Below are 116,696 nucleotides of genomic sequence, written 5' to 3' on the forward strand. Positions count from 1 at the left end.
GGTCCCAAAGGGAACAGATGTGTGCTGCATCTCCTCCAGGAAATTCACCACGCCCCCTGCAACTCAGCCAATGAGAAATCATCGTCACCCTGAACTCTAGCTCTTCTCCAATGGTCTTTCATTCAAAATAATCCCTCCTAATTTTCTCCCTCTTCATAAAATAACATTCCTCTCCTTTGTTTATTGGACTTGCCAATGGCTTTGCCATAGCTTGCATGTCCCAAATTATAATTCTCTGTTATTCCTAAACAAACCCTTTTTTACCGGTAAAATAATTATGTTTCATTGTTAACATTATGGTTATAATCATTTTTCAAAGGAACATAAACAGTTAGGATGTAGAAAAATCGGAACCCTTGTATAGAGCTGGTGGGAATGTGAAATGGTATAGTCACTACAGAAAACGGTTGGCCAGCTCTTTAAAAAGCCACACAGAATTACCCTGAGACCCAACAATTTTACTCCTAGGTATATATGCAGAGGAATTGAAAACAGCGGTTCAGACACTTGTACAGCAATATTTTCAGCAGGATGCTTCACAAGCCAGGCGACCCAAGTATCGAACAGACGAATGGATAAACAGAATGTGTTCTGTATGGGTCATGACATATGATTCAGCCATAAAATGTAATGAAGTTCTGGCTGGAGCTGAGACCTTGCAGACAGAGGGTCAGGAGCCCACACCTGTCATGCCTGTTTGGCCTCAGCTGGTTTCTTGCTCGGGAACTCATCCTGAGACTCATTTCTGCCCCAAGGACTGCCTTAGTGCCTGCTGGCCTCCAGGAATCCCAGTTCAGCAAGCTCCACACACTTTCCAAGCAAGCAGCATCCTCTGAATGCCACTTCTTACCACAGCAGTGAGGGGCAGGCATCTCTTTAAAAAAAGAAATAATACAGTTCTGGTATGTGCTATGATATGGATGAACCTTGAAGATGAGATAGGGAAGCTGAGGGAACTCTGTTTTTAGAAAGTCTCTATCTCTGCTGTTTTTCTGTTGGGCCCCATTTCCTCATGTTCTGTATTTTGCATCTGCGTAACCCAAAGGAGTTATGTTCCCACTCCAGGGGGGAAGCACATCAGTTAGTCATTCTCTGAGTTTTTCCCAGGTCCCCAAACACCTGATAATATCTAAGAAGAACCGGGACCCAAACATGTACCAGGACATTAGATTCGAACAAATCTCAGCCAACGCTAGCATCGATACCCTCTATCATTGATGATTTATGAACTAAGACCTCTGGTTCACCTGTCACTTGCCTTTGATCAGACCCTACCCTGGATTCCTGAAGGAACATGTACTCTGGACCCCTCTCCCCTAACTCCAAGCAACAACGAGAATTGTTCTCTTTTCCTTCCCTAGGCAACTGGACATTCTGTCTCCCATAATTGATCACTATTCAGTAACCTCTGCTTCTACTTTCTCCAGCTCAAGTTTGATTTTTATCCTATGCAAAGCCAAGGACCCTCTTGGAGGGACCTGTGGGGACTTCCCTCTAGGTCCTCGGACCCAACTTTCTTGCATCAAAAACATTATGCTAAGTGAAAGTAAGCCAGACACAAAGGGCCAGATACTATATGACTCCACTTGCACAAAATATGTAGAATAGGCAAATTGATAGAGGTGGAAAGTAAATAGGTTACCAGGACTTTTGGGGGCGGGGGTAGGGAGTGATTGCTTAATGCTTACTGAGTTACTCTTTAGGAAAATTAAAAATTTGGCGATATATATAATGGTTTTGTTTGCACAACACTGTGAATATAATTAACACCACTGAACTGTGTGCTTACAATGCTTAAATGGCAAATCTTATACACAGTTTACTATAAAAAAATACGTTATTAGGAAGAATTTGTTTCTCAAAGGAAGGGGATGCTGTTAGCAGAGTAAAAGTCATTAAATAAAACCCAAACTATCTCCTCTAGGAGATAGTTTAAACTGCTTATATTAGCTTTAATGTAGCCCTCGCTATTCATTTTCATCGGAAACAAGTATAGGGAGTTGGGGAGAAGAGGAAGCATATAACTAGCTTAACTGCCTCTTTGCCTAGAAGGCTTAATTCAGTTCTTGCATTTCTTCATAGCAAGGGGGGGAAATGAAAATGGAAATCTCAGAACCCCCTGCAAGCGATGTGCACTGTTGCTGTCAATTGTACTTATTGGGATTTAAAAGCGCCGCCTTCTTATGAAACTCAGATTACAGGGGCTCCTGGGTGGCTCAGTGGGTTAAAGCCTCTGCCTTCGGCTCAGGTTATGATCCCAGCATCCTGCGATCGAGTCCCGCATCGGGCTCTCTGCTCAGCAGGGAGCCTGCTTCCTCCTCTCTCTTCCTGCCTCTCTGCCTACTTGTAATCTCTGTCAAATAAATAAATTTAAAAAATGAAATAAAATAAACTCAGATTACAAACATGGTCATATCTTATTTGTTTGCGGTAAATACTCAGCTTTCAAAACCAGATTAGCAGGAGATTCTGTTATTTTCTCTTGGCAGATGGGCTCCTGCTGAACTGTCCTAGAAGCAACCATGGGGGTCCACAGGGCTCACAAAGCCAAGGGAAGGCCAGCTTCCATTCTCAAGAGAGGAACTAGCTTAGTCCACATGTGTGATTGCTCCTCACTACCACAAGATGGCGCTGTCAGACCACACAGAAGCATAATAAACGCGCCGTTCCAATTTTCCCTCTACTTCTTGTTTTTCAGAGAGTGAGCCTTGGTTTCTCTTACTCCCCGGTTCTTTCAGTTCTCATACCAAGACTAAGATGCCCCCAAGACTGGTTCTGGCATTTGCTATTCCACAGTTACCTGGTCTTCCCACGGCACCCACATCACCCAGAGGTCTTAGAAGTCCACACAATACAAGAGACCTGGCAATAGGGTTACTTGCCCTCCTCCTAAGGAAGCTTCCCTTCAGTTATGCCAGAGGGCCGCACCTTCCTTTTAGGATGAATCGTTTCCTTCCGTGACACAGAGATGATGTGAGGACATCCCCTCAGTGAGTCAACAGAAAGGGGGATAAGACAAAGCAAACGTCACCTTTGGGGACATTCTAGTCCATCAGAAAGTGCCTCAAGCACTTTTTCCTCTGACAAAGGTCATTCTAAAATGAAAGCTGCCTCCGGGATCTCCTGGGCTCACAAGAGGAGGCGGCCCTGTTCCCTGTTCCCTGCCTGCATGAGGGCATCTCAGAGAGGCCATATTCTCACTGCTGAATCCATCTGAGGACACCAGAAATCAAAGCATAGAGTTTGGGGAGGGTCCTTGAGAAAGTCACAAAGGAAGGCGGGCTATCAAATGAGGTAGCATAAACTAGAAAGAGCTGGGGAAAAAAGGAAAAGATAATTAGCCCAAACTGCTCACCAGCACCTTTCTCTCTCACACATGCACACACACACCAGGCTCTGGTTCATGTACCTCTCTGCCTTCTAGGGGATATCCTTGGCCTTGAACATTCCTCTTCTTTGATTAAGCTTTTTCTTTTCAGAAAATTGTAGACTCCCGTGTCATTTAAGAAACAACCCAGAGGGGCATGTGGGGCATGTGGGTGGCCAGCTGGTTGAGCTGGTTAAGTCACACCCTTGATCTCAGCTCTGGGCTTGATCTCAGGGTCCTGGAGCCTACGAAAGAGAAAGAAACAAAATGAAACAAAAAGAAAATAGAAGAGGAGAGGAGAAAAGAGAAGAGAAGAGAAGGAGAGGAGAGGAAAGGAAAGAAAAAGAGGGAGGGAAAGAAGGGAGGGAGGGAGGGGGAGAGAGAGAGAAAGAAAGAAAGTACAGAGACAGCCCCTCTGCCCTTTATTCAGAATCCTGCACCGGGAACATTCTGCCAAACTACAGTGCAGTATCGCAGCCAGGATACTGACATTGACACGGTCCCATACAGAATATTTCCATCACCACAAGGGTCCCTGTTGTTCCCAGTTACCCTCTTCCTAAACCCTGGCAACCACTAACCTGTGCTCCATTTCTGTAATTTGTCATTTCAAGAATGTCACATAAAGTAAGTCCTACAGCGTGGAACCTCTTGAGACTGGCTCTTTTCACTCAGCATAATTTTCTGGAGAGTCTCACAGGCTGTTGGGTGTTCGTTGCTTTTCATTGCTAAGTACTACGCCGTGGACCCGCCTTTTTTAACCTGGACACCTAACCAGGGATGGAGAAGGGAAGACGCTCACGGAAGGAGGGCTTCCCCTCCCCAGCCCGGGTCCAGAGCCACTGCTACAGGTGTGGGGCGGGGCACAGGTCAGGACCGCCCAGGCGGGGGGAGGTGCTGGGACAAGGGAGTGCCGGGGCTCTGAGGACCCGCGGGGCAGCGCCAGTGCACGCGGCCTGGCAGCGCGGAGCGCAGCCGCAGTTGGGCGCCCAGCGGACGTCTTAGAGTGCGGGGCCTCGGGGGCTGGAAGCTAGCTCGGACGCCGGGGGCTTTCCTCCTGAAGGCGGAGGTCTGAGACCTGCAGCTGCTTCTCCGGGTCCTGCGCTGCCCTCAAGGTGAGGGCCTTCCCTCGCCAGGGTGCGGGGCGTTGGCGCGGGATGAGGGTTGGGGGGCACTTTCCGGGACGCTGCGGTCCGCGCCGCGGGCCATTCACCCTTGGACCCTGGCACTGTACTTACCTCTTACCGTGTGCTCGGTCCGGTTGTGAGTGTTTAGCCGAATCGTCTCCTCTAACGGGCCCTCTGCCCTAGGAGGTACGTGGTATGATTACCCTCGTGTTAAAAATGAAACAGGCCGCCCAGGGTCGGTGTGGACAGGACGTGCCATCATTTAGGCCCGCGGAGCACCGGCCAGGGCTACGCTGGCCGCAGGGAGCCGCCTCTGTTTTGGCTCCTGGCTGTCTGTAGCAGATCCTAGAAAAATAGTCTTCAGCCTTTTGTCTTCCTGAGAATATTAGCTAAAGGAATGAAAAGGAATATGTATTAAAGGAGACATCGGCTAGCAGTGCTGTTTATAGTTGGGAGGGGAAACAAATAACTTGGGTGCCCAGTAAGAGAAATGCGCACATTTGGGCATGCATACATGTTTTTAAAAACTCTTAACCTTAAAAATAAAAGTGACAGTTATTTTACCAGCCAAAAAAAAAAAAAAAAAAAAAGGTTTATTTGGGAACTGCGGAGATTTGCCGTCTGGAACAAGCAAGCTCAGGTAAAGCCACAGGCAATTGCCCAGAAGGAACAGGAGCAATGCTGGGAGAGGGGAGTTGGGAAGGCTGTTAGAACCAGAAAGTCCGCTGGAGCAACGCCAGAGTTCCAAGTATACTGGCTTCTCATTGGCTGAGTACGACAGCTTCCCCTTAGCTGGACTGTTGCTCGTCCAAGAGGAAACCTTTCTACTTCCTGCTGGGACACTTAGGTAGTATCTCTCTGCAAAGTGCATCTGTCTCTTTGGCTTGGATCTGCGGCTGACCAAGCGGTAACGTGCAAGGGCTGCTCCTGCTGGCCCCCGACTCCACTCTAAATGATCCTTCCTTTTATTAATTTTCACAGAAATCAAATGAAAATATTATAAATAGTTTCTGGGTACTCTGCGAATTAAGATGAAATAATATGCATGAAAATATCAGAGCCCATTTGGTATGGTATATATAGTTTAATAACCTGGTGACCAAACAAAAACAGTTATTTTACTAGCAAAATGAGTGTATTCAGGAATTGCAGAGGAATTCCAATGTGGGACCTGCAGGCTATGGCAAACCATAGGTCAGTCTGGAGAACAAAGGAGAGGAACAGAGGAACATTATAGAGAAAAAGGAGGCATTTGGGAAGAACTGCTTTAAACAAAGGTCTGTTGAGCCTCTTGGAGGAAGGAAAGAGTTCAGGGTGGTGATCCTTTCTGGTGGGCTGAGTTGTGGCAGTTTCTTACTAACTGGACTGTTGCTGGGCAAGGAGAAAAAAAAATCTTTCTTCCTCCCGCTGGGGCTATAAAATGAACGTCTTCCTGTTCAGGAATGTAAGGTTTGCTGTGAGGGGAAGTATATGGGTGAGAGGTCCCCCTATGGGGTGTCCTGACTCCACTTCAAATGATATTTCCCTTTATTAACTTTCACACACCGCATGGTTCCTTTTTCTTTTTGAGCTGGGTAAGTGCCTTCTTCCTAACAAAGGAAACTGCCTCTGTGCAGGAGGGTGTTAAGCAAGGTGAGTGGGGAGAGCGTTGAAGAGCACTGGACAGCTACTAAGGATCCTGGCTTGGAGTCTCTTCTCTGATTTTGGACAAGTCGTTCACTTCCTGGGTCTGTGTCTTACCCTCTACAAATAGAAGAATGGACGAGATGGGGAGTCATGAACTCAAATGCCTCTGGCGGCCAGGCAATATGGATGTAAATATGGAAACTGGGTCAAGCAAAACAGCAGTGAATGGTGAGGCCTGGGGATACAAAAGAATGCATGCATTGTCATGGACATTAAAATTAAAGCGTTTTATCCAAACCCAAATAGAATCTCAGGATAAGGTGTTCCCAAAGCCGGCTGTGACACTGATAACCTTTTCAAAAGTAATCAGATCCTGGCGCCTGGGTGGCTCAGTGGGTTGAGCCTCTGCCTTCGGCTCAGGTCATGATCTCAGGATCCTGGGATCTAGCCCTGCATCGGGCTCTCTGCTCAGCGGGGAGCCTGCTTCCCTGTCTGTCTCTGCCTGCCTCTCTGCCTACTTGTGATCTCTCTGTCTCTATCAAATAAATAAAATCTTAAAAAAAAAAAAAAGTAATCAGATCCTGCCATTCTCCTGCTTAAGATGCTGCAGTGGCTCTCCGTTAGTCTGAGTAAGATCCTTTCCCCAGCCTACAGACCCCACCTCACCTCTCTGACCACATCTCCCACCATCCAACTTTTTTTTTTTTTTTTTAAAGGCGAAGGCTAGTCAGACAGGCTTTCTTGAACACTCCAGGCCAGTTCTTACCTCAGGCCTCTTTCTTGCCATTCCCTCTGCCTAAACCTCTGATATTTGCATGACTGGGTCCCTAACATCATTCACATCCTTATTCCCAGAGATACTTTCCTGGAGCTCCTATCTAAAATAGCAAATGTATCCCATGCCATTTTAGTCACAAAAAGACTTTGTTTTCTTATCACTATCTCTGTTACTTAGCATTATTATTAGTACTTACCACTATCTTGAATATTATGGTTGCCTTCTTTGCCTGCTGGTTTTGTCTGCCCAGCTTCCCCCTCCTCCAGCTGAGAGTATAAAGTTCCATTCTTGCCTGTCTTGTTCACTGCTGTAGCCTCCCCAACCAGGCGCAGTACTTGGCCAGAGTCCTCCTATCAGTCGGTGACCCAGCTGAACGAATGCATAGATTGGAATTGTGTTCCATTCACTGCTCTTGATGGACAGTCAACTCCAGGCAGCTTAACCACGATTCCACGTTTGCTCTCCCGTATGAAGAAGTCTGAAGGTTGCAATTCATAACCGCCTCACAGCCCCAAGGAAGCATCAGGAATCCAGGTTCCTTTCATATCTCTGCGCTGCCGTCCTTAGTCCAGAGCGTCTACCCCCATGACAACAAATTAATGACAGAGCCCTAGCTGTCATTCCACAGTGCGGCTCAGAGGAAGGCCAGTGGCCGGGGCTGAAATGGTGCCCTCACCCTCCTCGCCCCTCCCGGGTCAGCCCTTTTAAGGATATGTCCTTGGAGCCACATGTAATGGCTTCTCCCTCACTTCTTTGGCCACCCCTGAGTGGAAGACTGGGAAATGGAGGGACTAGCTGGACACACTGACACCTGAGTAAATTCAAGCACTGTTGGTGAAAAACAGGAGGGGATGTTGGATAGCCAAAGACGCAGATTCCCAACTGTTGAGTCAGTAGTCAACTTGAGCAAATGGGCAGGATTTAAACTCACCTTTGAGGTATGATGGTGTTGGCGTTCCCACCCTCTGTCTGACCAGAGCTCTTTGCCCCAGCTCCAGTTAAGCATCCTGCCTGCCCTTGACTCAGTTCCGGCCACTATTATTTAAATCTCTTTTTCTTTCTGTCCCTGGGACAGCCTACCTGGGCCAGAGCCCATTCCCCTGCAGCCCACCCTCACTTCTTGGCAGCATTCTGCATACCTCAGCCCTTGACCCACAGCTCCCGGACAGCCGGAGGCGTGGAGGGCCCAGGAAGAGGCTAAATGAGGCCCTGCTCCAGATTCCAGTTGTGACCATGGATAAGCCTGTTTTCTGTCTCTCTGTTCTTGTTACCCGATAAAGATGCACTGATATGTTTAAATTGTCATTTGATGGGGCGCCTGGGTGGCTCAGTTGGTCAAGCAGCTGCCTTCGGCTCAGGTCATGATGCCAGGGTTCTGGGATCGAGCCCCACATAGGGCTCCCTGCTCCATGGGGAGTCTGCTTCTCCCTCTCCTCTGCTTGCTGCTCTGCCTGCTTGTATTCTCTCTCTTTGTATCAAATAAATAAAAAAAATCTTAAAAAATTGTCATTTGATACAACATGCATCCCACAGCATCTCCACACTGACCCTGAGCCACAGGCTCTGTGTGGGCTGTTTCTTCTGGCAGAGGGAGCAGGCTTGTTGGAGGGGTCTTGTCTTTCCCAGAATGAAACTGATTATTTGAGAGCTGGCTAGCCTGGAGTAAGGATTCAGGCTTCTCTTGTGCCTTTGAGGCCTTCTCGGGAGAACTAATATTTTTCCAGAGCCTTATTACGTGCAGGCCACCATGTCTTGTCTGTCTTGCTCTTCTCAACCTTGCTGGGACTTTGCAGACCACAGTAGATATGGTAACTGAATTTCTGACCAACACCCCTGACCTTTGTCTGTTCCGCTGTGTTGATTACTGGTGGGTGGGGACATGGAAATGTGGGAGAGGGAGGAAGGACACAGAAACATGTCTCCTGCTTCTTATCATATCTCATTTTCTAGGACCTCTTTGTTTTGACTACCTTCATGGAAGGTTCCGAGTCCTCAAAAAAAAAAAAAAAAAAAAAAAAGTCTTGGTTTTGGCACCCTGCATGATATGTCCTCTGAGGCTGAAATCTTCAAGTGGTTCCTTGCCCCTCTTGAGAAAGCTTTTTTCATACCCATCCACATGTCCTTCCTGAGGCCTGCCGTTGGTAGACTGACCTCACCACATCTGTCCCCTTCCCTCACGTGTTTGTGTTCTCTTCCAGATTGTTGGTGTTGCTGAGCAGAGCCACCGACCACAGCTGAAGGCCTGCAGCTTGCCCTCTGAATCCTTCCGTGCCCAGGATTAACAGCAGACACTCCCTTTGGTAGTAGTCAGAGTGGAAGAATTCATCATCTTAGAACATGGCAGGTGACTGTAACCTATGGGGGAGATAAGCTTTTTAAAAAAAAAAAAAATTTTAATTAGAAATTAAATGTGTTATAAAAACCCAAACAACACTGAAATGTTTTGTTTTTAACATGAATCACTATTTGGAATTATCTTGTTTTGTATTTTCTTGTTCTGTTGTGCATTTCAAACCCCACCAGACTATAAGTTCTTCAAAAATGGCAGCCATACTTATCTTATTTTTGCTCTGCCTCTAGTCTCTGGAATGATACCCAGGCTATGGTAGTGCTCATAAATACTTATACTGAGTGAGTGAACCTCAGAAGTAACCATGGTTTAAAATTCAGCATGACTCAATTTTTATTCTTGTCCCTGCTCACACGCACACATGCACACACACACACACACATACCATTCTGCAGCTTATTGTTCCTCTCAACAATATGGCATAAAAATTCTTAATTTCAAGGGGACACTAGGGTGGCTCAGTCGGTTAAGCATCTGCCTTCGGCTCAGGTCATGATGCCAGGGTCCTGGGATCGAGCCCCATATTGGGCTCCCTGCTCAGCGGAAAGCCTGCTTCTCCCTCTCCCTCTGCCTGCTGCTCCCCCTAATTATGCTTTCTCTTTCTCTGTCAAAAATTCTTCATTTTAGAATGTAAGGACCCACCTTACTTGACACAGTCTGGTGTAGACTCGGGCTTCTGACCCTGAGCACTACTGACATCCTGGGCCAATGACCCTTTGGTATGGTGTGTCCTGTCCATTGTAGGATGTCTAGCAGCTCTCCCGGTATCTATCTACCAGATGCCAGCTGCACTCTCCCTAGCAGTGACAACTCAGAGTGTCTCCAGACATTGTGAGCTGTCCCCCTGGGAGGGGATACCGCCCCCACCTGAGAACCACTGATGTGGATGTTTCATTTGTATCCATTGGTAGAGTTCCTATGTCACCAGTGAGTCTGAGAAGTTAAAATAAAAATGTTAACCATTAACCTAAGCCCTTGAATCCAACCTTTATACCCAGTTGAGTGCCTGAAACTGCTTCAAACTAACATTGGTATTTCCTCCTTAGGGGCCTAAAACGAAAAATTTAAATCAAGAGTTCAAACATTTTAGTCTTTGACATTACCGAGGACAAATTTAAGCAAATGACCAAAGCCGCCTCCCAGAATAAATCAGTACATGACCTCCCAGAATCTTCTGAATGAGGGAGATGTGCTTCAGAGGCTTGGTGTTAATGACACAGGCAGGACTTATAAAGCTGAGACTCTTCATAGAGACTTTACATCAGCCTTGTCACTCAAAGCGGGCTCTGTCTAGACCCTGCCTCCCTCTGGGGTTAGGGGTCTGATTTTCCCTGCCTGGTTTACTCGTCCCATTTCTGTGGGCCTGAAGGAGAAGGAGACAGAGCTGTCCATAGCCGATGCCTGCCAAAGTAGGGTTAGCTGGAGAAATTCGTCATGGTAGCTTTCACTTTTGGTGTTTGTCAACAGGGCGGAAACCTCTGATAGACGATAACTGCTATAGCTCGGGCCTTTCAAGAAATTCATGTGTTATTTTTGAGGAATCCTAATTTGACCCATTTTATATCTGTGCATTAGTAAACTCAGGCAACCACGAGCTATGTTATAACTGGACTCTTAAAACTGTTCATTACGTGAAAACTGTTACCTGTGACAAAGGTTGGTATTTCCTAACTTGAACCTGTGTTCCAACTACGCTGGACCAACACAAAAACTACGTTTTGTTGTTATCTTAGTCTTCTTGGAATTTTGACCAAGAGGAATTGTTCTTCAGGAGAAATCATTTCTTTTCCGATACAGGCAAGAAAGTGCTCATTGTCTATGCCCACCAAGAACCCAAGTCTTTAAATGGGTCCTTGAAGAAAGTGGCAGTAGAGGAACTCAGCAAGCAGGGCTGCACCGTCACCATCTCCGATCTGTACGCCATGGACTTCGAGCCGCGGGCCACCAGGAAGGATGTCATCGGTGAGTCATGGGCTGAATGGTGTTTGTTGTTTGAACTTTGGGGTGAGATTTTATTTATTTATTTATTTATTTATTTATTTGAGAGAGAGACAGAGCACGAGCTGGGTGAAGGGCAGAGAGAAAAGCAGACTCCCTGCTGAGCAGGGAGCCCGATGCGGGGCTCAATCCCAATGACCTGAGCTGAAGGCAGACGCTTAACCGACTGAGCCACCCTGGCACCCCTGTTTCTTTTAACTTTGTTTTTTCTAATTTTTAAATGGAAAAAATGTTTTGACAAAACTAACCACTGCACACGGTACCCAGTTCTCAAGTTGGGAGAGTCTACATGGCAGATCTTTTTCCCATCCCTGTCCCACCAGGGCGTTCACTTGTCTCTGTGTCCCTCCAGAGTTATCTGTGCTATGGAACGCAGTTACAGGGATAGTCTCCATTTTCTCTCCACTTTGTTTCAAAACGGTAGCATATTTTACAGGTGTTGCACATTGCGTGTGTTTTCACTGCCCAGAGTTCACTGTGTGGAGGTGTCATAGTTCAAGTAGCCCCTACTGCCCTGGCATTTCAGATCATTCCTGATCTTTTCCTGTTACACACAGAGCTATAAGGAAGAATCATGGCCATGTGTGTTTTTCTACGTATCCAGGTGTATCTAGAGGTAGAATTGCTGGTCAGAGGGAAGGTGCAGTCTTGATTTTTGTAGATAATATCAGATGGTAAATGGACCAGTTTACAGTCACACCGACATGTTTGCAAATGCTCATTTCCTCTGCATGACCGATTTTGATAAATTCCAGTCTGTCAGGTAAAGAATGGCCTCCCAGTATAGTTCTGATGTGCCTTTCTCTCATTGTAAGTAAGCTTTACTCCCTGTGTTTATGTAAGAAGCATTTTCTCTTTTTCGCAGCTGCATTGAGACATAGTTGACAAAATTTATATATACTTAAGGTATACAGCATGAGGGGTTTTGGGGGGTTTTTTCCTGGTATTTTTAAAATTATTAGTTTCAGAGGTAGCGTTTAGTGATTCATCAGTTGCATCTAACGCCCCGTGCTCATTACACCAAGTGCCCTCCTTCATGCCCATCACCCAGTTACCCCATCCCCCTACCCACCTCCCCTTCAGCAACCCTCAGTTTGTTTCCTGTAGTTGAGAGTCTCTTGTGGTTTGTCTCCCTCTCTATTTTCATCTTACTTAATTTTTCCTTCCCTTCCCCGTGTTTATCTGTTTTGTCTCTTAAATTCCACATATGAGGGAAATCATATGGTATTTGTCTTTTTCTGACTGACTTATTTCCCTTAGCATAATATTCTCTAGTTCCATTCATATGTTGCAAATGGCAAGACTTCTTTTTGATGGCTGAGTGGTATTCCATTGTATATACGGACCCCATCTTCTTTATCCAATCCTCTGTCGATGGACATCTCAGCTCTTCCCATAGTTTGGCTGTAGTGGACATTGCTGCTGTATACACTGGGGTGCAGGTGCCCCTCCAAATCACTGTGTTTGTATCCTCTGGAAAAATATCTAGTAGTGCAGTTGCTGAGCCTTAGGGTAGCTCTATTTTTAACTTTTTGAAAAACCTGTATACTATTTTCCAAAAGTGGCTGCACCAGCTTGCATTCCCATCAACAGTGTAAGAGGGTTCCCTTTCACCACATCCTCTCCAGCACTTGTCATTTGCTGTCTTGTTGATTTTAGCTATTCCGACTGGTACGAAGTGGTCTCTCATCGTGGTTTTGATTTGTATTTCCCTGACGCCGAGGGATGTGGAGCATTTTTTTCATGTGTCTGTTGGCCATTTGTATGTGTTCTGTGGAAGAATGTCTGGTCATGTCTTCTGCCCATTTCTTGACTGGATTTTTTTTTTTTTAACAACATGATGTTTTGCATGCATTTTCTAAAATACTCTTTTTGAAAAGTGAGATACTTTTAGCTTTATATTTAGTATTTTATAATTATAAATGTTTATATTAACAAAATTTAAATATTTTATATTCCTTACTCATTATTCTCCTATGTCTCTTATTGGTTTTAAAGAGCTCTTTATATATTAAAAAATTAGTTTCTTATGTGGGATATGAATTGTAAACAGACAATTTTTACTTAATATGTGTTTTGTTTTGACTTTGCTTATGTTGGTTTTGTTTTTTCCATGTAGGATTTTATTTACCTAGTTAGCTTTTGATCAGTCTTTTTCTTCCATGACTTCTAGATTTTGTGTCACGCTTATATAAATTCTAAGATTTTTTTTTTAATTTTATAGTCTTGTCTAGTGTTTGACACATTTTACTTTAAAAAAATATTTTATCTACTTAAAATTTATTTTGGTATGGGTCCAATATTTTTTCTAAGAACTCACTTGTTGTCTCATAATCATTTATTGCATGATCCAGCCCCTAAATTAAAATGCCACCTTCACTGTGATTTTACTTCTCATGTACCTTTGATTCTGTTCTACACTTTGTATTCTATTGGGTTTTGTTTTTTTTTTCCTGTCTGTTCATGGATTTAGTACAGCATGGCTTTAATTATTTTGGAAAGTGATACAGTATCTGATAGAATTAGGTTGCCATGTTTGCCTTATTTTCTATTTTTCTAGCTAGTTTACTTTACTTTTCTATAAAATCTTTTGAATTAACTTTCCAGATTCAGGAAGTAACCTGATGATATCTTTATTGAGATTCCATTAAACTTACAGATGAACTTCCATTATACTGATCCTACCCAGGAGAAGGTATGACTTTTCATTTGCTCCCGTCTTCCTGAACAACCCTGCAGCTCTTCATACAGATCTTGCATAATACTTGAGTTGGTTTTCGTTTCTCTACGTGAAGAGGGATAATCTCTGTGTGCCTGTTTGTGTGCCTGCGAGTGTGTGTGTACCCAGCCACGACTAATTTTCTTACTGTTTGTAGTAGATTTTTAGCTCATTCTCTGGGGCTTTCTGGATATACCATCAGATCATCTGCAAATAATGATAATTTCACCTCAGCCTTTCCAGTATTCAATACCTTTAATTTCTTTCTGTTTATAATTGTGTTAGTGATAATCCCAAGGTTTAATATTTAATATCGATGGTAATAGCTGACATCCTGTATCTTCTTGTCTTTCTTCCGTTTTAATAAATCAGTCATTCATTTTCACTTAAGGAACAACAGAGCAGGGACTGGGAAAACAGACTCTTTCTTTTTTTTTTTTTAAGACTCTTATGTTTTTAAGTGGATAAAGTAACACAAGCTTATTTTTAAAAATATTTTAAAATATACTGAATAAGATGAACATATAGGGTAAGAAGTGCAGCCCCTTTTCATACATACTCCATAGTCCGACCCTGTCCATGGAGACAAATTAGTTTAACTTTTTGGTGTAGATCATTGTGGATCTTACTTTAAATATCAACAAGGGTACATATCCATGTAAATTATAGTTTCAAAACTCTATGGATACAGATGTAAATGGTGCCACGTCATGGGACTTGCTTTTTATTCACTTAGATCTTGGGAAGTCTTAAGTTTTAAATGATTGCATAGCACTCCATGGGATGTAATATAACTTACTCACCAGTTCCCCTGCTGATTTATATCTATGTTGTTCCCACCTTTTATTTCAAGCTCTGTGCCAGTCTTTGTTTTATGGCTCTGGGTTTTCTGCCTTGCTTAGGAAGGCCTCCCCATACCCACACTTACAAAAGTATTCTTACTTTCCAATGATACTTAGATACCTTTACTTTGATATTTACTTTTGAAATTTACTTGGAATATATTCGGCCTACGTACCTCTTTTCATCTTTGTTCACCATCATCAGAACCACCCCAGGCCTGCTGTAGGTTCCACACATGGTGACTGGCCAAAACCCTACCTAGAACCTGCCTGAGAGAACACGACCTCTTGCCTGTAGCAGTTACCCTCTGGGTTTTCCTGTCAGTACAGAACCTCATACTCAGGAAATACTCAGTAGGTGTTTTTTGGATGAAAATCAAATACATGTAGATTAAAAGAGGAAGCAAGGAACGTTGACCTATTTCTAAAGTATGAGTCTATTTAAAGAGCTTGGATTCAGTCTTCCTTTCAGTTCCTCTCCACATGGCTGGGGGTGTGTCTGCTCCTTTCCAGACCCCATGTGGTGGAGTGATTCACACCTGGCCTGGTCGTCCCACCTCTGCTGCCACCAAAACCTCTGTGGTATGGAACTAGTCACTGAGCCTCTCTAAAGTCTCAGTTTCCTCTTTGGTAGACTGGGACTTACACTTCCCAGTTGTTATAAAGACGGAAAGGGCAATGTGTGTGGAGCACAGCACCTGATAGGTAGAGGGTCCTCAGTGAATGGTAAGCTGGGATTGATGAATCCTTTTTGTTGACAAGTTCCCAGTTAAAAACATAGATCAAAATAACTTATCATTTTGGTTGCCGTGGGCAGTGCTGTAAGTTCTACCGTAGCCCCCTCCTCCCACCCCCCACTGCTGCTGCCTAACTGTGCCTCCCCCACCTGGCTCGCTCTTGCATCCCTGCAGCTACACTGAGCTCGTGCACACCCACAGAGCATTCATGTATTTCCTGCCTACGCCACAGGGCTCCCCACAGGCAGGAGAAGTTCAAGCTCCACGAGAAGGCTCACAAGACATGGCCCATCTCTCTGCTCACATCATCTGCAGCCCCCCTGGCCTTTCACCCATTGCTTTGGAGGTTGCCTCATGGTGGCCCTTTCCTGGACAGGCCCGGTTGCTGGACACCCTGCCTTCTCTGTGTCTTATGCCCAGACTGTCCTGTCTCTTCCCTCCAGGGCACCTGGTGAACTCCCGCCCATCTTCAAAGCCTGGTTTACAAAGCTCATCACTAGCCCAAGCAAGCAGAGCCAGCCACTGCTGTACTGGGTTAGACCATATGCATCTTTATTATAAGATGGGAGGCTTCTCTGGAAGTAACATTAGATGGAGCTAGCTTGACTGTTGTCTTGTATATTCATCATGTGGTTATTATCTACTCTTACTGGACTTTGAGTCCCAGATGAGAACAGTAGCTTCTTCTCTTTTTATTTCCGTAGCCTGACCCCCAGGGCCCAGCACCTGGTGGGGTCTCAGTGAATGTCCGGCCACTTGCTTTAGGGAGTCCAGGTAATGGGGATGCCAGTGGGATTGGCCAGGACGGGCTGTGGGTGCGCATATGAGAGTGAGAACATTTGGCCTTTTCTTCTCCAGGTGCCCTCTCTAATCCTGAGTTTTTCAACTATGGGGTGGAAGCATATGAAGCCTTTAAGAGGAGGTGTCTGGCCAGTGACATAACTGACGAACAGAAAAAGGTTCAGGAAGCTGATCTAGTGATATTTCAGGTTTGTTTTGTCTCCAATTATTATAACAAATTAGATTCATTCCATATACAAGCTCTTTCCAAATATTGAGTCGCACACTTCTAAGAAATGGTATTAATGTTGTTAGCACATTTGCACACTTACTTATGTCTAATTAAGTAAGGAGATCCGTGTAGCCAATATTCATTCAAGATCCTGACTCCCAAGTAAGTAGTAAGGAATTCCCCTGTAGCCCAGCGCTCTGAGAAGCATCTGCATCGTGTAGGGGGACTTGCCTTCATTCCCTTCTGCTCCCCACCCCACATAGGCAGAGGCTGCGTGAAAACCAGATTTGTTGACGCAAGGTAATTTGGTCTAAATGCAACTCCTGCCCTAAATATCTCAATTATTAAGAGGAAAGTCATCTTTTGTTTTCTTCCTGTCACTGGTTTCCTCACCAACCCACCTGTGCACTCATTAACAAATTGCCCCAGCTTAGGACTCCCTGCAGAGAGAACTGGGCCGGGATCCTGCTTCTGTGGTTTCTAACTCATCCCGACCACACACCCCCCCCCCTTCCCCAGCTAGACAGGCATGTGTACCCACAGGGGGAATGGTGAGCCTGGCAGCAAAGTAAGCGTGCTTTGGGGGAGCTGTTGGGTTGACAGAAATCCAAGTCAACTAAAAAAAAGAAATTTATTTTCAGGGCCCTGATCCCTTGGGTCTCGTGGAAGCCAAGGACAGGCTAGCTGGGCTTCAGGGACCTTTCTGCCCTCTCACTCTGATTCTCCTCTGCTGCTCCCCACATGCAGGCTCTGTCCTCTTGCTGCACACCACGGACTGGGGGCTCTAGGTCCGGAATCTCCAAGATGGATCTGATGGGTCCCAGTTGTCTCTGTTACCAACACAGAGGAAAGGCGGGGAGTGGGTGAGAGAACAAGACCCCCACGTGCCGGGGAGGGGTGAGGCTGCGACCAGTTTCCAGGTGAAACAACATGTCCAGAAGGCAAAGTTCACAAACCCTTGGTAAAATAACCCGACCCGCGTGGGAGAAGGGAATGCTTCAGCCCTCCTCTTCTGCCCCACCCAGGCTAGCTACGTCTAGACGCCCACTCCTGGCCCCTTCCCTTTCTTTCCCAGGCAACCTGGAGCGGCTAACCTGATCAGAGTGCGAATTGTGCTTCCATCCCAATTCTGCGTGGCTGGATCACGGTGCCACCGAGCGTGCTTGCCCCATGCTTTGTCATCCACAGGATAGTAGCCACACCTGGACAGTGAAGCTGTATCACAGCTGGCCCAGCAATCTGGGCCCATGGTCCAAGCAGAACCATACTGAGCTCTCTGACTCTTCTTTCCTGTCCCCTGGTTTCAGGCAACGTGGAGCCCGTCTCTCCTTTATCCCCGCTCCTGCACTCCTGGATAGCTAAAGCAAGCCAAGGCCTGTCCTTTCTGTACTCCTCTTTCTTTTTCGCTACTCCATCTCACAGCTCCTTTCCCTCTGCCTTTCCTCTTTTCCTGACGCTTTGCCCAGAGGGCCTGCATTGTAAGTGTACTGTTTTTCATTCAACATTAATAAGAACTTCATTCCTCACTACTACTTAGTAGTGATCACTACTCCCCATCACTCACTGAGCATTTACTCTGTTCTAAGCACTGTTTCGTGTCATGGAATCCTCCCCACGATGCTGTGGCCTAGTAAGATGTACTAGCCTTGTTGCCAGATGAGGAAAAGGAGGCACAGGGAGGCGAAGTAACTTGTCAGCATCACACAGCAGTGGGCCATGGAGTTTAAATTTCAATGCCAAGTACTGTATTAGATTTATAGCAAAAGCACATGAAACACGGGTTTCCCTCTGCCTTTGGTAACAGGTCATTATCTGCTCATCTCCTGTCATTTATGATGATTCTGGATATAGTGTAGGGGTTCTGTGGAGACCAGGATGGACTTCAGGTCGATCTTATTGCTGATGTGTAGAATCTGAGGTTATAAGGCTTTCGTTTGTGTCAAAATCCAGAGCTTCTCAGAACTTAACTCAGTCTGACTTCCAGAGGGCAGCAACTGGAAAGGGCCAGATTCTTTTCCATACCTTTCTCTGGTGCTCCTTGATTAGATCAGTCACAGGGACTGCTGCCACTGAGCTAGCGTCCAGAACTTCCTAGCACCATCTGCTCAAGGACCAGCCGATGGGGCTGTCCTGGTCGGGGGACACAGAGCCACCTGTAACAGCAACCAGGACCATGGTCAGCTCTGCCCCCCTGCCTACCATCACCCTGTCCATGCTGCATGCCCCCAAGCGAAGGGGAAGAAAGTCTCCTGGTCGTGCTGCCCTCTGGTTATACTCGCCTGCCCAGCCCGCTGGGAAGAGGAAGACAGTGGGATTCCTTCCAGATCAGCAAACCTGTCACGTCAGACAGCCTGCAGCATCCATTTTTCCCTGGTGTTGTGTCCACAGTTCCCGCTGTACTGGTTCGGCATGCCGGCTATCCTGAAGGGCTGGATGGACAGGGTCCTATGCCAGGGCTTTGCCTTTGACATCCCAGGATTCTACGACGCCGGTTTTCTCAAGGTACGTGCCCCAGCATACGGATCTCTGCATACTGGTGGGGGGCATCTCCTCAAGTCCTGTTTCTAGTTTGCTTTTTCATCAACAAACACTGATCGAGCACCAGCTGTGTGCAAAGCCCTCTGTGCTGTACTTGGGCAAGGAAAGCGTCATTTCTGAGGTCATGGGGCTTTTGTCTAGTGAGGAATATAGATGCATCTGCTGTGAACTGCACGGCGGGGCCAAGGAAGGCCCAGAGTTGGTGTCACGGGAGGGCTGCAGTGGGCCCCACGGTGTAAGCTCCAGCTCGGGCGAGGGCGTCTGCGCTGGAATGCAGAGTCAAGCCGGGGCCTCACATTTCTTCACCTCACAGCTTCACATTCCTCCTTGAAAAACAGGATAATATGATGTGTGTGGCAGAGAGAGCATTGCATGGAACCCAGTGCGTGCACAATGCAGTAGCGGTAAATTTGTTACTAAGTTCACTCCTTACTGAAATAAATAATGTCTTAATTCCGAAAGCCTCAGAAAATAAGGGCATGTAAGGAAGCCGTAGAGCCACGAGGTCCGCTGTGGATGGTGAAGTAATGCTGCCATTCCATGAGTGGTCCTGGCCAGGGGCCTGCTGCCTCATTGGCCCTCACAGCAGCCCAGGCGATCAGCATCTGGGCCTCGCCTGTCCACACCTGGCATCACACCCTGCTGTCTGCCAGAAGTCGGGGTGCAGCAGAGCCCCGTGTCCACTCAGTCTGGTCCCTTCCCTGTCCCCAGCGGCTGTGGTTGCTGCCTGTAGCTGGGTGTGTTCGAGGAGAATGTTATCATTTGTCCATTCCTGGAGGGACTGACCTCAGACTGGTCCTTCTGGTCCTTCTGCACCTTGCTGCCGGAGTCACATGGATTCGTTTTCTCCTCTGCAGAATAAATTGGCCCTCCTCTCATTAACCACGGGGAGCACAGCCGAGATGTACACGAAAACCGGAGTCAGTGGAGATTTCCGATACTTCCTGTGGCCCCTCCAGGTACCCACTGCACCCCTCACCCCCTCTGCTTCCCCTGCAGCCCCCCCCCCCAGGAGTCAGAGATGTGATGGAAGCCTGGAATCCAGACCATTTTTACTCCACCTGAATACAAGAAGTTAAAACATTTTGCCCTTTCAAATGCCTTACTTAGCACTGAAAAAGTGGGCCAATAGGGAAACACATATTTATTATAATGACAGCCTTTGACTTTGTTGGGTGGAAGCTAAGCTGAACTTGGTTAGCTGCTATCAGTCCCGTGAGTGTGTGCGGAGCACCAGGGCACTGTCTACACTGACGGGCGGTGCTTTGTGAAGGCGGCAACCCACTCAGACCCTGGCAAGAGGCGCCCCAGGGCCAGCAGCCCAGACAGCCTTCCACCTCCCTTAGGTGATGGTACATGGAGCTGGGGTCGTGCCCCATCCCCAGAGCTCACACCCCTCCCCGGGTTCCCGGGACTCTGGGCCTGCTCTCAGGTGGATACCCAGCTGCCTTTGTGCACCCCTGGACTGTCTGTGAAGGGGACAGCAGGGGACAGTGCATATGCAGGCAAACTGGGGTGTCCCCATGGGAGGCACCCCTTGCTGAGGGACTGAGCTGTGGGTCGGGGCAGAGGGAGCAGGCTCTGGGTCAGGCAGCCACATCCTGGCTCCAAGCTCCCAGGAAACCCAGAAGCCTAGAGGCAAACCATTCTTCTAGGATGTTATAAAGGGACTTTTGTCCAGCAGTAGGAGATCATATATTCAATAGCTTGTAAGCTTTCTTTAAAGATACGGACAGTGACCTGTGGGCCTCTTTCCCTCTGACTTACCCCTGGTAGGGCAAGCCTGGGTTTTAAGGCAAGGAGTGCAGAGAGGGGAGAGTGATATTTTCTAGTAAGAGCTGTCTTTGAAAAGATAGTGATTCATTTTGTGATGCTCTGTGGGAGAAAGTGATAACTTACAGGCCTGAACTTCCTCCTCCACAGGTCAACTCGTCTCTTAGGGGTCATGAGCCAAGCTTAAATTCTTCTGGTTTTTAAAAAATCTTTATATATTCTTTTCATTTTTCAAAAATACATATTAAGAAAAAAGAGTGAGAGTATAAAATATAAAAATAGAAAGTCCTCTTAATCCTCCCTAAAAATAATTACTTTCAATAATTTGATGTATTTCCTTATGGCCCGTATGTATTTTTACATGTGTATTTTTTATTAGCATTATTATGTTTATGTTTTTACATAAATGGTATACCACAAACACTGCTTCAGATTTCTTATTATTTTTCCTTGACACATCTTGAACAACCATACGTGGATATACACCATAGCTAGAATAATGTCACATAATCCACTGTATGAATGTACCATAATTTGCCTAATCGATCAAAACCATAAGGTTTACTGTCTGAGTCAGAAGGGAAGATTACAGATGAATCTCAATTATGATCGGAAGTTTCCAGCTGCCAGGAGTTCTTCACCTCACTTGCCCGCATCGTAAGGGTATAGGGCAGTTCGGTTGTCTTTGGTTACCTAGTAGCGGTGAAGTTGTTCTTTTCTTCTTTGAAGGCTTATTTCAGGTCCTTTCCCCCCTTTCGTTGTTTGCCTGAATGACACGGAAGGGATGCCGCTTCTGATCCGTTCTCTGCTTTCCTTGTGGCCGCAGCACGGGGCGTTGCACTTCTGTGGATTTAAAGTCCTCGCCCCGCAGATCAGTTTTGCTCCCGAGATTGCCTCAGAAGAAGAGAGGAAGGCCATGGTGGCGTCCTGGGCCCAGCGGCTGAAAACCATCTGGGAGGAGGAGCCCATCGACTGCACGCCTCCTTGGTATTTCGGGCAGTGACGCTTCACGCCACATCCACGTCTGCCCGCGCGTGCAGAGAGAAGATGCTCCCGTAATAAAACGAAGTTTTGACAGAGTGAGCTGGCGATATTTCCTGTCGGGCAGGACTGGGTGTCCTACAGCTGGTTACCCTGAATTCTCTTCCAGCTGAGCCTATTATTCATCTGGGCCCGCTTTTCTCTTCTGAGGTCTTTCCATCTCCCTGTGATCAACCTTCGCGGGTATTCCTGTTTTCAAACAGTTCTCCTGTCATGGCAGTTTTTTTCTTTTTCTTTATTTCATAACTCAACTTGGCAATTTCTGGTTTTTCATAGAAAGGTTGAATCTTTGATAGCTAGTGTTTCAGTGCTATGTGTGGACGTTTTTCTTCCATCTCTCGCTCTTTTTTTTTTTTCGTACACGCATGCATGGTGGCTTTAAAGTTTTCAGTGAACAGCTGTTTAACTCATATGTAGTGTCATTGCGTGGGGGTTACCGTGAAAGTCTCCCAGCATCGCTCCGATGGCGTCCTCTCCCTGAGCATGTGTTCACTTGACATTACTGGTAATTACTCTGAGTAGAGGCTCCTGTAGCAGCAGGGATCTCCCTAAAAGCAGGCTTAAAGGGTTAAATCTTCTCCTCCTCATCATCATCACTTCCAAGGATAGAGCCACGGCCTGTGCACAGAGGCCATCCTTCCTTAAGGTCCCCAGGGCCACCCACCATCCCCTCGTCTGACTGGCCACCCAGCTTGTCCCGACTCTCCTTGTCATACTCCTTCAGGCTGATATCCTCATCCTTGAGTAGCCTGTCCCCTGCTTTGCCTCCCTCTTTCTCAGCATCTCCAGACCCTTTTCCATCTGCCTTCTCTTCCTCCTGTTTTCCATCTGGTGAATCATCATGCTTCTCTGTGTGCAGCTCCTTCCTCCTCATCTGCATCCCCACAGCCTCCCCACCAGCCCCAGACACTCCCTTAGAGCTGCCATCATCCCCAGATGCTCAGCTTTCAGGACAATTCCTTCCTAACTTTTTTTCAACACCGTTTTCTTCTAGTTATTTTTTTTGGAGCCCTCTTCAAACTCCTTTTCAGAACAATCTTCAGATTCTCTTTCCAAGACATCTTCCTCTTCAGATTTTCAGGGTCAACTTCAGATTTTTTTCAAAGTCATTTTCTTCAGAGTCGTTTTTGAGGTACTCTTTCGAGACTGTTCTCGTCACTTTTTGGAACTGCCTTCTTCAGTTTCTTTAGGGACTGCATTCTTTAGCATCTTTTTCAGAAGCATCCTCAAAATCTCCCCATCTTCTCATTTTCCGAGTATCTCTCCATGTCTAGATTCTTTCCATGCCAGGTTAGTTGTGGCTTCTTGAGCATTCATCCTGGATGTGCTCGAGTGCTCTGGAAATGCCTTACTTTTTAGAAAGCCTCGCCTTTGGGAGCGAAGATGAGAGTTGAACACTAAAGGCCTCCACTGGCCTCAGGACACTGAAGAAAGACTGCCCTTCTTGCAGATGTTCCCCTCCCCGCTTGGGTCTTCTCAGCCTGGCCATCTGTAGTCCCACCCCATGTTTAAACAGGGATTTGATGGTCACCAAGCCACCTTCCATCAAAGGTTTGAGTACAGATAGCTTCCTCAAGACATCTGGATGTCTCTCCAAGAGAAGGAGCTTTCTGGCTGGCCCCAGCTTGAACAATCTCCAAGGTTTTCTCTGACCTTGATCAGCACAGTGGACCATCCTCAGAATCCACAGGGTGAAGCGTTGTGATGATGAGCACTCCCAGGTGGGCCTCCCACGAGCATTCCACCAGCCCCGCTGCCGTCATTCCGGAGCCAGCTCCTTCCTGTGGCGCTCACACCTCTTCCTTTCTGATGCCCTCTCATCTGCTTCCATTGAAGCTGAGCTACCTCAGTATGTGATTTCTAGCTTCTAATTTCATCTTCATCCAAAAGCCTTATTGCGCAATCCAGATTCCATCTTCAAGTAACTGTAATGCCATCTGCTTTAAGATTCCCTTGGTTTATCATCGTAAAACTTGAGCATAAGTTCTGTCTGAGGATCTCATAATCATGCCAAGTTAAGACAGAAGTTGTACAAAGGCCTCTGCTGTGATGTCAGCAGGCAGAGCAGTTGCATTTACATTTGTAGTTCTTTCTTCAACGTGAAACCTTTCTTTTTTCTCCTCCTACTGAGATCAGTGGGTTTGAGGCTATTTTCCACAGAGGTCTCTTAGCCTTGCTGGCACATCCCACACATTGGCCGCGGAGCCAGATGTGCCGGCACTGAGAAGCCATAATCAGCCTGATGCGCAGGGATAAAGTCTCCAGTGATCTCACACCAGCCGCCTTGCCCAGGTGTCAGCCTGCTGCTGCCCAAGAGATTGGCTTTCTCCACTAGGATTCTTGGCGTCTCTGTATAGTTCTCCATTCACAATTGCTCATATGCAAATTCCTCAGCCAAGTACACTTGACCTGTGAATGACGTGGGCTTGAACCACTTACATGTGGATTTTTTTTTTCATAAATATATTGGAAAAATTTTGAGGGATTTACAAAAATTTGCAGAAACTCACAGGTGACCCAAGTAGCCTGGAAACCCTGAACATTTTAAGAAAAATGTATTATTGTAAGAATACAGTAAATGCCTAGAGAAAATATGTATTAATGGACTTTATATGTTATGAGTAAGGCTTCCGGTCAACACTAGCTTATTAGTAGGTAACTCTGTGGGGTCAGGAGTTACACATAGACTTTCTGGGGGCATGCCCAGCACCTCTAGCCCTGCATTATTCAGCTGTACTTGCTGCCTTAGTTTCCCTGCCTAACCCAGAGCAGGCTCCACGCAAGCAAGAAGGGGCTGGTTTGCTCTGCCCTGCCTCAGTGCTGCAGTCAAGGCTTGAGGTCTGGTATCTGTTGTTTTCACTGCGTCTGGCTTTCTTTTGTGGCACTATTTCCCTATCAGACTCTGCCTCTGGGATCTCTCAAAGTTGCTGATCATTGTTTACTTGACTGTCTTCCAGGCACCTCCGATCCAACACCTCATCACCTGAGTTCGTCCCCCTACCCACAGCCACCTCACCACCCCTTATCTCAGTAAATGGCAGGAACATTCCTCCAATGTCAGGCCCTGAACCTAGGCCTCACCTGGACTGCCCACAATCAAGATTCATGCCTTGCTGATTCCACCTTCTCCCTTTGTTTCATTTGCCCGTTATTTCCATCCATAGTTCTACCATGCTCATCCAGGACACCGCCTTCTTTCGCCTAGATTATTGCAACAACCACCTAGATAATTTTCCCTTATGTGTGCCTGTCCCTTAAAACCCATTTTCTATAGATTGCTTAGAGCACTCTTTAAGTGTGCACACACACACGTACGCACACAAACACACACACCTCATGCCACTCTTGAGGCCTATTCGTCTTTACGGGGTTTCTCATGGCTCTTAGGAAATGTCCAGAATCCTTGAGCTGGTCTGTGAGGTACAGCATGTGACCCTGTCTCCTAAACAGACTTTCTGGCTACTCCGTGTCTACATTCCAGCCATACCAGACTTCTCACTTCTAGTCCTGGTGCAGGGGCAGCTCCTTCCAGCAGCAATGTTTGCCCCATTTCATCGCCCAAGCCACCTCCCATGTCACTTAAGGAAGCCGTCCACGACCCCTTGGATGGGTTGGATGTCCTGTCCTATGCCCTGTACTTCTGCCTTTAAAAAAAAATTCTCAGTGTGCAGCGCCTGGATGGTTCACTCAATTAAGTTCCCAAGTCTTGATTTCAGCTCCGGTCGTAATCTCAGGGTGGTAGGATCATGCCCCACATTCTCTCCCTCTGCCCGCCCCCGTCATGGGCATGCACGTGCTCACTCTCTTAAAAAACATCTCTGTGATACTGTGTTTACTTGAGAAACACTGGAGGACATTTTCATACACATTTCAAACACTGGAGCCATCTGATCAATGTTCATCTCCGTCACTAGACTGTTGGCTTCATGAAAGCAAGACTAGTCTAAGATATGTCAGTGTGGGGAGCCCCCACCCCAGGAGGAGTGAGGTCTGCTCCCTCCTGCATGCGGCCCAGGGTCCCAGGCTGGGTCACAGGCTGCAGTCTGGCTCTCAACAAGACAAGCTTCCCTGTGGCGAGTGTGCAGCCCTGTGCACACCAAGGGTGTGTGTGTGGGGGGGGTGCATGAACACGTGACTGTCTTCAGCGTGATATTTGCTTAGTCAGCACTCTCACTCCCTGGTTTCTCTTCTGCTCCTGTGCTTGCTAAAACTGGCCCCTGGCTTTTGATGGAGGTTGTAGTCTGGGGACCACAGGCAGCCCCAGGAGAAATGCCCCAGAGAGCTGTCTTCCTTATTTTTACTGATGCCTCTGGGATGCATTCAGGCATCATGAACTTGGCTCCTCCTCCCTCATGCCCAGCAGGCTGCTGCTGCCTCAAGCATGGCAGGTGGACAGGGAAGAGCATCTGCCTTTAGAGCCTCATCCTGCCATCTGCATGGGGTTGCTGGAGCCCAGAATCCCTCAATGCAGGAAGCAGATGCCACACTGCAGGGTCTCTGAAGTCACCAGCTCTAAATGTGGGAGCGGTAGATTCTCTCACCAGCAGGGGGATGCTGCCTCTTCCCACAAGGGGGTTAAAGGACGAGAAGTTCAAGGAGAAGACTCCTCGCTGTCTTCCCAGGTTCTGGAAGCCCAACTTCCCTGCAGAAACTTGGCCTCCCATGTGCCAAGGATCTTAATTGCGCCTTCCAACCAAAACTGTTAGCACTTCAAGGGCCAGGACCTTATTCTAGCTCTTTAGGTCCTAGAGCACTGAGCTCCCTCTGACATTGCCGAGTTGTTTTTGTTTTTGTTTTTGTTTTTGTTTTAATTTTTTTTAAAATTTTATTTATTTATTTGAGAGAGAGAGAGATCACAAGTAGGCACAGAGTCAGGCAGAGAGAGGGGGAAGCAGGCTCCCTGCCAAGCAGAGAGCCTGATGCGGGGCTCGATTCCAGGACCCTGAGATCATGACCTGAGCTGAAGACAGAGGCTTAACCCACTGAGCTACCCAGGCGCCCCCGTTGCTGAGTTTTAAAGCCTCATTGCTGAAAGACTTAAAATGAAAACACACTCAGCACCAGCAGGGAAGCAGGAATTGCTGATAAAAGAAGAAACAGGAAATGACCGCAGTCGCATCTAAGGCAAGACAACATTTTTCTTAAGATCGTGGGGCCTGATTGGGATTCGGGAAGTTAGTTCTCTTTGGTCTTGCAAAGGTAGGTCCCACACCTAGTTTGGGTGGAAGAAAGAAAGTTAACATTGCTCCATGTACAAAAAGTGTCAAGGTATTTGGAGTGGTTATGGCAGCTGGAGAGCATGGGAGAGGGAACTAGGCACAGGTCCCAAGAGGACCTTCCTGAAGCCCAGGAAAAGGGAGCAAGATAGGGGCAGAGGAGAGACACCTCGCATGCCCAAGCAGCTCTGGGGCAGGAAGGCAGAGGCGACTGGGCGGGGGGGGGGGGGGGTGCAGGCAGCAGCCAGTCTTCCCCATCCCCTTTGGGCTCTGAAAAGAGTCTGTTTGCCCTGAAAAGAGAGTGCTTCTCCAGGCAGTGATCGCCAGTGAGATCACTAGGATCACAACTGCACAAGGTCACTCTGCGGCGACACTGGTGGCTCTGTGCTGCCCAGAGTGCCCTGGCAGCAAGTAACAGGAGCTGGAAACACAGCCGGAGCTTTGGCCAGAAAATTCCACCACAGAAATGTATTCTAAGGAAATACACTGAGGGGAAACTTAATTATCTAAATTAAATGTTCGCTTTTTTAGCAATGCTAGTTATAGTAACAAGCAATAATCGCTAACATGTATTGAATACTTAATATATGCCAGTGGCTGATTACATTCTTTACAGGTATTATTAGGTCCTTTAATCCTTTAGATCCAAAGCATCTTTGTTGTCTCTACCTCACATCTGAGGAAACTGAGGCAGCGTTAGATGAAGACACTTGCCCGAGGGTCACAGCTATAGAGAAGCAGATGTGGGATTTGAACCCAGAGCCTCTGGTTCCTCTCTGGAGGATTGGGGTAATGATGAAGAATGCCATGGTCACCCACGGGGCTATTAGGATGGCAAGGGTCACAAACGGTCACCTTTGCCTGTCCCACATCAGTTTCTGTTTCTTCTGATGGCAACACCCTGATTTTCCTTTGGGAATCATGGCCTTTCACCAAGCCATGTGACCTTGATAGGGGTGACAGTCCCTCAGTACCCAGGAGTGGCACCTGACAGACCTGATCGGTCACGGTTCCACTGGGGAGACAAATCAAGCCAGGCAATGAGATTATGCTCAGGAATTCACTGATCTCCTGGGAGAGAGGACACTAGTCTTGCTTCTTGTAAATTGCTTCTTGTAAATCAGCCAAGTGCCAGGACTTAGAGAGCATTGACCTGCAGGAGAAACTGATAAGGAAGCTTGTCCTCGCTGCATAAAGAGACAACTTCCTAATGACATCCTTTGAACACCTGGAACCATCCTTGCCTGAAGCTGAAATTTCTTCAGTTCTTCAGTCATGCAAGGCAATGCATCGCCCCTTTTGCTTACATGGTTTTATTACAATTGGAATTAGTGCAATCCCAATGAATCCAACAAGCACAGTATCTCCATGAAAATATGAAACACTCCAGGGAAAAGGAAACACAAATTCATTTGGGAATCTGATTACAATGACATAAGAACATACATGGGCCATATAAGATTAGAATAATTTATACTAATATATCACATTCTTTTTCTCGCCAAATGGGTTACGTGTATAGTGCCTAATGAACAAAGGAGAAGATGGAGAATCTGCCACTGTGGAGACCTAAGGGAGACAGCAGAGGGCAGTACCAAGTCCTGAGTTCAGTCCCAGTTCTTCCAGTAATTGACAGAGTAGCCTTGAACAAGCTGATCAAACTGTTTGAGGCTCGGTTTCCCCATCTATGAAAAAGGGAGTCTGGCTTCCATAGTTACCCCACCTGATGCACAAAATTCCAATAAACTTTTAGTCCAGTCATACTATAATATTTTTTCCTGAGGTCCAGAAACAGTCTGAAACACTGTCTGGGATCCACAATGGTCCTGAGGCTGATCCCAACTCGGACTGGTATGTCTGATCTCTCTTTACCTCTGTTTCTTTCCATAAAGTGGGGTGGATGCTTTGAAATTAAATTCATGCAGTCATTTGTTTCATTAAAATGTATTAAGGATGAGGTTTATTAGGAATCTGATCATGTATCACTTGAATTCCTCTATCACTGTTGGAAGAACTGTATTTTGTCTGATTTCCCCTAGCATGAGCTGGCGGTATGAAAAATTTTATTATTATGTCCATTTTACAGATGAGACTTACAAAGTTGAAGTAACTTGACCAGGGTCCCACCACTGCAAGGGCAGAGCTGAGGCTCAAACCAAAGCAGCCTTTTTCAGACTTTGTGCTCAGAACCACTCATGTTAGGGAATTCTGCTCAGGGGGCCGGCATGGGGGGAAAGCAACACTGAACAGAGGCCATTTTTTAAAAAATGACCCTCAAAGACCCGTGAGGGGGTTCATAGTGGAAAAAGGAGAAGTCTGAACTGAGGCATCCCACTCAACAAAGACCTAATTTTGGGGGGGTTGAGGATTCTTTTGCCAAGTTTCTGGTTGAGGTTCAAAACCCGACCTAGACTTTCATTTCCTGCTCTGTGGCAGATAAGATTTCTGAAGAGCTCTCCTACAGCAAAACTTCTAGGAGCCAGAAAAATCACAACAGACACACTTTTTAAAAAATTAAATTCAATTAATTAATAAGTAATGTATTATTGGTTTCAGGGGTGCAGGTCTGTGATTCGTCAGTTTTATATAACACCCAGTGCTCATCATAACACATACCCTCCCCAATGTCCATCACCCAGTTACCCCCCCCCCAACAGCAACCTTCAGTTTTTTTTCCTAAGATTAGGGGTCTCTCATGGTTTGTCTGGTTTCATTTTTTCCTCTCTTCCCCTACGATCCTCTGCCTTGTTTCTTAAATTCCACATATCAGTGAGATCATAGGATATGTCTTTCTCTGATTGACTTGTTTCGCTTAGCAGAATACCCTCTTAGTTCCAACCACATCATTGCAAACGGCAAGATTTCATGTTTTGGTGGCTGAGTAATATTTCATTATATATATATACATATACATACACACACACCACATCTTCTTTATCCATCTGTTGATGGACATCTGGGCTCTTTCAGTAGTTTGGCTATTGTGGACATTGCTGCTATAAACATTTAGGTGCAGGTGTCCCTTCTTTTCACTGCATCTGTATCTTTGGGGTAAATACCCAGAGTACAAAATTGCTGGGTCATAGGGTAGCTCTATTTTCAACTTTTTGAGGAAACTCCATACTGTTTTCTAGAGTGGCTGCACCAGCTTGCATTCCCACCAACAGTGTAAGAGGGTTCCCTTTCTCTGAACCCTCGCCAAAATCTGTCATTTCCTGATTTGTTCATTTTAGCCATTCTGACTGGTGTGAGGTGGTATCTCATTGTGGTTTTGATTTGTATTTCCCTGATACTGAGTGATACAACAAACACACTTTTAAATGCATTACTGAGATTGTCAGAGACTAAGGAAAATGTTCAAATGTGTCCTTTCTCTCCCTACTACACTGACCAACCTTGCCCTATAGCAACAAAAAACCCAACTAGCTGCTGATAGCAGAATGATGAGCAAATGCAGAGGCTTATGCTTCCTCAGGGTCAAATGCTGATATTGATATTCTAGAAGGATCTAGAGACCAGATTTGGGTCCGTGCAACCTGGACAACTGAGCTGAGACCTTACATAAATGGGGTCACTTGTGAGAAGGTGAATAGAAGATGACATCTGCCTTCAACAGGAGACAGGAAGCTAACCTATCTATCTCCATCTCATCTCTGGGCAGAAGAAAACAACTCTCCAGTACTATAGGATTTGGGAATGGAATTTAGTCTACCCACACTTACCGAGTAGGGGAAAGCTATATAAAGTGGCCCAAAATGATGAGAACCCTCAATGCAGGAAGAAGTAAACATAAATTTGCCCTGGCGGAAAAAAAAAAAACAAATATCATCTCATGCCTGTCAGAATTCTCCCTGATTACAATCAGCCTAATATAAGCCCCTCCAAACTGCGAGACATAAGAGGAAACAAAACATCATGGCTGAGAACAAGCAGAAACACCAAGCAATCGATCTTATCGCCCATAGTTTCAAATGTCAGCATTATGAGATATATAATACAAAATAACAAAGTGTAAAATCTTTGTTTTTTTTTTTATTTTTAAAAGATTTTATTTATTTATTTGTCAGAGAGGGAGTGCACTCACAAGAAGGGGGAGCAGCAGGCAGAGAGAGAAGCAGGCTCCCTGCTGAGCAAGGATTCCCAAGACCCTAGGATCATGACCTGAGGTGAAGGCAGCCACTTAAACTACTGAGCCACCCAGGTGTCCAGTGCAAAATCTTTGAAGAAGTAAAAATTGAATCAAACCCTGAATGATATAGAAGAGTCATTCGAAAGTGACCAAATAGTTTTGAAAAGTCAGTGAAGAGGTTAAACAGATTAGATATAGATGAAGAAAGAATTAGTGAACTGAAAGATAGATGTGGACAAATAAGGAATGAAATGGAAAGGATGAAAGATAGACTCACTAGGCATAAAGAATAGAGTAAAAAGACCTCCTATATTTGTAATTGGGTTTCTTGAATGAGAAAATGGGGATGTGTCATAATTTCAAAATACACAATATCTGCTTATGTCCCAGAGTTTATGAAAGATATTAGTACCACTGATTTAGTAAATACCACATGTCTCAAACAAGCTAAATAAAAGAAAACCTATACACAGAATAACATCATGAAGCTGCTTAACACAAAAGAAAAATAAAAATAGATATATCACCTATAAAGGAATAACAACTGACAACTGATTTCTCAATAACAGCAACATAAACCAGAAAATGATGAAATCATATCATCAACACATTGCAAAAAAAGATAACTACAAATTGAAACCTCTATTTCAACTCTTAGAGTAAAATAAAGACATTTCACACACACACACACACACACACACACACACACACACTTTGCTGTGAACAGAGATTACTAAAAGGAATTTCCAAAAGTTGCATTTCTTTTAGAAGGGCAATGACTCCAGAAGGAAGGAAGGCCTGAAATGTAACGGGAAATGGGGAGCAACGAAAATGGTAAACTTTGGCCAATTAGACAAACAATGACTATATAAAACAATAACAATAACAATAACCATCCTGTCTGACTCATAGGGTTAAAAAGCATGCTCGACAAAAATAACAGAGAGAGAATGGAACCTAAATTAAAACAGCCGACTTTAGAAAATGTACTGTGTAAAACTGTGCATTTACACATTTTACTACCCATTAAAAAATAGTTAACTATAGGTACCCAATCAAGGTATATACATTTCATAATCAGAAGTTGAGGGAGTGGAAAAAAGGTCACAGAATATCACTCAACCTAAGTATAAAAACATGCCAAGTAAAAATTATTTGGGGACACATACTGAAGTGGTTGAATTTTAATGGAATATTCAGAAAAGTCATATGATGGGAAGGGACACACAGGTCTTTAAAGGTGTATTAGTGTTTGTTAAGTTAGATGGCAGGGGGGCACCTGGGTGGCTCAGTGGGTTAAGCCTCTGCCTTCAGCTCAGGTCATGGTTTTGGGGTCCTAGGATGGAGCCCCGCATGGGGCTCTCTGCTCAGCGGGGAACCTGCTTCCCCCACTCTCTGTCTGCCTCTCTGCCTGCTTGTGATCTCTGTCTGTCAAATAAATAAACCTTTAAAAAAAAAAAGTAGGTACTTGCTTATTCATTTTATTGTCCTTTAAGTCATATTTACATAACATTTACTTTTACATATGTAAAATTGTTTGTTTTTTAAAAAGTAATGATAATAAAGTAATCTAAGTCATTGTTGTAGGTGCCAGCTGCCGAGGTGGGAGGCTCTGCGCCGGGGACAGTGGCCGAGGGAATGTAAGCTGAGAGTGTTGCCCCTTAGGAGCCCACTGCGGGGAACCTGAGGGCCGTGAATGCTCTGAACCACCTAAGGCATGTCCGTCCCAGCGAACAAACGTCGGAGAGGCCCTGTATGTGGTCGGTAAACTCCGCAGTGACCCCAAAATGTCAGGGTCAGGAGCACCGGTGGTGGCGGAGGGAGACAACTTTCCAAGTCTTAAGGTTTGGAAGCAAAAATCCTGAGAAAACCCCTCAGGTTCTTGTGTAATTTAAGGGTAGTTGGAGGGGGCGGATTTTAACTAATAAAGGCATTTAGGGACCCACGGGTTAACTGGAAGAAAATGAAGGCTTCGTGGCCAAGCTGGTGCGGGCGGATGTCTCCAGCCAGGCGCGTTTGAGGTAGGGCGGGCTGGCTCTCTACAGCGCCATCGCGCGGGCTCGGGCCGCAGCTGCAGGACAGCCGACCTTTCTTGGTTCCTCCTTGGCTGGGGAGGGCCACGTCAGGAATGCGGGGTTAGGGCCAGAGGGTAATCCAGAGCTCTCAGAGGCTCCTCCTTTTTGCAGTATCCAAATTGCAGCCATAAAATCTTCTCCCCGGGGGAAAAAAATAAATAAATAAAGACAAATTCCTATTCTTGGGAGAATGGCCTGAAGCTGATAATTTTAGCATTATGTATATATTCCCTTTTTAGAGCCTGAACAAATCCTACAAAATCCTACAAAACAAATCCTACAAAATCCTACAAAAGGATCTATCATTTTAATTTTAAGTTGCTCTGGCTTGCACTTAAGCATTTGGATTTTGTTGTAACCCATCCCGTACAGAGGGCGCCTGCCATTTTTGCCTTCCAGAAGGTTGAAGAGTCTCACGGGGACTTCCGAAATGCTAGCGCTCTGTACCAGGGGTGGCGAGGGGCGGGACATAAGCAGAGCGTGTGAGCCATCACCAGTTTGGATTTCTCGTGGCTGCCTGTATCACCACCAAAAGCCGAATGGGTCTCGGGCTTGCTGAATCTTAGGTCAGTTCTTCGCACGGTGGGCCTGGAGAAGAAGACATAAAATCAGATTGATATTTATCAGGGTGTGGCCATGGCTGAAGGCAAAATGTCAGAGCCCCTGTCATTCAGCACAGAGCATGAACTATATTTATTTTCCCAAGAACAGGGTTAAAATCTCTCATCCCAAAATAACCAAAGCATAAGAGACTTTTAATAAAGTCTGCTTGTTTCATCCTGAAAAGACATGATTTATTCCACTCTATTTTCTAATTGTAAAATCCAGTGAAAGTGAATCTTGCAAATTACCACTTAAAACAATATAAAATGATCACACTTTTTAAGAAGTATAACTAAAAATCTTATTTCTTTGCTTTGAACATGGTAATGCACTTAAATACAATATTTGCTAATGGCTTTCTTCTTCCTTGAATCATGGCAAAGAAGAATTTTTTTTCCCCAAAAAGTTTTCTTTATTTTCTTCTTCAGATTTAGGTGAGAAAGTGCTCACCTGGGGAATTAATCACAGGGATGAAAGGTGCAGCCCAGGGAATAGAGAACATGGCATTGTAATAGCGAGGTGTGGTGATGTGGTCGCTACACTGTGGTGAGTATAGCATAACCTAGAGAGTTGGGGAATCACTATGCTGTACATCTGAAACTAACATAACATGGTGTGACAACTATACTTCAAAAAAAGTAGGAAAAAAGGCAAGTGCTCACCATCTATGCACACCAAGAAAGAACCCAGGTCTTTCAATGGAGCCTTGAAAAACTGTCCGTGGATAAACTCAAAAAGCAGGGCTATGTCATTACTGTTTCTGATCCCTGTTTAAAGGTTTCCTTTCTTTCTTCATAAGAAATCAACTATGACCATAATATTGAATGGCAAAATAAGGATCAGGGGGACGCCTGGGTGGCTCAGTCAGTTGGGCTGCTGCCTTCGGCTCAGGTCATGATCCCAGCATCCTGGAATCGAGTCCCGCATCGGGCTCTTTGCTCAGCGGGGAGCCTGCTTCTCTCTCCGCCTCTGCCTGCCCCTCTGCCTGCTTGTCCATTCTTTCTCTCTCTCTCTCTCTCTCTGACAAATAAATAAATAAATAAAATCTTAAAAAAAAATAATGACCAGGAATGGGGTTTGAGGAAAGGAACTAATGGTACCCCATTAACATGTCAAAGTTATAAGCAGACACCCACAGTCCAAGTACAGATAAATGAGTCTTTTGAGCCACTGCCCAAGAGATAATCAGATGAGCTTGCGAGCCTGAGAAAAGTTTTCAACATTCCTAGACTCTACCAGTCCCCCTTTGCCCCAAAGTTTGTATTGGTTTTTGCCTTTCTCAAAGATTCTTTCAATGTCTAGAGTAGATGTCTAAGTAGAATAAGTACACAAAATATTTTTTGACTATAAAATATTTGTTGACTACTACAACATTATCTGATATCACTAGCTAATAAGTCATAAGTTACCTAAAGCAATTACACTGGGAGGTTTCCTCATAAATAGGCTCTTATACACCATTGTTCTCCCCCTCTCTCTTTTCCACCCAAACAATACAGTAGGTTGAGAGAGAGACAGAGAGAGGGAAAGGTGGCAAATAAAGTTTCAAAACAATTATGACACCAGGACAGATGCTAATTTTTCTTCCCTCAAGAAAAATCAGTATTTGAAAAATTCTTTTTTTTAAAGACTTATTTATTTATTTCAGAAAGAGAGAATGAGCAGGGGGAGGGGCAAAGGGAGAGAGAGAGAGCGCGAATCTCAAGCTGACTCCGTGCTGAGCATGTGTCCAGAAGCAGGGCTCAATCTCACAACCCTAAGATCATGACCCGATCTGAAACCAAGAGTCAGCTGCTTAGACTGAGCCACCCAGATGCCCCAGTATTTGAAAACTTCGACATACACCATAGCTTGGCGGTTTTGATCTCTAACACTGTACAGATTTGCGTCTGAATCCCAGTTCTGCCACTAACTCTGTGGCATCAGGCAAGTCACCTATCTTCTCTGTGCCTCAGTTTCTTCATCTGGAAGACATAGATCACAGTGAGCTCATGGGGGTTATTGCCTGTGATTTCAAAAATGTTTTTATGCCAAATGCATTTAGTGCAGTATACTGCCTGACATGTAGTATGCTTGGGTTCAGGGTGGGTAACTCTGTTATTAACTTTGGAGTCCACGTGCGTGTTCACAGAATAAATCAACGCAGTCCTCCTTTTAGTCAGGATGACGCTCCAGCTCTCTGGTCTAGTTCTGTGGATGCTTCCCTGTAACATCCTGCGCCCTAGCCATCCTTGCTTTCCTCCCATTACTAGCACCTGGGCTTAGGTCCTTATCACCTGTCACCTGGAATACCCCTCCTGGGACAGACGCACAAGTCATTCATATCCAAGTGTTCCCAGCCTCTCTTCTGTAAAAGTCTCTCATCTTTATCCCCAGAGCTTTATACCAACTTCCGAGCAGAGCAGACCGACAGGTGAGTTCCCAGGCTTGTGAGGTGCAAAGAAAGGAAATGGGAAGAAGGAGAGAGGCCACAGGGGCTGAGGGTGGGAATGACCGGTTTTGGAGTATGAGAAGCTCTGCCGTGGAGTCAAAAATGACTCATACAGTGTCTGCAAAGCTCCAAAGGCTAACCTCAAAACTACAGATGCAAGTGTAAGCAAGACAGAATTCCTGCTCTCCGGGTGCTCGCCCTTAGGGAGTGCAGATTTCTGAAGAGGAAGAACTGCCAAGATGTGTTGCTATGCCCTTTAGCAATTTCTTGAAGCACAAGGAAAGACTGGAATTGCTTTTTATTGTTGTTTCTTAGAATATGAGACCCTCAGGTTTCATGAGGCTGGGCCATATGGTGCCCTGGTATTTTTTATCATTATATAGTCATCTCTGAAATGGTTGCCAGACCTCCCACCTTGCCCTTTTCTACATTGCTACCGAAGGATGGGTCTAAAACACAAATCTGAACATGCTCTAAGTTAACCTTCCAGCTTAAACACCTCCCATTGCTGCCCTTTGCTTCCAGAAGAGAGCACAAGACTTCATTGATACAGCCCTACCAATCCCTAGTCTGCTTTCTCGTCAAGGCTCCCTAGCCCTCCTGTGGCTGCCACAAACTCAGCCATAGCCCAGCCCTGACACACACAGACCTTACACTCCAGCAGAGAGCCCTCAACACAATCAAATGCTTTGCCCACGGCGATCTTATTTCTGCCATCTTTTGGGCTCTTCTCTCTGGAAATTCCTAGGTGTCCTTCAAAATTCCATTCAAAACATCCTGTCTGGGAAGTCTTCCTGACCCACCCTAAGTGGAGCTAATCTCTCCCCACTCCTAGACTTGCTGTACTATTTAAATAGATTTTTTATTGCCTGGGAGTTTGAATATTAACTCTGAGTGATTCTGGCTGAAATCTCTGTTTTCCAGGGTTGATTAGACCAATACAGCTGGCTGAACAGGTAGCTTTCCCCCTACATTGCTCCACATATTTTAGTTCCTTTTATCCATCTGTTCCCCCTAATACACTGTGCACCTCAGGAAAATGGGAACCCATGGTGCCCAGCACATACTAGAACGTACTAGCACATACCAGAACTCCAATGAATGAATGCATGTAGAATCAAAAAGAGGCAGGAATATCCTAACCCTGTCTGCTGGGGATGATCTCAAATTTGCATGAGCTGCCTGCTGAGCTCAAGAGTGAGAAGACCTAGGTGTCACATATTTCTCCCCAAGACTTCTCCTCAGCCCCAGGGTCTTTAAGTATGAGTTGAAGAAGATGGAGGCTATAAGAAGAGGTTTCTGGTCAGAGATAGGATAAAGGAGCAAGAGAAGATTCCGGAAGCCAGTCTGATGATATTTCAAGTTTGTTTTTTCTCCTATTTAATATTTAATATCACATAAGCCAGTTGTCTTCAGAATGCAGTGTAAGTGCCACACATAGTAAAGGGCATCAGGGAATGGCACTCACATCACACATCTGACTGCTGTAGCCAGAACCACAAGGAGCCCAAATGGTAAATCCCAAGGCTCCAGGCTAAATATGGCTTGAGGGCTCTTTATCCCCGGTGGTGGCTCCAGAAGTTCTCATGTCATCCCTGCTCCTTTCATGGGCTGGGCTGCCCACCAGCTTGGACTTGCCATGGCCAAGACGAGATGATCAAGGTCACTTAGGTTCACAACAAGCATTCCACCTAAGTCTGGGGTATTGAAGGAAAATCCTCATTGTCTTTGTTTACTCTGATGATTGTCACATGCTCTTTTTTTTGGTTTGGTTTTAACAGGTTCACAAATTGATCAGTGACCTGTGTCAATACTTTCCCAAAGTATTGATTCTAATCACATGTCTTGGCCAGTTCTGCGTGGTGAAGCCGCTAACTGCATAATGTGGGGTCCTCAAGCATTGTGCACCTACATCTGCAGAAGTTGACTGGGGCTCCCAAGACCATCTGGATCCACACGGACATAGGGTGAACCCCCTTCACCCGACCATATGATGCTCCCAAGTACTGCGGCGGCCCCGGGAGCAGGCAGGGACGCAGGCTGCGTATTTGCTTCCCTCTAGTGGCAGATCCTGGATTGAGCCTCGGGACTCTGTCCTCCACGGAATGAACCAGTGCTTTCCAGTTTCACTCCCAGACCATTCCCAGACACCCAGCCCAGAAGCTAAGCTCATTTTTTCCACTGAACACTGACCAGAACCATGGCTAAAGTTTATAGAATGCTTACTCAGTGTCGCACACTAGGCAACAGACTTTATAGAAGTGTGTCATTTAGTCCACACACAACAAGTAGGTACCATTTAGTAGCAGTCCTGTAGAAGATGGTGTGGGGAGGAGAGCCATGCTGGAGAGAAAGGAAACGGCTCAGCTAATGAGTTTTGGAGCTCGGATCACACCCCAGGTCCTCTACCAAAGAGTGCAGGCTCTTAAACTCTGTGCATATTGCGTCCCGCAATGCCCACGAACTTAGCTACATTCAGATCCACGGCTCCCACCTGCATGGCCCACTCCCAGTACCGAAGCTGTAGGCTGGGCAGTGTGAATGTAGGCCATCTGTGGGCATACGAAAACGTCTCATGCAAGTATACAAACCCAGTATAGGAATATAACTTTAGCATGGGTTGAAACCATAAGGCTTTAGAACCTTACTCAGGTCAAATCCAGGATGGCTAGCAACATATTATTCCAGACCTGGAAAAGGGAAAGACTGTTTCCCTCTGTCTGTCATGGGCTCTCCCTTGGCAGGACCCTTGTGCCTGAGGAGAGAACAGACTCCACAGGGCCAGTGCCCGACACAGCTACCAACTGTCTTCCTTGAACATCCCCTTCCTTTGCTAGAGGATCGCATTACTACAACCACACCAGACACAGCCCCCATAGGACAGGAGGACGGAAACAGCCCAGTTTATGTCAAACCTGTCTGATCTGCTTGATGAAAGAGGATGGCTGGATTGATTCTGAGTCATTATCAGTTCATGTTTAGATAGAATAAAGATGAGCTGTGTACAGGGTCTCTCGCCAAACCCAAGTGTTCATTTCTGTTTGGCTAACTGCGTCTCTTTGGTGTTGCCATGGCCGGGGCCCTCAGTGCTGGCTCGGTGTGCCACCTGTCCTCAAGGGCTGGTTGGACGGGATGCGTGTGAAAGATTTTCTTTCAAGTCACCAAAATGCTGTGAATCTGGCTTCCTTCAGGTTTGTGCTCAGTAATACTTGGGTTAAAAGTTCCGTAAAACCTTAGATTATGTTCATAAAGTTTTCTTTTTTTTTTAATCCCATCAAGTTCAACCTCCAATCTATTAGCTATGTTTATTTTTTATTCCATAAACGTTTTTCAAGCAATTATGTGCAGTGCTGTACCTTAAGTGCCTACAGATGGGGACAGCATAGGCCACATTCTAAGTGGATTGTTAAACTACGGGGGGCACATACTCGTACACAAATACCTATGACATGTGGCAGGGAATGTCATATCTGTCTCTATGCCTGGAGGACAGTGATTTGGATTTGCCCCCAGCGATGTTATCAACACTTCGTGTTGGATGTCACTTTTGCTCTTCACCCAATTGTTAACCTCTTCCCAGAATAAATTAGCCCTCTGTTTTTTCACTACCAAAGGAGCTGCGACGTCCACCCTAGTGGGACCCGGGGGGAGACTAGCATTGCTTCCTGTGATCCCCGCAGGGATTTAAGCCGGGATTCCCTGGTACAGCAGTGCCTCACTGCATCCCACCCTCCTCCACCTCCTGCCCCACCCCTGAGCAAAGCAGCAGCCACTGGGTCCTTAATGATCAATCATTAGTTATTAAGAACTGATTGCGAACAGAGAGATAAAGCCAGGCTTGGGGGATGATGGGCTGTCCTGCCCTAACTGTTCCCTCTCTGAGTGTGTGAAAAAGCTTGATGTTGGCTGACCGTGCTTTCTCACAAGGCCCCCCGAGGGCTGACTCATTGAACCCTTCTGGATGGAGTCGAAGGCAAACCTTCCGCACGGGGCTTCTGCCATGTGGCTGAGCTTACAATGCAGCTGGTGGGCACCAATTCCCATGTCTCAGGGTGTCCAAAGCAAAATGCGCGCACCCGAGAACTGCTTTCATGAAGGATGGTCTTACAGAACACAGGGCAGAAGAGAGGTGGGTTAGAGGTGGGTTAATGGTTCTAGGACGGAGGCTCCTGCAGAGTGAGGGGCTTTGGGCTTTTCACTGCAGGAACTGGCTTCTCTCCTTACTGATTCTGACACCAGGATTTGTCCCTGTCCCATCAGAAATCAAAATTGCCTTACTTACAGGAAAGTTGCCTTACAGAAATTAAAACTGCTTACTTGCTTACTTACAAAATTGCTTACGTTACTTACAGAAATCAAAATTGCCTCACTTACAGGTGCCTGACTTACAGGAAAAGTTGTATATCCAGTGTGTTCTGCCCTTACACTGACGGGGACTTTGGTTTTATCTAACTGCCATTTAACCCTTCTGGAAAGGCTTCGGGGTGTTTGGTTCTCAGAGGAATTGTGAGGGATGGCTTCTAACCAGTTCTTTTTTCTTTTCTTCGCTTTCCTTTTTCTTTTCTTTTCTTCCTTCTTTCTTTCTCAGATTTTATTTATTTACTTACTTACTTATTTTAGAGAGAGAGAGAGAGCGTGCAAGCAGGCAGAGGAGCAGAGGGAGAGAGAGAATCTCAAGCCGACTCCTCACTGAGCACAGAACCTGACACGGGGCTCGATCTCAAGACCCTGAGATCATGACCTGAGCCAAAACCAAGAGTCAAACGCTTCAACGACCGAGCCCCTCAGGTGCTCCCAGTTATTTTCGGACTGACTTCAGCACTGTGTGCTACACTTCCATGGAGCTGAGGTCCTCTCCCCTCAGAGGAGTGTTGCTCCTGAGGCTGCATCAGACAAAGGAAGGCAAACAGCAAGTGCACTGGGGGCCCAGAGGCTAGCAGGCTGGGCGAAGGAAGAGCTCGCCCACTGACCGCCTCCTTCGTACTCCGGAAAATAACATGCAGCCCACTCATGCCACTGAGGAGTGGTCAGATGTGACTGTACTTAAATAAAACTAACAGAAAAGTTGGCCGAGTAGACTTAACGTGTACACCATTAAGTTATTGCCTCTTGGCCCCAAATGCCACCTCTAATATTTGCTGCAAGATGAGCATAATTCCCTTCAGCATTTCTCCTCCTGAGCAAGCACGATGTTAAGTTTCCTTGGTGGAGGGCCCTGGGAGGACAGGCCAGCACAGAGGAAGAGGTTCTGGGGCGCTTTATCGTGAGGGCCAGCGTCTGTGGTGTGACGTCACGACCCCCAGTGGAGGGACCCAGCCACAGAGCAGACACACTGCCAACTTGCAGCCTGGGCCGGGCAGACCCCAGGCGCAGTCCCTCTGCAGGGAAAGCCGGGCCCCCTTTTGCAGATACCACCTATTGTCTGCACCCCCAGGGTGGCCTACTGGTCTCCCAGCAACTCCAGTTCAGCTCCAGCGGGAGCAAAGCATTGAATTTATTTGCCACATGGGGGCTGAGCCACAGTCTCCCCAACAGGTCTGAACCCAAGCACTGTCTGCCTCTCTGTGGTGGTTTCTCTCAGCCCAAAGGAACCTTACAGAGTTGTCTTGGATCTAACGTTCACTCTTTTATCATTGTTCACAATTCTTTACATCAAGCTCCTGTTTCCCCAACTGTGTGCTATCTCCTGAATAGACCTAGATGCTACATTTAATAATGTGCATAAAGGTTTCCTAATAAGTAAGTCACCCAAACAGTACTAAAATTCTTTCAAGAATTAGTATGTTTAATATCTTACAAAATAAAATCTTTCTAAGTTTTCAAAAGCTACTCTGAAGATACCTGGATTCAAATCCCTGGGATACAGTCTGTGCTTTCATGGAAACTATTCTCTACTTATAATTATTTAATAAATTTAATTATTTAATTATTAGTTATTTAATCATGGAGCTGAATTTTCCGCTTCTTCCTTTTTCTTTTTTTGAAATCATACCAAGTATATTTTCCCACCACAACAGAACCAAAAGTAAGGATCAACAATAAAACAAAGCTGGAAAATCTACAATGTATATACTTAATGTGTAAATATTAAACAATAAACCCCTGCACAAGCAATAGCCCAAATAAGAAATCAAACAGTACCAAATGTGTCTCAGAACATGAGAAAAGAAAGCACAGTATTCCAAAACCTGTGGGAGGCAGCAAAAGCAGATATTATAATGAAACTTATGCTATAAATGCTTGTATTAAGAAAAAAAGTTCAAATAAACAACATGACACCACAAGGAACTGGAAAAAGGAGAAACTTAGCTGAAATTTAGTGGAGGAAGAAAATAACAGAAATAAATAAAATCGAGACCAGAATAAATAATGACATAACACTGAAAGTAGTGACTAGTTTTTCATCCCAAATAAACAAAACTGGCAATGCTTTAACTAAACTAAGAAAAAAAAGAGAGAAGACTCAAAACCAAATTGAGACATGAATTCTCCAAAACCACCTGTGCAGTAGATGATGACAAATGTATTTGATATTATTTTATGTCCAAATAAAATTGTCTTTGATATTAAAGTGCTATCTTCTACATTTAAAAAAAAAAACAACAAATTGAGAAATGGAAAACAATACAAAAGATATCACAGAAATACATAGTATGATAACATTATTATAAACAATTATATACTAACAATTCAGATAACTTAGAAAAAAAAAACAGGTAATTCCCAAAAACACACAAGTTACCAAGTTTAAATCATGGATCTTGATTCCAGGAAGCAGGAAATCTTCTTAAGCCAATAACAAACAATTCAATAACTGAGTTGAATTAGGAATCAAAAATCTCCCTGCACAGAAAAGCCCAAGACTGCACGGTTTCATTGGTGAATTCTACCACACTGAAGAAAATAATTAACGATAATCTACATCAAAATCAAAATCATACAAATAAGGGATTAGAGGGAACATATTCAGAATTATTCCATGAGGCCAGTACTACCCTGATACCAAAGCAGAATGAAAACAATACAAGAACAAAAACAAAAATGTCCAGTTTGTGTGTGCTACTCTGACTTTCTTTTGACATCTATTTGCATGATAGATGTTTCTCCACCCCTTCACTTTCTTTTTTTTTTTTTTTAAGATTTTATTTATTTATTTGACAGACAGATCACAAGTAGGCAGAGAAGCAGGCAGAGAGAGAGGAGGAAGCAGGCTCCCTGCCGAGCAGAGAGCCCCATGCGGGGCTCGATCCCAGGACTCTGAGATCATGACCTGAGCTGAAGGCAGAGGCCTCAACCCACTGAGCCCCACCCCTTCACTTTCAATCTGCCAGTGTCTTTAGGTCGGAAATGAGTCTTTTGTAGGCATATTTTCTTCTATTACTAATTTTTTCTTTCAGGAAGTAATGGGACAATTTATGAAGAAATTATTCATTACATTCAATACTTTAACTTCATTCTTGAGAATTTATCCTAAGAAATTATTTTAAAAATCACTAAATTATAGATTTTTTAAAATGAAAAGAATTATAAATATAAGTTTGATGAAGCAAGTTACATTGTATCACTTTGATGTAACATTATATACTTAAAAGAAAAATTATGTGTTCTTATGCATAACTTATAAAACCTGGTCATGGAAAGTGTTGCACAGAAACAGAAATAAGTAAACAGGGACTACATAATTGTCAAGTGCTGTGCAGGTTCTAGGATTTTACCCTACTTACAAGCTAACAAGTTAGTCTTTTACATCCTATTTCACAGATGCGGACAGAAGACATGAGACTTCTGGGTCAGAGACAAAGGACTTCATTCATTACTCACAGCGAAAGTGGCAGGTAGCGCTTACCATGTTCTTTTGTGTTGGTTCCTCATGCCATCCAAATCCCATGAAGGCAATGCAAAAAGCCCTTCATGGATGCCTTCACAACCAGAGGATTGCAATTCTCTGGAGAGGAACATGGAGCTTGGGAGATTCCCCAGTTTTTCAAAAAGCAGAAACAAGCTTGTTCTTTCCTGGGGAGGGATGTTAACTCATCTACTGAGGCTGCCCACTGCAAGTATAACCCTGAGAAATAGCCCAGGCAAAGAGTATTCAAGCATTCTTGGCATACTTGGCAGGAACCTGCAGGGAGCTCAGCACCCTTGCTGGATTGCCTTTCCCAGTCTCATGCGTAAGGCATGAAGACTGAAAAAGGCATGAAAAAATAAGTATAATTTTGTTAGTGTGGCAATATTTTCTTTAGGATTGTTCTGTGCTCTTGTCATATATATATATATATTCAGATACAAGCACGGGGCAGAAAACACAGTCCGATATCAGTTTTCAGAAAACTAAGAAAGAGAATTCTCCACTCTTCCTGCTGCTACCATCTCTGTTTCTTCCCTTTGTCAGAGAGGTCTCCCAAATTCTCCCTGTCCTTCGGAGAGGGATATTAGGCGTCACTCATCTGTGAATTATGATCATTTGTGTCTTCATTTTTAATTCTTGTACCATTTTTGCCTTTTTTTGGTATTTATTTTTATTATTTATTATTTATTTTATTTTGCCTTTTTTTGTATTTTTTGTATTTATTTTTGTATTTTTATTACTGTACTCCTGTACAGTAGATAGGTACCCTTATCTTGTTACTGATTTTAATGTGAAAGCTTTTAAGGATTCACTTTAGTATGATCAATAGTTGTTGAATTTATCAAATATTTGTATGCATATATTGAGATAATCATGTTTTTAATCTTTATCTGTTGATGTGGTAGATTTTAGTGATTGTTTTCCTAATTTGAAACTAACCTTGCATTCCTGGGAAGCTTACTTTGACCATTATGTATTATCTTTCTTATATCTTGATGGATTCTGTTTGCTACTAGTTGGTTTTAAAGTTTACCTTTATGTTGATGAGTTAGATTAGCTTCTCATTTTCTTTCTCTTACTGTGTGTGCCAGATTTTAATATAAGCTTAATCTCAAAAAAGTGAGTTGGGGAGTGTATTAACTTGATTAAGAATGAAATAATTTGCTCCTTGAATGAGATAATTTGCTTGATAAAACTCTCTAGTGAAACAATCTGGACATGAAATTCAGTTTGGTTTTGTGGTTCTGGATTAGATAAAATAAGTACAATCCACCCCATCTCTCCCACGGAATGTAGTATAAATCCTGGAAACATGCTTAAAGCAACAACTTCAGGAGTCTAAAAAGTAAATAGTAGCAGGTGGGATGGGAAAGACCAGAATTCATTGTACTACCAACATGTATGATTTTGCCCTCTTCTCTCCCCTACAGTATCCCTCAGCCTGAACTCAATACAGCCCAATATTCTGAAGTAAGCATAAGTTGAAGACAGAAATCTCCAGGAGATGCTCTCTAGTTCTGACTTGACTGGAAGGAATGGGAATTGTTAATGTTCAGGGAAAGTGGGAAATGCCCCATTTTTTTCTTCTTCTTTTTTTTTTCTCTGACAACCCAGCCTGCAAGCAATCCTGAAATGGCAACAAATGAAGCCTGCAACTGCCAAAACCCCAAAGAAATAAAACATCCCTGTCCAAGCAGTGACACTATGGTCCCAAGAAATTGGGCCCCAATTCTGTTGCTTTCTTTTTTTCTCTGTTCTGTTTCCTGGCTCCAGACAGGGGTACACTTGGAGAAGCATGTGGCATAATGGGGCAATTAAAGCCCCAGCTTCCTGTCTGCAGACTAGAAATGGAAGTGTCATAGAAACAGAAAGTACTGGGGAGATCCTGGAGAGGGAGAGGGAAGCACAGGGAAACCATGTCTTAATGTTGTGTTTGAACTCCTAAGCTCACCTTCAAGTGGCAGATGTGTGGATCTGATCTCAATCAGCATACTAAATGCTTTGGGAACTGAACTAAGACAGACTACTGCTCAGATCACAGACTAGACCCTGGATGGCATACACATGAAACAGATCCAAACAGCATGGCAAAGGACTTGAGAACTGAAGCGACACAGGAACCACAGCCCACTAAAAGCATGTTGAAACTAGTGGCCTGAACCTAACTGTGTTGATTATCTGCTAAAACAAAAGTAATAACATTCTTTGTGAAATTGAGATAAGACCCAGAGTTTCATAGCATAATCTTCAAAGTTGCTGGAACATAATCCAAAATTAGTTGGTGTTCAAAGAACCCAAAAAGTCTCAACTTGCATGAGAAAAGAAAATCAAATGATGCTACATCAAGATGAGATGTCAGGATGAATTGACAAAGATTTTACAGAAGCTGGTATAAAACTGTTCCAGTGATCAATCACAGACACTCTAGAAACCAATAGAAAAGTAAAAAGTCTTAATAAATAAATGGAAGATATAAAAAAGAAACAAATGGGTATTTTAGAACTGAAAAATACAATAACCAAAATACTATCTCAGTAGCAGACTGGAAAGACAAGGAGAAAAGTCAATGACTTTGAAGGGAGATCAATAGAAAGTATCCAGTCTGAATAACAAAGAAAAAAATGATTTAAAAAATGACCATAGCCTCAGGGACACAACCTGTGGCACAATAACAAAAGGTCTAAGATCGGTGTCATTAGAGTCCAAGAAGAAGAGGAGAATGAGTACACTGCTAAAAAGCATCTGAAGAAAAATTGACTAAAAACTTCCCCAATTTAATGTGAAAGATACAATGCAACTAATTCAAATCTGAACAGCATAGACTGCAATTCATACTCCCATAAATCATGATGAAACTATTGAAAACTAAAAACAGACAAAAAGCCCAAAACCCAAAAACCAAAAAACAAACAAACAAAAAAACTCTTGAAAGCAGCCACAGAAAAAATGTATTACCTTAGGGGAACAACATTTCAAATGACTGTGGATTTCTCACCAGAAACCCTTTATCTTACTAATAGAACTAGAGACTGAAAATCAGCAAGGAGATTAAATAACTGAAAAAATATCATCGATCAATTGGATCTAATCTACACATATAACACCCCCTCCAACAACATCAGAATATACATTCCTTTCACGTATATATGGGACATTAACTAAAATAGACCATATCCTGAGTCATAAGAAGGTTGAAATAAATCATAGCAAATATAATTTCTAGATATAATGGAATTAAACTAGAAATTAATAGAGGAAAGATTAAAAAAATCCCTACACACTTGGAAATTAAGCAACATACTTATAAATGATCCTTTGGTCAAGGAAGAAGTTTTGAGAGAAATTAGAAACGATTTTGAATTGGGTGATAATGAAAATCCTACATATTAAAATGTGAGATGCAGCTAAAAAAGTGCTTAGAAGGAAATTTTTAGCATTCAATTCTTATATTAAACATAAATAAAAGTCTTGAATCAATAATCTAAGCTTCCATTTTAAGAAATAAAAAAAGAAGAGCAAAATACACCCAACAGAGCAGAAGGAAGGAAATAATAAAAATAGGAGTAGAAACCTATGAAACCAAAAACAGAAAACAATGAAAAAAAAAAATCACTTAAACTCAAAGCTGGTCCTCTGAAATGTCAATAAAATTGATAATTCTTAGACTGATGAAGCAGAAAAGTAGAAGACAAATTATTGAGGTTAACTACAAACCTGTAGACATTAAAAACTAATAAGCCAATAACATAAGCATCTCTATGCACATAAACTTTAGATGAAATGGACCAATTCTTTGAAAATGCAAACTACTAAATTGTGCCCAAAATGAAATAGATAATTTGAATAAAATTGAATTTATAGTTAAAAGCCTTCTGGAAAAGAAATCTCTAGGCCCATGTGGTTTTACTAATAAGTGCTTCAAAACATCTATATGATAAAAAATATCAATTCTACACAATCCCTTCCAGAAAATAGAAAAGGAAGCACTTCCCACTTTATGAAGCTAGTGCTATTATGATAGCAAAAACAAAGACAGTATAAAAAAAGAAAATCTTAAGCCACTATATCTATAGACCATGATACCACATGTTTTTTTAAAATCCTCAACAAGAAATTAACAAGTCATAGAATAAAAAAGACAAGAAAGAACAAGTGTTCCAAGGGTGTGGAGATAAAGGAAACTTCACCTCCTGCTGGTGGGAATGTAAATTGGTGCAGCCACTGTGGGAAACAGTATGGAGGTTCCTCAAAAACTTAAAAATAGAAATACCATATGATTCCCAGTAATTTTCTGCTACTAGGTAGTTAGCCAGAGAAAACAAAAATACTTCAGGCTCCTGGGTGGCACAGTCAGTTGAGTGCTCAACTCTTGATTTTGGCTCAGGCCATGATCTCAGGGTTGTGAGATCAAGTCCTGTGTCAGGCTCTGCCCTGAGTATGGGGCCTGCTTAAGAATCTCTCTCTCTCTCTGCCCCTCCCCTGATTGTGCTCTCTCTCTGTCTAAAAAAGAAAAAAGAAAGAGAAAACAAAAACACTAATTTGAAAAATTATATGCTCCCCTATGTTTATTGCAGTATTATATATGACAGCCAAGATATGAAAGCAATCTAAGTGTTCATCCATAGATAAATGGATAAAGAAGATGTGGTATTAGATAGAGATAGATAGAGCTATAATGGAATATTACTCAGCCAGAAAAAAGAAAAAGATCATGTCATTTGTGACAACTCTCTAGGTCAATGGATGGCCTAGAGAGTACTATGCTAAGTGAAATGTCAGAAGGAGAAAGACAAATACCATATGATTTCACTTTTATGTGGAATCTAAATGGGTGAAGAGGAGTGGGAAGTATAGGTTTCCACTTATAGAATGAATAAGTCATGGGGATGAAAGGTATAGCACAGGGAATGCAGTCAATGGTACTGTAAGAGTTGTACACATGAAACTAATGTAATATTGTGTGTCAGCTATAATTCAATTTTAAAAAATCAAAATATTAGCAACTCAGAAACAGTAAGTATAAATAACATGACAAAGTGGGATTTTTCCTGGGCATGCAAGTGTGGTTTAACATTTGAAAATCAATGAATGTAATCCAGTATGAAGAAAAACACATGATCACTATGTATTGATACAGAGAAGTATTTGACAAAATTTAATGTCTATTCACCAAAATAAATACATAAATAAATAAACAAATAAAAACATAAACCTCTCAGCAAGCTTGGAATAGAAAGAAATTGTTTTAATCTGATAAAGAGTATCTGGAAACCTCTAACTAGCATTATACTTTCCCCATAAAATCAGGAATGAGGCAAGGATATCCACTCTCACCACTCCTATTCAACATCATATTGGAAGACCTAGTCAGTGCAAGAAGACAGGAAAAAAAAAAGCTATACACATGGGAAAGGAAGAAATAAAACTGTCCCTATTTACAGGTTATATGATTATCTAAATAAAATATTTCAAAGATTCTGCCAGAAACATCCTCTAAAACTAATAAAAGTTTGGCAAAGTCACAAGATCAACAAGCAAAGACAAATTGTATTTTTATATACTAGCAATGTACAATTGTAAACCAAAATTAAAATAAAACTTGTGATAGGTATAAAAATGGAGTAATCTTACAAAACATGTATACAATATCTGTTGCAAACTATGAATGGCTGGTAAAAAATTAAAATAGTTCTAAATATATAGAGAAACACACCACATTCATGAATAAGGAGAATCAATATTGTAAGGAGATCAGTTCTTCCCAAATTCATACATAAGCTTGGTATAATTCCAATCAAAATCTCCAAAAAATTTTGGTAAATATAGACAAGTCAATTCTAAAATTTCTAGAGAAAAGCAAAGTAGCTAGAATAGTTAAAACTTTTGAACAAATAGTTGGACCCATACCACTCAATTTTAAGACATATTCTAACATTACAGTAATAAACACAGTGTGGTATAGTGAAGGAATACATGCAAGATCAGTGAAAGAGTAGAGAGGAATAGACCCACACAAGTACAGGTAACTGAATTTTTTGGCTTTTAAAAATTAGTAGACTACAGGTTAGATGTATAGAAAAGCTGAACAGATGGTACAGTTTCCATATACTCCATGGACAGTTTCCCCTATTATTATCTTACATCAGTATGGTACATTTGTTACAATTTATGGACCAATACTGATACATTATTATTAACTAACATCCATAGTTTATTCAGATTTGGTTTTTACCCAATAGTCTCTTTTCTGTTCCAGGATTCCATCTACAATATCATGTTACATTTAGTTGTCATGTCTTCTTAGGCTCCTCTTATCTGTGGTAGTTTCTCAGATTCTTATTTTTAATGACTTTGGCTGTTTAAAGAATACTTGTCAGGTACACAGTAGGATGTCCCTCTAATGGAATGTGCCTGATTTTTAAAACCATGATTAGGGACAGCTGGATGGCTCAGTCAATTGAGCATCTGACTCTTGGTTTCGGCTCAGGTCATGATCTCAGGGTCATGAGATCAAGCCCCATGTGGGGCTCTAGGCTGGGTGTGGAACCTGCTTAAGATTCTCTCTTTCTCTCCCTCTGCCCCTCCCCTCCAAACAAATAAATAAAATCTTTAAAATCATGATTAGATTGGAGTTATGGGTTTGAGGCGGAAGATCACAGAGGGAAAGTGCCATTTTCATCACATCATATCAAGGACACAGTGTAAATATGACTGTTGATGTTGACCTTGATCAATTGGATTAAGTAGTTGAATTCTACTTTTTCCCTTTTTATGCTGTATTGTTTGGAAAGAAGTCATTTTGTGGAGCTCACACTTAATGAGTGGGAGTTATGCTTCCCATCCTTTAGAGTGGAATGTCTACATATTTATTTGGAATTTTCTGTGTAAGACATTTGTCTCTTCCTATTTATTTATTCAATCATTTATTTGTATTAATATGGACTCATGGATATATCTTATAATTTTGGTTATCATCCAATTATGTTATAATCCAATTTATTAATTTTCTTGCTCAAAGTATTCTAGCTTTGACCATTGGTAACTCTTACTAATCAAGGTCCAGCCAGCATGTGTGTTTGCTGCTACTGCATAGTGTGATTTCTTTTAGACTGTCAATCAGAAGAGGAAAGAAATATATGTGTGTATACCAACCCCTATATACATATATTATAAATATTTCTGTATGTAGCTATCTGTATGTATATCATGTTCTTACTGTCTTCAATTCTATCCCTCCCACATGGAGTATTCTAGTCTCCTCTTCATATCTATGAATTCCTACTCCAGTGATAAGGAACCTGGCTCCCACCATCCACTATCCATTTACAAAATTGTTCAATTCCAGTATGCATGTATAGCAGTATTAGAATTGTTCATTAGTACACCACGAGAATTTACTTCGCCAGCTCCATCTACATTGTTGCAAATGGCAAAATTTCATTCTTTTTTATGCCTGAGTAATATTCCATTATAGATCTAAATATATATATATATATATTTAGATATACAAATATATTTTTTTATATATCACTTCTTTATCCATTCACAAGTTGATGGGCATTTGGGCTCTTCACATAATTTGGCTATTGTTGATAATGCTGTTATAAACATTGGAACACAATGTATCCCTTTAAATCAGTATTTGTATCAGTATTTTGCATCCTTCAAATAGCATGCAATTGCTGGATCATAGGGTAGTACTATTTTTAACTTTGTGAGGAACCTCCATACTGTTTTCTACACTGGCTTCACCAATTGCATTCCTACCAACAGTACAAGAGGGTTCCCCTTTCTCCACATCCTTTCCAACAACTGTTGTTTTCTGTGTTGTTAAATTTAGCCCTTCTGACAGGTGTAAGGTGATATCTCATTGTAGTTCGATTTGTATTTCCTTGATGGTAAGTGATGTTGAGCATCTTTTCATGCATCTTAGCCATCTGTAGTGTCTTCTTTGGAAAAATGTTTATGTCTTCTGCTCATTTTTAAATTGGATTTCTTTGTTTTGGGGTGTTGAGTTTTATAAGTTCTTTATGTGTTTTAGATACTATCTCTTACCAGGTATGTCATTTACAAAAATCTTCTCCCATTCTGTAGCCTTTTAGTTTTGTTGTTTCCTTCACTGTGCAGAAGTTTTTTTTATCTGATGAAGTCCCAATAGTTCATTTTTGCTTTTGTTTCTCTTGCCTCGGGAGGCATATCTAGTAGGAAGTTTTATGGCCAATGTCAAAGAGACTATTGCTTGTATTCTTATTTAGGATTTTGATGGTTTCCGGTCTCACGTTTAGGTCTTTTATCCATTTTGAATTTATTTTGTGTATGGTGTAAAAAAGTGGTCTATTTTCATTCTTTGGCCTGTTACTGTTCAGTTTTCACAACACCATCTGTTGAATAAACTGTCTTTTTTCCATGCTTTGTTGAAGATTAGTTGACTATATAGTTGTTGGTTTGTTTCTGGGTTCTCTATTCTGTTCCATTGATTTATGTGTGTTTTTGTGCCAGCACCACACTGTCTTGATGACTACAGCTCTGTAATACAGCTTGAAGTCCAGAATTGTGATGCCTCCAGGTTTTCTTTCCTTTTTCAAGATTGCTTTGGGTATTTGGGGTCTTTTGTGGTCCCGCAAATTTTAGTATTGTTTGTTTTAGCTCTGTGAAAAATTCTGGTCCTATTTTGATACAGATTGCATTAAATGTGTAGATTGCTTTTGGGTGGTATACATATTTTAGCAATATTTGTTCTTCTAATCCATGAGCATGGGATGTTTTTCCATTTTTGTGTCATCTTCAATTTCTTTCATTAGGGTTTTATAGTTTACAGAATACAGATATTTTACCTCTTTGGTTAGGTTTATTCCTACATATCTTATGGGTTTTGGTGCAATTATAAATGGAATTGATTCCTTGCTTTCTCTTCCTGCTTCTTTATTATTGGTGTGTAGAAATGCCACAGGTTTCTGTACCTTGGTTTTTGTATCCTGTGACTTTATGGAATTTCTGTATCAGTTCTAGCAACTTTTTGGTGGAGTCTCTTGGGTTTTATATATAGAGTATCATGCCATCTGCAAATAGTATAAGTTTGACTTCTTACTACTGAACTTGGGTGCCTTATATTTATTTTTCTTGTCTGATTGCTAAGGGTAGGACTTCCAGTACTATGTTAAATAACCATGGTGAGAGTGGACATCTGAGTTGTGTTCCTTACCATAGAGGAAAAGCTCTCAGTTTATCCACATTGAGGATGATATTAGCTGTGGGGCTTTTTGTATATGGCCTTTATTATGTTGAGATATGTTCTCTCTAGCCTTTTGTTGAGGGTTTTTATCATGAATGGACATGGTATTTTGTCAAATGCTTTTTCTGCATATATTGAGAGGATCATGTGATTCTTATCCTTCTTTTTTTTTATTAATGTGGTGTATCATGTTGACTGATTTGCAAATATTCAACCACCCTTGCAGCCCAGTAATAAATCCCACTTCATCATGATAAATGACTCTTAATATATAGTTGGATTCAATTTGTTAATATTTTGTAAAGAATTTTTGTATCCATGTTCATCAGGGATATTGGCCTGTAATTCTCTTTTTTAGTGGTGTCTTTGGTTTTGGAACTAAGGTAATACTGGCCTCATAGAATGAGTTTGGAAGTTTTCCTTTGAGTTCTATTTTTTGGAATAGTTGGAGTTAACTTTTCTTTAAAGTTAAAAGTTAAAGTTAACTCTTCTTTAACTCTTCTTTAAATGTCTGGTAGAATTCCCCTGGGAAGCCATGTGGCCCTGGAATTTTGTTTGATGTGAGATTTTTTATTACTGATTCAATTTCTTCGCTGGTTATCAGTCTGTTCAAGTTTTTATTTCTTCCTGTTTCAGTTTTGGTAGTTCATGTGTTTCTAGGAATTGATCTATTTTTTCCAGATACTCCAATTTGTTAGCATATAAATTTCATAATATTCTCTTATAATTGTTTGTATTTCTGTGGTATTGGTTATTTCTTCTCTCTCATTTGTGATTTTTTTTTGTTCAGGCCTTTCTATTGATAAATTTGACTAGGCATTTATCAATTTTTAAAAATTTTCAAAGAACCAGCTCTTAATTCCACTGATGCTCTTTTTTTTTTTTTAGTTTCTACATCCTTTCTTTCTTTCTTTCTTTCTTTCTTTCTTTCAAGATTTTATTTATTTATTTGAGAGAGAGTGGGGGGAAGCATAAGCAGGAGAGGCAGAGGAAGAAGAGAGAGAAAATCTCAAGCATACTCCATGCTGAATGTGGAGCCCAATGTAAGACTCAATCCCAGGATCCTGAGATCAAAACTTAAGCTGAAACCAAGAGTCAGACACTTAACCAACTGCACAACTCTGGTGCTCCTATATCATTTATTTCTGTTCTGATCTTTATTATTTCCCTTCTTCTACTGGTTTTAGGCTTTGTTTGTTGTTCTTTTTCTAACTCCTTTAGGTTTAAGGTTAGGTTTTTTATTTGTTAGAGATTTTTCTTGCTTCTTGAGATAGGCCTGTATTGCTATCTACTTCTCTCTTGGGACTGCTTTTGCTGCATTCCAAAGGTTTGGACCATTGTGTTTTCATTTTCATTTGTTCGGTGTATTTTTTTAATTTCTTCATTGATTTCCTGGTTGACCCACTCATTCTTTAGTAGCATGTTGTTTAGCCTCCATGTATTTGTGATCTTTCCAAATTTTTTTCTTGTGGTTGACTTCCAGTTTCATGGCATGGCAGTCTGAATATATGCATGAAATGATTTCAATCTTTTGTCCTTGTTGAGGCCTGATTTGTGACCTAGTATTGATCTATTCTGGAGAATGTCCTATGTGCACTTGAGAAGAGTGTATATTCTGGTGCTTTAGGAAGAAATGTTGAGTCCATCTGATCCAGTGTGTCATTCAAAGCCACTGTTTCCTTGCTGATTTTCTGCTTAGATGATCTGTACATTGATTGATATGAGTGGGGTGTTAAAGTCTCCTACTACTATTATTGTATTATTGGTGAGTTTCTTTGTTTGTTATTAATCATTTTCTATATTTGGGTGCTCCCAAATTGTAGGCATAAATATTTACAATTGTTAAATCTTTTTGTTGGATAAACTCTTTAATTATGATATAGTGTCCTTCTTCATCTCTTATTACAGTTTTGGTTTAAATCTAACTTATCTAATATAAAGATTGCCACCCCTGGCTTTCTTCTGATGTCCATTAGCAGGATAAGTCACTTCTCACCCTCTCCCTTTCAATCTGGAGGTGTCTTTGGAACTAAAATGAGTCTCTTGCAAAGAGAAGCAAGGGTTCTTCAGAGGCTCTCCTTGCCTGCAGTGGACAGTGTTTGGCCAGAGTGTGGAGAGTTTTAAGTAGGTGTGCTCTAGTCTGTATGTTAATTGAGACCTGATGCTATTTCCACTAGAACTGAAGCCTTGCAGATCTCTATAGGAGATAGATGTGGTGTGTGCAAGGGGTTTTGCTTGTCTTCTGGGGAAAAGGTCCACTGTCCTGGGCCTTAAGCACACCTTCCCAGAAAAAGCAGTACCAATAGAGTGCAGAGAGGTGGGACTTGGTGTAAGCAGGTTAGGCAGCTAGTGTTGGTGCTGTGTTGTTTATTGATGTTGGTTTATGTTGAGAGGTTGGGGAGGGAAATGGTGCCAGCCAACTTCCTTCTCCCCAGAGAGGGAACTCTGTGCTTGCTGCTCACAGGGAAGCACCCTCAAAAGAGCCAATAATTTCCCCTTCAGATATCCCAGGAATTTTTCACATCACTGTTTTCATGCTGTCTGTGTTTGGGTTGGTTGGTTGCTTTCCTGGAGCACTGCAGTACACTTCAAGCTCTATCCCATCCAAGTCTGCTGACTTACAAAGCTCCAAAATTTAGGTACCTGGTGTGGCGAGGATCTGCACTGGTATTTAGGGGGAGGGTCTCACTATGGTGAGACTGATGAAGGTTTGACCCAAAAGGGCAGTTGAGCCAGAGTGCAGGCTTGCGGGATTTGGAACAAAGCTAAACAGCCAGTGTCCTGGTTAGCTGCACTCAGTAGGTGTCTCTGCACCTATGCTGAGAGGTGGGGAAGGGAAATGGCACCCACCAGCCCTTTTTGTCCCTGGAGATGCAACTCTCCAAATGCCATCTCTCACAGATGTGCTCCAAGAAGAGCAGTCTCTTCCCACACACATTAGTAAATTGTCAGATGGCACTGTCTGCCATGGGGTTGCTTGAGTGTCTTCTCTCCAGGACAGGGCAACATCTCAGGCATCTATCTTAGTCAAGCCCGCTGACTTATAAAACTCCAGTCTTTCAGTCCAACTGGTTGCAAAAACTCATGAAAATCAGCCCCTCTCATTTTCCTAGCCAATGGCTTTGTGCAAGTGCTCTCATTGTGTGTATTCCTGTGTACTCCATTCTCTCTCACCTTTCTCCATATCCAGGACTTCCTCCCCACTACATCACCCTTGATTTGTTTCTTTCCCAAACCATATCCTGTCTGCACACTTCCTTCATTCCTCAATATGGCCTCTTCTCTCCCGCTAGTTGTGTGGGTTTTTTTTCCGTCAGTCCTTAGGTCGATTTCTTTGGTATTTAAAATTTGAGTTATGTAGCTGTGTTTGAAGGATGAGGCAAGCCTAGTGTCTTCCTACTTCATGGCCATCTTAGCTCCCTCTCATTAATCTTCTTTTTTTTCCTTTTAGTCTCTATTTCATTTATTTTTGCTCTGCTCTTTATTATTTTGTTCCTGGTACTAACCTTGGGTTTTGTTTGTTCTTTTCCCCCCTAGTTTCTTTAGTTATAGTTTAGATTATTTGAAAATTTTCTTATTTCTTGAGGGAAGCCTGTATTGCTATACATTTCCTCCTTAGAAATGTTTTTGCTTTGTCCCAATGAGTTTGGACCATTGTGTTTTCATTTACATTTGTCTCCATTTATGATTATTATTATTATTATTTTTTTTTTTTTGCTGTTGTTTCCACTTTGATTTCTTTATTGACCCTTTGGTAGCATGTTCTTTAGCCTCCACATGTTGTAGAGTTTTAAAAAAGATTTTATTTATTTATTTGAGAAAGGGGGAAAGCAAGAGAGATCACAGAGGGAAAGGGAGAAGCCGACTCTCAGCTGAGCAGAGAGCCCAATGCAAGGCTTGATCCCAGGACCTGGAGATCATAATCTGAGCTGAGAGCAGACACATAACTGACTGAGCCACCCAGACATAACTGCCAGTTTTTTTTTGTTTTGTTTTGGTTTTTGTTTTGTTTTGTTGTTTTTTTTTTTTTTTACCTTGTGATTGATTTCTACTTTCATACCATTGGGGTAAAAGAGGCATGATATGATTTCAATCTTCTCATCAAAACTTTCTTTGTGGCCTCACATGTGATCTACCCTGAAGAATGTTTTGTTTTTTTTTTAAGATTTTATTTATTTATTTGACAGAGAGAGATCACAAGCAGGCAGAGAGGCAGGCAGAGAGAGAGGAGGAAGCAGGCTCTCTGCTAAGCAGAAAGCCCGATGTGGGGCTCGATCCCAGGACCCTGAGATCATTACCTGAGCCGAAGGCAGTGGCTTAACCCACTGAGCCACCCAGGCGCCCCTACCCTGAAGAATGTTTTATGTGCACTTGACAAGAATATGTATTCTGGTTTTGGATGGGATGTTCTGTAAATATCTGTGAAGTCTATCCAGTATAATGTATCATTCAAAGACATTCTTTCCTTATTGATTTTCTGTCTGGATGATTTATCCATTGGCGTGAATGGGGTGTTAAAGTCCCCTACTAATATTGTGTTACTGTCAATTTCTCCCTTTAGGTATGTTAATATTTGTATGTAACTATTTGCTTCTCTTACTGCTATTTAAATTTTCTCTTTCTTTTTAATCTTTGACATTTTAATTATTATGGTGCTGTCTGCCGTGTCATCTCATCTGGAACTCTCTGTGATTCCTGAATCTGGATGCCTTTTTCTTTCTTAGGCTAGGGAAGTTTTAGTTATTATTTCTTCAAATAAGTTTTCTGACCCTTTCTCCTTTCTTTTTCTGGGAACTCTATAATATGAATGTTCACTTGATATTGTTCAAGATATTCCTTAATCTCTCCTTATTTTTTAAAATTCTATTTTCTTCTTGCTTTTCAGTTTGGGTCTTTTTTATTCTTCTGTAATGTGGTAAATTATTCTGATTTTTGAATGTTAAAACAACATTGCATTTATGAAATAAAACCTTTGGTCATAATGTATTATTTTATTAATATGTCTCTAAATTCAATTTTATAATATCCAATTTAGGATTGTTTACACCTATGTTAATGAGATATATTGTAACATGACTTTCTTTTCTAGTGCTGTCCTTGTCAGGTTTGGCTACTATGTTTAAGCTGTCTTTAAAATGTTTGAGAAGTTTCCTTTACTATTTTCTAGAAAAGTTTGTGTAGAATTTGCACTAGTTCATCTTCAACGATTAGAAAAACCTACCAGTGAAGTCATTTGGGTGTGGTATTTTCTTCGATTTTTAAAGATGCTTTCAATTTATTCAAGAGATATAGGACAATTATAATGTTCTATTTCTTCTTAGATCAGTTTTAACAAGTTAAATTTTTCAAGAAATTTATCTATTTCATCAACATTGTCAAATTAATGGTATAAGGTAGTTAATAGTAATCCCTTATTTTCTTTTTAATGTTTTAAAATTCTGTATTGATGTCATCTTTTTCATTTCTAATATCAGTGGGTTCTTTCTCTCAACTGGGTCGATCTTGCTCAGGGGTTAATTTTAATCTTTGTAAAGTATCAACTTTTTCTTGATTCCTTTTTTTGTATGTTTGGTTTTTATTTCAATGATTTATTCTCTTATATGTATTAGAACCTTATTATATTTTCTTTAACTTTAATTTGCTAGAGAGGAGTCAAGACGGCACAGGAGTAGCAGGCTGAGATGACATCAGGTAGCCGGACATCAGCTAGATAGTTTATCAAAGCATTCTGAACACCTACAAATCCAACAGGAGATCAACGAGAAGAAGAGCAATTCTAGTAACAGAAAATCGACCACTTTCTGAAAGGTAGGACCTGTGGAGAACTGAATCCAAAGTGGCCCCAAAGCAACAGGGCCAGCTCCCGGCAAGAGACAGCTCCCGGCAAGGGGTGGAGCGACAGAGCACAAAATCAGAACTTTTGGAAGTCTGCTCCACTGAGGGACATTGCTCCCGAGGCTAAGAGGGGGTGGAGACATCATGGGGACAGTGTGGTCTCAGGTCCCACGGGGTCACAGAAGGATTGGGGGTGTCTGAGTGGAGTAGAGCTTGCCAGTGGGGAAGCCAGCTACAGAGATAGAGGCGAGGAGTGAGCTCTCAGCTCGGGGTTACCTTAAACTGTGATCCACAGCACAGTCAAGCCACTGCTCTCTGAACGGGGACCCCATAAGTGGCAGATCCAGGGAGACACCCTGGAAGAGCGGCAGGGATCTGCTGGGTTTGGAGACTCCAAATGAGGCTGTGTTCCAGAGACAGAAATGCTCGGTTACAGGCCAGGTGAGCTCAGAGCATGGCCGGAGACCAGGGAGATGGGAGTGATTGAGTGCTTTTCTCTGAGGGCGCACTAAGGAGTGGGGCCCCAAGCTCTCACCTCCTCCAGGCCGGAGACTGGGAAGCTGCCATTTTCATTCCCATCCTCCAGAGCTCTATGGAAAGCGTTCAGGGAACAATAACTCCCAAGACCTTACCCGAGCAGATTACTTAGCCTGGCCCCTGGCAAGGGCAGCACAATTCTGCCTCGGGCAAAGACACTTGAGAATCACTACAACAGGCCCCTCCCCCTGAAGATCAGCAAGAAATCCAGCCAAGACCAAGTTCACTTATCAAGGAGAACAGCGGAATTCCAGAGGAGGAGAAAGCAAAGCATGGAAGTCATGGCTTTCTCCCCATGATTCTTTAGTCTTACAAAGTTAATTAATTTTTTAATTTTTTTTTCTTATTCTGATTTTTAAAAATTTTATTTTTTCCTCTTTTAACATTTTTAAACTAGTTTATCTTAACAATACCTTTCATTAAAAAAAATCTTTTTGAACGTTCATTATTATAGTCATATTTTATCCTTCATTGTATCTAACTTTATTTTTTTGTATACACATAGGGTTTTTTCTTCTAAAAAATTTTGAGATACAATTTCTTCTAATAGATCAAAATATACCCTAAATCTAGCACAGGGCTTTGTTCTAGTCTCCAGCCTGAACAAACTGTCTCCACTTTCCTTTTCTTCTTGTTCCCAACCAACTTATCTTATCAACTCCATTTTAGAATTAAAAAAAAAAATTTCATCCTTATAGTCATATTTCATCCCTTCATCATGTTTACCCTTATTTCTCTCTGTGTGTGTGTGTGTATACATATATGTATGTGTGTGTGTGTGTGTATATATATATATATATATATATATATAATTTTTTTTTCTTTAAAATTTTGGGAGGTAGTTTCTTCTAAGAGACCAAAATACTCCCAAAATTAAGTGGGTGGCTCTATTCTACTCAGCAGTCTAATATATATATTTTCTTTTTCTTTTTATTAAAAAAAAATTTTTTTTAATTCCTTTTTATCCCCTTTCTTCCCCCCACGATTTGGGGTCTCTTCTGATTTAGTTGATGCACATTTTCCTGGGGTCTTTCCACCCTTTTAGTATTTTATTCTCTTCTTCATATATTCTTATCTGGATAAAATGACAAGGCAGAAAAACTCACCACAAAAAAAAAACAAAAAAAAAAAAAACAAAAAAAAAAAACAAAAAGAACAAGAGGCAGTGCCAAAGGCTAGGGACATAATCAATACAGACATTGGTAATATGTCCGATCTAGAGTTCAGAATGATGATTCTCAAGGTAGCTAGCTGGGCTCAAAAAGGGCATGGAATATTAGAGAAACGCTGTGTGGAGAAATAAAAGCCCTTTCTGGAGAAATAAAAGAACTAAAATCTAACTAAGGTGAAATCAAAAAAGCTATTAATGAGGTGCAATAAAAAATGAAGGCTCTTACTGCTAAGATAAATGAGGCAGAAGAGAAAATTAGTGATATATAAGACCAAATGACAGAGAATAAAGAAGCTGAGCAAAAGAGAGACAAACAACTACTGGACGACGAAGGGAGAATTTGAGAGATAAGTGATACCATAAGATGAAACAACATTAGAATAATTGGTATTCCAGAAGAAGAAGAAAGAGAGAGGGGGCAGAAGGTATATTGGAGCGAATTATTGTACAGAATTTCTGTAATATGGCAAAAAGAACAAGCATCAAAATCCAGGAGGTGCAGAGAACCCCCCTCAAAATAAATAAGAACAGGTCCACACCCCGTCATCTAATAGTAAAACTTACGAGTCTTAGTGACAAAGAGAAAATCCTGAAAGCAGCCCAGGACAAGAAGTCTGTAACATACAATGGCAAAAATATTAAATTGGCAGCAGACTTATCCACAGAGACCTGGCAGGCCAGAAAGAACTGGCATGATATATTCAGAGCACTAAACGAGAAAAACATGCAGCCAAGAATACTATATCCAGCTAGGCTATCACTGAAAATAGAAGGAGAGATAAAAAGCTTCCAGGACAAACAAAAACTGAAAGAATTTTCAAACACCAAACCAGCTCTACAGGAAATATTGAAAGGGGTCCTCTAAGCAAAGAGACATCCTAAAAGTAGTAGACCAGAAAGGAACAGAGACAATATACAGTAACAGTCATCTTACAGGCAATACAATGGCACTAAATTCTTATCTCTCAACTGTTACCCTGAATGTAAAAGGGCTAAATGCCCCAATCAAAAGACACAGTGTATCAGAATGGATAGAAAACCAAAACCCATCAATATGCTGTGTACCAGAAACTCATTTTAGACCCAAAGACACCTCCAGATTTAAAGTGAGGGGGTGGAAAACAATTTACCATGCTAATGGACATCAAAAGAAAGCTGGGGTTGCAATCCTTATATCAGATAAATTAGGTTTTAAGCCAAAGACTATAATAAGAGATGAGGAAGAACACTATATCATACTCAAAGGGTCTGTCCAACAAGAAGATCTAACAATTTTAAATATCTATGCCCCTAACGTGGGAGCAGCCAACTATACAAACCAATTAATAACAAAATCAAAGAAACGCATCAGCAATAATACGATAATAGCAGGGGACTTTAACACCCCCCTCACTGAAATGGACAGATCATCCAAGCAAAAGATCAACAAGGAAATAAAGGCCTTAAATAACACCCTGGACCAGATGGACATCACAGATATATTCAGAACATTCCATCCCAAAGCAACAGAATACACATTCTTCTCTAGTACACATGGAACATTCTCCAGAATAAATCACCCTGGGTCATAAATCAGATCTCAACCAGTACCAAAAAATTGGGATCATTTCCTGCATAGACCACAATGCTCTGAAGCTAGAACTCAATCACAAGAGGAAATTTGGAAAGAACCCAAATACATGGAGGCTAAAGAGCATCCTTCTAAAGAATGAATGGGTCAACCAGGAAATTAAAGAAGAATTGAAAAAATTCATGGAAACAAATAATAATGAAAACACAATGGTTCAAAATCTGTGGGACACAGCAAATGTTGTCCTGAGGGAAAATACATAGCGATACAAATCTTTCTCATGAAACAAGAAAGGTCTCAAATACACAACCTACCCTGACACCTAAAGGAGCCGGAGAAAGAACAACAAAGAAAGCCTAAACCCAGCAGGAGAAGAGAAATAATGAAGATCAGAGCAGAAATCAATGAAATAGAAACCAAACCAAACCAAACCAAACCAAAACAAACAAACAAACAAACAAAAAAAAACAAAAAACCCAACAACAACAACAACAACAACAAACAATAGAACAAATCAATGAAACTAGGAGCTTGTTCTTTGAAAGAATTAAGATTGATAACCCCCTGGCCAGACTTAACAAAAAGAAAAGAGAAAGGACCCAAATAAATAAAATCATGAATGAAAGAGGAGAGATCACAACCTACACCAAAGAAATACAAACCATTAAAAGAACATATTATGAGCAACTATATGCCAGCAAATTTGACAATCTGGAAGAAATGGATGCATTCCTAGAGACACATAAACTACCACAAATGAACCAGGAAGAAATAGAAAACCTGAACAGAACCATAACCAGTAAGGAGACTGAAGCAGTCATCAAAAATCTCCCAACAAACAAGAGCCCAGGGCCAGACAGCTTCCCAGGGGAATTCTACCAAACATTTAAAGAAGAATTAATTCCTATTCTCCTGAAACTGTTCCAAAAAATAGAAATGGAAGGAAAACTTCCAAACTCATTTTATGAGGCCAGCATTACCTTGATCCCAAAACCAGACAAAGATCCCATCAAAAAAAGAGAATTACAGGGGCGCCTGGGTGACTCAGTGGGTTAAAGCCTCTGCCTTCGGCTCAGGTCATGATCCCAGGGTCCTGGGATCGAGCCCCGCATCAGGCTCTCTGCTCCACAGGGAGCCTGCTTCCTCCCCTCTCTCTCTCTGCCTGCCTCTCTGCCTACTTGTGATATCTCTCTCTCTGTCAAATAAAAATAATAATAAAAAAAGAATTACAGACCAATATCCTTGATGAACACAGATGCAAAAATTCTCACCAAAATACTAGCAAATAGGACCCAACGGTACATTAAAGTATTGTTCACCACAACCAAGTGGGATTTATTTCAGGGCTGCAAGTTTGGTTCAACATCCGCAAATCAATCAATGTGATACAACACATTAATAAAAGAAAGAACAAGAACCACATGTTACTCTCAATAGATGCTGAAAAAGCATTTGACAAAGTACAGCATCCCATCCTGATCAAAACTCTTCAAAGTGTAGGGATAGAGGGTACATACCTCAATATCATCAAAGCCATCTATGAAAAACCCACAGCAAATATCATTCTCAATGGAGAAAAACTGAGACCTTTTCCGCTAACGTCAGGAACATGGCAGGGATGTCCATTATCACCACTGCTATTCAAGATAGTACTAGAAGTCTTAGCCTCAGCAATCAGACAACAAAAAAGAAATTAAAGGCATCCAAATCAGCAAAGAAGAAGTCAAACTATCACTCTTTGCAGATGATATGATTCTTTATGTGGAAAACCCAAAAGACTCCACTCAAAAACTGCTAGAATTTGTGCAGGAATTCAGTAAAGTGTCAGGATATAAAATCAATGCACAGAAGTCAATTTCATTTCCATACACCAACAACAAGACAGAAGAAAGAGAGATTAAGGAGTCAATTCCATTTACAATTGCACTCAACACCATAAGATACCTAGGAATAAACCTATCCAAAGAGGCAAAGAATCTGTACTCAGAAAACTATAAAGTACTTGTGAAAGACATTGAGGAAGACACAAATAAATGGAAAAATGTTCCATGATCATGGATTGGAAGAACAAATACTGTGAAAATATCTATGCTACCTAAAGCAATCTACACGTTTAATGCAATCCCTATCAAAATCCCATCAATTATTTCAAAGAAATGGAACAAATAATTCTAAAACCTACATGGAGCCAGAAAAGACCTCAAATATCCAAAGGAAGGTTGAAAAAGAAAGCCAATGTTGGCGGCATCACAATTCCAGACTTCAAGCTCTATTACAAAGCTGTCATCATCAAGACAGTATGGTACTGCCACAAAAACAGACACATAGATCAATGCAACAGCATAGAGAGCCCAGAAATAGACCCTCAACTCTATGGTCAACTAATCTTCGACAAAGCAGGAAAGAATGTCCAGTGGAAAAAAAGACAGTCTCTTCAACAAATGGTGTTGGGAAAGTTGGACAGCCACATGCAGAAAAATGAAACCAGACTATTTCCTTAGCACACACAAAAATAGACTCAAAATGGATGAAGGACCTCAATGAGAGAAAGAATCCATCAAAATCCTTGAGTAGAATACAGGCAGCAACCTCTTCGACCTCAGCTGCAGCAACTTCTTTGTTGGAACATCACCAAAGGCAAGGGAAGCAAGGGCAAAAATGAACTACTGGGACTTCATCAAGATCAATAGCTTCTGCACAGCAAAGGAAACAGTTAACAAAACCAAAAGACAACTGACAGGATGGGAGAAGATATTTGCAAACAACATATCAGATAAAGGGCTAGTATCCAAAATCTATAAAGAACTTATCAAACTCAACACCATAAGAACCAATAATCCAATCAAGAAATGGGCAGAGGACATGAACAGACATTTCTGCAAAGAAGACATCCAGATGGCCAAGAGACATGTGAAAAAGTGCTCCACATCACTTGGCATCAGGGAAATACAAATCAAAACCACAGTGAGATACCACCTCACACCACTCAGAATGGCTAAAATTAACAAGTCAGGAAATGACATATGCTGATGAGGATGTGGAGAAAGGGGAACCCTCCTACACTATTGATGGGAATGCAAACTGGTGCAACCATTCTGGCAAATAGCACGGAGGTTCCTCAAAAAGTTGAAAATAGAGCTACCCTGCAACCCAGCAATCACAGTACTGGGTATTTACTGTAAAGATACAAATGTAGTGATCTGAAGGGGCATGTGCACCCAAATGTTTATAGCAGCAATGTCCGCAATAGCCAAAGTATGGAAAGAACCTAAATGTCCATCAACAGATGAACGGATAAAGATGTGATACACACACACACACACACACACACACACACACACACACACAATGGAATACTATGCAGCCATCAAAAGAAATTAAATCCTGCCATTTGCAACAACATGGATGGAACTACAGGGTATTATGCTTAGCAAAATAAATCAATCAGAGAAAAAATTATCACATGATCCCCCTGATATGAGGAAGTTGAGAGGCAATGTGGAGGTTTTGGTGGGTAGGAAGGGAATAAATGAAACAAGATGGGATCGGGAGGGAGAAAAACCATAAGAAACTCTTAATCTCACAAAACAAACTGAGGGTTGCTGGGATAGGGGTGTAGGGAGAGGGTGGTTAGGTTATGGACACTGGGGAAGGTATATGCTATGGTGAGTGCTGTGAAGTGTGTAAAACTGGTGTTTCACAGACCTGTAAAACACCAGTTTACAGGCTAGTAATACTTTATATGTTAATTAAAAAATTTAAAAATTTAAAAAAATTTTTTAAAAAGTTTAATTTGCTATTCTATTCTTCAGATTTTTGAGATGAAAACTCAAATAATTGATTTTCAACCTCCCTTATTTTATAATGCATGCATTTAGAAGCCAAAATACCCCTTTAAGCACTGATTTGTCTTCATCACATACACACATGAATGTTGTACATATTATTATTTAGTTCAAAACATTCTCTAATTTTTAAAAAAAGATTTTATTTACTTTTTTGTTAGAGAGAGAGCAAGAGCAAGCACAGAGGCAGGGGGAGTGGCAGACAGAGGGAGAAGCTGAGCAAGAAGCCCAATGCCAGACTCAATCCCAGGACCCTGGGATAATGACCTGAGTTGAAGGCAGACACTTACATGACTGAGCCACCCAGGCATCCCTCTAATTATTTTAATATTTTCTTGGTCCATTAGGTATTTAGAAATGTGGTGCCTGTGAGTATTTGGGGACTTTCTAGTTCTCTTTCTGTTATTGCTATCTAGTTTAATTTTATTGTAGCCAGCGAACATACTGTATATGATTTCAGTCCTTAGAAACTTGTTGAGACTTGCTTTATTGTGCAGAATATTGTCTGTTTTGGTAAATGTTTCACAGGTACTTAAAAGAATGAATATTTTGCAGTTGTTGAATTTAGTTTTCTATATATGTCAACTGGGTCAGTTTGTTTTATTTATTCAAATATTTCTGTATCTTTACTGATTTTTTGGGTCTGCTTTTTCTAGTCATTACTGACAGAAGTTTGTTAAAATATTTAGCTATTCTTGTAGGTCTATTTCTTATTTTTGTTATGTTAGTATCTTTTTGTTATTAGACACATACAAATTTAGAATTGTGATATATTCCCATCAAATTGACTGTTTTATTGTTATGCAACATCTCTTCCTTTAAATTCTATTCTGTCTGGTATTGGAATAGTTATGCCACCTTTTTTTAGTTGGTGCTTACACTATATAACTTTTCTATTATTCTACGTTCAGACTTTCTGTCCATATATTTAAAATGTGGCTCTTTTAAACAATGTATAGTTTTGTATTTTTCTTCACATTACACTGTCCTTTAATTGGAGTGTGCACTATTATTGACATAATTGAATTTAAGTCTACCGCATTGTTATTTGCCATCTGTTTGTTCCATCTGTCTTTATCCCTTTATTTCTCATCCTTTGTCTCATTTTGAATTACTCAAAAGTTTTATATCATTGTATTTCCACCATATCAGCTTTTTATTTATGCATTCTTATATTAATCTTTTAGGAATTAACTATTTATTTTGGGCTATGTCTTTCAGAAATTAGTATTTTTACCACTTCACAAACAATGCTAGAAACTAAAAAGTTTTTTTTTAAAAGATTTTATTTATTTATTTATTTGAGAGAGAGAGAATGAGAGAGAGAACATGAGAAGGGGGAGGGTCAGAGGGAGAAGCAGACTCCCTGTCGAGTAGGGAGCCTGATGTGGGACTCGATCCCAGGACTCCAGGATCATGACCTGAGCCGAAGGCAGTTGCCTAACCAACTGAGCCACCCAGGGGCCCAAAACTGAAAAGAGTTTAATTCTATTTTCTCAACTCTAACCCTCCTGTACTAGTTATCATATATTTCATTTCTACATAGGTTTTAAAGCCAACAAATCTTCATCACATAATTGTTTTAAAGATTCAATATTTATTTATATTTATCCACGTATATTTACCCTTTCCAGTATGCTTTTTTACTTCCTGTCATTCTGTGCTCTCTTTGAGATGATTTTCCTCTAGCCTATAGAAATTCCTTTAGTATTTATTGTAATGCAGCTCTCTGGCAGTAAACCTCTAAGATCTAGTTGTCTGAAATGTGTTTTCTTTCATTTTTGAATGATATTTTAGCTACTACAGGAATTTTAGGTAGGAATGTAAATATTTTTTTCCTATCAGCACATTAAAGAGGACAATTCATTGGCTTCAGTTTCCGCTGAAAAATCAGCAATCTGTATTGCTGTTACTGTCTTATATGTAGTATAGTACGTCTTTTCCTCCAGCTATTTTTAGGATTTTCTTTTTTTTTTTTTTTTTTAAATTTCCAACTGGCTTTTCTGTCTAGGTGTGGTTTTCTTTGTATTTATCCTGTATGGGTTTACGACGTTCTTTGAAGTGTTGTTTAACGCTTGACAATTAAATTTGAAAGATTTTTGGTCAGTAATTTTTCATATATTTCTCCTATCCCATTCTCTTTCTCTCCAGTATTTCAATAGCATAAATATTTGACATTTTCATCGTGTTCCATATATCTCTTGTGCTTTTTCCCCCTATTTCCGTTTATCTTCCTGTATGTTCTTCACTCTGGATATTTTTTAATTGCCTTATCTTCCACTTCCCTAATCCTTTTATCTGAAATCAATCCCATCCATTTGATTTTTTTTTTTTTAGATTATTTTATATTGAGAGAGAGAGAGGGGCGCCTGGATGGTTCAGTGGGTTAAGCCTCTGCCTTCGGCTCGGGTCATGATCTCAGGGTCCTGGGATCGAGCCCCACTTCAGGCTCTCTGCTCAGCAGGGAGCCTGCTTCCCCCCTGCCTCTCTGCCTACTTGTGATCTCTCTCTGTCAAATAAATAAATTTAAAAAAATCTTTAAAAAATATATATATTTTTTTTAGACAGAGCACATAATCAGGGAGAGTGGTAGGCAGAGGGAAAGGGAGAAGCAGGTACCCCCTAGCAGGGAGCTGCATGTGAGATCAATCCCAGAACCCTGGGATAATGACCTGAGCCAAAGGCAGACACATAACCAACTAAGCCACCCAGGTGCCCCTCATCGTTAACTATTTTAAGTTCCTTTCTGATTATTCAGTATCTGAATCACAAGTGGTTATTTCTTTCTCTTGTATGTTTTCCTCCTGTTTTTTTTAAAGTTCTATTACTTTTAAGCATGTTTCATAACTTTTTATTGGATACCAGATATTATGAAAAAGTGTAGAAGTACGGAATAGTGTTGTCGACCTTCAAAAGTGTTGTTTCCTCTGGCAAGCATGTAGTTTACCAGCAAATTACCATAATCCTGTTTAGGTGGGTTAAAGCTGTGCTTTGTTAGAGCTGGATTATTTCAATTCTGACTTTATTCTTGGGTCATGTTCTTATTTCAAGGGAATTGCTGTAGACTGAATTGTATGTCCCCTGCCCCAAATTCATATATTGAAGGCTTAAGCCCCAACGTGACAGTATTTAGAGATGGGGACTTTGGTAGGTAATTAGGTTTAGATGAGTTCATGAGGAAGGAAACTTCATGTTGGGATGTGCGCCTTTGTAAGAAGAGACACCACAGAACTTGCTCTCTCTCCACAAGTGCACAAAGGAGAGGTCATACAAACACACAGCAGGATGGTGGCCACTACCAAGGCAGGAAGAGAGATCTTTACCAGAAACCAACCATGCTGGCATCCTGATCTTCCAACCTCCGAAACAGTGAGAAAATAAATGTGTATTGTTTTAACTACCCAGTCTATAGTATTCTGTTTTAGCATTCAGAGCAGGCTAAGGCTAGCATGGTTCTGACTCCTAGGGCCTGTCCCTTCTATGAGATATTAATAGAAAGCCTGGGGTGTTTTCCGAGGCCCATTCAGCTTGGCAGGACTTGAACTCTAACCTTTATGTCCCTAGCCTATGAAGCTGCTGAAAATCCTGTTCAGCTTTTAGCCTCTGGTCTGGTCTTGCCTGCTGGGTTTCTTGGAGTCTGTCCCTATATACGTATGGTTTAGTCATCAGCCAATCACTGGAGTGTAATATCAATGGATAATTTTGGAGTCACTTCTTTATAACTCCCTCCTTTCTGAGATTTTGCTCTTCAAGTTCCAAATTCACGTCCTCAGTGAGACTGCTACTTTCTGCTTAGGTTCTATTATCCCATACATAGAATTAGATATAACCCCAGAGAAAAAGCAAGGAAATTAGCTCTCTAATGCCTTAAGTCATTTCATATATTTTGTCCATTTCCATTATTGTTTTCAATGGCAAAGGAATCATTCTGAATGTTCTGTGAAGACCAGAATAGGAAGTTCTTTGGAGACCAGAATACTCATATTTTAAGATTCAACCTAAATGTGACTTCCTTTGTAAAGTTTTTCCTGATTCTTTTGCTCTAAAATAAAATTATCATCAAGTGGAACTTTTCCGGTTGCCATAGAACCTGTCACATACCTCTGTCATTACCCTTACCAGATAACATTTCCATTTTTACGGAACAATTGCCTAAGGGATTCACCTATCAATTTCATTTCATTTTCTGAAAAATTCCTTCAAAGACCTAATTATATTCACTGTGTCTCATTTTTCTCCCCATCTCCTCCAACTTTTCCTTGAATGTACTCCAAACTTGCTTTTGCTCCCACCATACCACTGAAGTTTACATTACTGTAGTCATTGACCATTTCCATGTTATTAAATCCAATGGTGAATTCTCAGGCCACATCTTAACTTCACTTCTTCGCAGCAACTAGCACAACTGATCACTCTCTTAAGGATGCTCCCCTGACCTAGGTTTCCGCCACTTTCCTAGTGGCTCCTCTTCATCTCGACCTCTAAACATTGTAGAAGCTCAGGGCTCATTCCTCAGACCTCTCTTCTTTTCTATCAACACTCCCTTTCTGGAAGATCTTGTCTCTTAGTTTTAGATACCATCCATGTGTTGGTAACATTCTAATTTCTATTTCCTACCTGGACTTCTTCCCTGAACTCCATACTCACATATCTATATGCCTACTTGACATCTCCACCTGGGCATTTAATAGACATCTCAAACTTTAACAAGCTCAGAGTTTCTGATATGTCCACCAACATGCTATTGTCACTACTCTTTCTCTTCTCCATCAGCAACCCTCTTTCCAATTACACTCAGGACAGAAAACTTCTGGTTTCCTCTTCATTTCTCACACCCTGTTCCTGATCTCCAAGCTAATCATGACTTCCACCTTCATATTTTATCTAGAATCTGACAATTCCTCACTATCTCCATTGCTATCACTCTCATTCAAGCCATCCTTATCCTGTCAACATTACTGTAATGACCTTCAAACTTGTCTTTCTACTTTATGCTTGTTCATTTTATTTTTTAAAAGATTTTATTTACTTATTTGAAAAAGAGAACAAGTAAGCAAGGAGGGGGAGGGGCAGCGGGAGGAGAGAATCTCAAGAAAACTCCGCATTGAGCATGGAGCCTGATGCAGGCCTTGATCTCACAACTCTGAGACTATGACCTGAGCTGAAATCAAGACTCAGACTCTTGGGGCACCTAAATGGCTCATTTGGTTAAGCTTCTGACTCTTGGGGGAACTTGGGAGATTAAGCCTCCCCACCCCACATGCTCTTGCTCTAAAATAAACAAATCTAAAAAAAAAAAAAAAGACTCAGATGTTTTAACCAACTGAACCACCCAGGCACCCCCGGTTCTTGTTCCTTTTACTGTATTTTCAACTTAGCATCCAAAATGATCCCATTATAATGTGGACCATGATTTTTTCCACACAAAACCTTTCAATGACTCCATAATTCAAAGTAAAAGGCAAACTTCTTTAAATCATTTACAGAGCCTCACATAGTCTCCCCTGCTCCCTACCTACCTTTTCTGACCTCATCCTCTATTACTACTTTTTATCTTCCCTTTTAGGCACCTCCTTGCCATGCTCCTATCCTGAGCCTCTGTCCTTGCTTTTCCCCAAAATATCCTCATGGCTTCCTCCCTCACTTCCTTTAGTTATTTCTCAAATATAACCTTTGCACTTGGCCACCCATCTAATACCATGAATCCACTCTCCATACATACATGCACATCTTCGATCCAACTTTGGTGCTCTTTTTTCTCTCTTAGCACTAACCACTAACATACCACAATTTCCTCACTCATTCATCTCCCCCATTAGCATGTAATCTCCACAAGGGTAGATATTTTTGATTTATTCACAACTGAGTCTTTAGTGTTTACAAAAGGTGCTCTGAAAATTTATTGAGTGGATGAATGCCTTTTTGGATCACTTCTATCTACCATCAGATATTCTTATATCTAGTACCTGCTTAGCATACATTAGTCAGAAATGTTTGTTGAATGAATAGGTACCACCTTCATCTTTTTTATAGGTATTTTAAAAATAAAGAAGTTTTTTAATAGTTTTAGTTTCAAAGAAAAATTGAGTGGAAAGAGCAGAATGCTCCTGCATATTTTATTTCTTCCCCTACCTGCAAAGACAGACTACCCTGCCATCAACATTCTGCACCAGTGTGGCATGTATGTTAATAATCAATCAACCAACACTGACACATTATCATGCAAAGTCCATAGTTCACATCTGGTTTCACTTTTTCTTGTACTTTTGTGGGTTTTGACAATATATAATGTATTCACTATTATGGCATTATACAGAATAGTTTTGCTGCCCTAAAAATCCTGTGCTCCACCTCCCTGCAAACCTGACAACCCCTGATTTTTTCTGCCTCTGTATTTTTGTCTTCTCCAGAATGTCACATAGTTGGAATCATTTATTATGTACCTTTTTCAGATTAGTTTTCACTTAGAAATAAACATTTAAGCTTCCTCCATGCATTTTCACGGCCTGATGGCTCTTTTTGTGTGTGTGTGTGAATAATATTCCATTGCATGGATGGACAAGTGTTTTTGCATATTCACCTACTGAAGAACATCTTGGTTGCTTTCAAGTTTTGGCAATTAGAAATAAATGTGCTATAAACATTCATGTCAGATTTTTGTGTAAACATAAGCTTTCAACTTATTTGGGTAAATACCAAGCCATGTGGTTTCTGGACCATATGAATGGTAAGATTACTTTCAGCTTTTAATGCCCAACTCTCTTCCAAAGTGGATGTACCAATCTGCACACACACCAACAATGAATGAGAATTCCTGTTGTGCCATATCCTCACCAACAAGTATCATCAGTGTTTCAGATTTTGGCCGTTCTAATAGGTATGTAGTGGTATCACACTGTAGTTTCAAATCTGCAATTCCCTAACGACCTGTAATGCTGAGCACTTTTTCCCATGTTTGTCATCTGTATGGTGAGGTGTCTATTCAGATCTCTTGCCCTTTTTCTAATTGGGTTGCTCCTTTCTTTATTGTTGAATTTTTAGTATATTTTGGATAACAGTCCTTTATCAGATGTCTTTTGCAAATATTTTCTCCAGCTTGTGGCTTCTTATTCTCTTGAAGTATACATTTGACCCTTGAATACAGGGTTGGGGCACCAACCGAACCCACACAGTTGGAAAATAAGCATAAAACTGACTCCCCGAAAAGCTTTATTAATAGCCTACTGTTGACTGGAAGCCTTACACTAACAGTCAATTTAACACATAATTTATATATTATATATATCATATACTGTATTCTAACAATAAAGTAAACTACAGAAATGTAAATGTTTAGAGTATCACGAGGAAAATACATCTAGAGTACTCTACTGTATTTCCCAAAAATATCCACCTACAAGTGCTCCCGTGCAGTTCAAACCCCTGATGTTCAGTGGTCAAGTGCCTATCTTTCTCCAATATGTAATCATGTGTGTACGGTCTGCTTTCTAATATAACCCTATGGCACTTCCCATTTTGCTTGAGACTTCCTAATCTCCATTCTAAAGGGCTGCAAGATAAATATCACATTTCTTCCTCCACAGCGCGATTATGCCCACTTCACGGATGAGGGGAGATAAGAAAATGGTAATTTGCCTAAAGCTGTAGGGCTGATAACGCGCAGAGCTCAGAGTGGGAGTTGCGGGGAGTGGTGGCATCTTCCCAGTGCGTACCCCTAGACCAAGCTGCTTCTCCCCAGCGGCGGCGGTTTCTATGATTAGGTAACATGTCCTCTTTTGGCCTCCCGGCTGACTCTAAAACAAAGTAAATCCATGATACTCTGGGTGACATCTCCGGGAATTTTAAAATCTGGGTGCAAGGCACGGTTGGCCGCGGGGCAGGCGCGCCCTCGGCTTTCCCGATTGCGGAGCCCGCGGAGGCGGAGCGAGCAGTCCACGCCCTCTCGCCGGCCCCAGCGCCCTCACTCGACACCCAGAGGGCGCGGACACCGGACCAGAGCTCCCGGAGAGCGGCGGTTTTGGCGGGCCCCAGTCTCGAGGTGCGCCAGCCCGCCGTCCCGTGCAAGCAGGGAGCCCGAGCCGCGCGGCCGGACGCGCACTGACCGGCGGGACCCACGGAGCCGGGCGCGGTGAGCGCGCAGAGGGGCGCGGCCGCTCTGCAGCTCGGCCTTCCCGAGCTCCACGAGCTCCATCCCCGGCGACCCCCGTGTCAGGCTCGGGCGTCTGCCCCCTGCCTGTCCCGGCGAGGCTGTCGCGGCGTCGGAGTAATTCCGGAGCCTCCCACCGCTGCTTCTTTCCTTCCTTACCCAGGCCTCGGGAAGCTTGCCGCGGAAACGAAAGTAAATAACTCGGGGCGCGTCTGCGCGGAGGCAGCGGCGGCCACAGCTAGGTTCGCCCGGAACCAGCTTCCAGGCGGGGGTGGGGTTTCCTGACTAGACTGGCGGGCGGTGGGCGGGGACGGCGTTCACCGGAAGTCCACCCTTGACTGGGCCTTTCGGTTGGTGGGCGGGGCTTGCGGCGGAGGGGGAAGTTGAGTTGTGGGAAAGGCGTCGGTATTCCCGGAAGTAGGGCGGCCGGCTAGACGTGTGGAATTTCCCTGAGTGAGCTGCAAAACTGTCAAAAACCCACCTGCGCTCCTTTCTCTCCCACCAGGTGTTAACTCCGTCCGAGGGCGCAGACCTGGCCTCGGGCCAGGAGGACGGTGTGGCGTTGGGTTTTTGCTATCGTTGTTTCGTAGCGGTGATGGGTTTTTATTACAGTATCATTAAGATAGGTGGCACACGCTCTCCTCGTAATAGGATGACGTACCAAGCCTTTGAAAGGGCTTTTACTCTTGCCCTTGGGGTCGCGCGCGGGAATCGCAGAGAAAAAGCATTTTGCAAAGCATTTCCGCATAATCTTAGATGTGAGCTGGCAAATGAGAAGGAGGGATCCACTGCCACAACGACAAAAGGGATGAATGTCATAACCCTAAAGACCTCTCAGGTAGTCAGTGGCGTTTGCTTTTACTAAAGTGCTGCAGAATCTCGTTAGAGTTTGAAGAGGTTAAGCTACATCCTCCTTTCCTAAGCATCTGACAAAACTCCAGGGGGTGGGGGGGGCGGTTATTTCTTCGTCTCTTGCTGATCATTTGGCTCCTCCTTGCCCTGAGCTGTTGTGTGTCTTGGCAAAGCTCGAGTCTGTTACAGTCAACCAACTTTTCAGAAGTCCTTGGGTCTTTAGACCACTGTTAAGTCTTCCCTTGATTACACCTGAAGAAATCAAGGCACAAGTAACCTTTGGAACATAGAGTGACTTAGTAGTTGATCTGCATTTTGTAAACACCAGGTAGATGCCAGAGGAAGGAGGAAATTGCAGTCAGTTAAAAATGTGGTGCCTGGGTGGCTCAGTCCCTAGGCATCTGCCTTCAGCTCAGGTTATGATCCCAGATTCCTGGGATGGAGCCCCAAACCGAGCCTGCTTCTCCCTCTCCCACTCCCCCTTCTTGTGTTCCCTCTCCCGCTGTGTCTCTCTCTGTCAAATAAATAAATAAAATCTTTTAAAAAATGGGGAAAACTGCTCTTCTAAACACAGAAAAGTGAAGACTAAGTTTGTTTAAAAACTTTAGGGTGTATGGGGTACCTGAGTGGCTCAGTTGGCTGAGTCTCTGCTTTGGGCTCTTATCACTATCCCAGAGTCCTAAGACTGAGTCCCGCACTGGGCTCCTTGTTCATTGGTGAGTAGGCTTCTCCCTCCCCCTGCTAATGTGCGATTGCTCTCAAATAAATGAATAAAATCTTTAAAAAAAACAATTAAAATTTAGGGTGTATCATTTTAATTATTACTAATTAAACAGTAGTGATGATTTACTTTAATTTTCATTTTCCTCTGCACTATATTGAGCAGCAGAGATATGTTGCACTTTTTTAGGGGGGCGGAAGGAGCAGAGCGAAAGAGAGAATCTTAAGCAGGCTCCGCCGCCTACTGGAGCCCCATGCAGGACTCATTCTCACAACTCTGAGATCATGACCTGAGCCAAAGTCAAGAGTCAGGCTCCCAACCAGTTTAGTCACCCAGGCTCCCCAATATGTTGCACTTTTAAGAATGAATATTATTCCTAAAATATCAGTTTCCAAAATGGCAAATTACTATTTGGTGCTTTTTAATTAATAATATGTTAATACCATCAATATTATCTGGGACTTGAAAAAAAAATATATATATAGGTTCCCATACTTTGGTTGGATATTTTATTCTGGAAAAATGATTGGCTGCATTTGCCTGTAAAATACTGATTTTGAACCACATATTTCGTTACGTTTTAAAAATTTGGCCTATGCATTCCCCACGTTTCTGACTGTAGCATATTCATTTAATACAGGTGGGCAAGGTAATAAGATTAAGTCTTTGAATGGGATTTTAACAAAGATTATAGTTCCGCTATCTAGAGAAGCTGTATCTGTGGGCAAATTGCGGAAGTTTGAATGAAGAAACAAAGGTTCAGTGCCAGGATCTGGTACTTTAGGTGAATCATTTAACTCTTCAGATTTTAATTTCTTTATTTCTGAATTGGGATGATAAAAAAAAACTTACTTCATGGGGTCATAATATGCTAACATATATGATAATACCTGGTTGAACTCTTCTAGTCCTGTCCTTTATTCTTCTTTTGGTTCTTCCTTACTCACAGCTCTTGTTTATCTGCATCAAGCCATTAAAACCAAAGAATCTTCGAGAATTCCACGTTGGATACTTGAGTAAAATCAGAGTTCTGTTAGCAGGGGAAAGGAAGGCAGTGATAGGTAGGCAACTGACATTTTCTAATTCTTGATACATGATCATCATTGAAAAATTGAGAAATAGTCTTCTATCACTGAAAGGTAAGTATGAATATTTTTAAAGTCTTTTTAAAACTTTTAAAGTATAACAATCAGTGTGAAATGCACATTTCATAATTGTACAGCTCTATGAAGTATCACAAAGTGAACATGACCTGGGTTAAGAAAAGAACATTGCCAGTATTCCCAAAACCTTTTGTGCCTCTCTCTTCTCATTCACTATCTCCTGTTTTCTGTCTTATAGTAACCACCATCCTACCTCTTAGTATCAGGAAATAATTCTGCCAGTTGTTTTTGGTATCATTTATTTGTATTTACCCCAGTTTTATTGAGGTATAATTGGCAAACAAAATTGAATATAGATGTGAGTATTTTGATATATAGACTATCTGCCTTAGAAGACATTTTAGAAATTTGTGAAGTTTTTTGAATTTGTGAATGAATTTCAGTGGACAAAATTTGCTTTCTTGAGTCCCTGAATTAACATCCATTTATGAAAAAAAATTAAGAAATTCCATTAAAATGGGCATGATTACATTATTAGTTGAAATTAGTTAACATAAGATGATATAAGAGGGCAGTGTGCTTTTGTTAATTACTCTGTAACATGGCTTTATAAGGTGGTTTTTTACCTGCCTACATTCAATGTTTTTGAGACTGTTGGGTATCTAAACCACTCAAGACCTTCCTAAGATATTCAGTGCTTATAAAAGTTGAATTGTTCATGGTGGGGGAAAAGGATCAAAAGCGGTAAGAGCAAAAGAAATCACTGGGAACCATGCAAGAGGTGCGTAAGATTGAAGTCAGGCTAAACCAGCAAACTGCAAGACTGAGAGGAGAATTGATTTGGGTCAGGAGCCAACTTCACAAAGTGCAATGGAATCAGCAGGAGGCCTCCTTGCCCTGAGGTCCATCATGCTGGCAGGAGGCACTGCAAATCCCAGTTGGTCCTGGCAAATTCCAGGAGACAAGATCTTGGCTGAAGGAGAGTGAGCAAGTAGAACTCCTCAAAAAAGTTGAAATCTTATACTCAGATGGCATATTTCAGTTTAATTCCTTCCTGTTTCTTTACTCTCTGAGCCTTTTTTTAAAAGGTCTTATACAACAGTATTTTTGAAAACTGCAATATGTATTTCAGAGTATGGATGGGCTATAACTTATCCTCTCTTCTGTGTATGTAAATTGTTTTACATGTTTTTGCCATTGTGTGTAATGTTGCCAGGACCATTGTTGTAAATAATCTGTCTCATCGTCTCTGATTTGACTAAAGAAATACTGGTGAAATAATTATTGCCTTTAAAGAAAAAATAAGTTTTATTATAAAATTATAAATGTAATTAATCTTTATTGTAAGAAATTTGGAAAAGGTAGAAGTGTACAGAAGAAGTAAGAATCATCCTACTATCCAAATATAATCCTTGCTAACATTTTGGTGTCTTTTTTCCCCCCTGTGTGTATGTGTATATATATATGTGCCATCTACCTGTAAATATATTTTTTATTTTTACCTATAATTTTGAATGGTTATATGATATTCTATTTTATGAGTGTCATGTAATTAATTTTCCCTATCCTTTATTTTTGGACAATTAAGTGTTTCTTTAAAAAAAAAATACCCATTTAATGATCGATTAGGACATACAGAATCTTCATGGTTTCCTATATATAATATCATGTCTTCTGCAAATAGTGACAGCTTTGCTTTTTTTCTTTCTAATTTTGATGCCTTTTATTTCTTTTTCTTGCCTAATTGCTGTGGCTATGACTTCCAACATTACACTGAATACAAGTGGCTACAATAGGCATGCTTGTCCTGTTCCTGATCAGTGCTTAGGACAAAACCTGCCATATGTCCGTTTTTTTTTTTTTTCTTTTTTCCCTAGGCAATACAGACAGTATACAAGGTAGTTTCCTGCCTCCTATGTAATTAATTAGAAGTAATTCTCAGATTACAGCTATCTTAGCTGTTTAAAGGAGAAGTTAAGGGTGCTCTGAGAATGTCTGATGGGAAGACCTAGGATGGCTTCCTTGAGGAAATGACACTTCGTTGAGATCTGAAAGATGAGCAGGATGAACCTGGAGAAGAATGTGCCTTTAGAGGGTTGTAGGGGAGAGTGGAACAAATTACACCATCTCACCCCTCCCCCCCCTTACCATTCTCACAAGGATGAATCAGTAGAGAACTGCTGAGCAGAGGATCCCAGCAGCACACTGGCATTCTCAAAGTCCATTGAAATGGGAGAAATGTGGATAAGTGAGGGCAGCTGGTCCAAATATAGCCAGAACCTTTAAGCAAGGAACAAATCTGTTTTCCTTTCAGAAATGAGGAAATTGAGGCTTTTGAAGTTACACAAGTCATGGGGCTAATACATTACAGAGCTACAGTTCATACTCACAAAAGAAAGGCCTGTGTTCTTTCCATAGTAATACGGCTCTGTTACCTCTCCATCAGTGCCTGCCTCAGAGCCATCACTGCCCTTTGCATCTCATCCTCCATGCCTTTATCTGGGTAGCCTCCCCCATCCCCTGTCTACCCCATACATAGATATGCTTCTTTCCAGAGGCTGATTCCTCTTGTTTGGCAATGTCTCATGTTACAGAAAGATGGTCCATAGGGTTGTGTACTTTGCTGATATGTGAGCTTTGCTGGAGTGACATGGTCTGCCCACAGCCTTTGTACATGTTGCAGGTGGTAACCTGAGCCAGAGTGCCAAAGGCCACTACACAAGACTACCATCAGGCCAGACATTTTCAGAAATCCCTCAATTACTTTCTTTTTTAAACTTCCTGCTTCCCAGTACTTTATTATGAAAAATTTTGAAGTGAGAAGTTAAAAAGATTTTATAACCACAATTAACATCACACTCAGTAGTGAAAAATTAAAAGGCTTTTCTTTAAGATCATGAACAGGACAAGGATGCCCACTCTTCCCACTTTTATTCAACATAATATTGGAAGTCGGGTACCTAAGTGTTTCAGTCAGTTAAGTACCTGCCTTAGCTCAGGTCCTGGGGTCAAGGCCCACATCGGGCTCCCTGCTCAGTGGGAAGTTTGCTTCTCCTTATCCCTCTGCCTGCTGCTTCCCCTACTTGTACTCTCTCTCTGTCAAATAAGTAAATAAAATCTTTGAAAAAAAAAATGTCCAAAAAACCCCATAATATTGGAAGTCATAGCCACAACAATTAGGCAAGAAAAAGAAATAAAAGGCATCAAAGTTAGAAAGAAAAAAGCAAAGCTGTCACTATTTGCAGGAGACTTGATAATATATATAGGAAACCATGAAGATTCCATCAAAAAACTATTAGAATAAGTGATTTTTGATAATATAATAGGATATAAAATCAATATACAAAAATCTGTTGAGTTTCTGTACACTAATAATGAACTACCAAAGAGAAATTAAGAAAATAGTTATGTTTACAAATGCATCAAAGGAAAAGAATGCCTAGGAATAAATGTAACCGAGGAGGTGAAAGATTTGTGTAATGAAAACTACAAGATATTAAGGAAAGAAATTGAAGAAGGCACAAATAAGTAGAGAGATATTCCATGCTTGTGGATTGGAAGAATTAATATTGTTAAAATGTCCACACGACCTAAAGCAATATACAGATTTTAAAGCAATTCCTATTAACATTCCAATGGCATTTTTCACAGAAATAGAACAGACAGTCCTAAAGTATATATAGAACCACAGAAGACCCTGAATCAGCAAAGCAATCTTGAGAAAGAAGAACAAAGCTGGAGGCATCATACGCTCTGATTTCAGACTTTATTACAATGCTATAGTAATTAAAGTAGTGTGCTGTTGGCATAAAAGGAGACATTAGATCCGTGGAACAGAATAGAGAGCCCAGAAATAAACTCACTCGTGTGGTCAATTAATATATGACAAATAGGCCAAAAATATACAATGGGAAAAAGACAATCTCTTCAAGAAATCATGTAGGGAAAATTGGACAGCCACATACAAAAGAGTGAAACTAGACTACTATCTTGCACCATACAAAAAAATTAACTCAAAATGGATTAGGGACTTAAATGTATCATCTAAAACCAGAAAAATTCTAGAAGAAACCATAGGCAATAAGCTCCTTGACATAGGTGGGTGGCAATGATTTTTGGAATCTGACACCAAAAATAAAAGCAACAAAAGGAAAAATAAGCAAGTGGGACTACATCAAATGACAAAGCTTCTTCACAGCAAAGGACACCATCAACAAAATTAAAAGGCAACCTACTGAATGGGAGAAAATATTTACAAATCATATATCTGTTAAGAGGTTAATATCCAAAATATATAAAGAACTCATACAACTTCATAGCAAAAAAAAAAAAAATAAAAAGATTCAACTAAAAAATGAGCAGAAGATCCGAATAGACATTTTCCCAAAGAAGACATCCAGATGGCCAACAGACACATAAAAAGATGCCCAGCATCACTCATCATCAGGGAAATGCAAATCAAAACCACAATGAGATACCGCCTCACACCTCTTAGAACTGCTGTTATTGTACAGACAAGATAACCAGTGTTGGCAAGGATGTGGAGAAAGGGAACCTTTGTACACTGTGAGAATGTGAATTGTTTTAGCCACTATGGAAACAGTATGAAGTATGGAACAGTATGAAGCTTTCTCAAAAAATATTTACTCAAAGAAAACAAAAATACTTACTCAAAGAGACATATGCACTCTTAAGTTCATGGCAGCATCAATTACAATAGCCAAGATATGGAAATAGCTTAAAAGTCCACCAATATATGAATATGTAAAGAAGATGTGTGTATATATATGTATAAATTCAGCAGTAAAAAAGAAGAAAATCTTGTCATTTGACAACATGGATGAACCTTGAGGGCATTATGCTAAGTGAAATATCAGAAAGATAAATACTGTATATGATCTCACTTATATGTAGAATCTTTTTTTTTTTTAATATGTAGAATCTTTAAAAAAAAAAAAAAGTTCATAGATCCAGAGAACAGGCAGAGGCAGGGGCTGGGAGAAATGGGGGAAGGGAGTCAGGTTTTAAGAAATTAAAAAATCATGAGCTACAAAAAGCAATGTAGTATTCTGGGTCGGATCCTAAAACAGAAAAAGGGCATTTGTAAAAAAAAAAAAAAAAATGGGTAATACCAGAATCAAGTAGGGTGTTTTGTTAATAGTAATGTACAATGTTGGTATTTTAGTTTTGACATATGTACCATTAGGAACTGGGTGAGGAATACATGGGGGAAATTAGTAAATAAACATAGAAATGTAGAAACAAATTTAAAAAAATTTTACAGTGAACTTTTATGTGTCCACCATCAATATTATTTTATTCGGTCTGCTTTATTACAGAATATCTGTTTACCACACTCTTTATCCACAAGTCTGTCTGCAAAGTAAATTGCAGATATCAATACCCTTCCTACTAAATATTTTCAGTATGCACACCACTAACTAGAGTTCAGTATGTTTACAAATTTTTCTTTTTCTTTCTTTTTTTCTTTTTTTTAAGATTTTATTTATTTGTCAGAGAGCAAGAGAGAGAGGACAGGCAGGGAGAGCAGCAGGCAGAGGGACAAGCGGACTCCCTGCTGAGTAAGGAGCCTGATGCATGGCTCGGTGCCAGAATCCTGGGATCATGACCTAAGCTGAAGGCAGACGCTTAACAGACTGAGCCACCCAGGCATCCCCCAATTTTTCTTTTGATGCCAGATTTGCCTACAGTACATTTACTGAGTATTAACAAATGCTTATGCCTGTGTAACCCTAACCCCCACCGAGATGGGAGAGTAGTACCATCACACCGGAAAGTTTCCTCCTGCTCCAAACCATGCAGTCCTCACCCTGTCCCTGGGCTATCTGTTCTGGAAAACTGCTCCTTTGCCAACACAGATTACTTTGTTCAAGAGCTTAATATAGGTGGAGTTGTACAGTATGTATTCTTTTGTACTAGGCTCCTTTTATTTAGCATCTTTTGTGATTCATCGATGTTGTTGTGCGTATTGGTAGTTCATTGCTTTTTTTGCTGGGTAGTTACCCATTGTACAAATATATGATCTTTTTTTTTTTTTTTTAAATCCATTCTCCTATTGATGCATCACTGTTTCCAGTTGGGGGCTATCCTGAATAAAGCTGCAGCGAACAACACAGAAGTCTTTGGGGACATATGTTTTCATTTCTTTTGGGATTAGAATTGCTTAGCCATAGTTGAGGTGTATGTTTCGTTTTATAAGAAACCTCCAGAACTTTTCTCAAAGTGGTTGTACCACTTTATATTCCCACTCACAATGTATGAGAATTCCAGTTGTTTCTTATCTTCCCCAGTATTTGGTGGTGTCAGCCTTTTTAATATTCTGGTAGGTGCGTAATGGTATCTCATTAGGGTCCCCCATGGGTTTTTATGCTTCAGTTCAGTTTGGGGAAAATGAATGGAAGAAGGGAAGAATGAGAAGCAAACAGTTCTGTTTTGGGATCGTATACAGTGTAGACTTCATAGCACTTATGTACAAATTCTCCAAATCCTCATCCTTTTTATACCTTTCTATTCTTTTTAGATAATGCATTGTTCTTTCATATTCTTCAAATTCATTCTTTATGTTCATAATTACCTAAAACCTATTACTTTCTAGGAGTATTCAATACTCTGAAATTCTTTAGTGCCTGAGACTGCTCTTGTATCTGCTGGATTTGGCTCGTTTGAACTTTGTGCTTTATAATTTTGGAACAGGAGCTGATGTTAAGTTAGAATTTATTTGTGGGAATTCTGTCTGGTCTTCCCTGAGGGTGTTTGTTTGCTTTACCCTTAATTCAGTGATATCATGAGCCCGTAGCCACTTTCTTTTTTTAAAGTTCTTCGTTTGGGCAATTTCAGCCATAGGAGGAATAGAAATTCAAAGCCCAAATCTATTAGAAAACAGGCCCAAGTTTATGAATTCACTTCGAGACTTTTTAGCACCCCATGTCCTATCTAAGACAAGCAATTGCCTCTGCTAGTGGACTAGCTTTTCCCCTGTCCGTCCTTTCATTGATGAGTGCTGTGTTCAGGGCAGAGGGTATCTCTGTTTCAACCCTCTTTTCTTGCATGCCATGATCTCGTCTCCTGTCCCTGGCTGCATTTTAGACCTTGACTTTTGGATGTCAAGATTGGCCTTGCACAACAGGGCCACTGTCTTAGTTCAGCAAGTTATTGACACTTATCACAAGTTATCACAAGTTATTGACTGGGGGGCTTAAACAATGGACATTTATTTCCCACGGTTCTGGAGGCTGAAAGTCCAATATCAAGGTACCAGTAGATTTGGTGTCTGGTGAGAGCATGCTTCCTGGTTTGCAGATGACTGTCCACTTCTTGTATCCTCACATAGTGGGGGCAGAGAGAGAGAGAGAGAGCACTCTTATATCTTTTATAAGGACCCTGATCTCACTTGTGAGGCTTTCACTTTCATGACCCAATTGTCTCCCAAAGACTCCACCTCCTAATACTATCACAGTGGAGTTAGAGCTTCAACAAATGAACAAATGACAAACGTTCAGTCCAAAGCAGCCCCCATGTGGGCCACTGCCCTAGGCCCAGGGCCTGTTCTTTTTTTAGTCATAGAATTAATTCTCCTTTCTCTTGGGCCTATCTGTGCATCTGAATGATGTTTGTGTTATGCTATCCTACATAGATAGGTCTTTTGCAGCAGGGACGTTTTAAAATTTTTCTGTTTCTCCATGTTGCCAGAAATGGAAGCTTAAAGGAATAAAACTTGTGGTTTTCTGTGATTCTTGAAAATATGACAAACAGTTCATCTTACAATGTCTGTCCTCAAAAAAAAAAAAAATTAAGGCACACTAAGCACATGGTAGAACTTTGCATGTTTTTTGGATAATGACTCTTTGCACTGAGATGCCTTCTTGTTTTTGTTTTGTTTTGTTTCACAGGGCACAGCTCTGAGTGGGGAAAAGTGGTGCATTTCTGAACATTCTCAGGATTCACAAGGAAACCAACCATGTCCTTGGATGACATTAAGATGAAAACTAGTGACTTATTGGAGAAGGAGTACCTGGACAGCGGGGGTTTCGGAAAGGTGTCTCTGTGTTTACACAGATGCCATGGACTCGTAATACTGAAAAAGGTGTACACGGGACCCAAGCGCACTGAGTGAGTCAGGAGCAGAGGTGGTTGGGCCAGATTACAGGCTGGCCATGGGAAGAATTACTGTGGAGATGCAGGGCAGGGCAGTGAATAAACATGGCCCAGGCGTTTGAAGGAGACAGACTGTGGTGTGTCAGTGGGCACACTTTTTGTCCAATAACGCTGAGAGCTGGTTTTTATTATCCCTGTACTGCTAAATGGGGATTCTGAGGCTGGTTAGCAAAAAGCTCCCAGCTAACAGACAGTGGAAGAGAAGCGAAGAGAAGGAATTAGAGAAAGGGAAGGAGATAGACTCCTGTACTTGCTGCAACGTTTTGGCGGGGACCAGCCCTACCTATAGAAAAAAAAAAAAAAAGGTAGGCCATTAATTAGAAGTTCCAGAAGCCCTCTCTTTAAAGCAGTTGGTAGATTTGTTTCACTTCCCTCTTTTCTTTCCAGAGTCGTTACCAAGAGAGGCTGCATTTTCTCTTATGCCATCTGTTCAGGCTGCCTCTCCTTGTGGCTCTCCACATGCTTCACATTCATTCGTTCTTTGCTCTGATGTTTCTTGAACACTCGCTACCCATCACTGGGAAGGACTGAGAAATTCCTCTACCTGTGGACACCCACTGTCTAGAAGAGATCAGGGCACACACAGGCATCAACACCAGTGTGTGATGCGTTGGAGGAGTGTACTGCATTTCTTGGGGGCACAAGGGATGAGTGTGCGAACTCTGCCCATCTTGACAGCACCTTTCTGTCCCGCAGGTACAACGAGTCCCTCCTTGAGGAGGGCAAGATGATGCACAGGCTGAGGCATAATCGGGTAGTGAAGCTGCTGGGCGTCATCATAGAAGAAGGGAACTACTCCCTGGTGATGGAGTACATGGAAAAGGGCAACCTGATGCACGTTCTGAAGGCAGAGGTAAAGAGGGCTTCGCTGCGTGCTCGACCCGCACTGCTCCCTGGGCGCTGCTCTTCTGTGATAGTTTTCACTGTCATAGTTGTTGGTGTCAAATAACCCCCTTGTGAGTTTGGATTTTCTGAAGTCAATACCGGGTGAAAATGTCCTGAACTTTCCCTGCCCAGAAGGTGGTCTTGCTTTCCTGTCAGTCGTTGCAGATAGCTGTCTGTACCCCTCACTTTGGGGGGGGTCCCCCTGTGTCTTAGTGCTGGAGCTGGCCTTGGTCAGCCACTCCAGCATCCACAGTTCAGGGGTAGGCACTGTCTTCCAGAAGCCCGTGGTCTGACCTGAGGCAGATGCCTGCTGGGTAGCCAGGAGGTGAACGACTGACTGAAGGATGTACACTAGATGTGACTGTCTGTGGAGACGGAATCTTAGTGATTGCTCTTTGATGCCAACTGAGAAACCTAGAGGCTGAATATAGAACATCAGAGGCAACAACACTGGATAAGTAAGACTCACAATAAAAGAAAAATTGTGTATGCAAACCACATCACTTTAATAAAGCATTTTTTAGCGTTTATCTGCCTATTAAGGACAAGGCCTCGTGCTAGTTGCTGAGGAGGCAATAGCAAATAGAACACACCACGGACAGCTGAGGAGGGAACAGTATGGCATAATGGTGTTTTGGTAGACATCTCCCAGCATGCTGTTGGGAACACAGGGGAGAGGTGCTTACTTCTGTGTGGAATAGATAAGAAGGGATTCCAGAAGGAGGATGCTTGAGCCAAAGCCTGAAGGACAAGCAGAGATTTAAGGAACATGTGTTCCAGTGAGAGAACGGCAAAGCAAAGAGAATATGCCAAATTTGGGATACTGCAAACAACTGGATTTGGCCAAAGCATAGACTGCATGTGGGAATGGTGGGCTGTGGCAGTCTGTAGGGCAAATATCCCCTCCTTTCCCCTCACCCTACAGCTCTTCTCCCTCACTCTACAACTGCCTGAGGTTATGTCCGTTCTTTAGGTCTTCTAAGCCCCAGACATCTCTCGCAGACAGCTGTGGGAAGGGTAACAGGTGTTCGCTGATACACATTGTGTTATAATTGAGTTAGACTGCTCTTCTCGCCCAAACTAGGCGAGACCAGCTGCTGCATGAAGTAAGTAGGCATCTTGACTGGGAGATAAATCCTGTGTGACACAAGGCGTCCTGTAGGATGATGTGAAGATAAGGTGAACTAGTTTGAGCTCCAGAAGAATTCAGGAGGATGTGAGGGAGAAAAGCAGAGCGGGGAATGTGAAGGGGATTTCCTTTGCTTGTTCAGAATTTGTTCCGAAGTCCAAAAGTATACCAAGGAAGAAGGGAAAATCTCTGACTCTTTTTTGGATGGTGGTGATCAGGCTACCAATTCAGCTACATTGTGGGTTTTAAATATGGTTTGGGGGGATTCACTTGAGATTCTAACTTCCGTCATTTAAATTTTAGTGTTTACCAACAACCAACATAAATTTTTAGGAAACAGCCCGTTTGTAAACCAGAGACTGCACGTGTGCGTGCACACACAGTTTGCATTTTTCAGTGTTAAGCAAAACTAATGTTTTGGAATGCTCTACATTAACGTTGGTATTTGTGTAACTAGAATACAATTGTTAAGTAAGAATGACTTGCGAATTTACAAAGACCTGAAGTATCTGATAACAGATTACCAAATAGTAAATTCACTTCCGCATTCTTTTCACATCATGATATCTCACATGTTAATCTCTCTATGTTTGTAATCAGTGTGAGCACACTGAGAATCTCTTGTATTCTTTTTTCTCAGTATTATTTCATCTACACACTGCTGTGACATTGTTCACCCATTTAGTATATAGTAGCATATATTAATGCACTGTGGAAAATGCCTGTTTTTTGTTTATCTATTTATCCCTTCATTCAACAACAATTCTAGGCAGTATGCTAGGTAGTAAAGATGCATATATTCTAATCATCATCGTGTTCCTCTCTCAAGGGGCTTAATTTAAAAAATTTTTTTTTAAAGATTTTATTTATTTACTTGAGAGAGAGAGAGTGAGAGAGAAAGCATGAGAGGGGAGAAGGTCAGAGGGAGAAGCAGACTCCCCACCGAGCAGGGAGCCTGATGCGGAGCTTGATCCCGGGACTCCAGGATTATGACCTGAGCTGAAGGCAGTTGCCCAACCAACTGAGCAACCCAGGCACCCAAGGGGCTTAATTTTATAGCATTTTAATGTATTACCATATTGGCATGAAAGTTTTATTTTTACATGACAGAACACAGCATTAATACTGTTAGCACATGGAATGAAATCTTTATTTCAAAGGGGGCTTCTTTTAAAACGATGACAGGGCTGCAGATCATGATAGTAGGACTCCTGGTAGCTACAGTTGGACGCTAACCTATGGTTCCACTTAAGATTTTTTTCACTTTATCATGGGCAAAGCAATGGGCATTCAGTGGAAACCATACTAAGAATTTTGAATTTGGATCTTTTCCTGGGCTGGCAGCATTACGATCCTCTCTTGTGGGGCTGGGCCGTGGCAGTGAGCCACGCGATGACGTGGGGGACAACTGACATCCTCACAACCATTCTGTTACTCACACAGCCATTCACTTTCTCACCTGCTGTTTCAGTATCAGTCAATTACATGAGATAATTACCAGTTTATTGTCAAATAGGCTCTGTGTTAGATGATTTTGCCCAACTAAGGCTGATGGAAGCATTCTAAGTAGACTTAAGGTAAACGAGGCTAAGCTATGATGTCCAGTACGTTAGATATATTAAACACATTTTTTTTTTTTAAATTTTTTTTTTTAAGATTTTATTTATTTATTTGACAGAGAGAGATCACAAGTAGATGGAGAGGCAGGCAGAGAGAGAGAGAGAGGGAAACAGGCTCCCTGCTGAGCAGAGAGCCCGATGTGGGACTCGATCCCAGGACCCTGAGATCATGACCTGAGCTGAAGGCAGCGGCTTAACCCACTGAGCCACCCAGGTGCCCCTAAACACATTTTTGACTTACGATATTGAGGATGTATGATGTGTTTATAAGGACATATCCCCACTGTATGCTGAGAAAGATCTGTATATCCTCTGGTTCAGACCCCACTACTCTGGAATAAAACAGTCGCTTTGGCCCGTTTGACTTACCTTTCCTTTTCATAGACTTAATGTCACTTGTTTTAGGTCAGTATCCCCCTTTCTCTAAAAGGAAGGATAATTATGGAGATCATTGAAGGGATGTGCTACTTACATGGACAAGGCATAATACACAAGGACCTAAAGCCTGAAAATATCCTCGTTGATGATGACTTTCACATTAAGGTAAATCGTAATCTGAAGGTTTCTAGAAGATTGGGGTGATTTAATTTTAATTCTCCATTGTAAATCCACTTCTGTACCTGCTAGATCCCTAAAGGAAGACCTCACTCAGCTTAGAGCTGGCAACAGTGGTGCTGGAAAGTTCTGCTGAGCATTGACAAGAAAGTTATGGACTTGATGGAGTTCATATTACTTATTTATTTACTCTCATCTACATTTTTTTATCAGTTTTTTTATTTTTAAACTGTAACTTACTCCATTGTAGTAAAGGGAACAAGGAGAAGAGGTTTTCCTTTTGTTCACTCAAGAGCAAACTTAACTCGGTGGAACGTCTTATCTAATTGGTTTTGGCAGCAGGAATCCAAGCACCAGAATCTGAAAGGGGAAGCAGCACTTGGGGGAGAACTCAGGAACTGCTTACACAGGCATCTTTCCACTACAAGATTCTGCTTCTAACACTTCCTTCTAATCTTGGACAGATTTTATTCCTACAACATTGAAAGAAGGTTCCTTCTTTACATTAGTAACATCTCTTACGTATCTCTTATGTTAAAATCTGGGGATTTTAGATCATCACATGCCAAAACCCATACCCATAGGCTTGGATTCCTAGAGGTGAAAGTGAAACTCTCATCTTTGATTTCTTCTTAACTGTATTTTTCTGTTGTTCCACACTTTTGCCCTTGCCTCCTCTCTCTGTTCTGTGTCTGACCTTTGTATTTTTCATTTTGCCTTCTTCTCTGTTCCCCCCACCCCTTTCCTATCCCATCTTCTCTTAGGTTCAGGCTACCCACTCAAAACAATTAGCACTGCAGTCCTTCTCCTCAGGACTTTGGAGTCCTTAGAATCTCGCATCCATGGGCTTCAGGACACCCTTTGGGAAAACTAAAGGTGTGGTATGTTGTCACCATTGGCTGTACAAATCTGCTGAGAAGAAAATACCTTTTCTTCCTAGCCCCCCAAATAGTTGAAAAAACATGCAGAGTAAATGAGGAATTCAAATAAACATGTTTTGCTGTAGTTCATGTCAGAAATGACTTCTGCTTTTTCTCTCCCCTCCCCTGCCCCTAACCCCACTAGCAGATTCCATGGTTTTATTGCATAAGACTCTGAGATACCAGAATTTCACATGGACATTTCTTAGGGGACATTGTCCAGCTAGTTGAGGAAACACAAAGTTTCTATGAATTTGTTCAGAATTAGCTGCTCTACCTAGTGGAAATTTCTGGAAATCCACTATACCTCCCATCTATTAGCTAACCCCCAAATTTAAAGACAAGTCTGATTTGCCTGTGGCTCTCACAGAATAATCCCATTGGTTTGATCTCTTGCAGATAGCTGATCTTGGTGTTGCTTCCTTTAAGATGTGGAGTAAACTGACTAAAGAGGAACATAACGAGCAGAGGAAATTGAATCGAGTCTCTAAGAAAAACGGTGGAACCCTTTGCTACATGGCCCCTGAGCATCTGAATGACATCAACGCAAAGCCCTCCGAGAAGTCAGATGTGTACAGCTTTGGCATAGTACTTTGGGCAATATTTGCTAATAAGGAGCCCTATGAAAGTAAGACATTTGTAGAGGAGTGAGGTGTTAATCAGACCTGCTGAGTAAAATAGTGGCCTTCAGTGAAGTCAGTTAAGACTTATCATGTCTGTTCATTTAATGTCTTTCTTACCCGTTAGACCATAAGCTACACAGGGTCTGGGACCATATTTGATTTCTTCAGTGCTACTTTACCAGTATCTGCCCACACAGTGCCTGGAACACAGTAGGTGTTCAACACCATGAGGTTGAATGAAAGTAATTTCAGTTTGGGAATCAGGGATCACAGGACAAGTAGGAGACTTGACGATATATCTGAGTTCGGGAGGTGCCATAAAATTCCGGGATTCTTCCTGGACTAGAAAGCTTGCTTGCTTCTGCTTATGAAACATTGTATTTCATACTTGATTCATTCACTTGCTCCCTTACTCGAGAATCATTTCTTTTCAGTACTTACTGTGGGCACTTTAATTCAAATAAAGAATGAAGAGGTGAGAAAAGACATGGTTCATGTAGGAGAACAGATACAGAAGTAGTCATTCTTCAGACTAATGGACATTCTCTGGTTCCATTTTCTTGGGTGATTATCAGCTCCCCTGGTTTAATGATCACCCATTGCCACTCAAATCTCTTATCTCTAGCCCTGGCCTGGATATCCACTTATCTGTTATGTCCATTACACTTACCAGAGGAACCCCAAAGCAACATCCCCTAAATAGACTCATCTTCTCCATGTTCCCTTTGTTGTCCACTCAGCTTTGCTCTTCTCATGTTCAGAAAATGGCATCACCATCTACCTACCAAGTTGCTGGACCAGAAACCTTATGCATCCCAGTCTCAGCTTTACCCCTTGTTTCCCATATCCAATCAGGCATCAAAATCTATGAGTTCAAGGTATACATACACTTCTACCCCCACCAGACTCTGCTGGTCACACCTTCCGTATTTCTGCTGAAGCCTGCTCATGCCATTCCCCATTCACACTGCAGCCAAGCTGGTCATCCTAAAAGGCAAGTATGACCATCTCTCATCTATTTAAATCTTTCCAAGGCTCCCTGGGCCTTCAGGTAAAGTTCAAATTCTTCAGTATGGAATACAAGGCCCTCTCTGATACGGCTTTTCTGTCTTTCTCTATCCTTATTCTTTATCTCTCTTTCCTTAGTCAATATGTCCAGTGAGAGTGAACTACTCATAATTCCTGGGACACATGATGATTTCGGGGACTTCCAGTCTATTCATATCCTGCTTCCCTAGCCTGGAATCCTCTCTGAGTCCTCCTTCCTGATTCTTTACATGGATAAATCCGGCTTATTTTCTTGACTCAGCAAAGCCTTCTCTGACCTTCTAGTCACGGTTGTGTTAGAAGAACCCTATGTACTCCTTGAATAGCAGTTACCACTCTGTATTCTCAGTCACTCTCAATAGACTGAGCTCCTTACAGGTAAGAGCTATACCATATTTGTTTTTGTATTAAAATCTGGAGTATGCCATTGGTTTTATTTATATATTTTATTTGTTCTACCAGGCGGCCACCTTGTGATGAATTCTGTCTCTCCTTGCCAAGGTTAAATGTTGTTTGATCATCTGGACAGTAGACTATGTCAGTGCCTTTTCAGGGGGTCATTCTGACCCTATTGGATGAGGCACCTGGACTAAAAGCACAGCCTTGGTAGAGAGAGATTAGCAGCTTTGTCCAAGTTCTACCACCTCCCTACCTGAGACATGCAGGACCTGAGGAGAAAGTCAACTTAAATCCTTCTTTGCTTTATAGATGCGATCTGTGAAGAGCAGTTGATAATATGCATTAAATCTGGGAACAGGCCAAATGTGGAAGACATCCTTGAGTACTGCCCAGAGGAGATAATCAGCATCATGAAGCAGTGCTGGGAGGCAAAACCAGACATTCGGCCAACATTTACTGGTAAGGGCATCTTTTATGACCTGTACATTGCCGGTGAGGCGATTTTTTCCTAGGAAGATATAATCAAGTTGCTTTAAGTTTTCAGAAAACTCAGTTCCACTTGTGATTTCAAATTGATTTTCTAGATTTCAAACATTTTGTTCAATGAAAAGATACCATCCCTCTCAAAAGCATGAAGGCCTACAATGTGCTCTTATTTCTTTTTTGTTTCATAATTAACTTATTAAAAATTGTGTTAAGATTGGGGCGCCTGGTTGGCTCAGTGGGTTAAGCCTCTGCCTTCGGCTCAGGTCATAATCTCAGGGTCCTGGGATCGAGCCCCACATCGGGCTCTTTGTTCAGTGGAGAGCCTGCTACCCGCACCCCGCACCCCCCCACACTCTCTGCCTGCCTCTCTGCCTACTTGTGATCTCTGTCAAATAAATAAATGAAATATTTAAAAAAAAATTAAAAAACAAATAAAATTTCTAAAAAAAAAAATTGTGTTAAGATATACGTAACATCATTGACCATGTTAACCTTCTCTTAAGTGTACAGGTCAATGGCATTAAGTACGTTCACAGTGTTGTACGTCTGTCACCACCGCGCATCTCCAAAACTTCTTCATCTTCCTCAACTGAAACTTTGTACCCATTAAATACCAACTCCCCATTCCCCTCCCCCCAGCCCTTGGTAACCACCTTCTAACTTTTCATCTCTCTGAATTTATTCTGTTATTTCTATTGTTACATAAACAGAAAGGTACTCCTCTGGGTACCTCATGTAAGTGGAATCATATAGTATTTGTCTCTTTGTGCCGTGCTTAGTTCAGTCAGCATAATGTCCAAGCTTCCTCCATGTTGTAGCCCGTGTCAGAAGTTCTTATCGCTGGATGATATGTATTCCGTGGTGTGTATAGACCACATTTTCTTTATTCATTCATCTGTCAATGGATACTTGGGTTGCTTCCACTGGCCTCGTTGTCTCTTAGCTTCTATTATTTCTTCTCTCTCCCTTTGTGTAGCTGACATCCTTGGAAATGTATGTTCTCATTTAGATTGGGCCTGTAGTAGAGGAAGAGGGAGAGGGACATGGATGTTTTTCACATCCTTGCACTTCTTCCCACTCCCCTAGGTTACCTAGGATCTTGCTAAGATCCTAGATGCAGAGGAAACATGGAAATCAGAGGAAAGACAAACAGTTGAGCAAAAAATAAATAGCAAGAAGTCACTTAGGAGCCCGTTTTTGCTATGAGAAAACAGAATTAAAGCCCTGCCTCCAACTACTACCAAGGATTAAAGGAGTACTTTGGTTTATTTGCTTATTTTCTTATTCTCTTAGTTGGCCAATCTTCTCCTGACTTGGTCTTTTCTCTTGTTTTATGCCTTTTTCACTTTTTTTAAAATTAAAGTGCTTATTTTGAGATTATTGTAGATGTACGTGTGGTTGTAAGAAAAACACAGAAGGGTACTGGCTGGCTTAGTTGGTAGAGTGTGGGACTCTTGATCTCAGGGGTTGTAAGTTTAAGCCCTAGGTTGGGTGTAGACATTACTTAAAAATCTTTTATTTAAAAAAAAAAAACAATGCGCACTGGGGTGGCTCACTCAGTTAAGCCTCTGCCTTTGGCTCGGGTCATGATCCCAGAGTCCTGGGATCAAGCCCTGCATTGGGCTCCCTGCTCCATGAGGATCCTGCTTCTCCCCTTCCCTCTGCCTGCCACTCTCCCTGCCACTCTCTCCTCTCTCTCTGTGCCAAATAAATAAAATAATATCTTAGGAAAAAAAAGAAAAAGAAAAGAAATAAGAAATATTCCTTATCCTTTTACTGAGTTTACCGCAATGATAACATCTGGTTAAACTATAGTATGGTATTACAAGTAGGATGTTGACATTGGTAGAGTCAGATACAGAACATGTCCATCACCACAAGAGCCCCTTATATTGCCCTCTTATAGCTACACCCACTTTCCTCCCCAGCCCCACCCCCCTCCTTCACCTTTGTCAATTACTGATCTGTTCTCCATTTCTTTTTTTTTTTTTTTTGTCATTTCGCAAATGTTACATAAATGGAAATAGAATCATAAAATACTTTTTGGAAACACTTCAGGATTGACTTTTTGCCACTCAGCATAAATCCCTGGAGATTCATCAAGGCTGTTGTGTTTATTAATGATTTGTTGCTTTTCCTTGTATGGTGTGGCTGTACCACAGTTATTTTCACCTCAAAGGAAATCTGCTTTGTTCCCAGTTTTTGGCTGTTACAATGAACACTGCTGTAAATATTCATATTACAGGTTTTTGTGTGAATATAAGTCTTTATTTCTATGGAATAAATACCCAGGAGTGAGACAGCTAGGTTGTACAGTAGTTTCATGATTGGTTTTTTTGTTTTGTTTTGCTTTTTTTTGTGGGGTTTTCTTTTTGCCACTATTTTCCAGTGGTTGTACCATTTTATGTTCCTGGCAGCAGTGTGAACCACCAGTGATCCAGTTTCTCTGTATCCTTGCTAGCATTTGATATTGTCACTATATAATTTTAGCCATTCTGATAAGTATGTAGTGATATCTTGCTGTGGTTTTAATTTGTATTTCTCCAATGGCTAATGATATTGAATATGTCTTTTTTTGTGCTTATTTGCTATTTGTCTATCTGTTTTGGTAAAATATTGCTTTACTAACTTTTGCCCATTTTCTAGTTAGATTGCTTGTTTCTTTTTAACTATTGAATTTTTGAATGTTCTTTACATATTCTATATGGTATTTCTTCATTGGATATGTGGTTTGCAAATATTTTCTTCCAACATGTAGTGCTTTTTTTTTTAATCCTCTTAGCAGCATCTTTCACAGAGTAAAAGTTTTTGATGAACTCTAGTTCATTAATTTTTTCTCTTATGGATTGCACTTTTGGTGTCCAGCCTAAGAACACTGTCAGGGTTAGCTTTCAAAGATCTTATAATGTGTTTTTTTCTAAAATTCTTACAGTTTTTTTTTTAAGATTTTATTTATTTATTTGACAGAGATCACAAGTAGGCAGAGAAACAGGCAGAGAGAGGGGGGAAGCAGGCTCCCCGCCGAGCAGAGAGCCCAATGTGGGGCTTGATCCCAGGACCCTGGGATCATGACCTGAGCCGAAGGCAGAGGCTTTAACCCGCTGAGCCACCCAGGCGCCCCTAAAATTCTTACAGTTTTACATTTAAATCTGTGTTAAGTATTTTTTTTTCTATAATTGTCACGGAAAATTTTTAATTTATAACCAAAGAACAATAGCACAGAGCTAAATATTTGATTGTCTTTCTTACCTGTTACTCAATTTATATTTTATTGGAAAAATAACACAATCCATTTTGAGTTAATTTTTGTATAAGATATGTGGCTTAGGTGAATCCCATTTTTTGCCTATCAGTATCCTCTTGTTCAGCACCACTTGTTGAAAGTCTATCTTTCCAAGGTGCCTGGGGGGCTCAGTCGGTTATATGTCTGACTTCAGCTCAGGTCATGATTCTGGAGTCCCAGGATCAAGCCCCACATCAGGCTCCCTGCTCAATGGGGAGCCTGCTTCTCCCTCTGCCCCTCACTCCACTCACGCACCCTCTTGGAAATAAATAAATAAAATCTTAAAAAAAAAAAAAAAAAGGAAAGTCTATTTTTCCTCTATTGAGTGGCTTTTTCTTCTTTGGCAGAAATAAGTTGGGATATCTGTATGCGCTTATTTCTGGGTTCTCTATTCTGGTCCATTGATCTATGCATCTATCCCTCTGCCAATACCCACAGTCTTAATATAGTGGTATGTTTTAAAACCGAGTAGACTGATTCTTCCCATTTTTTTTTTATTTAAAAAATTCTTTTAGCTACTCTAGTTCCTTTGTATTTCCATATAAAATTTAGAAAAATCTTGTCTATAAAGAAATCTCACCCTGATTTTGATAGAAATTATGTTAAATCAGTATATCCATTTGAGGAGAATTGAGATCTTTACTATATTGAGTTTTCTAATCCATGAACACAATATGTCTCTTTATTTATTTATATCTTCTTTGATTTGTTTTATCAGTGTTGTATAGTCTTCAGCATACAAGTCCTATATATTTCTCTTTTGAGCAATTGTAAGTCAGCTATATTTTAAATTTAGGTGTCCATTTGTTCATTGCTAGAATATTGAAATATAGTTGGTTTCTTTGCATGCTAATCTTGTATCTTATGACCATATTGAAGTGACTTATTAGTTCTAGGAGTTTTTTGGGATATCTTCTTTAGATTTTCATGTCATCTCCAAATTGAGACTGTTTTCTTTCTTCCTTTCTGATCTGACTTTTATTTCCTTTTCTTACTTTATCACATTGGCTAGAATTTCTAGCATTATCTTGAATAAGAGCAGTGAGAGCAGACATCCTCACTTTTTCTCAATATTAGGAGAAAACACTCAGACTTTCAGTATGAAGTATGTTAGCTGTAGGTATTTTGTAGATACTCTTTATCACTTGATGAAGTTCACCATTTTCTTATTTTTCTGAGAATTTATCATGAATGGGTTTTGAATTTTGTGAAATGCTTTTCCTGCATTGATTGGTATGATGATGTGATTTCCCTTCTTTTAATTGTTAAGATGGTGAATTATACTAATTTTTTAATACCTAACCAGCCTTGCATCCCAGGAATGAAACCTATTTGGTAATGGTGTGTGATTCTTCTAATATATTGATAAATTCTATTTACTAATATTTTATTAAGACTTTTTCAAGTATAGTCATGAGGACATTGGTCTATAACTTTCTGCTTTTTGTATTATCTTTGTCTGGTTTTGATATCAGGATCAATATTGGCTTCATAAAATAAATTGAGAAGTTTTCCCTCCTAATTTTTGGAAGAGAATGGGTGATGTAAGTGATGTTAATTATTTAAAAGTTTGGTAGAATTCTCCCAAGAAACCATCCAGGCCTGGAAATTTCTTTCTTTCTTTCTTTCTTTTTTTTTTTCAATTTAAAAACTGAAAAGTTGATTTCTTTAGTAGTATAGGAGCTATCAAGATGACCTGTTTTATATCAGAGTAGTCTGTTTTATATCAAAGTAGTGTATCAAATGGTTTGGTAGTTCTAGTTGTGGTAGTTTGTATTTTTTGAGGAAATGATATTTCAATTAGGTTGTCAAATTTATATATGTAAAGTTGTTTGTAGTGTCTCTCATTATTGTTTAGATATCTGCAGTGTTTGTAGTGATATCCCCTGTTTCATTCCTGATACTGGTTATGTATGTCTTCTGTTTTCCTTTGTTAGTCTTCCTGTTGATCTTTTCAAATAACCAGCTTTTTGTTTCATTGATTTCCCCTATTGTTTTTGTTTTCCATTTCATAGATTCCTGTTCTTTATCATTTCCTTTCTTCTACTTTTTGTTTGTTTTGTTCCTCTTTTTCTAGGTTCTTAAGGTTGGAACTTAGATTACCGATTTGGATTTGAGACCTTTTCTCTTTTCTAATGTGTGTGTAATGCCATAAATTTCCTTCTCAGCACTGCTATAGTTATGTCCCACAAAAATTAAAAATGCATTTTTAATTTTTCCTTGAGATTTCCCTCAGATCTATGTATTCTTTAGAAGTATGTTGTTTAGTTTTCAAGAGTTTGGTTGTATTCTTGTTATCTTTCTGTTACTGATTTCTGGCTTGATTTTATTTTAGTCAGAGAACATGTTCTGTGTGTTTAACATCTCTCAAATTTATTGAGGTTTATTTTTTGGCCCAGGATATGGTGTATCTTGGGATATGTTATGTGGACACTTGAAAGGAATAGATTATTCTGCTGTCATTGGGTAGAGTGTCCTGTAAATCTAGATTAGATCCTATTGATGATGTTGTTTAATTCTTTTATGTCTTGGCTGATTTTCTGTCTAGTTCTTTGAATTACTGAGAGATATTCAAGTCTACAACTAATATTGCGAATTTGCCTATTTATGCTTTTAGTTTTATCTTTTGTTTTATAGGTTTTGCCATCTCTGTTGTTTGGTGCATATATATTTAGGATTGCTATGTTTTGATGGAGTGACCCTTTTATCATTATATAAATGTCCCTTTTGTCTCCAGCAGTCATCTTTGCTCTGAAGTCTGATTTGTTGGATATTAATACAGACACCCTTCTTTCCTCTTATTAATATTTATTTATCTTTCCCCATCTTTTTACTTTAAATTGTCTATAATCATATGTGAAGTGAGTTTCTTGTGACAGCATGTACTTGAGTCACGTTTCCTTAACCTGTTCTGCCAATGTCTGTCTTTTGATTGGTGTTTTTAGACCATATTAATTTAGCGTAATTTTGATATGTTAGAGCTCACATTTGCCATTTTATTTTGCTTTTTATTTGTTCTTTGTGTGTCTCATTTCTGTTTTCATTTTGTTGCCTTCCTGTGCATTCTTGATCATTTTTAGAATCCCATTTGAATTTATCAATAGTGTTTTTTTCTGCTTTTCTTTCTTTTTTTTTTTTTTAAGAGAGAGAGAACATGCACATATGAACAGGGAAGGGGCAGAGGGAGAGAATCTTAAGCAGGCTTCATGCCCCAGCACAGAGCCCAATGCGGGGCTCCATCTTACAACCCTGAGATCATGATCTGAGCTGAAATTAACAGTCGAACACTTAACTTACTGAGTCACCCAGGCTCCCCTGAATTTATCGATAGTATATTTGAGGATAGTTTTTCCAGTGGATACTCTGGGTGTTAACATTATCTGTACATAATTTATCACAGTATACTGATATTATTTTACCAGTTTGAGCAGAGCATAAAAACTTTACTTCATTTTCCTTTACCTTCCTCTGTATAAAATTGCCTTAAATATTTCCTCTACATATATTTAGAACACATTGGCATTGTTACAGTTTTGCTTCAACTGTCAGTGATAGTTTAGAAAACTCAAAAAGAGAAAGAAAGCCTATTGCATTTACCCATATTTTTGATTACTGTGTTTTGGGGTGTTTTTTATAGTACTACTTCTGACACTAAATGTATCACAATTAGAATTCAATTAAATTCTGACATTAACCACCTGGAGTTATTATTAGACTACACAGGTTTAAGGGCTTAGCCCAGCTGTAAGACTGTCTCCACTTTAGACATCAGGTGCAGATAGTATGCCTAGGCTACCCACACTTATGCTCCACCAAATACAAATTTGAGAGTCCTCATAATGCCGTCTTAAGGTTCAATAATTCACTAGAACTCACAGAACTCAGGAAAGCATTTTATTTACATTTACTGGGGTATTACAAAGGATACAACTCAGGAACAGCCAAAGGAAGAGATTCATTAAGTTATTGGTGGTGGGATTGGTGTGCCACAGAGCTCCCATGCCACTTTCCTAACAGTGTACTCACTTAATGTAGTCACTACTGGAAGCTCTCCAAACCCCATTGTTTAGAGGTTTTCATGGAGGCCTGACTAGGTAGGCAATATGAATTAAATCACTGGTCATTGGTGACTGAACTAAATCTCTAGTTCCTCTCCCCTCCCTGGAGGTCAAAGAGTGGTACTGAAAGCTCCAATCTTATAATCATAACTAGGTGTTTCTGGTGACAAGCTCCCATCCTGAAGCTATCTAGCTTCTTTACCTCATCCCTCTAGCCAGGAGCTGTCTCATTAACTTAGAAAAGACATTCTTACTGCTTAGGGGACCCCAGGGATTTTGAGAGCTCCCTGCCATGTGAACCAGCTGAAGCTGGGAAAAAGAACAAATATTTATTTTTTAATTACACCACATGTGTTCTTTCTTCCTCCCTGATATTCCAAGGTATCTTCTTTTATCATTTCCTTCTTGTTTAGGAAGTTCCCCTTGGCCATTCTTTTAGGGTATGTCTGCTAGGGACAAATTATCACAGTTTTTCTTCATTTGAGACTATCTTGAGCTTACTTTCATTTCTGTAGGATTTTTTTGCTGGGTATAGGATTCTGGGTTGACAATTCCTTTCTTTTAGGACTTAAATACTGTGCCACATACTCTGGCCTCCATGGTTTTAGTTAAGAAATCTTTTTTTTTTTTTTAACCTATTTTCTCTGGGTGCTTTCACAACTTATTCTTTTTCTTTATCTTTCAGAGGTTTAATTATTATTTGTCTTGGTATGAATTTGTTTGGGTTTATTCTGTTTGAATTTTGTTTTGATTTTTGAATCTGTAGATGTGTGTCTCTTCCCAAATTTGAGAAGCTTTCAGCCATTATCTCTTAGAGTACTTTTTTCAGTCTTTATCCTTTCTGAGATTGGGATAACAAAAATGCTAGATCTTTTGTTACAGTTTCACTTGTCCCTGAGGCTCTCTACACTTTTTTCCCCACAGTTTATTTTCTTTCTCTTGATCAGATTGGTTTATTTCTATCATTCTGTCTTCCAGCTCACTGATTTTCCTTTTCCCCTTTACTCTGCTGTTGAACTCATCCATTTTGGTTTACTATATTTTTCAGTTCAAAAATTTCATTGAACTTTCTTTTATATCTTGTTTCTTTCTTGAGACTTCCTGTTTCTTTTTTTTTTTTTAAGATTATTTATTTGACACAGAGAGAGTGAGAGAGAGAGAGAGAGAGAGCATAAGAAGGGGAATGGTGGGCAGAAGGAGAGGCAGGCTCCCTGCTGAGCAGGAAGCCCGATGAGGAACTTGATCCCAGGGTTCTGAGGTCATGACTTGAGCTGAAGGCAACCACTTAACTGACTGAGCCACCCAGGTGTCCCTCTTTTTTCATTTGTTTTAAGCTTATTTGTAATTGCTTATTGAAGCATTTGTATCATGGCTGTTTAAAAAGTTTTAAACAGTGAATTCTAATATCTCTGGTATCTTGGTATTGGGATCTATTGATTATCATTTTACCTTCAGTTTTAGATCTTCCTGGTTCTTAGTGTGATGAGTGATTTTTCTCTTGAAACTTGTACATTTTCTTACAATGTTAGGAAATTCTGGATCTTCTTCAAGCTTTCTCTTTTAGCTGGCCATTTCTGACATAGCTTTGGCAATGGAAGGTGCTGCCACCCTGTTTGACAGGTAGAAAGAAGTCCAGGTTTTCTACTGAGCCCTGTTGACACCTGAGTCGGGGCAGGGGCTCTTTATTTGTACTGGTCAGGGCGGAAGTTCCAGGGGAGTCCACCTGGTCTCCACGGACACTGCAGTGGATGTGAAAGTTGTGACTCCCTGTGGGGCCTCTCCTGACACTTCTCCATTAGAATGGGTGGGAGTGCCTTATTACTGCAAATTAAGGTTGTGAGTCCAGTTTACCCTCATAGTCCATTGATACCATGGAGTGGAGGAGCTCATTACCATCTGGCAGGAAGGGAAGCCCTGGTTTCCCATTTGGCCTTCTCTGACATCACCCTGGTGGGGTATTGGAGTATCCTGTTACTGTTGCATGAGGTTGGAAGTCTTAGGTCTCCTTACTTGGCCTTTGCTGGTGAGGTTAGGAGTGGAGCCACAGTGTTTTCTGTGATGTTTGGCTGGAGAATGGTTATTGACTAAAGGTCCTCTGTCTTCCTAGGCTGCCCCTTGCTTTGTCCTTTGGCTAGAAAGAGCAGGCTTTTGTTAGGTGTTTTTTTTTGTTTGTTTGTTTTGTTTGTTTTGTTTTTGTTTTTATTGTTGTGTTGCCAGCTTCCTTGTCTGGGATCTTAAAGGCAAAAAGAAATCCTGGTGAAGTCATCACCATGTCTTTCCTCAGATCCCAAAGTCCCTAGTTGGTCTGTCCTTTCCTTTCCTCCTTTCAGACTCTTTTTTATGTTTGTTTCATGTGTGATATCTAGGGGTTCTTGTGCTTAAGAGGGAGAAATGAGGAAAAGTGTGTCTACTCCATCTTCTGAAAGTGGAAGTTGCCTTTTTCTTTTAAGGCTAGCAGCTTTTAACTCTTTATATTAAATCCCTATACTAAGTATTCTGACCTATAATAATTCTGATTCCAGAGAGAGAGAAACAAGCAGTTCGTCCATCCCTGTTGACTTGGAGAGGAATTCATATTAGATAGGACTTTGTGCTACAGCTGCAGAAACATGCTATTAGGTAGCATCTCCTGGTTTCCAGTGTTATTTTGTCCCTCTTTCTGTCCCCATAGTTATTAGGCTTATTAGTCTCTTCATGTAAGTTGGTGATCTGGCATTAAAATGTTTATTTTACTGCTTTGTCTACAGACTAAGGTAAGTAATTCAAAGATAATAGATTACTAATATTTAAATTTTACTTTAGAAAATACCTAAGAAGTTTAAAGTACTATTTTTTTTAATACAGGCCTTGAAGAAAAATTTAGGCCTTTTTATGTAGATCAATTAGAAGAAAATGTAGAAGACGATGTGACAAGTTTAAAGGTAGGTAACCTAGCAGGTACTCAATACATTAACATATTAAAGCATATATATTATCAGTCTTGAAAATCAAAGCAATATAATTTGTCACCAAGATCTGAGGTAAGCGAGCTTGATAACCACAATGTAACAAAATTAGCAATTTTATACAGAAATCATCAAGTTGGCATACTGGACCCATTCACTGGAATAGAATTAAAAGTGCCATAGGTGGATCGGTCATTTTGAGGAATTCTTGAATGACAGAAAGCCAACAGAATTATATATGCTGAGTCATAGAACAGAAAAAGAAAATGCTAACCCGACACAGTTACAAGTCTTGGCTCCTCCCCCTGATTCTCTTGCACTGAGCAACAGATGGGAGCCGTATCTGCCTCAACCTGAAGCAGTGAATTTGGTGTCTGAGCATTACCATAGTAATCAGGAATATTTCATAATGATAAAAAGTTCAATTCACCAGGAAGATAATAGCAGCTTTAAATATGTATATGCCCTTAATAACATGGTTTCAATATATACAAAGCAAAACTTGACAAAACTCAAAGGAGAAATAGACAAATCGGAGATTTTAATACAGATTTCTCACTGATAGAACAAATGGACAAAAAAAAATTAGTAAGGATGTAAAAAATTTGAAGAACATGATTAACATTTGACTGAATGGAAATAAATGCTGCATTTAATAACTGCAGAATACTTACCTTTAAAGGCTTTTCAGGAACATACAGAACATACTTTACAATTGACCATGTCTTGGGAAATAAAACAATTATCAACCAACTTAAAATGATTGTAATCATGGGGCGCCTTGGTGGCTCAGTGGGTTAAAGCCTCTGCCTTCAGCTCAGGCATGATCCCAGGGTCCTGGGATTGAGCTCCACATCGGGCTCTCTTCTCAGCAGGGAGCCTGCTTCCTCCTCTCTCTCTGCCTGCCTCTCTGCTTACTTGTGATCTCTGTCTGTCAAATAAATAAATAAAATCTTTAAAAAAATAAAAGGATTGTAGTTATATAAAGAATTTTCTCTGATTTTATTTTAGTTATGCTCTGATTTATTTAGTTATGCTCTGAATTTATTTTAGTTGTCTTAAAATTAGAAAATCTCATGTGATTAGAAGTTAAGAAATATATTCTTAAATACCCTGTGGATCAAAAAGGAAATCACAATGGAACTTAGAAAAAATTAAAACTGAAGACTAAAAGAAACACTGCATATTAAAACAAAATGCAAATATGACTAAGAAAAAAACTTAAAGGAAATACCAAAATGTTAATTTTGTGCTTGAAGTGGAGGCAGTAAATGTAGGTTCTTTTTAAGTATAATTCTGTATCTTTTCTATATTTTTAATAATGGATAGTATCACTTTTATAGCAAAACAGAATATCTTTTTCTACTTTTTTTTAAAAGATTTTTTTATTTATTTGAGAGAGAGCATGAGAGGGGAGAAGGTCAGAGGGAGAAGTAGACTTCCCATGGGGCTGGGAGCCCGATGCAGGACTCAATCCCAGGACTCTGGGATTGAGCCGAACTGAGCCACCCAGGCACTCTCTTTTCCTACTTTTCTCTTTTTATATTTCGGTAAAATATATGTAACATAAAACTTGCTATCTTACCCATTTTTTTCTTTTCTTTTTTAAAGATTTATTTATTTTAGAGAGTATGTGTGTGCACATGATGGGGGAGGGCAGAAGGAGAGGGAGAGAGTCTTAAGCCGACTGGGTACTGACAGACGCTGACACAGGGCCCAATCTCCTGACACGGAGATCACAACCTGAACTGAAACCAAGAGTCAGTCGCATAAAGGACCGCACCACCCAGGCACCCACCATCGTACCCATTTTTAAGTGTACAATTCAGTAGCATTAAGTACACTTACAATCTTGTACAAACATTGCTAGTATCCATTTACATTTTTAAAAATCCCAAACAGAAACTCAATACCCATAAAATAAGGGTTTCCAGCCCCTGGAAACATTTAATTCCTGTTTCTATCTATGAATTTGCCTCTTCTAGGTACCTTACAGACATGGGGATCAGACAATATTTGTCTTTTCGTGTTTACCCTATTTCACCAAGCATAATGTTTTCAAGATTCATCCATGTTGTAGCCTGTGTTAGAGCTTCATTCCTTTTTAAGGCTGAATAATTCTGCATTTTATGTGTTTATCACAGTTTGATTATTGATTCAGCTGTGATGGATACTGAGTTGTTTCTACCTTTTATCTGTGAATAATGCTGCTATGAAACATTGGTGTACAATTTTTTTTTGAGCTCTTCCCTTCAATTGTTTTGGGTATATACATAAGAGTGGAATTGCTGTGTTGTGTGATAATGCTATGTTTAACTTTTGAGGACCCATCAAATTGTTTTCTATAATGGCCCTGCCATTTTATATTCCACCTGCAATACACCAGGTTCCAACTTCTCTACATTCTCAAAAACACTGTACATTCTCTGGGTTTTGTCTTGTTTTTTAAATAATAGCCATTCTAATGAGTATAATGTCATATATATCTTACATGGTGGTTTTGATGAGTATTTTCCTGATGACTAATGATGTTGAGACTTTTTTCATGTGCCATTTGTATATCTTCTTTAGAGAAATGTTTAGTCAAGCCCTTTGGTCATTTTTGAATTAAGTTGTTTATGTTTTATTGTTGAATTGTACAAATTCTTTATATAATCTTCATATTCATCCCTTATCAGAGATATATGATTTGCAAATATTTTTATTCCTATTCTGTGGATTATCTTTTCACTCTCTTGATAGTGTCCTTTGATGCACAGAGGTTTTAATTTTGATGTAGTTGCATTTATTTATTTTTATTTTGTTGCCTATGTTTTTGGTGTCCTAGTTGAGAAATTATTGTCAAATTGAATGTCATGAATCTTTTCCCCTATGTTTTCTTCTAATGTTTATATGGTTTGAGCACTTAAGCTTCAGTCTTTGGTCCATGTGAGTTAATTTTTGTATGTACTAAGGGTAAAGGTCCAGCTTCATTCTTTTAGGTGTTGATATCCTGTGTTCGGCCATTGCATGGTCTTGGCACTCTTGTTGAAAATCAGTGGGCCATGCAAAGGTTTATTTCTGGGTTCTCTATTATCTTCCATTGGTCTCTTCCTGTCCTTAGACCAATACCACAATGTTTTGATAACTGTAGTCTTGTAGTAAGTTTTGAAATCAGGAAGTTTGAATCCTCCAGATGTGTTCTTCTTTTTAAGCTTGTTTTGGATATTTGGGGGGGAAAAGTTTATTTTTTAAAAAAGGTTTATTCCTTGTAAGAGATACATGAAATCTTTACCATTTGAAAAGATTCATTTTTCTTATAAGAACTTTCTGGAACTATTTTCTGCTATTTATACTAAAGTATACATTTATGCTGTTAATTACAGAAAGAATATCCAGACCCAGTCCAGAATTCATTTGTGAAGAGAATGCATTCTCTCCAGATTGACTGCACAGCAATACCTCCAAGCAGGTCAAATTCAGGTAACATCCTGTGATTGAAAGTAATGTAGTCCCTTGCTTATTCATGCATTCACTCTCTTCTAGGAAATACTCTTCAGGACTGTAAAGAAACAGAAGAAGCTATAAAATTTAGGCCCTGCCTTAAAGGAATTTATAATATATTTGGGAGTGAACATACATATATCTGAAATAGTGAATAACAGTGTATTCACCAAAATCTCTTAAGCATCCTGAACGTAAGAGGCCTAACATACCTGACAGGGAGAAAGTGACGGCTCAGGAACAAGAGGGGACATGTGTCCTTGAGGTCCTTGAGGTCAGGGATAACAGATCCAGAGAACAAGCAGAGAAGCTGATCTCAGATTCAAGGAGGTATACTTTTTTCATTATAACAAAAGGAAAAACAGAGTATAGGATATTGAAACCACTTATTAGCTATCTGTTCTAAGGCAAATTGACCTCTTATAAACCCTGTCCATCAAATCATGATAATAATTGCTCCTACTCTTACAGGGCTTTGAAAGAATAAAAGAACCCATGGGAAGTACTGAACACCAAGCTGCTCCTGTTCTCATTTTGTAGCCCCGCGTCACACCAAGGAGACAGCCACCTTCTCTGCTACAAAACAAGTCCCTTTCTTCCTTGGTCATTCCCATGACACTCACGTTTCTGTTGCCTGTTAAAATTTCTCCAGCACTCTTTCACTACCATGCAGGGACTTCTACGAATTACCTATATAACTTGTAGGAAGAGGACCATCAAGTAAATGCTTTTTTATTTGTTGTCAAAGGTTTCAGTATTTTATTTTGAGGTACAGATGTGTGATGGTGCTCAGCTTTTATTTTACTTCTTGTTGCCTTATGAAACTCTTTCCAATGTTGATTATTTCTTTTCAGCCCCAGAACAGCCCAGCTCACTGCACAGTTCCCAGGGGCTTGGGATAGGTCCCGTGGAGGAGTCCTGGTTTGCTCCCTCCCTAGAGAACCAGCAGGAGGAGAATCAGCTCAGCTTGCAGAGTAAACTCCAGGAGGAAGCCAACTACCATCTTCATGGCAGCCGCATGGACAGGCAGACAAAACCACTCAGACAGAATGTGGTTTATAATAGAGAGGAGGAAAGGAGACGAAGGGTCTCCCATGACCCTTTTGCACAGCCAAAACCTTACGAGAACGTTCAGAATCCAGGAGTAGGCCTTACTTACTCTAGTGCAACCAGTCCTGGTCATGCACTACACCAACCAACGGGGCCAACCAGCCAACCCCAAGTACTGTACTGGAACAATGGATTGTACAATCCATTCCCTTTTGGAACAAGACCACAGGATCTGGGAGCAGCAAGTTCAAGAGCTTGGTATGGGCCAAATCCAAGCCATATGCCAAGTGTGCATAAAACTCCAGTGCCTGAGACCAACCTACTGGGAAACACACCCACCCTTTCATTCGGCACCTTCCCATCAAGAGGTAAACAGTTTTTTAGCTGCACCATTTTTTTTTTTTAATATTTCTGAAAATAAAGCAGCCATTAGCTCTCTTGTAGACTGTAAGTTGACAAGGGTGAGTTGCTTGTGGCCTTCAGCTACCAGATGCAGTATGCAACTGTGGATAGTCTCCATCAGATCACTTGGCCTCAGTTTGGGTGGGATTCATTGCAGCTGCCCACAAGTGTTGGGTTACAGGTCCTTGTAACCAGTAGGTATCTTCTTCTATAATCTGCATCACAGTGGTCCCATTATACCCAATCTCTGATGGAAGTGAAGGTCACTGCTTGAGTTCTTTTACTTGCTTGCTGTTTTCTGAAGGTTAAGAAAGAAGTCTTGGATATTTTAATTCTTATCTTATAAAACTCAAAGACTGCCATGTGTGATGAAAGCAAAATGTTGGGCTACCGTCCCCACCATTTATTTCCAGAGCTCTTTTCATCTTCCCAAACCGAGACTCTGTACTCAACAGACACTAATTCTCCATTCCCCTCCCTCTAGCCCTGGTAGCCACCATTCCACTTTGCATCTTTATGAATTTGACTACTCTGGAGTACTTCATATAAGTGGAATCATACAGTCTTTGTCCTCTTGTGACTGGCTTATTTCACTGAGCACAGTGTCCTAAAGGTTCATCCATGTTGTAGCATGCGTCAGAATTTCCTTCCTTTTGAAGGCTGAATAATATTCCATTGTCAGTATATAACACATTTTGTTTATCTGTTCCTCTGTTCCTCTGTTGATAGACACTGGTGACTTCCACTTTTTGGCTCTTGCTGCTATAGATATGGGTGTATAAATATCTGTTTGAGGCCCTGCATTTAGTTCCTTTGGGGTAGATACCCAGAAGTGGAATTGCTGGATCTTAAGCTAATTCTATTTTTAATTTTTGAGGAACCTCCATACTGTTTACCACACCATTTTGTATTCCCAACAGCAGCACACAGGGATACCAGTTCATCCACATGCTTGTTACTTTCTTTTTTTGTTTGTTTGTTTTGTTTTGTTTTTATAGTAGTTGTCCTGATGGATGTGAGATTGGTTCAGCTACATTTTAAAGAAGAAAGTTTCAAAGGTTGGCATAGAATAAAGAATTTAATATACCTCTGGAGTAAAGAAAGCTCTGCCCTTATACCATGTTGTATTTATTTCTCTTGCTTTCGATCTAGCTATACTTACCTGTGTGTTTCACTCCATTCAGATGAGTCTGTGAAATGTTCCATACACAACAGTGCTGGCATTCAGATTGGAGACCATAATTACATGGAGATTAGTGGAATGAGTTCAGTGCCACTGGACATGAACTTGAAAGAAGAGCCAGCTGCTAAGTACCACGATATCTTTGGTAAGATTTCCTTTAAGGACCTGTCGTCTAGCAGCCTTGAACTTTCTTACTTGTTTAGAGGGATGTTGTGGAATCCTGAAGTTTCTCTGATTATTCTCCCTGAAAGTTGCCCCATGTTTTCTCTATAACATGTCTCTGTAATTTCCATATAATTCCTTTGTGATTTATTTATGTTTATTATAGGGGGTAATTACAATATCTAATTAACTGATTTGTTATGAAAATTAAATGAGTCAATATGTATAAGGAGCTTAGAACACTGCCTGGCACGTAGTAAGGTCTATGAAAGTGTTGAACCCATCACCATCATCATCACCATCATCATCAGGATCAATATCACTACTTAGACCTGGGAGAGGCAGCTCCCTCCGATCTCATCAAAAGGGATTCTGACAAGATAGAAGACTATGCCCTCAACAGCACCCCTGTAATAAAAACAAGAGAGCTTTCTCTTAGAGGGTTCCACTATGTAACTTACATGTAACTTATGGAACTATATAACTCATATGTAAGTCTTATAGGGTTCCACTCATAACATTAATCCCAAAACACAACGGTGGGGGTGGGGGAGTGGGAAGAACACAGGCATGAGGCCAAAACAACAGGATTTAAGAACCCGGCCTTCTGATTAACCCCAGGATTGACAAAATGTTTCTATCTTATTAACTGGATAGTAAATATTTTAGGTTTCTCTGGCTCTGAGGTCTCTGTTGCAACTACTCAGCTGACATTATAGTGAATAGCAGTCACAGACGATATGTGCATATGTACATGGCTGTGTACTAATATAACTTTTTTTACAAAACAGGCAGCAGGCCAGATTTGGCCCACAGGCCATCGTTTACCAATCCCCAGCCTAATCCAATTGAAGACTAGGCCACCTTAGAGAGGAGGTTCCTAATTTTTCGGGTGACACAGGTTCCTGTGAGAATCTGATGAAACCAGGGTCCCTCTCCCGGAGACGTATTGACAAAACTTGGCAAATATCTTGGGAGGTTTTTGGACTACTGCCATCCAGTGGTGGTAACAGAAGCTGCATTGTGGGATGCTAGGAAAAGAATGGGAGTTGGTGGTGGGGGAGGAGAGCAGGAATGAAATGTCTTTTTTCCTTATATTTGGCTTATTGGGGTGGGATGAGGATCGAGGAAAATGTGTGTGATGGTGGTTTTATACTTTAGTTTCTTTTTGTTATTTTTATGAAGGCCTAAGGAGAAGGGACCAGTAGAAAGTGAGGGTATGGCTGTAGGAGAAGAGAAGATAGCACTTAGGGTAGAGGAGAGAGGAGTCCCAAAACAGATCTTGAAAAGTAGATACCTCATTCCTTAAAAGACAAGGGAAGGCACTGTAATTGAATGAGTTCACCCTTGATGGTCTTGACTTCCCTAAGAGGAAAATGAATTGTTGGGTGCAGGGGATCGGGAGTTGGATGACCTTGATTCTGGCCAGATATAAGTAGACAATGCGAAAAGGAACAAAAATGGCGTTTTTTCCTCTTCACATCAGGAAGGTCTGATATTAACGGGGTCACTGGATAAGGTTGTATAGAACAACTTCATAGCCAAGCTGGGCTTTCATTCCCAAAGCCATCAGCTGTGGCTCAGAGAGGAATCTGCTAGGAGGAAGAGGTTCTCTATTGTCTTCACATAAACATTCCAAATGGGCTTCCAGAAACATAAAGTATCACCTCATGGGTCAACAACTCATAATTAAGAAGTTATCTTTTTTACTGTCTCCCGATACTCTTTATACGGGTTTTTGAAACTAGAATGTTCAAATGGATTATAGCCTGATACCTTCTTCTCTTTTCTGTTTGGCAGAAAATATCACTAGTCTGACTGACAAACATCTGGATCCAGTCAGGGAAAATCTGGGAAAGCAATGGAAAAACTGTGCCCGTAAGCTGGGCTTCACTGAACCTCAGATTGATGAAATTGACCATGACTATGAGCGAGATGGACTAAAAGAAAAGGTTTACCAGATGCTCCAAAAGTGGCAGATGAGGGAAGGCAATAAGGGGGCCACAGTGGGAAAGCTGGCCTATGCGCTCTACCAGTGTTCAAGAACAGACCTCCTGAACTATTTGGTACGTATCAGCGAGAGCTAACTCCTGGAAGGGCCATGGCAGCATAAGGTCATCTCCTCGCCAGTAAGTAACCCACTGAAAGTGTGCTGCCTCCGATCCTGCAGAATTCTTTCCTCACTGATATAGGTTCTCTGCATGAAAATCTCCTGCATTCCATAGCTGGAGAATGGGAAAGAAATCTACAGCAAACAGCTTACTAACCGGGAAGACCTATTAACGGCCAAGGCCCAATCCAGAAAGTAGCCTAATTGGGTTTTGAAAGAGAGAGAGAGATGTTTGAGAAAGATAATTTTCTTTCAGTTCATTCCATAACCTTCAACAACATCATTCATTTACTTTCCTGGAGTTTTGTTCCAGCAAGAAAAAAAAAAAATTCAGGGGACACAAACAAAGTCAACCTTCTTATTTTATGCTCTCTTTTCCATAAAGACTCCTGTTATAACCAAAGTACGGTGAGATTGTGAGTTCTCTTCAACTAGGTTTTGTTGTTGTTGTTGTTGTTGTTGTTTTGTATTCTAGCCACAGTTCATTCCAAAACTACAAGATCTGTTAACTTCAGTATCAAATGTTGTGTCAGGTAGTACAGGCTTCAAGAATTACATGTAGTCTCCACTCCATAAATTAACTGAAGGGATTTTCAGTACTAAAACAGAAAAAAAAATAATAGAGAACAAAAATATCAGGATTTTCCAGTGGCTGTTGCAAGGAATTGCTACTAATTGTGGTGACTACATCAATTCTTAATGAAGTGTTTAAGTTCTTTCCTAGCATTCTAATACTTTCCTAGCATGTATGTATTGATCTCTTCATACCTGGTTGTGACTGGAGCCTCAGGGCTGATCACTGTCGAGCGGCTTCCTCAGATTACCCCAGGATGCTGTAGAAATATTTTCATTTTTTCTGTGAGCACCTGTGATGTTAAAAAAAAAGAAAAAAAAAAGGACGCTTCAAAGCCTAATAACTGCGCCTCTAACACTCAACCTTTCAAAGCCCACTCAAAACTCAGACCAGAAGACTAGAAGACTGAAGGCAAGCAAACCATTCGGTATCATTGCCTGCACGTGGCTAAACAGAGAGGGTGTGTCATTGTGCTCATCCCTTTCTGGAAGGAGGGAGTGATGCATGCAGTATGGTGACTCATGATGTCCGAACAGATTCTACAATCTGGTGGGCTGATAACAGTTTTATGGTTCCGATTCTAAAATCCCTCTAGCCCCAGCTGACAAACACATACATACACACACACACACACACACACACACACACACACACCCCTCCACTTGAAGTGGGACTATAAAACAGAATTTCTTAACTTTGCACTATTGGCATCTTGTGCCAGATAATTCTTTGTTGTGGGGGCTGTCCTGAGCACTGTAGGATCCGGATGTCTGAAAGTGTCCTCTACCCACTAGAAGCCAACAGTGCCATTCTTCCCTCCTCCTGTCGTGGGCTGGGACAAGCCAAAATGTCTTGAGACATTGTGAATGCTCCTTGGAAGGGCCCAATTGCCGCAGCTGAGAAGAGCACTGCTACAAAGTAATGAAGCTCAGTCTCTTATCCATACATATCCAGGCTCACTACTTCGTTGCCACATAGCATTAGATCATGTAGACCAAAACAAAAATTGGATGGAGAGATTCCCAGGCTTTGCTAGAGAGGAGTGGGTGGATGATTGCTTTTCTAAATGTATCCCTTGTACCTCTGTCCTAAGTGTCTAAATTCTCTAAATTCTAAAGCAATTGGAAGATCAAGTTTAGAGGCAAAAAAGGTATTTTTAATGGACTTTTAAAAATAAAATTTTGTACCTCAAATACTGAAATGATGTGTTTGTATAAATGAAACCGTTTGGGCTTCTTCACTTAGGTTGGCATTTCCTATATGTATTCTCTGTTTCACCCTCCTCTGTTAGCAGGCAAGAGGAAGCTGATAGTAAAAAGAGAAGTTTCTGGACAGCTTTTTGGCTCTCAGGATGAAATCACATTGCCTTGAGAGCCTGCAGCCCCACTGTCCTTCAAACACGGTTCGGAAATCTTTCCTTTAGCCCCCACTTTCTTAAAACTGGGCTGAAAAGAGCCAACTTTGTATCTGAAGAGTTTCAATACAAGAAATCAGTTGGGCAGAAAATTAATTAAGTGAGATGACACGGACTACAAAATGAGAAAGAAAACTATCCATACCTGGCTTCAGAAAAGATACTCACACCCTAAGGTTTCTACTGGTAAATAACGCTCCCTCCCAACTCTTACAGTCTTGTGCAGTCAGTGGATTTTCCACTTGGCTATGCTTACAATATGTGTTTGGGGTCCATCATATGACGTTAGATCTTTCAGAATAGTTCTTTCTTTCTCAGAAAATGTTTTACTTTTTATTTTTTTAAAATTTAAATATTTTTATAATTTTAAATTTTAATTTTTTTTAAATTTTAAATATTTTTTAAAAAATATATTTTTAATTTATTTGACAGAAAGAGAACTAGCAAGAGCAGGAACACAAACGGGGAGTGGGAGAGGGAGAAGCAGGCTTCCCATCAAACAGGGAGCCCAATGTGGGGCTCCATTCCAGGACCCTGGGATCATAACCTGAGCCGAAGGCAGATGCTTGGACTGAGCCACCCAGGAGTCCCCAGGAAATGTTTTAAATCGTATTTTGATGTGCATTTTAATGTGTCTTATTTATAAAGGTTTTTCTCTTACAATAATATAAATAAAAGTAGGTGTTTACTAAGATAAATGACTTAGCCAGTTGCAGATAAAAATGGGCTGTGTCAGCAGCAGGCTGTGACCCTACAATGGAAGACAAGCTCAACCTGACTTTATGTAAAAACTTCCTTGCCAGGAATGTGCAATGGTAGATGATATTGTTAATACTGGTTTCTCGCCATACAAGCGTAACCATGTCAACAAGATCAATTATTTTAGTCACATCTGTTCTTGTTGGATAAAAAAAAAAATCTACTAACTGCCAAAACTGAATTTAATACAACATCATGGTTTAAATTTCAAGTTTATTTTAACCCATTAGGTTTTAGTGTTTTAAGAGTAAGAAGTGAGGGGCGCCTGGGTGGCTCAGTGGGTTAAGCCTCTGCCTTCGGCTCAGGTCATGATCCTGAGGCGCCCCCAAAGTTATTTTTAAAACTGTATGATAGTGGGGTGCCTGGGTGACTCAGCGGGTTAAAGCCTCTGCCTTCGGCTCAGGTCATGATCCCGGGGTTCTGGGATTGAGCCCCGCATCTGGCTCTCTGCTCAGCAGGGAGCCTGCTTCCTCCTCTCTCTCTGCCTGTCTCTCTGCCTACTTGTGATCTCTGTCTGTCACATAAATAAATAAAATCTTAAAAAGAAAAACTGTACAATAGTGTTATGCATAAAGGACTAGTTCTCAAGTATGCACTTAAAAATCAACTGTGACACCAATAACCTAAAGCCTCACAGTGCTACCATTTTTGCTTCTCGGTAGGATAGCATGTTAAAATTGTACAATTGTTTTTACTCGCATGATCTCTGACCAGAAATCCCAAATCAACATCTCAGGAAAAAATAAGGAATTGTTGACCCACCAAAGGTTTCTGAAAGTCAGATGATAGTAGTCAGCTGAAATTATTTCTCTTTCCTTCTATGCGGGAAATTGATGTGACACATTAATGTTGAGAGAATATTTTTGCATAATCCATTTGTAGGCCAGCCTTGCCTTTATTGCTCAAGAAACTCAAATGGCCAGTGAGGATACTGCTATTACAACAGCGGGGTCTAACAGTGGAGGATAAAGAATGCAATATGCAAGGAAGCTATTTCTATCCTGAATAATTGGAGCCAAGGATAAACAGTGATGGTGAATCTGCCAGTTATTTCCAGTTTTTTCTCCACTGAATTGTGAATGCAGGCAATGTTTTATAACCTTTAGAAAGCTTGAATTATATGATCTGAAGAAGAAAAATACTTCAGTTGTGATAAAATACCAATAAAATTTACCATCTTAAGTAGATAGTTGAGTGGCATTAACTACACTCACATCATCTTGCTACTACCACCATTTCCATTTCCAGAACGCCTCTCATCTTACAAAACTGAAACTCTGCACCCATTAGACACTAACTCCCCATTCTCCCCTCCCCACCAGCCCTTGGCAAGCCACCTTTCTACTTTGTCTCTTTGAATTTGCCTATTCCAGTTACCTCATACACATGAAATCATACAGTATTTGTCCTTTTATGACTGGCGTATTCACTTAGCATCATGTCTCAATGTTCATCCATATTATGGCGTATGTCAGAATTTCCATCCATTTTAAAGAACAGTATTCCATTATATATATACACATTTATACCTTTATCCCTCCATTGACATTTGGGTTGCTTTCCACCTTTTCGCTGTTGTGAATAACGCTATGACCATGGGTGTATAAATATCTTTGAGACACTGTTTTCAATTCTTGAGGGTATGTAACCAGAAGTGGAATTCCTGGATCTTATGGCAGTTCTCGGTGTAATTTTTTGAGGACCCACCATACTGTTTTCCATTGCCACCGCACCATTTTACATGGTGCACAGTGTTCCAATTTCTCCACATCATCGCCAATACTTATTTTCTGGATTTTCTTCCTTTTTTTTTTTTTTTTTTTGGTAATAGCTATACCAATGGGTGTGAGATGAAAAATTTTATGAAGGAAAATTTTAATCCCAACATTCTTAGAAACAATTGCATTTCACCCCACCGATAGCAGCCAGCCTGAGCATCCCCCTTTCTCCACCACCCCTCCCGAGCCCCGCCGTGCCTGGGCACCCGCTCCCTGAGAGATGGGCGGAATGGGTGGACGCGGGCTCGCCTCCTTGAAGGGGCGGGTCACCGTGGCAACGAGTAAGGTAGAGTCGACTGGGACGCGCTCCTCGTGAGCCAGAGCTGGCACCCCGAGGGAAGACATCTGCGTTGCAGTATCCGTGGGACCCAGAGTCCAGTTTCTGTCAAGGGTCAGGAACAACCCAGTGGACTACGCGGCCGGGCACCCCGGAG

The 116,696-nt window shown here is 41.1% G+C and overlaps 2 protein-coding genes and 1 long non-coding RNA gene across 5 annotated transcripts; 2 read left to right on the forward strand and 1 right to left on the reverse strand.

Moving 5' to 3' along the window:
* Nucleotides 1-4,376: 4,376 nt before the first annotated feature.
* On the forward strand, nt 4,377-21,947 carry NQO2 (N-ribosyldihydronicotinamide:quinone reductase 2). Its single transcript, XM_032861469.1, has 7 exons — nt 4,377-4,482; nt 9,097-9,242; nt 11,046-11,210; nt 16,403-16,533; nt 18,945-19,058; nt 19,952-20,053; nt 21,694-21,947. The coding sequence occupies exons 2-7, from the start codon at nt 9,236-9,238 to the stop codon at nt 21,868-21,870; spliced, it is 696 nt and encodes a 231-aa protein (XP_032717360.1). The 5' UTR covers nt 4,377-4,482; nt 9,097-9,235; the 3' UTR covers nt 21,871-21,947.
* Nucleotides 21,948-32,915: 10,968 nt separating this feature from the next.
* On the reverse strand, nt 32,916-74,919 carry LOC116869887. Its single transcript, XR_004383129.1, has 4 exons — nt 74,707-74,919; nt 74,114-74,194; nt 62,371-62,374; nt 32,916-33,465 (listed from the first exon to the last, which is right to left on the reverse strand). It is a non-coding gene; the product is annotated as an uncharacterized LOC116869887 (long non-coding RNA).
* Nucleotides 74,420-112,189, forward strand: RIPK1 (receptor interacting serine/threonine kinase 1). 3 transcript variants are annotated; one of them, XM_032861472.1, is made up of 11 exons: nt 74,420-74,439; nt 85,134-85,353; nt 86,095-86,251; nt 89,437-89,574; nt 90,906-91,134; nt 92,885-93,034; nt 103,247-103,323; nt 106,713-106,809; nt 107,685-108,248; nt 109,467-109,610; nt 111,428-112,189. In XM_032861472.1, exons 2-11 carry the CDS (start codon nt 85,202-85,204, stop codon nt 111,712-111,714), a joined length of 1,995 nt encoding a protein of 664 aa, XP_032717363.1. In that variant the 5' UTR covers nt 74,420-74,439; nt 85,134-85,201; the 3' UTR covers nt 111,715-112,189. The 3 variants fall into 3 exon arrangements, with proteins under 3 accessions (XP_032717363.1, XP_032717362.1, XP_032717361.1); XM_032861471.1 differs by lacking the exon at nt 74,420-74,439 and adding an exon at nt 74,508-74,739; XM_032861470.1 differs by lacking the exon at nt 74,420-74,439 and adding an exon at nt 74,679-74,789.
* Nucleotides 112,190-116,696: the final 4,507 nt, after the last annotated feature.

Source organism: Lontra canadensis, unplaced genomic scaffold, assembly GCF_010015895.1.
Source record: "Lontra canadensis isolate GAN:19392208 unplaced genomic scaffold, GSC_riverotter_1.0 scaffold21, whole genome shotgun sequence".
NCBI classification, from domain to species: Eukaryota; Metazoa; Chordata; class Mammalia; order Carnivora; family Mustelidae; genus Lontra; species Lontra canadensis.

What these genes read in the sequence shown, in the direction of transcription:
- NQO2 (XM_032861469.1), top strand. An exon ending in CACCAGGAAGGATGTCATCG is followed by an intron (nt 11,211 to 16,402) that starts GTGAGTCATGGG and finishes TTTCTTCTCCAG; the next exon opens with GTGCCCTCTCTAATCCTGAG. An exon ending in ACGACGCCGGTTTTCTCAAG is followed by an intron (nt 19,059 to 19,951) that starts GTACGTGCCCCA and finishes TCTCCTCTGCAG; the next exon opens with AATAAATTGGCCCTCCTCTC.
- RIPK1 (XM_032861472.1), top strand. Translation starts at nt 85,202, where the DNA reads ATGTCCTTGGATGACATTAAGATGAAAACTAGTGACTTATTGGAGAAG. An exon ending in TAATAAGGAGCCCTATGAAA is followed by an intron (nt 91,135 to 92,884) that starts GTAAGACATTTG and finishes TTTGCTTTATAG; the next exon opens with ATGCGATCTGTGAAGAGCAG. An exon ending in ACGATGTGACAAGTTTAAAG is followed by an intron (nt 103,324 to 106,712) that starts GTAGGTAACCTA and finishes TGTTAATTACAG; the next exon opens with AAAGAATATCCAGACCCAGT.